The 133,064-nt window shown below is 48.2% G+C and overlaps 1 protein-coding gene across 1 annotated transcript; it reads right to left on the minus strand.

Moving 5' to 3' along the window:
- Positions 1 to 56,746: 56,746 nt before the first annotated feature.
- Positions 56,747 to 120,781, minus strand: NSG2 (neuronal vesicle trafficking associated 2). The gene is made up of 5 exons (XM_014832955.3): positions 120,577 to 120,781; positions 119,527 to 119,677; positions 103,512 to 103,595; positions 60,288 to 60,398; positions 56,747 to 58,542 (listed from the first exon to the last, which is right to left on the minus strand). Exons 2-5 carry the CDS (start codon positions 119,653 to 119,655, stop codon positions 58,351 to 58,353), a joined length of 516 nt encoding a protein of 171 aa, XP_014688441.1. The 5' UTR covers positions 119,656 to 119,677; positions 120,577 to 120,781; the 3' UTR covers positions 56,747 to 58,350.
- Between the last annotated feature and the right edge of the window lie 12,283 nt (positions 120,782 to 133,064).

The raw sequence follows: 133,064 nt of genomic DNA on the forward strand, positions 1-133,064 counted from the left end.
AAGCATACAATGAAATTAAACACCTGTTTCTTCTGAAATAAAGTCATAATAGTCGATGTTTAATGAATACCAGACATCCTGATGAAATACGAAGCATTCCCTCAGACTCTAACAGGGTGAGGATGCTCTCTGTATCTCTCTGCTATACAGCATTATACTCAAAGTCCCTGCCAATGCAATAAGGCAAGAAAAAATGAATTAAAGGAATAAAATTTCAAACAAAGAAAATTGTCATTATTTGTGGGCAATATTATCATCTCTCTAAAGCCACTTCTACCTCTTGGGCTGGGGCAAGTCCAAGAGCTGTCCCCTTTTACTTGGCCCTCACTCAAACAACCACTGGTTCCTCAGACTGCCTTTGCTCCCGGACTCCATCCTTCCGAGATTCCTCAGCTTTATTTCCCCACTCCCACGGTGGTCTTAGCTCATCCAGCCCAACAGCGGAATTCTGACCCTCTCATCTGAAGTGTGCAGAAAGTGGACTGTCCTGGCCGTCAGGAGTCTGGGTTCTCCGAGTAACCCAGAAGAAAGTGAATGCCAAGGCCATTGAGCCGCGTGCTCTGTTCCCCCAAGGAGAAGCAAGAAGCCACATGGCAGCTCAGAGCAACCCTCTTTTGGCATAGCTCCTTGACCTGTTATGTCGTAATTATTTTCATACATCAAACTGCCTATTTCCCACTAGAATGAGGAAGAGCAGGGACTTGATTTTGTCACTTTTTACCCCCAGCACCTAGAAGTGTACCTGGCCCTCAGTAGGCGCTCAGGAAACAGGTCGTCACTGGCTGAGCTCAAGAAGGCATGTGGCCTGCCCTTAGAGCCACCCAGCCTGGTCGATCTCATAGTGTCCTGGAGATGCGGACACGGAGCAAATGGAAAAGGAGCAGCTCCCTCTGCCCCACCCAGTCCCGAGCAGCCGTGCCCCCAGAGGCCTGGACCCTTCCTGTGAAGATCCCATGTGGACGCGCCCTTCTGATTTCTGACCTCCTCGGGTCAGGCGTGGGCAGCCCTTCTCCGTCCTGGTGGACACGTCTCATATCTTCTCCCCAGAAGTTTCCAACAGTTCTTGAACCACCATCTTGTGGGCCTCGGGCCGTTTTCCTCCTCTGAGCCTTTGTTTCCGTTTCCTGAATAATGTAATCCCGAAATCCCCATGTCAGGACAGGTCAGGACTCTGCAGCCGGCACCGGTCTCGGCTTCTGGGACAGCAGTCACGGAATTTGCATTTTTCCGCGAGCTTCATCTCATAAATTCCCCCTGCATGCCCCGACTGGGGATTCATCAGACTAAAGATTTTCTATACCTCCTTTCCAAACTCAAGGAGAATTTCTAATTTTCTGCCGAGCCCCTGGTGCTCAGCGAGTTTCTTTCCCAGGGTTTTGCTTCACCAAAAATATAGATTTCTTGAGGAAAAAAGCCACAATTGATCCAGCCTTCCCGAAGGCCTTAATGAGAAGAGCTTCTGCCAGCCTGAGCCACTTTGTTCGCGTCCCAGCAGGAATTTAGGAGGACTTTGTCACACGGCCACACACAGCCCCTCCAGTGGGACACGAACAGGCAGCTCATTACCAGCTCGCTTTGCACTCAGGCCAGAGCTCTGGGCAGGGCGGCCCGCAGCTGGAAAGCGGACAGGGGTGCAGGGAGAGGAGGAGCAGCCCCTTTGCGGCCTGTGAGACCGTGAGGAGCAGAGCTAACTTCCCTGGGCCTCGATCTGCTCACCTCTGAAACAGCCATCATCACGCTCCTCTCCTGCGGTCCCAGGACTGGTGTCTGGGACAAGGATCAAAGGCGCCCAGCACAGACCAGGTACCCCGCAACTGCTCCCTTTCCCTCTGAATTATAGAATCCTGCAACAAATCCCTCTGCTAAGCAAACAAGCCTCGAACATGGGTTTTTTAAATAATCCTGGGAAAGTAGCAATCCAAAAGCTTGTTTTGAGCACAGACTTGGTGCTGAGCACTGGGCCGAAGCAGCTTGAGAGATAATGAAGAAGCCTAAGCAATGTCTGCCGCCCGGGTAGAGTTTCTCATTTGCTCCAGGACTTAAAAGGGAATATTTGCCAGTGATGGATGCCCAGTCGAGGCAGCTTCTGCTCCAATGCCCAGGGGACAGCTGTGCCATGTGGACCATTACTTGGCATCACAGAGCCCGCTTCTGCATCTGTAGACTTGGCTTTTTAACATCCACCTTGGGGGGGGGGGGATTGTTATGTGGATTTTAAAAAAGCAGAAGTAAAATGATGTAGGTAAAACATTTAATATTGTGCCAGGCGTGTCACTGACACACAGCAAATGCTTTGTGAATTTTATGACCAACCAGTTGGAATAATTAAGTCTGATGCAGCCAATAGGCAGTGGAGACACCCTAGATGGAAGCGAATGGAAAACACTGAGGAACCACAGCTGCTGGCCCTTGGGTCTTGATTCATGGCGACTTCGTTGCCCTCTACTCCTTCCCAGCCAGGAGGCAGGGTGCACCGGGGAGCAGAAGGACGTGTGCTGGCAGCCTGACATGTTTGGGTCCCAAATCCAGTGTCACAAATCACTGCTGTGGGTCCTCAACTGGGTGGTTACCCTGCTAGATCTCTCTACCTCTCCGTGTCTATAGGATGGCAATAATGACCGTCTCCACCTCACAGGGACGTGTGGCGATGAAATGGTGTAGGGTGCGCAGGACTGGACCGTGGGGAGGGTCAGTAGATATGAGCTAGTGTCAAGAGAGGCCTCAGTCCTGTCCCTCTTTAGGGATGGGGTTTTCTGGGTCACTGATGAGGAGCAGGGAAGAGAGTTGGGAGGGGAAGCAAGAGAGATGGAGGACCCTCGAACATGCAGCATGAAGGGGTCCAAGAAGGAGGTCAACACTGCGCCAGGAAGAGCGAGAACAAAAATGAAGTGAGCCCCGGAAACCCCTGTCCCAGGCAAGCAGGACAGTTGGTCACCCTGAAGACATGACTGAAGCAGCACAGGGAGAAGCTGCGCCCAGCCAAGAGGACAGTGCAGGAGAAATAAGGGAGCATCCCCGGGGTCCTGGCAAGGGGACCTAAGCCCCAAGGAGAGCATTTCGCAGACCCTGAGCCATTGTTCAGAGTGGGAGCTCAATATAAGGCATTGGTTGTAAGGACATCTTGTCAACCACCTCGCTCGCCCTACGGATCCCCCAGCACCCTTCCTGCTGGCTGAGTTGAATCGACGTTATTTCCCCAATCAGTCAGTCCACTGCCACAGGACTGTAACCAAGAGAGGAGATGCTGGAAGAGCCATAAGCCCAACTAGTGAGAGCCCGAGAAAAAATAGAGACACTCAGAAGAAGGCGAGACCTCAAGACTGGAGGACAGAACAGGGAAACAGAGGCGTGGGCCCCTGGGCAGGGAGGCACCGACCGCTGCAGTCCTCAGAGGGGTTTGCAATAACTTGCATGTTTAACTTTGCAGTTTAAAGAACGCGACTGTAATATCATAAACTGTGACAAGCCGTGATAACCGTGATAAAAGCTAACATTTCTGAGCATTTACAGTGCCTGTGTGCCAGGCACCGAGGGGTTTTATCTTTTTAACCTCGCAGCAATTCTGTTACACAGCATAATTTCTATGCCCATTGTATAGACCAGGAAGCGGAGCCTTCCAGAGCTCAACTTACTTGCCTGGAGCATCTGGAGTAACAGAAGAGCCCACGGGCTGATTGCCTGAGTCCCAGGTTCCGCTCTTTATGCCCGAGAACTGCTGGTAGGGGAGGAACATGCTCCCACATGAGATCTTCCACAACCCAAAGAAGGAGGGGCCGTGCCTGCCAGGGAGGCAACACCAAGCCCACAGCCTGGGGACCGCGAGGCGCCTGTGATCCAACGCTCATCTTAAGCACCAGCTGGATGCAGCGAAATGCCATCTAAAATGAAGCCTTGCCTAAGCCTTTTTGTCTTTCAGTTATAGAGTCATTAAAAGTCAAAAGCCATCTAGAAGCAAAGTCATTGGCCCTGCGCTCCACATACTCCAGCCCCCGAAGGCATGTTTTCACGGTCCAAATTTTCCCCGGTTCAGTTAAAATAGTCGTTTCTGACAATTGGTAAAGAACTCTCCCTCAGCCTAAGAAACCTATTTTTTTTCTTTCTACCTCCACGAAAACAGGGTGTGTAATTATAAGAACCTAATTATCAGCTCTTGCAAAAGAATCGGGCTGCTTGGGCTGTGTTCGTGGTATTGGACTAACAGCACTGAAAACTCCGCTTGCACGATATTATAATTACCATAATCAATCATGCTCCCCTCAAGGCTCCTTTTTTCTGAAAGGAAAACAAAGCAAAGCCTTTCTCAACAACAAGTAAGTAGCAGAATAAGAGGCCGTTAGCTTAGTGGGCTGAGCCACCCACATGAGCATTCTAGTCTCAGTCCTGCCCTGCCCAGCTGTGCGACCTTGGGCAAGTCACCTAACATCTCAGAGTCTCAGCTTCCTCATCTATAGAATGGGGATGAAATCGTTTCCCTCATCCCATCGTGTGAGATTAGCAAAATAATGCATGTGAAAGCAAATTCATTGTTAGTGCCGTGGAGATGATTCCAGCTCCCAGCCACCCTGTGTGCAGCAGAGCGGAGCCCTGCCCGGTCTTTTTGTGCCATCCTCTCACCTTCCAGTGCTGTATCAGACAATGCTCCACTGCTATTCATAGTTTTCATGGTCCTTCTTCCTAGCCTGTCTTAGTCTGGAAGCTCTGCTGAAACCTGTCCAGTGTGGGTAACGCTGCTGGTATTTGAAATACTGGTAGCATAGCTTTCAAAATCATAGCAACACGCAACTGCCACGGTATGACAACCAACAGATGGGTGGTATGGTTCCCTGACCCGGAAACGAAGCTGGGCCGTGGGGGTGAGAGTACCAAACCTTAACCACTAGACCACCAGGGCTGGCCTGAGTCCGCAAGTGTCTGGCACAAAATAACCACTCACGAATGGTAGCGTGATTTCTGTGTATGATCCTGTTGAATTGAGACGGTGGATTGTGCACGCCCAGAGTAGGTCCTCAGCTCCTCTCCAAATGTTCTTGCTCATTGTCCAGATAAGAAGCTCTCCACTTAGGCCTGAGGAAGTCGCTCCCCCTCCCCCTTCTTCCCTGGGAGAAGCCCAGATTGTAGAGCTCAAAGAGACGTGAAAAGACCACCAGCTTAGCTTCCCAGGCCTTGCTTTCCCATCCGTAAAATTGGCTGGTCATCTCTACCTCACTGGTTTGTTGTAAACATTGATTAAAGTATATGAAATGTCCTGCTCAGCGCCCAGCACAGAGCTGCTGCTCCATAGATGACTTTTCTTCCTTTTGGTACCCACTAAGCCATCTTTTTCTCTCTACGCTCCCAAGAGGCAAACAGGGCAAGAGTCCTTGTTCCTGCTGGAGCAGAGAGGTAAACTCAAAGAGAGCGCTCAGCTGGGTAAAGCTGGGATGTAATTCATTTATTCAACAAAAATCCACTGAGTGCTTCCCACGAGCCAGGCTGTGGGCTGGGCTACTGCACCAGTCCAGGCTTGATTTAATGAGGAGCTGACCAAGGGCAGTGCGGCAGAGAAGGGTAAGGGGGCAGCTTCTGTGTCTCCTCTGTCTGCGCCTGCTCCTCTCTCTTCCTCGCTGACTCTTCCTCTCATTCTCTTCTCTCCAGGGCTTTACCACCCACACAGCCAACCACATTCTGATGAAGCTAATAATCAGGATGTCAGCTTAAATACCAGTTAGCTCAAGGGAGAGAAACTACTTGCCAGAAAAAATAAAACTAGCAAGAGGAAAATTCCAGTTGAGCTAACCCACGACCACAGCCCATGGTGCCCAGTCTGTAGGACATGGTTATAATGAACCCATTTATTCACTCATTCATTCATTCTCTCAAAACAAGTATTCATGAGCATCTATTAGGTTTTAGCCATTGTTTTAGGCCAGAGGTTAGCAAATGTTTTCTGTAAATGGCAATATAGTGAATATTTAAGGCTGGTGGACCATATGGTTTCTGTCACAACTACTCAACACTGCCATTGTAGCATAGACAATACACAAACAAATAGGGGTGGCTGTGTTCCAGTAAAACTCTATTTACAGAACCAGGAGGCAGAATGGAGTTGGCCCACTCTGCTCTGGGCACTGGGACGCAGAGAAGACCCAGGCGCCCCCCCTTGGAGGTCAGAGTCTGGACGTGAAGCTAGACCGTGATGGTGCACTGTGATAAGACACAGGATAGCGGGTGCAATCATAATGATAATTAGTAGTTAATTATATACTGTACCTATAATACTATATGCCCAAAACTTTACCTAAGTTATTTTATTTATTTTTCCAACAACTCTGTCAAGGAGGTGTTATTTATTGTCATTTACAGAAATGAGGCTCAGATGGGCGAAATGAGCAGCTAGACCGCATGGCGATGATGGTGGAGCTAGGATCTGAACACAGCTCTGTCTGACTCTGAAGCGCACAGTCCTGGGGCTGCCTGTCTGGGGACGCGCAAAGGAGGGACGCATCTGCCTGGCTTGGGTGACCCACAGGAGGAAGCTTGACCGGACAGGTGAGTCTTCAGCTGCCCCTCAAGGACTCCTTAGACCTCCCCAGGCAAGAGGGTGGAAGCACCTTTGGTGAGGCAGGGAGATCAGGCAGGGCGGATGGTGACCCACTGAGGAGCACAGCGGGCACACCAGGGAGGGGCGCCCTCCCTCCTGCCATGGAGACGACACCTCCTCCCACTGGACAAAGGGAGCGTGGGTACCGGGAACTCCCACTGGACCGAGGGCACCCCAGGGCGGGAGCTGGGTTTTGTCTACTCTGCCTCCCCGGGCCTGGCGGAGGTCCTGGAGAGCCTCGGAGCTGTCGGCTAGTCACCTCCCCAAAGGGCACACAGCGTGTGGAACTAGATCAGGGAGGACTCCCTCCAGTTCTCCACCGCCCTGCCCCTCCCGTGCTCCTCAGAGCTCAGCAGCCATACACTCACCTCACTGCCATGATCCTCAAGCTTCCAGGACTTTCCAGCTCATGCTCAACCCCAGCTCCCACCTGGCCCTTTGGTCCCTGAAGGCCCCAGGACAGGGAGCCTCAACAAACCAGCCAACTGACCCTGCACAGCTCCCGGGGACATCAGCACCCCTATGAGCTGCCCCGTCTCAGCGGATGAGCAGGCGCCCTCTGCTCATCCAGCCCCAGAGCCGGCCCTGGGTAGTGTTGCATCAGCCCAGTGTCGGCACGTGCTTCTCAGCCCCTGTCTGGCTCTGCCACCCGCTCCTACTCTGGGACCCACCCTCCCGCCTGCCCTGGCCTCCAAAACAGAGCCCCGGTCAGCACCTGACATATTATATTTTATTTGTTTGTCATGTGTCTCTCTCCACAGGGATGCCAGCTCCATGCAGGCAGGGGCTTTGTTCCAGTCACTTCTCGTCCTTTGAACAGCGCCAGGCACGTGGGGGGTATTCAAAAATATTTGTTGAGTGAAGGCAGGGAGGAGTGACGTGTGACAGGCATTGCATCACACCGCAGCGCACTCACTGTGTAACGACGGTGGGAGAGGCGGCTGGGTCCCCAGCCATCTGGCTCGGAGGACTTGGAGGACAACGGCGTTTAACCTCTCGCTGGAGGGAAGGGAAGCTGTTCCCAGCTGCTCTCAGACCCTCAGCTCCTGGGGACGGTCACTGGACCGGTCAGAGCAGGCCCTGGCAGGCAGTGGAACACCAGCACCGCCCCGGCCGAGGCGGTCCCCATAAAGGGCTCGCACTGCTTGTGCCACCCAGTAAGTGCACAGTCAACGGCACCTGTTATGTGACAGTGCCTGACACACATAGTTGCTCAAAAGTAGGAGCTGTTTTTATTTTCACTATTTCGTTTCTGGAGCTCCCTCTGTTCTACGTAACAACAGAACTCGTAACCTCACACCTTGTGAGGTAGGTGTCACTCTTCTCATTTTAAAGAAGAGAAAACTAAGAATGAGAGCAATGGAGACTCTTGTTAATATCTCCATTCATTCATTCATTCAACGAATTTTTTTATGCTTCTTTTGGTGAGGAAGATTGGCCCTGTGCTAACATCTGTTGCCAATCTTCCTCTTTTTTTGTTTTTCTCCCCAGTACATAGTTGTATATTCTAGTTGTAAGTCTTTCTAGTTCTTCTCTGTGGGATGCTGCCTCAGCATGGCTTGATAAGTGGTATGTAGGTCCGCACCCAGGATCTGAACCAGTAAACCCTGAGCCGCCAAAGTGGAGCATGGAACTTAACCACTACACCACTGGGCCAGCCCCTCAACAAATACCTGCCATGTACCAGGCACTGTTCAAAGCACCAGGGATATAGCAGCAAGAAAAACAGAGTCCCCGCGCTTGTGGAGCTGGCGTTCTTTTTGGGAAAGACACACAATAGAAAAATGAAAACACAGGGGCCAGCCCTCTCTTACCACTGGACACTGGACAGAAGGAAATGAGCGAGTGAGACACCTGGTGCAGGCGGTGAAAACAGCATGTGCTAAGATCCTGAGGTAGAAATGTCCTTGGGTGTTTGAACTGCCAGGAAGGGTGAGAGACGAGTCTGACCTTCCACAGCCTGGGGCTTTCCCACTAAGCCGTGCTGGTGCCTCCACCCTGCAGACCCAGGTGTCCAAGGACACAGAGGCTCAGATGGCACAGCCAGGCACGGCAGGTGGCCCCAGCATCCTCACACCTATCCCTCCACTGCCCATAGGGTAAGCTGCACTGAGAGGGGAGCAGCCTCCGTGGCAGCCCAGGTCAGAGGAGAAGCAGTGTGTGCCCGCCCTCAGGAGTGGAGGCTCCATTCTGCAGTCACTGAGGGAGGGCAGGAGGAGCAGGGCTCCTAACCCACACAGGGGTCCGCAGCCTCAGCACCAACTGCCACAGGAAGAGGTCAAAGAGGGAAAGGCACTTTCTTTAAAACACACACACACACACACACACACATACACAGAGGAACATGCATTTCCTAGTAAATCCTAAGTGGTAAAAGCACAGTCAGCCAACGTTCCCGGAAACAAAACATCACATCCGTCTTTTGTGATCCATTCTGATTTCACTCTTCCCCATTTCTACAGGCAGGAGCGTGTAGAGCAGAAACAATCATCTACATTTACTTATTCCTCTATTTTTTAAAAATGAGAAGAAACAGTAATTTTTTTGCCCATTAGTAATATAATTTTCAAAAATTATGTTAACTAAGATCAGCAATGCCTGAGTCAGGTGAAATTATTTTTGTGTTTCTGCTTTGCACGCTGCAATGGCACATTTGTGAGCGTCCGAGGAATGAGATGCAGCAGAAGGAGTTGCAGCCCGCAGCACTGACTACTGTGCAGATTGCTTTGCTGAAGCACGTGTCCGTCAGGGGGTGAGGAGATGTGGGAGGAGGGGTCCATAGAGGGACACATTTTAAATCATTGACATTGCACTTGCTGCCAATCTGTTTCCGGATAAATTCATGTATGTGTCGTAGAAATCTGCACGGACTTGTAAGAGCCAGGAAACGATATACTTCTTTTGACAGGATCTGGATGCCAGAAATAAGTTTCCGGACCTCGTCTCAAGCAATGGACCCAAAATGTGTCATTCCCCTTCAGGGCTGCTAGCTGACGGACTGCACGCAAGAGAATGTGTGTGGCAGGATTGGGTCTATATTCAGAAAGAAGAATTTAAAATACTCATTATCTGAATTCTTCTCTCTAGGGGAAAAAGCAGGCTGTAGGGCTGCCAAAAACTGTAGCCGTATCTGTCTGCGAGCCTTTTCTCTGGGGTACTCATTCCGAGGCCAGCTGCCACCGGGAGACCCGAGCTTCTCACAGCTCTTCCTACCCCCATTCCTTTGTCCCTGTTCATCCTTTTGCCTTGGATGCCCTTTCCCACTATTTCTTCACAAAGAACTTTTCCTTTTCCTTTAAAATCCAGCTCAGAATTCTGTTTAGAATTGTTAGGAAAAAAATGATAGTGGTGCTCAATGAGGTAAAAGATGTTGAAAGAAGTTCATCTCTTAGAAGGAATATGAGGCCAGAAAGAATATGGCGCCAGTTTAGAAGGCGGCGCGTGAACTCCTCCCAGACCTCAGTCCTCCCAGAAATGACAGCCATACCCTGTGGACAGAATACAAAAGCAACTGCACTGAAGACTCTGGAGGGTGAGGAAAAGCAGGTAAATACGGAGGGGAGTGAAATGCAGAAGGGACCAGCTCAAGGTGAGTGCTCCATTTCTGCAGCCTTGTGGGAAGGTGGGCTGTGGTCTTGGAGTGGCGTGAGGGAACTGAAGCTCTGACGGAAAGCCCACCATCTTTATGCACTGAAGAAGAGGGCACAGCCTGGGAACCACAGCCGCCAGAAAGGGAGGGGGATGCCAGGAAAGGAGAGGGCTAGAGAAGGGGAGCCCAGGTTCTGTGCGTTGACTTTGCCCAGGTGCCTGTCCAGCCCTGTGCGCCGTGCCTGCGTGGGGAAGACTTGAAGCAGCCCAAATAAGGGTGAAATACGGACCTCAGAGTTGAGCTCACCACACCACTCACCCCAGCAAGTCAGAGACAACAGTTTGATGTAACTATTTGACGGCTAAAATAAAAATACCAATGTTCTTGGGAGGGATATAACAGAAACCAAGGGCTTTCCACAACATAGTAATCAAAATGTTCAGGATAGAATTCAAAATTACTCAACATGTGAAAAACCATGAAAATTGCAAAGGAAAATAAAATCAACTGTGGTAAACCACAAGATGACTCTGATGTTAGAATAATCACAAAAAAATTATAATTGCATTCAATAAGGAAAGAGAAAATATGCTAATGAATAAAAAGATAAGAAATATCAGCAGAGAAATAGAACATGTGTGTGTGTACCAAATGGAAAATCCAGACCTGAAAAATACAATATCTGAAATTTAAAATGCACTAGATGGATAATGTTGGACTTCCAGCTTTAGCTGAGGATATAGAAAGCTGAGAGGAACATTGCTTCTACCTTTACAGAAACAATAACAAAATGCCAGGCAATCTGAAAAATTCAAAACATTTCCTGAAATCATCAGATATAGACGGTGTGCATGTTGTATTAAAATTGTTGGAAACTTAAGACAATATCTTGAAGGAAGCCAGAGGGGGATGTGGAAGATAACCTGCATACAAAAGAACAAAGATAAGAAACATATGCGAATATGACTAGAAACTATGCGGTCCTGAAGAGGATGGAGTGACATCTTTAGAGTGAGGAAGGAAAAATGCTGCTAACACAGGATTTTATACCCAGCCAAGATATCTTTCAAAAACGAAAGAGAGGGGCCAGCCCTGTGGCTGAGTGGTTGCGTTTGCATGCTCCGCTTCAGCAGCCCAGGGTTTCGCCAGTTCAGATCCTGGGTGTGGACCTAGCACCACTCATCAGGCCACGCTGAGGCGGCCTCCCACATAGCACAACTAGAAGGACCCACGACTAGAACATACAGCTATGTACTTGGGGGCTTTGGGGAGAAGGAGCGAAAAAAGAAAGAGAAATGAAGAATTTCTCAGGCAAACAAAAACAGAATTCAATGGCAGCAGACCTGCACTATAAGAAACGTTAAAAGGAGTTCATCGGGGCCCAACCTGTGGCTGAGTGGTTAAGTTTGCACGCTCCACTTCAGTGGCCCAGGGTTCACCGGTTCAGATCCTGGGTGTGGACCTGCACACTGCTCATCAAGCCATGCTGTGGTGGCGTCCCACATAGAAGAACTAGAAGGACTTACGACCTGGATATACAACAGTGTAATGGGGCTTTGGGAGGGGAAAAAAAAGGAGGATTGGCAACAGATGTTAGCTCGGGGCCAATATTTCTCACCACAAAAAAAGACCTTAAAAAAAAGAAGTTCATCAAACAGAAATAATATGATGCCAGAAAGAATCTTGGAGCTACGCCAAAAAGTAAAAAAGCACTGAAAGTAGAAAAAAAGGAAGTTAAATATAGACATCATTTTTTCTTGTGTTTAACTGCACCAAATGATAACTGACTATTTAGATCAATAAGAGTAGCAATGTGTTGTGTGTTTATAGCATATATAAAAGTAAAATGCATGATAACAGAGCACAAAAGATAAGCAAGAACTGGCAGTATACTATTGTTAGGTCCTTACGCTACAAGCAATACAACATTGAGCTTGGAAGATAGATACTTCTGCTCTTTGAAAGACGCTGTTAAAAGAATGAAAAGGCAAGCCACAGACTGAGAGGAAATATTTGCAAACCATATATCTGATAAAGGACTTGTATCCAGAATCTGTAAAGAGCCCTCAGCCCTCTAAGAGCTCCTCAGGCTGCGTGAATTCTCCCTCCTTTGGACTCCATTGACATAGTCCGTGTGGGGGCACCTTTCACAGCGCTGGCTGTGCTCTTCTAAAGTCCTCTCTCTCTTCCCAAGCTTGTCCTGACTTCTTCTTCTCCAACACCCAGCATGGAGCCTGGAATTCGTTCTTTCAACAAATATGTAATGTGCACCTATTATGGGCGAGGCAGTGGCTGTGCCTTCATGAAGATTACAGGACAGCTGGAGAAAAAGATAATAATCTAACATAAGTAAACATAGCCTCTCTGACCTCAGTTTTCTCATCTGCAAAATGGAAGCAGTGAGAACCATTGGCTTCTATGAGGAATATAACAACCTCAATATTATGTGAGGTTATACAATTCTATGATATGGAGTAGAACAGTGCCTGACATATATAGAGCACAAAGTAAGTGTTGGATATTCTTTTTATTATTAAATATGAAATTTAACTTAATGGGTAGAAAGGAAATGAACCTGGCTCAATGATAGAAATACTGAGAAAGAACCTACTTTAGAAAGGGAAATCAGGGGTGGTCTTTCTGAGAGGTGACGTTTCAGCTGGAACCTGAAATGGGAGAAGGCACTAGCTGGGCGAAGTGTGTTCCTGGCGGTCGGAACAGCCTACGTGAAGTCCTCGAGACGGGAACCATCAGGGAAACTGTAAGGAAGCCGGGTGGCGTTACTTCCGGCGGGGAAGCGGAGAGCAGAGGAGACGAGCCAGAGGCAGGAGCCCTTCACCAGAGCCTCAGAGGCACTGGCCTGGTCTTCATAAATGTCGGATGAGGGAGGAGTTGACAGATGGATGGATGGACGGACGGATGGATGATGCGTGGACAGGCAGAGAGACCTGAACGGAGGGTCACTCAGCTCAGAAGGCACACGGATCTGGGTGTGAACCCTCTTTGCCTCCTAGCAGCTGTTCAAACTTAGGTAAATACCCTCCCTCACCCCAGCCCCTGCCTCTATGTCTCTAAAAATAGCGCTAATAATAGTGGACACTCCATAGGATTATTGAGAGAATCAAGTAAGGTCATGCACAGAGGCTGCCATTTAGTAAATAAATACTCTCACGCTCCTCCTCCACACTGTATATGTGTGTGTGTGCGCGTGTCTGTGTCACCTGCCCCCAACACCGCCCTCCTCCAGCCCCCACGTAACCACCATGGTCGGGAGCTGCGCCTCAGCGTGGGAGACCAGAAGCGTGGCTTGGGGAGGGCTGGAGCAGACGAGGCTCAGAGTCCGTCAGACTCACCAGGGTTGGACGCAGAAACCAGAAGTCGTGTTCTGTCATTTCCAGAGACAGAGGCCCAGGGTCACTTGTGAGGACATTCTTGGAGGTCATCGGAAGCCGACTTAAGGCAGAGCAGAGCCAGAGAACAGATGCGTCTCAGCAGCAGAGCACGGAGAGCGGGCGGACGAGGAGGACCGTGGACGGCGTGGCAGTCTCCTTGCGGCGGGAAGCACGGACACAGATTCTCATTTTATCCTCACTGCAACACTAGGAGGAGAGCGCTGTCTTTATCAACATCCCCACCTCACAGATGGGGCGCTCCCTCCAGGGGGTCTCTGTGGGTCAGGGCTGTGCTGGGATCGCGTTGACGCCCTCGGCGTTGGTGATAGACAGAGTCCCCGAATGTGAGCAGACTCATCTGTTTTTTTCCAGGGGGACAAACGTGTTTGATCATTTTCTGAGTGTGCCTTGTTTTGGGAATGGCGAGAAGCACCAGGGTGATTAATTCGCCCAAGGTGCCCGCCTGCCCAAGGTCGGTGATGGAGGGCATTCAAACCCCAGCTGTCGGGCTCCCAAGCCCAGCCTCCACAGCAGCTAAGCACAGCTGTGCACACAGCCCGGCACTCCGTCTGCACCCCACCCTCCTGGCTTCCGGCAGGATGCAGTCAGCCGTGACCCTCCCCAACCCTCCCACAGACCAAGCTGGAGCAGACGTGATTCCATCCACCGTACAGACGAGGAAATTGGAGCGCCCGTTGTCCCTTCCTCCTGCTTGTAGAATCTGGTCCAGGCAGTGCCTTCTCTGCCTACCCAGGGGAGGGGCAGGGCAGGGGCAGGGATCGATGGCGCTCGGTTCCAGAACTTCCTGGGGCCCTGGGTCAGCAGTTCTCTTGTAGGCCTGGTTACCACCTCCTTCCCCAACCTTCCAGGCTCAGCTTAAATGTCACCCCTTTTGTCCCACCCAGAAAGAGCTAGTGAGTCTCTCCTCCTCGTGCCTACAGCTCCCTTGTGACAGCTCCTCCTGGAATTACAGCTGGCTATGTGCCAGCAGCGTCACACACTGGAGAGAACTTTGGAGGGAAAGCCCTGTGGGATGGAGGGCCATGCCCAGGGCTGGGATTTATCGGGAGACAGAATGAACAGCACGTGGAGACGAAGCGGATGTGGGGCGTATGCTGGGGAAGGACACATGACCATTCCCAGCTCTCTGGTGCAAGCAGAGGTGGAAGATGGTGCCATTTGCTGAGGCGGGATGGACCAAGGCCACTGGGACATCCACGGAGGGGACAGTTAGAAGTCCCATGAAAGCAGGAGACCCAGCACTGATGCCAACCATCTCACATCACAGAAACCTTGAGAACAGTTGAACCCTTGGGAGGCAGAGTCCCCTAACGCCCCCTTCCCCCCAAGTCCCAGCTGTTACATTTCTAGGATCCATATTTAGATGATGGAAGCACCTAGAGAGAAAAGGAAGCAGGGCTCATGAGAGCTCTCCGCAGGGCTCAGACTGCCGGGAAATCACCATCCCCTTGATCCAGCTGATATCTAACAACATCTCGACCGGGGTGGGGGGGGGGTGGAGGGCAGAGGAGGGGCGGGGGAGGGGAGGTGAATGTTAAAAGTCCCCAGGGCCGGGGCCAAGCAAAGGGCCAGCCTCGGGATCAGCAGCTCTGGGTCCGGGTCCCAGCGCCACCTCCAGTGACAGCCATGAGCCTGAAGTGAACTTGTCCAGGCGCCTTCTCTGGAGTGCCACCGGCTTGCCTGGACACTCCTTCTTCTTGTCTCAAGGCCATTTTCTGCACCCCTTGTCCCACTCTCAGCAGAGCCAGACATTTCCCTCCGCTCCTCAGCATCCTCTTCATGCCTCAACTACAGGAGCTGCGGCGTGTCATTGTCGTCACTCCCAGTTGGTGCCACGGAGTAGAAACAACCAGGAAATCAGACGGTTTGGGTCCCCATTCCAACCCCCTGCTTCTTCTCACTGTGTGTGACCTTGGAGAAGTCGCTTTTCCTCTTTGGATCTCTGTCCCCAACTGCTGTGAGGTTTCATACACGAGAAGAAAAATAGATGTAAACTGTTTGTCATCATGAAAGGCACATGCAACTGCATGAAGAAGACCAGGCCCTGGCCCGCAGAAGATGACGAGGCCCAGGAGGATGGGGACCCGCTGACTTGTGTGTCCCCAAGAACCTGGACCTTGCCACAAGCTTGAAGTGTGTTTGTGTCCTGGGTCCCCCTTATCAAGCAAGTGACCTTAAGGCGGATCGCTTTACTTCTCTGAGACTTAGATTCCTAATCTGTAAAACAGTGGCTTTTGTTAGAAGAAATACGGATCGTGAATGTAAGCTGTTTGGCAGTGTCTGGCACTTATTGTTATAAAAGGCTCCAATTGTTGAGCTAAGTCCCTTAAACTGTAGGGTCTGTGAGATCAGGGACTGTTGCTACCTTGTACACCACTGTATCCCCAGGGCTGCCACAGACAGTTACACAAGTTGTGCACTGCACTATTCCAGAGCATTCTTCATGTAGACTTTGATGTGAATCGTGTCTCCTGGAATTGCACAGTGCAGCAGCCCTGCCAGCACAGCACCTGATACTGTTCCAGGTGCTGAAACAGGACCCATTCCTGCTCTCATAGAACTTATACCATAGTAAGGAAGGAGAATAATAAACAAGACAATAGATTAAATAAATTACCAATAAATAAAATGAGACGATGAGACACAGAGTAACCAGGCGAAGGAAGGCCTCATGGTGACAGCGACAGGAGCTGAGGCATGAATGTCAGCTGTGCAAAGATGGGGTGGGGTCTTACAGGAAGAAGACACAGCAAAGGTCCTGGGGCTGTCATGAGTCTGGGAAGAGGTGGCCGGAGGGCCGGCTACTGTGGGCACACAGCCCAGGGAAGGACACATGCCCTCTCAGTGCTCGGGAAGCCGGGCAAGTTTTGCATCAGGGGCTGGACACGACCTAATCTGTGCTCTATGAAGGGGACCAGTCAGGAGGCTGACGTCATCATCCCGGCTGGAGATAAGGGCCACTGGGACCAGGGAGCAGGTACCGGAATCGGAGAGAAATGAATCCCCGTGTTCCGGATATCAGAGGGAGAAGCAGCAGTAGATGCGTGAACTGGATGTGGAAGCGAAGAGTGGAGACTGGCTCTCGTCTTTGGGCTTCAGTCCCACTTGGCTGGACGGGGAGCTACTGTTGGAGACGGGAAGAGTGGGGGAGAGTTTGCAATGCCTATTAGGCATCCAAGTGGAGATGCCTAGTGCTCAACTGGTACTCGATAAACTTGCTGGATGGATGAATGAATGAATGAATGAATGAGGCTCCAGCTCCTCTATAATGTGGGGATAATAATTTACCCCCTTGTGAAAATTAAATGAGCTCGTGGAGGTCAGGGACGGGGCAAGCTGCCTCTGATGCTGCCCTGAAGAGGAACAAATGGTCCCTGTGGTCTGACCCCGAGCTGCCCGCCCACCCTCCCATCTGCCCCTCCATCCTGCACATGTCACTCTGGCCATCCCAAAGCTCCCTCATGCCTCCCCCAGGCTGCAGGCACCTGCTGCCCCACTTTCCGAGAAGAGCTGCTGCAGCCAGGCATGGCTGTGCCCCTTCTAAGCCGGGAGGCCTGCCTGGCTCCTGGGGACACGGTCCAGATGGCTGGGCCGCTGAGGGCGGAGAGGCCAAGGCAGTGCACCAGGTCTGCGGACTCGTCACTGAGCGGACCCTGCTGAGCGCTGTGGAGGGGAGGAGGGTGCTCCTGGTGTCCTGGGGAGGGACCACCCAGTGCGGCTCTCTCCCTGTGCTTTCCCTGTAACTCCCCTACCCCGCTATTCTCTGCTCCTCCACTCCCAGCCTCAACTTGGCCTTTTCATTCTCTGACAGGTGTTGTCTCCGAACTGAAGGTGTCTGCAAACACTGTGGATCCGTGAAAATGTCAGGGCTCTTATTTCTGCACTGTTTCATTTTAAATGCTCTTCAGAGAGACCAGGAACTTCACAGCAGAGCTGTGGGACCAGATAGATAGACTTGGGCTTGGATCCTGGCACTTTTAATTACACGCTGTGCTGCCTTGGGCAAGTCGCTTCCTGTCTCTGAGCCTCAGGTTCCTCACCTGCAAAATAGGCTACAGTGAGGTGTGAGTGCTTCCCCGGGGATGCGCACTAGACCCAGCACAATGTCTGGCCAGAGCAGAGGCAGATTAAACATTCATGCTCTGCTTTATCCCAAATGAATGTTAAGACCAAACACCCCGGGATGCTTGCTTCGCGGGTTCAGACATCCACTTTTCAGACGCTCATCCCTTCAGAACGTATTTCTTGGTCTGCGTAGGTGTTGGAGTAGATGAAGGGCGAGTGACATGTGGACTCTCAGTGCCTGGTTAGAGGAGAGTCACTTAAATGGGCAGAAAGGGGTGTGCAGGGCCACCTGGGAGCAAGCAGACTCCACACTCAGCCTCGGGGAAGGCTGCTGGGGAGGCATCTGAGCTGAAACCTGCGGGCGGTGGGTGAGGATCTCCCCAGGTCAAGGTGGGGAAGTCACCTGCTCTGAGGCCTTGGAGAGCATGAAGCTTAGAGAAAAGGAAGCAGACACAGAAAGGAGGGAGGAGGAAGCATGAATGGGGAGGGAAGTGATGCCACGGAGGGCTCGCAGTGTCAGGCTGCACACAGCACGAGCATTTAGTATAAGGGGCGCCCCAAGGCCCTGGGCAGGGTGGGCGGGCTGTAGCAGCAGCACAGATCTGACTTCCAGTTGCTTTGCAGAGAATGAATTGCAGTGGACAGCGGATGAAGCAGGGAGTGCTGAAACCAGGTGAGGAATCAACGCCGAATTCCTCTTCCTCTCATGATTCCTAGGCTCAGACGAACCCAGGCTTACATCTCAGTTCCTCCACCGACTCTGAAGGTGGGCTTGGATGAGCCACTTTCCCTCTCTAAGTCCTGGGTTTCTCATCTGTCAGATGGGAGTAGTTAGAACACGCATCTTGGGGCTGTTATAAAAAATGAAGTGAGTTAATGCATGGACGGAGGCTGGCACAGAACAAGCCCTCAGTAGATGGAAGCTGTGCCCATCGCTGCCCTAACTTACCCTCGGACCTGCAGGTGAACTCCTCTCCGTTTTGACAGCCAGTTTCAAGTCAACCACTGTCAGCAGCTCTGGGGTGAGGGGTGAGGGGCACAGAGGCCTCAGAGGATTTGTGCTGTAGCTCGGTTGCCTAGCAACAGCATCAGCATCTGCATCATTGCAGAGCCGGGCTGCATCAGGCACCAGTCAAAACAAAGGCAGCAGCAATGACTCACAGCCAGTCCTGGGAACTGGTGGGAACTGGTGGGAACTGGTGGGAACAGGGCCTTGTTCTGGACAGACATCCGGTGCACCCAGAATCTAGCTCTTGGGAGGGCCCCGTCCCCCAATTCTAGCTGCCTCTTTCTCCCCAGGGGGGTGCACATCCCTCACAATTCCCTGGGCCTTCTGGTGCAAGGAGGGGACTTTGAGTTCATTGTGTGCCAGCGTATGCCAGAGCACTCTGCATACATCACGTGCATAGTCTTCAGAACGATGTCTGTCCCCAGTTTACAGTTGAGGACACTGAGGCCCAAAGAAGGTTAACATTCAAAGCTCAAGTCTATCTCTCCTCCAAGACCAGGCTCTTCACTGCGCCATCAGGTACCTCCCAGAGCCTGCTCCCCAGCCCTCACCTCTCTGTGGAGCTCCAGTCACAAATAGCCAAGCACTCCAGGGCCACCCAGGGATGAGCCACCAGCATCTCACGCAGGCTGATCAAAACTGGGCTCCTTGTCCTCTCTCATCCAGCTCCCTCTTCTCCTAGGTCCTCTTCTCAGCAATGCCACCAATACCCACCAGACGGCCATGGCATCGTGGGCTCCTCCCATCCTCCTCGACCTCAAGACCAAACGGTCACCAAATCCCAGCAGCTGACCCCTTCCCACTCCTCTCCTCACGGGCCACCATCCAGCCCAGGCCGGCCGTGGTCTCCTGGATGGTGTGTGCTCGCCCCTAGACAGCCTTGGCCCCCCACCCCATTCTCCACCCTGCAGCACCTTCCAAAGGAGAAACTGGACCTCGGCTCACCTTAAACTCCTTGCTTCAACCCCTTGTGGCTTCACTCATTACAATTTGAAGCCCAAACGCCTTACCAGGGCCTGCAAGGGCCTGTACAATCTACACCCCAAGCCTACTGCCCACTGTGCGCACACACCTGGGCACATGCACACACAAACACTCACAGACAGGGAAACACACAGACGTGTACAGACACACATGTACACAGACACGGACACACACACACACAGGCGTACACAACAGCCACACACAGAAATTCAGACACACACACAAACACGCACACACACAAACACATATACATATGTACACACATAGACAGGCACACAGACACATACACAGATACACATATGCACACACACACAGACACACACACAGACACACACAGACATACTCACATACACACGCACACCCGACACTGGATGACCGAGCTGTCCCCTGTTCCCTGATAGCAGCTGAGACAGCACAGCTGGGAACCTCAGCGATTCTGGCCTGTCAGCTTTCCCATCAAAACACATCCTAAATTCCAGATCAGGGCAGCTCACCCGTGATTCCAGACCCTCCAGCCATGCTCAGATCAGTCAGTGCCTACTTACACCTGTGATACCAACCAAGAGGGTCACCTTAATCCTGAGGGGTGGAGTGTCACACTAATGTAATGTAATGTAACAGTGTCCCACTAATCCTGAAAAGGAAGAAGGACCCCAGGCCTGTGGGCCGTGATGGCTGAGGTAGGAATCCCAGTGAAGCGACTGACTGGTCCTGTGCCCCTGGCGATTTAAAGTGTGGTGGTAGGTTCTCTGATGCACCCTCCCAAAGTTGAAATTTAATGCCCTGCCTCTCGAGCGCGGGCTGGACTTACTGATTCCCTTCGAAGAAGTAGAAAGAAGGGGAAGTGATGGAGCATAACTTCTGAGACTAGGTCATAACAGGGGCTCCAGCTTCATCCTTGCTCTCTGCCTTGGGCCCCTCTCTCTGGAGACAGCTGCCACGTCGTGAGGACGCTCAAGTGTCCTAAGGAGAGGTCCCATGATGAGGCACTGAAGCCTCCTGCCTGCAGACATAGGAGTGACCCTCCTGGAAGTGGTCCCTCTGCTCCATCCAGCCTTCGGATGCCTGCAGCACCTGCCAGCACCTTGACGACAGCCTCATGAGAGACCCCGACCCAGAACCACCCAGCTAATCCACTCAGGGATGCCTGACCCACAGAAACTGTGAGATGCTAAATGCCTGTGTTTGAAGCTGGGAAGTGGTGGGGTGATTTGTTACACAGCAATAGGTGACTAATACAGCATCCCAGAGCAAGTTGCTTAACCTCATTGTGCCTCCACTTCCCCATCTGTGCAAGGGGGTTAAGGAGAATCTGTCTACAGTGTGGTTGGAAAGATAAAAGAGTTAGTGATTAGGAAGCACTTGACACGGTGCCTGGCACATATTACACGTTCAATAAATATCAGTGATTATTATTATTTCTTACCATTATTTATTATAAAGCATTTTTTTTCTTTTCCAAAGACTCCAAGACAGACCAAAATCAAGGACTGGCCCCACCCCCATCAGGCGTCCCCAGCTCGTGCCATGTGCCTCAGGGAGCCGCGACCCTATGCCTGCGGAAAGTTGGTGCCCTTACACTGCCGAGAAAGAATTTCAGCCTAACGAGTCCCTGCCTCTTCCCACGAGGGAGCCTTTCCCTGAGGACAACAACCCCACGGTCGTAGGGAACTGTCACGTCCCAGGCCCGGACTCTGCCGGGCGCGGACGCACGTGAATCCTCACGTGCAGGAGCGCGCGTCCGTGGACAGGTGAGGAGGTGAGCTCAGCGGGCAGAGCGCGGTGGCGGGTGCCCCGTGAGCCGGCGGCGAGCCAGGACCCTGTCTGTCTGGCGGGCAGAGTAAGAGCCGGGGCGTGACGGGGTGACCTGCACCATTACATTGTTGTTCTCCGGGAAAGTCTCACTCACAGGAAAAGGCTGGGGACCGTCAGGCTGATGTCCTTCCTCGACAGCAACGCTGCCGAGAGCAGCTTGGCGAGCAGAGCCCTCGCTCTTCCAGCCTCCGGCGCTTCCAGCAGGCGAGCGCTGGCTGCGCCAGGGGCTGCAGGCCTGCCGCACGGTCAGAGGCGCTCCTTTCCGGAAAGGCTGTGCCTGTGGAACGCTCCCCCCGCTGCGCTTCAGGGGGCTCTCCGAGGCCAGGGGCCCTGTTCTGCTTCAGGGTGCAGGCGCATGCGGGGAGCTGACCGCCTGCCCAACCCCACAGCATCTGCTGCCCGCGTCCCTGGGAAGGTCCCCACATCCGAGCGAGGCCCGAGGCCCTGAGTGAGTGAAATGCCTTCCAGCCATCTCTGGGTGATGCCAGGGCCCCTCCCTGAGAGGACACAAAGGCCATGGTGCAGGACAGCAGAGAAGGGCCTGGATCGGTGGCTCTGGACTTGCAAGTTAGAGCACTGCCACATGCCCCTCCTAGAATACGTCTGCTGGGCCAATTCCTGCTTCCCAACCCCCAACTCACCCTTCCCGAAGACACCCCAGGAGTGGCTGTCTGTGGCTGGGAACCAGACAGTGACCTCGCACGTGGTGGTCCAGACCCGTCTCCTCAAACCCTTCATCCTGGGTCTCATCGGGGCAGGGATGAGAGGATGGGCATGGCTGAGGCTGGCACCGTGTGAGGCACAGCCAACTTTAAAGCTCAAAGGCTTAGAGTTCACCTGCCAGAAAGTGGCCTGGCTTTCACAGACTTCCTTCAGAACCCAGCAGGAAGGCTCAAGCAGCCAGGACTGGAGCACAGCAGGGGGCAGCCTGGCTTTCCGGTTGATCTCTGGAGGCTAGGAAACAGAGGGCCTGTGTGCACCTGGCAGTGTGTTGTCTGCAGTCTCACGATGAGAAAGCCACACCCTGAGACAGGGCAGGGAGGCCTTGCCGCCCACCTCTCACCTCGTCCTCTTCTCTGTCTCCTTGCCGAGGGGGTGCTCAGCCTCTCCTTGCACACCTCTACTGATGGAGAGCTCACCACTTCCCAAGACAGCCCTTTGTGGAAGCCAGACTTTGGAATTAGAGCCCTGGACTGGACACGTGGATCAGCGTAGGACCCTGGAGAAGCCACTTCGCTCCTGTGAGTCCCTGTTTCCCTTCCATAAGAGGGGCTCATGATCTCACAGCTCTGCAGGGAGATGAACATGCGACATTGGCTATGGCAATGGAAATGGCAAGCCGCACACGCATGGTGGGGGTTATTCTTGTCATAATTGCCATTATTATGAGGATGTCACACAGCACTAATTGTTCCAGAGCTTTCTCTGATATTGAACCCACATTCGCTCTCCTCCAGCTCCTACGCATAGGTCTTCCCACACTCAGGTTAATCGTGGTGGTTGTGGTGAGAAAGAGAGCACTTGTCAGCTGTATTAAGGCTCAAATCCAATCTGAGAACTGGCATCTGGAAAAATACAGAGCAAGGGGGCGCTCACTGAGAACCCAGGGACTCTCAGGAATGAACTGGCCACAAGTCGCAGACAACGTGCATCAAAGAGAGATGTGCTCCCATCGTCCCTCCCCCTCCTTTCTGTCAACAAGCATTCTAGTGCCTTCCATGGAGGATACAGAGAGGCCGTCCCGATCTCCCGACACATACCCAATGCACCCGCCCCTCTGCTCTGTTCCTGCTCATGTTTCCCCCTATGGTGCCTGTCACTGTCAGATGTTTCTCATTTCTCTCCTTGTTTATTCGCTGTCCTCTTCTGCAGGACATGTGCACTCTTCAGGCAGGGGCCCTGTCTGTCTTGTTCTGCACCTGGTTCCCAGTGCCAGCCCGGGGCCTGGGATACGAGATACTGAATAAACGTCTGTTGAATGGGTTTCTAAATAAATGGCGAACAAAGAACTTCCGTCTGGCGGGGAACAGCAGACACGTATACGGATGGTGTCAGTTCAGTGCGGTCAGTGCCATGACAACAGGCGAACAAGGACTTGAAGGGGTAACACAAGAAGAGGCAGAAACTCTGCCTCAGCCCTGTCCAGGAAGGCTCCCCTCGAGAAAGACCTGAGTTGGGCTTTGAGGGACGAGCAGGAGTTAGGCAGGTGGATGAGGAGGCTGTGTGTGCAAAGAGCCAGGGCGTCCAGCACTGGGATGCATTTGCAGTAGGACGTGTTTGTTGCGGCTGCAGCCTGGGCTTCTCAGGGTTCTACTGAGGGAGGTGAGGCTGGAGGGCTGATCCTCAAATGCGAGGTCAGGATGCACGCTTCATCGTAAGAGCAGCCGGGAGCTCTGAGAGCCTGGCGGAGTCAGATTTGCAGTTGGGAAGATCCCTTTGTGCAGTGGGGAGGAAAGAGGGGCGAGATGGACGGCAGCGAGACCAGGAGTAGGCAGGGCCAGGAGGGGGTGGGGCCCCTGAACCGGGCAGGGAGCTAAGGGGGCAGGAATGAGAACTTCCAGAGCCAAGGCGAGAAAAAGGAAATTAGGAACAGAGAAGACCTGAGAGATTTTGACATGAAATCTAACCACTTTAGACATTAGCACCAGTCTAAATGCCCAAGGTAAAAAGGGAGGGGATGGACAAGCACGTGGTGACATTTACCACGTGCCCGATGATTCACACCCACTCCTTCACTCGGTCCATGAGATGGGCATTATTACCTCCACAGATGAAGAAACTGAGGTTCAGAGAGGTTGAAAAATCTGCCCGAGTTTTCACCAGGGCCAGGAATCAAATCCAGCTCCTTCTGGCACTAAAACCCATGTTCCTTACCTTGTACTACCTACCTTCCGGAAGACTTGGGGACAGGTGTATATTGGGAGGAGAGAAAGGGAAGACAGTAAGAAGGGACAAACCCACGCTGCCTGCCATGGTCTGAATATGTCCCCCAAATTCATATGCTGGAATCTCAACCCCTAAAGATGATGAGGGATTGGTGCCTTATAAAAGAGGCTCAGAGAGCTCCCTGTCCCCTTCCACCATGTGAGGACACAGGGAGCAAGTGCTGGCGATGCACCAGGGAGAGGACATTCGCCAAAAGCCCTTGGTCTTGGACTTCCAGACTCCAAAACTGTGAGCAATAAATGTCTGTTGTTTCTAAGCCCCTCGGTCTGTGGTATTTTGTCATAGCAGCCCGGAAGTGACCAAGACATTTCACTTGGAGCTCCCCTTCGTGAGGTTCTCTCCTTCTCATCGCCAAAACCATTCTTGTCTAAATGTCAATAATAAAGAGAACAAGTCATCCTTTTTCTTCTATGCCAATTATCTTAGCATCAAAGATTTCTTAACCTTCTTCCTCATTCCTGGATCCAGGCACTGTTTTCCTTTCTATGCAGATGAAGTGAGGCTGTGGAGACCTCAGCCCTGACCTACTTTGCTGCCCCTTTTCTGGCACCAATTATTGGAAAGGCCTTTGGCTTTGCAGTGAGACTTTCAGAGCAGACAGTCCAAGCTCTCAAGGGGGAGGAGAAGCCCAGTCACTGAGCTCCCAGGAGAGAGCCATCGCTCTCGGTGCCGTCTGTGCAAGACCGTCGAACCGTAACGTGTAATCATCTTCACGTTACAGATGAGAAACTGAGAGTCAGAGGTGGGCTTTTTCACACGGCGTCACACCAGTAAGTGAAGATCTGGCAGATCAGACCCATGGGGTGGGTCCACACCACCGTGGTGGAGCCCCTGGCCGTTTCTCCATCACTGGGCACGGCATGGGTGCTCAACAAATGTTCGCACAATGCACGCGTCAGTCAATAGATAAGCGTGATGTTGTCCACTGTGACATCAGCTTCTACGCCTGCAGTTCCTTTCCCAAGGATGGTGCTTGCTACCTGACGTCTGCTCCACACGGGTTTGTTGAGAAGACTGACAACGTGTGTCCTCATTGGCACAGTGACAGAACAGTCTCCTGCTCGTATCCCAACAATGTACCCAGAAAGCTTAGCCATCCACGCCCAGCAGACCACAGCTGACAGAAAGCCGACGCCGTGCAGGTGGCCTCACATAGGGCCATGCGGAGGAGACAGGCTGGCACTCGCTCTCCTCCTGGGTGCACGAGGAGAGTATTTGCACCCAGACAGGGCCATGTGCCTGGAAGAGGGAACGACAAGGACAAAGATCTGGGGCCAGAAACTAGCAGGGTGAGGGTTTGAGGAACAATCAGAAGGCAAGTGTGGCTGGAGTCCACCACGTGGAAATGGTCATTTCCACCTGACCAGGCTTCTGTGAGGGTCTTCGAAGTCAGATATGGGAAAGACTTCAGGCAGCAGCTTCTCTCGGTGCCATTCTTGGACCCAACACGGAGAGATGGAGAGATGGACTTGCTGGAAGGATGGGCAGGAACTCGAGCTCAACGGGAAGTTGAAGACGACCGGACTGAAGTAGACTGTCAAGGAGTGTGCCCCTGGGAGACTTTCAGCTGAAGTGACAGCAAATCCCACCAACTGTGGCTCCTGCCATAAGGACATCCATTCCTCTCTCATTAGAAGAAGTCAGGAGGTGACTTACCCAGGGTTAATGTATCAGCTCACAATGTTAACCGGCTAGATCAATAGAAATCCCTTTGATTTTCTGGTCCTGCTCCTCATGGTTGCAAGATGACTGCCATAGCACCAGGCATCACAGCCTCACTTGATCACATTAAAAGAAGGTAGATAGTAGTGGTGGCATGGGGCAAAGCGTTTATCCTCACATGCCTCCTTACTCTAGAAAATGTATTTTCCAAAACCTCCCCAGGAGATTAGACAGATCTGGTCACTGGTCAGACACAAGGAAGGGACTAATCTAAACTGCTGTGTTCACCATGCCCATGAGGCTCAGTCTTTAAAGTACTATTGGTTGATTCAAGAGAAGCAAACAAACACATGGAACCCATCAATCAGCTATCAGGAACAACAACTCGCCTTTGAACAGCACCTTATAATGATAATTATAACATTCAGAAAATGACTTCATGTATCTTGGCTCACTATACCTCACAGCTAGCTTTCAAGGAGAAACTATTATCCCCATTTTACAGATGAGGCTACTGAAGCTCAGAGAGAGGGAGAGACGAGCACGTGGCAGAGCTTCAGCAGTCTGACTCAGATATCCCCACTGTGTCTACTCTGCCTCCATCCGCCCTCTGCCTGGCTGACTAAGGGACTGTCCGGCTCGTGCTTCTCAGAAGGCTCCTTCTGGATGGAGGGGCAGTGGAGGGCATCCCCTACTATGTGCAGAGAGCAGATACACAGCGGCAGGATGACGTGTCTAAACAGTCATTTGCGGGTTAGTTCACATTCTAGATTCTACCAACCTTCCCCTGCACCCTGGAGCCCCCACATTACCTCCAGGGGAATTTGGATTGTCAGAATGGGGAGACCAAGAGAAAGACACAGCTGGTGGCACTTCACTGACCCCCAGGTAGGCTCCAGAGAATCAAAAGGGGAGGCCCTGCCTGCAGGGAGCTTGCTGCAGAGTCTGTGGACCTAGATTTGGAAAAGAGAAGACGAGGGTGGGGGCGGGGGGGTGGGCAGTTAAGCCTCTCCTGCCCGTGCCCGCGCCCCAGGCACGGAGGCAGGAAGCCAGGGTGTGGAGGAGAAGGTGGAAGGTGACCTAAAAGCCTTACAAAGGGGAGAAGATACCAGGTGCTAAGGTGAAGCGACACCCCATTGAGAAGCACAGACAGGCATTAGAAAAACGGGAACACATCCACCTTTCTAAAGCAAGGGGCCCCCACAGACAGCGACCCCACCCCACCTGCGGGTGGTCCAGCAGAGATGAGGAGGAGCTGAGACTCGCTGGGCAGCAACCCAGCTTCCCCAGGGGACACCTCCTTTCAATAGCCAAGGTCCTGTGGAAGCTTTCCGCCTCCCACCAAGTTCCCAGACTAAAAGGTAGGGCCCGTGACACCCACAGGGGATGCTGTGGTACTGGAGGGAAGGCCCCAGCATCCACGACTTGGGTGGGACAGGCCAGGACTGAAATGCCCCTCACCCCTGCTGACATACGCAGTCTCTTTTAATCCTAACAACAGATCCAGGAAAACATATCCTGGCATTTCACCGTGTTACAGAGACGGGAAACGGGACTCATTGAAGTTCCATGTCAACCACCAAAAGAAGGAGGAGGCAGGACTGGAACCCAGGGCTGTGGTTTCTTTGTCTCCCCCCAAAAAGACTGTTTGAAATCACAACATGTGTTCTTCATATCACCCATTTAGTTATTCACTGTTATTTTCATCAATTATATATCATTACCACTGTAGTTTTTTCATTTTATAGAGTATCGTTCTTTCTTCAGGAATTGGAATACACCAAAAAGCAAAGATACGGAGAAGCAACCAGCCACCACGCCCTAGAGCTCACAGTCCTCAAGCACTGCAGGAGGACCCTGAGGCCGGGCCATGGCTGCCTCCCTGCACAGCTGCCTCATCTCTTGTTTCTGGCCTTTGCAGTATCCTCCCCAGGGAACAGCATTAACTATCCACTTTCTTCCAGAACAGAAGGACCCAGCAGCCTCGTGGCAGACATTCAGTGTGTCTGGTCTGAGGACCACATGGACGAGCACAGTCACATTAGAAGGTCTGCTCAGGTCCCAAGCAAAGGCCTCCACTGGCTTTTAGGATGGGATGATCCTTGGCGTTATAACTGATGCCCCCTCCCCCTGCATTGTCAGGTTACTTTCTCCGCTCCTCGTCCTCCCCTCCCCTTCCCCCAGGCCCCATCCTGCTGGCTGCCTCAGAGCTCAATGTGGGGCCTAAAGCAGAGGAAAGGAGGTTCCTCCTAGCTTTTGGCTTCCAACTTTCAGAACCTAAACCCTCAGGGCAGGAAGCCTCCTCACAGTGCAGAAGGAACATGTAGGAGAACACATGAGGCGGTGGGAAGAGGTCTCCCCTTCCACAAAGCGTGCCACCCCTCAGATCAGAACCAATGTCTCCACACTGGGGATGTCTCTCCACCAGAGGGAGGGTCTTAGAGGTCAACCAGATACTCTGGCTGGGTCCTAAAGACAGAGCCCTGATCTCTGTCCAGGCTGAGCCCAGGAAGGGGGCAAAAGCCCCAAGAGGTTTCCAGATCCCAGAGCAGAGAGGACCTGCCCCTCACTTCCTACAGGGAGCGCAAGGGAGGTGGGAGAAACTACAGGCAGTGATGCGTGGTGCATCCTGGGAACAAGGCAGTGAACAGCCTCACACAGATGTGCTGGTGACCAAGGGCTGCAGGAGCAACGAGATGGCTTCCAAGCACCCAGAGAGCTAGAGACTCAGCCAGGGGCCCAGCAGTCAGCACACTGAGAGAAAGCAGCCATAATTCCTTCTCTCTCTTTCCATTACCCCACCTGTGTCTCTGTCTCTGTCTCCCTCCCTCCCAATCTCTCTCTCTCTGCACCCGTTCACACACACACTGGTACTGAACCTGATTCATTTTTGGCTGTTGCCAAGAAAACCAAACACCGAGACCAGAGCTTGCAGCAGAGAGAGCACTTAATCACAAGGCAGCCCAGTGAGGAAACAAGAGAACGCGTCTCAAATCCGTTTCACTGGAAATGGGGACTCAGGGATATTTATGGAGTAGGGGAGAAGGTAGTCTGAAATGTGGAGAGAGGTGATTGGAGGTGAGGAGCGGTGAGGTAATTGATGATCTGCACAAGTGTAGTCAGACTCCAGGCCTCTTCACAGGACTCATGTTCACAAAATGGCAGAGCAGGATCTGAGGGTAGCTCCTTGAAGTTAATAGGTCACTTATGGGGCATCTGTGCAGGCCCAGTTTATGGGTTGGTGGTCTCAATCAGCCTGAACTGAACAAGAGGGTCCCAATTCCTGAAAAACAGTTCAAACACTCATTACCGTAGTGACCCAGGCTCCAGGGAGATGTTATCTACAGGAAACTGGTGGGAGTCAGAGAGCATATTGCCTAAGCAGCACAGTTAACAATGGGTGGGTGGACAATTAAAAGCTATAATCAGCAATTGTTAAAAAAAAAAAAAAAAGGAATGAAAGGAAAAATAACTTTAGTTACTAGCTACCTAATCATCAATGGCTAACTGCTTACTGGTTTCAACCCCGCCCCCTATTTTTTGGTCATTCCTCATTCTTGAGGCATTTGGAGTGACAACCAATCTAGCTACTTCCTGATGACTTGGGGTGTAGATCTGAATTAGAGGAAGGGAACTGTTTAGCAGTCATTTGGAAATATTCTCTCTTCCATCTTCAGGCTGACATTTTGCATTATTAGAATTTTTATACCTTGTTCAACAGTTTTGGAATAACATCTAAAGACATATTTTATAATCAAGTATCTGACCAGAAAGATAAGAAGTATAGACAATCTAAATTTTAATAGTCCCTGAAAAACGACCTAATCCCTTGAGGAATCCAAGAAAACAGTTCTGAAAACCAGCTTGGACCTTGTACCTCTGGGGATACCTGCTGATAAGGGGCATAGGTTGTTCCATCTCACTGAACCTGCCTCTTAGTGAGATGGTGACACAGGTGGGCCTATATTGTGTAAGCAAGTAACCAGGCATTTAATAAAAAGCATTTCTGTAGAAACAACAAAAAAACAAGGTTAATGGAACAAATTATAAACCAGTTTCTGAGCCCAGAGAGCAGCCAGTCAAGAAGATTTCTAGATGTCAGAGTCAAAGCACCTTTTGCCGTTTGAAATGTCTCTGATGGTGTTGTCAGGTGTTCAGGTATCTTTCTGAGTGGTTTACACAGCAACAGGCATAAATCTCTCTTATGTCTATACCAAGGTGTCCAGCCTCAGTTTGCAGGGCTTCAGGGGTAAAAAAGGGTAGTTTCCGTTCTCAGTGATTCCAAATGGCAATGATTGAAAACATTGGTTTGGAGATTTGTAGCCAGATATTTCAGGAGACTGTGAGAATTCAGGATCTGGTCCAGTTTCCAGATAGAAAAGAAAATCCTCAAAGATAATTAATAGAACTAGAGTCTAATATCGATGAATGTGTACCATAGTTTCTATTGAAACAATTTTTCTTTCTAAAATCACCCTCATTTTTACCAAAGTTAGCCAATTAAGACTCATTGGTTTGCAAAGTAAGTCTAGTTTCAATAAATTTGGCCCAATTATTTACACAAGTACAGCAAGAATAGGAATTGATTATATATAGGCTCTTTCTAATCTGCTTTGCTGGAACTTTTTATAAGGAATCTCAGATTGCTCTTTAAAGGCCTCTTGAGGCCAGGAAAGCCAAGCCAAGGACCTGTCATCAGACTCTCCCTGTGATATCTGTAGATCTAAGTGAATTCCTCTCTTCTCTTGAGGTTCCCCAAAATATCCTGAGGTTCTTTGCACCTGCCAGGAGTGACCTTCTTTACTAACCTGGTAAGGTTTCTTGGGAACCCTGTAAGCAAGGTACCAAGCCAATATTTCCAAGTGGTTTATTCTATAAAGTCCAATGTCTACCTCTTAGAGCTCAGTCATATCTGAGTCTATGCATGTTTCTCTCAGATACAACATTCTAGTCAAAGCCTTGGTAATATAAACGTTTCCAATTGTGTCCCACTATAAGGAGATCAGATTCTTATTGAACTTTTACAAATAATTATATTGCCACGAAAATAAGAATATTTACTCACCAAGAGTTTCCAAATTCTGGAGGGGTCAGGTAGAAAGAAAAAGATAAGTGTTTTGGTTCTGCTTACAAAGGTATAATTTATCAAATTGCTTTAAGTCATAGTTAGCTTAAGAGAAAAAGGTTTCCTCAAAATCTGGACAAAACAAAATATCAAAAAAATCAGCAATATATCAAATGAAAAGTCATAAAAATTATAATCATCCTCATCAGTTCCTTAGTTCTGTATAATTGATTATTGATCTTAATCTTCTGTTAGCAGTTTCATGAAGTCATGAGTTTCAAGGTTGGAGTTGTGTAGTTTCTTACCCAACTCAGTCTTATTGTTTGAAAGTTTATCAGAAACCTAAACAAGTGTCAGACTTCTTCCCATGATTCTCTCTGAAGGTGAAACATATTTACAAAAACATCAGAGTAAAACAACTGTCTGGAAATAACAAAACACTCAAAAATGGCAATTGACAAAGACACTTGGCCATTTCTGTGACATACAACACTTTGAGATAATGACTAGAATTATGGCTGACAACCAGGACAGATCAGAATTTTTGGAATGTAATATAATTTTTTAAAAACACTTATATTAATAACATTTACCCACACAATGTAACCTAGGAAAATTGATCATCATTTATTTGATCATGCTTCCCATGTAATTTAACATATCAAATAAGTCTAATTAGTTTAATATCTTCCTCTTTATAGAAAGGGAAAACAATTCTTTGAGAAGTCCCAGGGCTGATTGGAAATTCCCAAAATTTATTTATTTAAGTCAAAAAAAGACTAATTTTGGGAGAAGCTCATCAAAAAGTTTTGAAACGCTTTGTCAAATAGGAAACAACGCTTAGTTATCCATTCAATCAAAGTGACAACAGAAACAGTCAAAAAAAAAAACCTTTATAGAGAGACCTCAGTCTTTTTGAATATAGGAAATTATTTTTTTAAAGCATAGATTTTCTGTCTTTTTGGTAGACTTAAAAATAAAAGCATTTTATAACCACTTTATCAAGAGCAAACCAAAAGTTCAAGAAAATTATCTTTTTAAAGAGAGAAAGCCAAATTCTAATTTTGCACCAGCTTACTTTTGATATTTAAATTTATTTACGTAATTAAATTCATTTCAATCTTAGCCAACTCGACCATACACAACTCAGGCTTCCTCCTCCACGAACCTTCTAGAACTCTCTTTTTACATTCAGAATTTGTCCTATGCCTTCATTCTTCCCTCCTAGCACTTTAGGACAAATTTATCTTTCTTAACAAAACAAACAAACTTCCATTCTTTATATTTTCTTTGCTGAAAAATACAGCTTATTTTCCTTGAATACAAATATATTTTCCTTATTAATTTTCAGTCGTTTTAATCACATATGTTAATTAGAATTCTTAACCCTTACAGACCTTTATTTTTAGTGAAAACCAAGAAGTAAGCAATTATGAACTATGTTTTACATTAGCATTCTGTGGTTTGGCAAATCTTATAAACACTTTTCATAATTTCTAGAAACATGCTACTTCATAGTACAATTTTAATAAAATACAAGACGTGTTTACTAATAGACCCAAACATCTTTTAGTTTCTCTGTAATAAGAAGCCAATAGTAGAAAAACTCAGACATATTTAGTGATAATGTTTTAGGATTTTATTTTATTTGAAAGTGACCCAGATATTCAATGAATTTTTTATCATTTAACTTCACCTAGCAAAACTTCAAAGTTTCAAGTTACCAGAGGGATTTTGGAAGTTGTCTTAAATATACAAGCCGTAACACATAATTATTGTTAAAAAGTTCACCCCACACTTTTATCTTTTTCATAACTATTTAGTTTACTTGTTCCCAATAATTGTTGAGATTGCCTACAAAACTTCATAAGACATTAGGCAAAATTATCCATCACTTTAAGTTATTATTTTCGCTAACCAATTTTGTAACAGCGATAACATCAGTTTATTTGACCAATAAATGCGGAGTAAAGGTTGCATCATATTCAATGCTGATAACTCTGAGGACATGTCCATTTTAATCAAACCAACAATCCTAAATCAGCTTTCAGTTACCAAAGATTAATTTGTGCCATGTTAACTTGAAAGACATTTGGGTTAGCTAAATTTAGAAATAATTTATGTAAGCACCTACTTTAAGCCAATTAAACAGAGCTCTTAATTTTTGCCATAGCATCCAGAGGTAGAAAAATATCTCACATTTATAACATACATATATAGACACACAAATAAGAGACAGATGCAACAAAGATTTCATAGCCTCTGTTTTAAAATTTTTCCTTAGGTTTTGGGGCAAGGGTGCTTTCATAACAGTATGCATCCCCAAAGCTTCTTTTCCTGTGTTTCTTTCTTTCTTTCAGTCTTAGGAACCTGGGGTGGTCTAGATAACAGCTCCTGAGAGAGGTCACACGTTTTTGAGATAAACAGGGGAGGTTAGTTACTTATCAAAGGACTGACTCACCCATCCAGTTACATTATCCTTAATTTGCTTCTTTCCCTCTGGGTACACAGTTTTATACTAATTTAGGGAAGAAAACCAAAAAGTAATTCCTACCAGGTTTTAAATATCAGCTTCTGATTTGGCCAAATTTCTGACCATAAGTGACTAAATCCTTTCAGAAATCTTGTCAAGTTTCAGCTGGGACAAACAGTAACTATACCAGGCTGTACTGAATAGCAGTTTCCCAGAAATCTCTTGAGTCTCGTCAACTCTGGGAGGGGCTCATTTTGGGCCCTCCCTCAAAGGTAAATTATGGAATGTCTGTAAATCCATGACCTAATCGCCTTTCCCTTTGGGTACCTTTTATAACTTAATTTTCTGTTAGCTTTGTACAACAAAACTTTCAATATGGTCATTTTAGAATTCAACTCTTTACTATTAAGGGCACTTTTAAATGATCTTACCTGATTGGAACATTCCTTCTAATGGCCCAAGTGATTCCCCTAAAGCCAACAGCAGTTTGGCAGGACCCCTAACCACGTAAGGAAGTGCACCCCACATTCCTGCCTGACCACCTCTGACCACAAAATGAGGTGCAACCACGTTTTTGTCCAACAGTATTTTGGGACCTCCAACCTGAGGATTATCAAGCCAAACCCTCAGGACATCAAACGAGCTTGGTAAGATTCTACAGTTCTTTGTAAACATTTACAGCTTCTGGCAACTATAGATGCCCAGAAGGTGGCAAGCTCGACTCTTTAACGATTTCTCTATTACCTGGCTCTTAAAAAGAATCCCTAAATGGCCCCTGTAATTTCAAATTATCCTGGGCTGTCTCGCCAGCTGTTCACAGTCATCCCCATTTTAGGGGCTTTTCCCAAGGTGGCCACAACAAACAAGGTCATTGCTAAAGAGAATTTTTTACTGTTTCTGAGAAACTCAGTCCCCAAAACAGCCAATTCAGTTCAGACAAACATTAACACACAATACAGTTCTACATGTAACACAGCTCAGAATACCAGCTGGTTGGCCACGAGTAGCTCAGAACCAGTGCCAGGAGCTACCTGGAACCAGATTGCCAGGGGCAACTCGGAATCAATGCCAGGACTTGCCCCGATCCAGAAGCAACTTCATGAGTGGACCTTTGTTCCTGCTCCTCATTACCTTGGGTGGTTCAGGCCCAGGGTTTGGGTCTCAGCCATGAGGATCCCCCAGAGTACAAGCCAAACCTCTATTTCCGGGAAATCAAACCTGAGAGACGAGGTAAGGGACAGTCAATTTCCTAAAGTTACTCACCCAGAGCCCAGAGAAGTCTTGATCCAGAAGCTGTTTCTTCCCCCCAAAGGAAAAAAAAAAATGCCTTGGGGCCTGGAGCAGTGCAGCAGGGATCGGGAACCCAATCAGTTGAGCCCTTAGACAAAAATTGTCTAGGCAGCCACTTAGGGCCCATGAGAGGACCCCACACCCTGCCAGCGGTTCCAGGGCCTCAGGGGGGTGGTCACAGGACCTTGCCCCTTCATAGTCACCAATTATTACTGTGCAAAATTGGGGTTCTCTTGCCCTATGCACATAAATAAAAAACCAATTAATTATAGCATCAGCTTCTGGGGGAGAAATCAGCTTTAGTCCACGAGACAAATCTGAAGCACACACCCCCTCTCTCCCTGCAGATCAATCTCATAGATTAAATCCAGAGTCTTGATGGATGTTATCAAAGACTAGAGAGGCCAGCCCCTTTACCTCCGTATGGTCCTCTAGACCTTAGGAATCACCCTAGGAAAAGAGGGGGCTATTTGATTGTGTCCACCACCCTAGAATGGAGGCTGAAAACAGAATTAGTACAGAATTAACGTAACTGATATAAAGTGAAGTTATGTTTCTTGCACTAAGTCTGTGGCCTGGGATTCACAGTGGGCACACTTTCCTGGAAGCAGAAACCCCCAGGCAGCTGCTGGCAACCCATCGACAGCCTCAATGGCTTTGCTGTCGGGCCTGATCACCTGTTTCCTTCATTTCTGGGCATTCTTAAACAGCACTCAACCCTCCGCGTGTCACACCTGGGCTGTGGGCACTAGGTCACCCTCAAGAATAATGATGAACACTTACTGAGCATTTACAGTTGCAGAAACTGAGCTAAGGTTTTCATATGGATGGTCTCCCTTAATCTTCCCAACGACCCCGTAGGTTTGTCAGGCTTGCATGTTACAGATTACCTAGAAGCACTCCAAGTTCCATGGGGACAAAGGCATGAATCAATAGTTACCATATGGCGCGAACTCGAACAGGGGGATGCGCAATGCTGCGGGAACACAGATGGAAGCTGAGTAATTCTCTTTACGGCAGGGTCAGTGACTTCTACCTTCTGCAGCTACCAGAACCATCCAGCCTCTTCCTTTCAAGGGCTCCCAAACCTGTTGTTCCCTCTCTCTGAGACACCCTGCCCTTGGCTCTTCACATGGCTGGCTCCTCCACCTTCAGCTCCAGTCACCCTCAACACGCCCCCAAAAGTAGGGTCCCCTCTTCCGCTAGAATGCAAGCTCCCTGAGGACAGGAATCCTGTCTTTCTTGTTCATCACTGTATCTGCCAAAACCGGACAAGTGTTGACACAGGAGAGGTGCCCAATAAATATTTATTGACCAAATGCCTGGATGAGCATGTGAGTGAATTAGCTAATTAAAATTACAAGAGGTTCAGTAGGCTGAGACGGGGGAGGGAGGAATAGAGAGACTTCATGGGCACCCCTGGAGGGGTTTGCCAGAATCTGTGGCAGAGAGAGCCACAGAGATCCATCAGAGATGTCCTCTGCCTGACTCTGTTCATAGTCGGTGTCTCATAGCCCTTCTCCCCCAAGCCACCCCATAGCAGAGTTCGTGGAACACTAGATTCTCCTTGATGTTTGATGAATGAGTGAATGACTGTGAATCAGCCAAGCTGAGCAACTGTGTAGCGAACAGGGTGGTTCTGCCTCTCCCCAGCATCCCTCCTCAGTGAGTCACGGGTCAGTTCACTGTTTTTCTCAGTCGCCTATTCATTGGCAGTTTTAACGTCAGGCCAACCTGGATTGGAACCCCAGCCCCACCACCCTGGACAAGCTTCTAAGCCCCCTGAGCCGCAGTCTCTGCACCTGCAAATGGAGGGAACAGTGCCTGCCGATGGCTGTGAGGATGGGAAGAGATGAAGTCTGTAAAGCCGCCTGCACAATGGCTGATAGATGATAAGGGCTCAATAAATAATGGATCCACGAATGAGTGGATCAATGGATGAATGAATGACAACACGTATTTTTGGTGAGACTTTCGGATTTGGTAAATTTGAGACAGCTGGATGCCAAAGTGGCTGCAAATCCTCCTCTCCAAGCCTCCTGAGCAGTGGTGCTCATTTAAAGGCACGGATGTGAGCTGTGCTGGAACCTCACCCTCGCACCCACCCTCCCGACAGAACCACAGCAGTGGTTTCGATGCTGGTGTGATGATCTCCAGCGTCCTGTCCTGGCCTGTGCTCACCTCCAAGCTTGAAGAGCCAACGCTACCAGCAGCTGCCCTGGCCCCCGGCGAGGGGCTGGGGCTGGAGGCAGCCCCAGAGAGCTTGTTGGACCTTTGCAGATGTCGCTCAGCAGCTGAGAGCGTGGGCTCTGGAACCCAACGGTCTGGGTTCAGAAGTTAACTCTTCTTGTTATTAATTGAATGAACTTAGTTAAGTCACACGACCTCTCTGTACCTTGGCTTCTGAATCTGTAAACAGAATGATAACAGCACCTGCCCATGGCTGTAGGGGTAATTAGCGAATTCCCACGTGGAAAGCATGAGAACAATGCCTGGCACGCTGTGGATTCCCAAGAGATGTTGGTTGGAGTGAAAATAACTGGAGTCCGGCATTATGTAACTAGCTCTGACTCGGTGCCCGCTCTGTTCTGGCTTCTGGTCACGGAGGGTACAGAGATAAACACAGTGAGGTCCCAGCCCCCACGTTGCTCCCCGCCTAGTGAGGCAGGCAGCTGTGCAAACCGTGGCCCAGTGACATTGGTGCCATGATGGAAGAGTAATCACCAGGCTGTGGCCCCACCTCAGGGGCACCCAAGCCAGCCTGGGCAGCCAGAGAGTCCTTGCTCAAGGGGGCAATGAACTTCAAGTGGCAATGGACACTGAGCCAGGAAGAGAGGAGGGAAAAAGCATTCTAGGCAAAAGACCACGTGAGCCATGGCACAGAGCCAGCGAGCTGGGCACGGCCAGGGCACGGGAGGATGAGAAACACACGGACCAGGAGGGAAACGATGATTGTTAGAAATATGCAGAGCACACCCTGCATGCAGAACCCGGGCCTGGCACTGAGGACAGGGAAAGCAGATGGAAGCAGCTCTCAAGGGCATACATTCTAGCAAGAGGGCTGGAAGCCCAGATAGGCGGGAACACAGTAGTAATAATAATGCGGTGTGGCGGGTGCAATGACCGAGGTAAGCCCAGGGCTGTAGGGAGCCCTGGATAAGCACATGAGAAGAGGGTTGAAAGAACCTCAGAGGACACATGACTGCAACAACTGTCCCTCTTTCCTTCCACCAAGAGGTACGATGGCATGGGGGTTGAAGAGGCCAGCTCTCAGTTCCAATCTCCACTCTGCTGTTTAGTGCTGTGTGACCTTAACCAAGTCTCTTAACCTCTCTGTTTCCTCATTGGATTGCTATGTGGATTAAACAGGTTAATGTATTTAAAGCACCATAAAACCATGCCTAGCGCACAAGCAAATGCTCCATGCGTCAGATATGACAGATTCATTCATTCAGTATACATATTGAGTGTATTAAGCTCTACTGGGTGCCAGACTTTGCTCTAATCACTGGAGACGTCATAGCAGCTCAGACAGACAATCTCCCTGCCTTCACACAGCTTCCCAGGATGTGGGACTGCAGTGTTAAAGCTGGGCCGGTCCTGGGCCAACAGAGGCAGTCGGCCCCCCACCTCTCAGCTGTGTAGCCCCAGGAAATGATTCTCCCTTTCTGAGCCTATGAGCTAAGTCCCCACTCCTGGCGAGGGGCTCCTGAGTCACACATCCTTACCACCTGTCTCCCCTCACTAGGATATCAGCTGCCTGACCTTCCCTTCCCTGTCCTGCTACGCTACAGATCTGTGACGAGGGTCCCGGGAGAGCATGAGAGGGGAGCCTGTCGTAAGGGATCGCTCTGGATCCCTTACGACCTCTGGGGGTCGATTCTGGAACACGGTTTTAAAGCATAGAGGGTTGGGGTGGAGCAGAGAGGATTGGGGTCAAGAAGGGGAAAAGCTCAGAAACCCCATTGTTAAACAGGCATTTCCTATAAACGAGGCAACGTGAGGGCCACACGGCGGGAGGGGACTGCCCACGGCCCCCAGGGAGTTCGGGCAGAACTGGAACCCAGGCCCCTCAGCAGCGAGTTCAGGCCTCGCTCTGCCTCTCACGTCATTTCTTCTCTTCCATCCCCAACGTCTAACAAGACCTTGCGGCGGCCAGTGCATCACCGGGAGTTTCCTTGAAAATGCTCAAGTCCCTGTCCCCCAGCTCTCAGTCCTTGAACTTGCCAACTGTCATGTGAAGTGTGAGTTTGGGAAAGGAGTTTTTGGCCACTGTCCTGAGTATTTATTTCCTCCGGTAAACTCTGGCATTGTATTACAAAAGCTCTAAAATATTGATATTCCTCATGACTCGGAGTCAAGAGGGAATAAAATACTTTGTACAAATCCCAGTTTATGACTCAGAGATTTAGTAAACGAACTCTGGCATTTCTTCTCAACCTTCAGAGGAAAACCTCTTCCTCGGTCTGGGCCTGCCCGGCTCCTAACCTTCCCCGGGGGATAGGTATTATGGGCTTTCCTCTTGAGTCCAGAAACTCGCTTGACGAAGTCACCTCACCATCTTCTCAAGGCTAGTGGAGGCCGGCAGCGTGTGTGGTACCCGGCAGGCGATCTCCACGGATGTGGGCCCAAAGGTGTAGCCGCGATAAAACAGCCATGTGCTTCATCCTGGACCCCCCATCACGTGTTGACGGCCAAGGGGAATTCATTATGCTCACTCCAGACCTGGTTCTTCTTCTGGGTTCCTTGTCCTAACAATGCCCGCATAGTCCACTTAGGTGTCCAGGAACAAGAAACTGTCCCAGACCCCTCCCCCTCCCTCACGGCTCGCAGTCGATCTGTCACGCGCCCGGCGTTTCTGTCTCCTCCCATAAATCTCTTAAGTCAGTTGATGCTGCTCCAGCTGCGCTACTTACTCAGTTCCACTCTTCTCTTCTTTCATCTGGACTTTTACGATGGTGGCCCGATGGGGTCCTCTGCCTCAGCCCTCTCCCATGCACCACCTGATCGATACACCACAGGGCCTAATGCTCAGACATCCTTCTCATTGTCGGCTTTTCTCTTTACATTTCTCACTTTCCTCCCTGACTCTTTATTAGCATTACTCTTCTTGGCACCCAACCTAATGTGTCTCAGATATGGGCTGAAATATGCATTGATTCTTGTCAGCTAAGCGATGTTGCTTTGTGGGGAACGGGTTTTAATTTAAATAAATGGTGGGCCGGCTCTGTGGCAGAGTGGTTAAGTTCGCATGCTCCGCTGCGGCGGCCCAGGGTTCGGATCCTGGGCGCGGACATGGCGCCGCTCGTCAGGCCACGTTGGGGCGGTGTCCCACGTCCCAAAACTAGAAGGACCTGCAACTAAGATATACAACTGTGTACAGGGGGGCGGTTGGGAGATAAAGCAGGAAAAAAAGAAAAAGATTGGCAACAGCTGTTAGCCCAGGTACCAATCTTAAAAAGAAAAAAAAAATTAAATAAATGGTATCCTTCTACTAACTTCATTTGGTTTCCCCTGTCCTCGGTTTTGTTGCATGGAGATCTGTCCACACATATGTGTATATACCTGGCGTGTGGTTTCTGGCCCCCGCACAGTATTCCACACTGTGCATCCACCACATCCTCCTGTTCTTGCCCCTGGTGATGGCACCCACGTTGCCTCCCATCCCCGCCTCCCCTTCCACACAGATCCGGGCACCCACTGCCCCATTGCACATTCCTTTGCAGGCCTTGGAAAGAAAGCGTCTGAGCTGTAGACCCAGGGATGTGCTAACTGGGACACATGGCACACGCATCCTGAGCTGTGCTAAGTGCTGCAGATCATTTCCAGAGAGACACTGCCAAGTTCTGTTCCTGCTTCCGAGCAGGAGAGTTCTGCTCTCCCCACCTCCCATCAGCACTTGGAGTTATTCACTTACTAATGTCTAGCACTAGCATGCACCAGTTGCTTCTCCAGCGCTGTCTTGCTTCCGTTTCCCGCCTTCCTGGGAAGTGAGAGCTCTTCCTCAGACGTTGCTCAGCCACTTGGGCTTCCCCTTCTGTGAAAGAATTGTTCATTTTCTTTGCTCAGTGTCCTGAGTTTTGTCTCTTCTTTTTTAATTGATTTGTAGGGGTTCTTTACATATCACAGGTACCACTTAATTTGTTGATATGATATACCACAAAAATCTTTACTCAGCCCAACTTGTCTGTTAACATTTCTGGTAGAATTCTTCATTGAGAGAGAATCCTCCGTTTTGGTGTCAAATTCATCTCTTTTTGCTCTAAGACACATCAGGACCCCTTTTCCTCCCCCAACTTGCTCCTGGTCCCAGCCACGTGACTACAGCTGAGACAGCCATGTGCCTCCAGTGTCATCTTGCCTTTACGGACATGAGTGGTTGGTGCCCACACAGACAGCTGACCCCACTGGGCCAGTGATCCCCTTCCTAAGGAAGGTGAAATTGGGACCAAGAACAAATGAACCAGTCTCTCCCCTAGGGGCTGTGACATTTGGGAGCTGTTGGTGACAGTTTTCTACGGTGATAAAGCCGGCCTGCAGGGAGACCACAAAATGTGATAGGTATGTGTGGAGAGAAGCAGAGATAGGACAGGATTGGAGGGCTTTGTGACCTCCCGCCCTGTTCTCCGGTTCCTGAGGCCCAGCCCCTCAGCACAGCCCAGCGACTTCCTCACTCGCATTTCCCATTACCTCACAAAAGGCAGACTGTGGGCGATCAGACACTGCCTCACCTCAGCCGTATCCTTGTGCCACGTCTACTACCATTTGTCTAATGTTTTTCTGTCAATTGACCGGATATTTTTGTTGAAAACTTTTTATTTAAAGAGGAAACTTCGTATCAAGACTATAAACAGAAAAGCAGCACAGTTTGCTATACCCAGAGATAATGATGGAAATAACTATAACTAAAACAATGCAAATGCTAGCTAGGTACCATCACGTGCTGAAGGCAGAGACCTGTAGAAACGTATTAAGACAGAGTAGACCTAAATTGAGACTTTCTCCTTAATGTAATCAGGATTTATAGAGATTTAGGAAAAGAGTAACCTTTTCTTGGTGTGATTCAATGTTATTTAATGTCTCTTTTCCAGTCTGCTAAAATAGCACCTCCCTGACTCAGTGGAACCTTTAAAAGCTGATGTTCTGGTCAGTCTCTTCTCCCTTGCCCTCCCCACCCCGACAGGCTTTTTATTTTCCCTCTCCTTAATCTAAGTCTAATAAGAGTTTTCTGATCACTGCAACCAAAAACATCATGACAAAATGAGGTATCTGCCGTAAAGGGGACCAGTAGTTCTAACGTATCATTAAGAACCAGGCTTATGGGAAAACGGCACACGTCACTTTGTGCTACACTCTGTCCTCCAGAACTCACTCATATGAACCCCTCCTAGCGGCAAAGGAGTCTGGGAAATGTAGTTCAAAGCTCACCAGGGGCATCCTTGTGACAACTCTGCACCACGGAAGAGACGCATGGATCTTCTGTGGAGAGTGTCTGCCGCACACTGTCACCAGCAGCTAGCACAGGACTGGGCATGTTATAGAAGCTCAGCTGAGGGATATAAGGAAGGAAGAAAAAGGGGACAGAGGAAGAGGATGTGGCCTATTCTTTCCTTTAGGCAGGAAAAAATTCCATTCATCCTTAAGTCTCTCACTATTTTAAATGAGCTTGACTACACTTTCCACAGATACGTTGATAGCCTAACTCAGTGAAAGCTTTATGGTTTATTAAGCAGTTTTATTTTCACTTCCAGAATCCTTCTGGAGTTACATTGTATATAGATTAATTCCTGAAAGGTCACCTGGAGAACACATTTCTATAAATTAAATCTTGTCTTCCCCTGGCCTCCATTAGGCTATGGGAGTCAAGTGGCTCTGGGAACAGATTTCTAAGCCATATCATATTTAGGAATTCAGCTAAACATATAACATCACAAATTTAAGTGTGTGTGTAAGATGGTTCTCATACAAGCCACAGAATCAGTTGCCCCAGGACTAAGAATCACATGGCTGTGGGATATTTCCTAAGGCTGCTGGAAGAAAGTGCCACACACTGGCTGGCTCCAACAATGGAAATGTATTATCTCATAGTTCTGGAGACCAGAAGTCTACTATCAAGATGTCGGTGGGGTCCGTTCCGTCTGCTGGTCCTGAGGGAGAACCTATCCCAGGCCTCTCTCCTGGCTTCTGGTGGTTTGCTGGGACTCTGGCATTCCTTGGCTTGTAGATGCATCAACCTTACCTCTTCCCCCACGTTCACATGGTGTTCTCCCTGTGTGCATGTCTGTCTCTGTCCAAATGTCCCCTTTTTATCAGGACACCAGTCATATTGGGTTGGGGCCCACCCTAAGGACCTCAATTTAACTTGACCATTTGTAAAGACCCTATTTCCAAATAAGGGCACATTCTGAGGTTCTAGGGGTGAGGGACTTGGACACATGAATTTGTGGTGGACAGAATTCAACCCATGGCAGTCAATGTCTCCAAATCAAAATGTACAGAGGAGAAACAGCAGGGATCGTGGAAGGGAACAAAACGCACTCAACAAACTCAACCAGCCTCTGGGAAGCCCTCGCGTGCTGTGGCTAGAGAACAGGGAACACTTTTTGATTTAAAATAGCTACAGACCCCCAAAGGAGCGGGCTGTGAGTCTGGTGAGACGACTGGAATGTGGGTGCTAGAGGCGCACTGCCTGGGCTCTGATCGGGCTGACACCCGACCAACTCTATGAGTTTGTGCTTGAACCTCTGTCTTCTCATCTGTGACCCAGGGTGATGCTCACCTCCTAAGACCTTTATGACAACTCAGTGAGCAAAATGCCTGGTGAGTAGCTCAGAGCAGGCAGCGCACTAAGCCCAGGTATTGAGAGGAGTTGACGACAAGCCCACCTTGGAAGAGTCGGGCAGTGAACAGCCGGGCGCCCACCACTTATATGTAATTAGCACTTTGCTGCATTTCCTCTCGCATATCTCTCCATCTCTCCATCCCTTCTATCCATCCATTACTCCATCTTGTTTTTGATGCATTTCAGAGTAAGATGCAAACATCAGTATCCTTCCTCCTGAACATTTCAGCATGCACCTCATTAACCAGTGTTCAATGCTTGTTTATATTCTTTTTTTGATTTTGAGATAAAATGTAGTCCAGTGAAATGCACAAATCTTAAAAGTACCTGTTGATGGGTTTTGACAAATGACACCCTTGTGAAACGTAAGCAACTCTCAAGACGTGGAATATTCCCATCAGCCCAGGACCCTCCCTCGTGCCCCTTCCCAGCCAGTCTCCACACCCACCCGCCCTCAGAGGCAGCCGTTGACCTGATTTCTGTCATCAGAGACTAGATTTGAGTGTTACAAAACTTTATATAAATGGACTCAGACAGCGTGTACTCTTTGAGGCATCTTCTTTCACTCGGCGCAATGTTTTTGAGATTCATGAATGCTATTGCACCTATCAGTGGTTCGTTCCCTTTGTCTCTGACTAGTATCCTGTAATATGGATATTTCACAGTTCATTTAGCCATTCTCCTACCAATGGGCACCTGGGCTGTTTCCAGCATTTTAGCTCTCATGGAAAATGCTGCTGGGGATAGTCTTACACGTCTTTGTGCGGACATGTGCTTTCATATTTCTTGGGAGTGCAATTGCTGGCCGTAAAGTAGGGTTATGTTTAGTTTTATAAGAAACTTCCAGAAGACTTTGCAGAGTAGCTAGATCATTCTACGCTCCCACCAGCAATCTCCTAAGATTGTGAAAAAGGAAGATGACTCTGGTGGCCTCTGAGGAAGAAGAGCCCAGACCAGGCAGGTGACTGGCTGGGGGGCCTTTGCAACATTCCAGAGCAGAGACAGGAGCTGGACAAACACCTCCCAAGTCAGGAAGACCCGTCTCATCTTGTAAAGAGGTTTATAACGCAGCTTGACTTTGACCCCTGTGTGTGCTCCCAATAGTCCCAAACTACGACCAGGACCCCAGAGGGGGCGTAGAGAGAGAAGGCTCAATTCTTAATTTAGACAGTCATTTCTTGGGACTTGTAAACGTGGAATCTTTTAACATTCATGCCAGGGTAGTCTTTTAATAACTCTAAAAAGGTTTGACCTAATTCATCCGGGAGGGGAGCAGCCTGGGCAGAGACACCTGGTGCTGCTCCTCCACCCGTCTCGGCCCTGAAGCTGTTGCCGTGAGCAAGTCCCTGGCTTCGGGCCCCCTTATCAGGCCCCCCGCAGCGGGATTTTGAGTGCTGTGCAGAGAACTAAGCCTGGAGTTGGGGTCTCCAGCCCTCCCGATGAGTCTGTGAACCTCTTAGCAAATTTTAATCATACCCTTTTTCTTGTTATACTATCGGGGACTCTCAAACCAGGGAGCAGAGCCCTGAGGGGACGTGCGGGCTTGGGTGTGTTTTAGGGACGCTGTTTCCAGACCTTCAGCATCCAGAGGGCCTTGCTTCTCAGCTGGGCCCCTGGTAACCTGCAGGGTCTGTCTGTTCTACTTTCCCACCCGCTCTGTCGCCGTCACCCCTCTTGCACTGAGCAAAAGAAAGACCCGCTCGCCTCCAGCCCCATCATTACTCTAGTGCTTTGCCACAGGGAGCAAAGATCTCTTGGCCCAAATAGAGGGAAAGACTGGAGAAGAGACAGCTCTGGAGAGAGTCTCTCAGCAAAGCAGAGACCTTCAGGAGCTCAGGGCAGACTGCCCGCAGCACTCCCTCTGACTCTACTCAGCCATCTACCTGTCGCTTCCTATATGTCTACCTGTCTATCTACCTATCTGTCTATCTATCTGTCTATCTACCTATCTGTCAATCTATCTATCATCGATCCATATCTATCTATCTATCCATCTATCTATCTATCCGTCTATCTACCTGTCTATCTGTCTATCTACCTATCTATCCATCCATCCATCTATCTATCCTTCTGTCTGTCTGTCTAACTCAGAATTCAGAAGTGCGATAGTCGCTTCAAGGTCAAGTTTATTTGCACTAAGTAATGAAGTCAGATGTTTTCTGACAGTTTGACTTGCCTGAGGGTTTAGATAAATGGCCTTGCCGTTTAGACATTTTTCAAAATTGAAAGAGTTGAATGTGCAATTTCAAGGTTTCAAAGAAAATATGTTTAAAGCAAACAGTTATACAATAAACAGTAAGCTATATCTTTTACAACCATTTAAACTTATAATTTAAAAGAATTTACATTACCAACCTAAAAATGTACAAGGGAAAACAAAGCTTTTAAAATTATTATTGTTTTCGGGGGACTTTGAGGAAAAGTTTTGAAGACCCCTGCCTTAGGCTATCACCCCTCACCCAGACTTGGCGTCTCAAGGCGTTTCTTCCAAATAAACACAGCGCTCTTCTCAGGGGGAAGTCTGGCAAATTGGCTTCTCCTTAATGCATTGCATTAGGAAATAATAACCAGGCTGCCCCTCTGCCTTTGGGAAAGGAGGTTCACTTGCAAAGGCTTCGATCAGGCATAATAAAGCTGTCTGATGGGCCAGACGAAAGGCAGACAGACGTATCAGAGAGGAACAGAATCACAAGGTGCGTGTTTGTGCCGTCCATATTTTCCAGGCCTCGGTGGAAAGAGGTTTCCTGTCCAGAGCTGCAGGCAGGTGCTGAGGCTGGAGCCCAAGCCAAAAGCACTGCTCCAGGCTTTTCCACGATGCTGAGTCCAAACCGCCTCAGCCGTCTTCACTCAGGGCAGCGCTCCCTCCAGTGAGGAGTCGTCCACACCGGCAGCCATGCCCGGACTCGCTTAGGAAGAGCAGAACGGCAGAGAGAAGGGGCTGGCTGCCCGGCTGGCTGAACCTAGCCCACCCAGGTTTCACCTACGCTGCTGAGCAAAGGGTTGAAGAACAGCTAATTAAAAGCACCACTTCTCACGCTGGAGAAAATACAGTAATGACTTTAAAGATTTTCCTCTGTGTTCTTTCCAAACGCAATTAGACGCCAACTACCTTTGCCGATTTCGAGCCTGAATTGCTGAGCTGTTTTATCTAACTCCTGATTACAAAGGCGTCTAGGGCTAACAGCAAATACCCCAGGGAGAGAGTTTGTTTTCCAGCTCATCTCGTCCAAATGAAGTGTCTCTCTTCATTCTGTTCTCTGGGCCAGCTCGTGGTTGGGCTGCTGTGGGTGTGACTGTTGGCATGATGACGGTTGTTTGTTTTCTCTGTCACCACACTGTGAAACCTCTGGCACCAGAGGCACACTGCCTCCCTGCAGCCCCCTCCAGGCTGTGTAACCCTATGTCCTGTCTCCTAGGGGTCAGCCTGGGAGCTCTGTGAGGGTGAGACCCGGTCTTCCCGTCTAAGTCCCCAGCAGCTGATCCAGACAGCGTGCGCCCTGCCTCAATGCTGTGAGACATTTCAAAGAACGAAAGAGCATCACTTTGGAGCTGCATGTGTTTGGCATCTATCACGATCACCCTGAAGGTGGGGTCTGCATTTGAGTCTTGCTGGCTCCCCAGTCCCTAGCAGAAACCCAGCATGTGGAGGTGGTCAGCAAACACCAAATCGGATAGATTCACTCAGGTTTGTATTCATTCGTTACAACGACTACACAATGAATAGCTGTAGCATGCAGCTCGGAGAAAGAACACAGCCTTTGGGGTCCATACTGCTTTGCTAGGGCTGGGGCAACAAGCACAACAGTTCTGGAGGCTGGAAGTCTGGGATCAAGGTGTTGGCGAGGCTGTTTCCTCCGGGGCTGTGAGGGAACGTCTGCTCTGGGCCTCTCCCTTAGCTCCTGCTGCCTCGCCGCAGTCTTGGGCGTGCCTTGGTTTGTAGATGCGTCGCTCCAATCCTCCACCTTCACAAAGCGGTTCGCCCTGGGTCTAAATTTCCCCTTTTTAAAAATTTCCCCTTTTTAAAAGAAGGACACCAGTCACACTGGACTAGGGCCCACTCAGTGACCTCATTTGAACTTGATTACCTCCGTAAAGACCCTGTTTCCTAATAAGGTCACATTTTGAGGTCCTGGGGGTTAGGACTTCAGCATATTTTTTTTCGGGGGACACATTTCAATACACAACAGACTCTAGCAGGCCTGGCTTAGGTCGTGACTCCATGAGTTTCCAGCAGTGTGACCACATACTCTCAAGCCCTTCGGAGGAGGTGCGGACCACTTGGTGTTTTTCTGCAATTTAATGCAAAGGCATAGTCTTCCCGTACTTCCACAGTACATGGAGTGCCCCACACGTTTGAATACTTTCTCAAATGACCTTCCAGCAGCCATCAATTCACAGATGAGGAAAGTGAGGCTCCGAGAGGTGATGCGACCTGCCTGAGGTCCCAGAGACAGAGCAGCAGAGCTGGGGTTCAGACCCAGGTCAACACACTCCTAGCCCAGGACTCTCTGATGCCATGGATTTGCTGACAGCTCCTTCATTTTCTCTTTCAAGAGCTCATTGGTGTGAATCGTGTTGTTTTTTCTTATTTAATTAGTTGGACAATTTGATAGAAGGCACTAAATTACCAACATAGAGAGGCAAGTGAATGCTGTTCGTCCTGCGGGAGATGGGGCGGGGCCTCCAGCCTCCAGCACCGCATGGCAGAGGGCGGCAAGGCAGATGGAGGGTGGCAAGGTGGGCACAAAGGGACTCCCTACAGGGATGCAGAGGCCCACGCACAGGCGCTAGAGCAGCAGGGTGGGTTCAACCCCCAGCACCTGACCTCTCTGAGCCTCTGTTTCTTTATCCATAAAATGAAACAATAATAATAACACCTACTACATAGTCTACTGAGTGATCAAGCAGTTATAAAATAAGTAATACAGTAGAGGGATGGATAAGATGCTGTGGAGGCCCAGAGGAGGGGCTAACTCAGTCAGAGAAAGTCTGGATCAAAGTCTGAAGCAGAGAGAGCGTATGAACAATGGAGAGATGAACGTGGGGAGAAGAGCCCAAGGACACGAACCTCACTCCATGAGTTCAGGTGGGCAAGACCTCCTTTTCCCCCAACTCAATTTGGTTTCTATTTCAAGCCCCTGTTCTGCTAGGCCAGCAGGAGACGTAGCCTCAGTCCTTCAAGGAATTTGGCTCTCGAATCTTGGGCGTCTCTTAGAGACCAAGTGTGCCCGTCTCCATGCCCCCTTCGCTCTGTGTCTGAGCTGCACACGGACCCCTACAGTGTTCTGGGAGGCCGTCCATCCTCCTGGACATGTGATAGCCTTTCCTCTCTGGGGCCTCAGTGTCCCTGTGGGCGTCACCTGGTGAGCACTATGCAGGGTCCCCGTCCCCTCGGAAAGCCCCAAGCTTTCTGCTCTATCCCCTGCTCCCTTCAGCCCAGGGGGTCCTTTCTGGAATGAGGCAGATCTTCCTCCACGTTTCTTCAAGATACTTCCTGCTACCCAGGAATTGCCTCCCCTCTGTGGAGCAGATTTTGGAAACAAAAGCAAGAGGGTCGGGAAAGCGTTCCCTACTTTCTTCCGCGTGGTATCCTTTTCCCACACAATCAGCTCAGGGACATTACCTGTTTCCATCTGGTGTGGTGAGGAGGGAAGAGGGAGTGAAAAAACAGAAGCTTAATCTCCAAAATATATAGCAGCTCAAAGGGCATTGGAGGCTGTGGGTGCTGGGAGGGGCCAGCTTGATGGGGCTGAGTGTGGGTGGGAGGGGAGGATGGCCCATGGGGGACACGAGGGCGTAGGAGAAGCCAGGGCTCAGAATGCAGTGGGCTTTCGATGCCAGGTAAGGAGAGCCGATTTACTCCTGAGGGCCGGGAGGAGCCACCAAGAGGCTAGAGGCAGGGGAGTGACAGGGTCGGTTTAAGCCAATGAGAAGGATGTGTGGGACGGGACCCTGAAGGAGGGAGACTGAGGGGGCTGCCTGGGGGAGGAGTGAGGAGGACCAGAACTCGGGTTCTGGCAGAGGAAGGGGCAGGTTCAAGCCACAGTGTGAAAGTGGAATGGTCAGGGCTCAGCGGCCAACAAGCTGTTGGCTGATATAAAGGGAGGTTTCCACTCTGAAAGGCTGAGTAGTTGGTGACGTCATCACCCGATTTAAGGGACGTGGGAAGTAAAGCCTATTTGGGGAAATATGATGAAGGTCTGAGGACACATACTGACTTTGAGGTGCCTGCAAGGACATTCAATTAGAGATGCTGAGCAGGAAGAGATGGACACGGGTGTGACTCTCAGGAGAAATATCTGGACTGGAGACAGATATTTAGGAGTTATTGATATAGAGGCATTTTTTTTCACCGTCCATCCAGGAGTTCACAGACAAGTAATCTGATGACACAAACAGATTGTGATAACTTTGTGACACAGAGATACACAGGATTTGGGGGGACTACAGTGGAGGATCTTACCCAGTTTGGGGAGGTCCAGGGAAGACTTCACAGAGAAAGTGACACCCGAACTGAGTCCTAAAGCATGAACTAGAATGTGCTTGATGGATGAGATTGCTTGGGGGCTGAGGAACTTTCTGGCGAGAGCTCATCTGAGGGAGCGGGTGTCATGAGCCTACACTGTGGTGAGGCCTAGCTGTTGTCGCAGCCAAGCCTAAACAAGTCATGGAGTCCAGCTGGAAAGTGGATTTCATTTGTGTATTGGTGAGGGTAATTCTTTCTGCTGTAACAAATAAAATCCAAAATTTCATTAATAACACTATAAAAATTGTTTTTCAGTCATGTAATGGCCCAATGGTGTCAAGTGGCCCTCCGGCACATGGAGATTCAGGGGCCCAGGCTCCTTCCATGTCATGGCTCCATCATCCGCTCAGGCCTGAGAATCCTCAGCTTCCAGACACTGCAGAGCAGGGAGGAGTGCGAAGGAAGAGAGCCGAGAAGCCCCACCATCTGCTTAAAAGTGCCAGCCTAGAAGTGACACACATCACTTCCACTCACATTTGAATGGTATATAATCAAGCTTGGAAACAAGAAAGGCTGGGAAAGATGATCCTTCACCAGTCAAGTCCCCCCTGGTGACAACTCCGTGCTCTGGAAAGAGGTAGTGGAACTTTCTAGAGAACCAGCAATCTCCGTCACCATTGGCATCAAATTGAGTAGCAGAGGGAGCATGGAGAACTGGTGTGGGGAAAGATTATCCGGCTGCAGCAGGGCTCCGTGAGAAAGAGCGATGTGACTAATTCGCAGTCTGCCATGAGTCCAGATGCGAGCAGTTAGGGTGACCATTTACTTACAACCCAAGCAGGACAGCTGTCACTCACATTTGGCTTTCAGGACAGCCCCCATGGCTTCATGTAGGGGTCCCGTGTAGAGCCCAGAGGAGGTAGGGGTGCTGTGGATATAACAGAATGAAAGCGTTGTTTGGGGTAAAATTCTGTAGGATAGGCACTAGCCGTCCTGCAGTGGGCTCCTGATAATAGAGTGAAATTCAAAGGGAGGAGCACGTCTTCTCCCCTTACTCCACTGAGCATGAGGAAACTGGACACTACCCGCACTGTAGGGCGTCCGTGGCACTGCCCGTCAGTCTGAGCACGTCGGGGGCATCCACGGAGCTCAGCCAGGCAGCAGAGCCCAGCAGCTCCACACCTGTTCTCGAGCACAGGTGAGACTCCACCTGGGCCGGGGAAGGGGCTGGAATCCTCCGTGAGCAAATGGGGGCAGATGTCTATGACATTTAGGTATGAGCGTTAATAAGATCCCATCATTGCTCTCAGTGGGGAGGACCTGGGAAACTCAACTTAAATATAACCCAATACAATGACCCCTCCAAAATTGTCAGCCTTCAGAAAACAAGTGGTTCCCTCTCTGAGTCTTGATGGTTACACACAAAGGCGAATGATATACACCAACACACAAAGTTAATGACTCAAAAACTGTTCTTAGAGATGTCAGAAATTCTAAACGTCAAAAACATGCCTTATCTGAAACAACTTTGCAGGTATACTAGAGATGAATGGATAAGTAAATCTATGGTAGATAATAGTCGGATTTTCCACAGTCAGAGACAGAAGTTACAAGGAAGCAGAGGGAATGTTAGAACAAATCCTTCAGTTTTGCACTGGAGACAGGTAGGAAAATAAAGTCACATGGGTTCAATTTGATAGATGGACAGATGATAGGTAGGTAGATGATGGATAGACAGATAAAGAGAGAGAGAGAGATGTGTGTGTGTGCGGGCTTGGACGCCCCCATAATTCCCTAACTCCGCCTACTGAGAGGCCCTGGAAGCAGTGATTCCCGCGGAGCAATGACCACACCTAACAGCCACATCTTAGTTCTAAATACCACTCCTCAATCAAAGGAACAGGGGGGCCGGCTCCGTGGCCGAGTGGTTGAGTTCGTGTGCTCCGTTGCGCGGCCCAGGGTTCGGATCCTGGGTGCTGGCATGGCACTGCTCGTCAGGCTACGTTGAGGCGGCATCCCACATCCCACAACTAGAAGGACCTGCAACTAAGATATACAACTGTGTACGGGGTGGTTTGGGGAGATAAAGCAGAAAAAAAAAAGGAACAAGGGCTCCTGGGAGGCATGGTTGATTCCAAGACTAGGAAAGGGAAAATACAAGATGAGCCTGGAGCATCTTGTGGTGCCGGAAAATAAGAATGCGCCAAGAAAAAGTGTCAAAAGAACACAGGAGCTGACCTGAAAGTATTCCCAATGACATAAGCTGAAATGATTTGAGCAACAAAATAAATAAAGATAATATTTGATTAAAACCCAAAGAATAAATAAATATCCATGCATCCATATTAATATAAACAGATGATTGAATAAGTAAATAAATGGGGAGAAGGGACAACTCTTCCTTGCAGAATTCCAATTACTAAACCTAGAAGAAATGAGGGAAATAGAAATTACTATAAGAACACTACAGTAGTGGTCGCTGTGGGCAAGACACCCTGATGAATGCTAAAATTAGTGTGTGGAAGTTTAAGGGGATACAGGTTATCTCTACATCATCAAAGCACCTTCTCCCCAGTTTGTTACTAATTACAAAGGGAAAAATAGCAACATTGAGGTTGACATCACCAGGAATAAGACGGCTCAAACTCCCGCACCCCTGCCGCGATGCTCTGAGCCTCTGGGTTCTTCCCCACAGGCCATCTCCTCACCGTAACTGTGGGCGGCCACCAGACAACCCAGACTGAGCGGAATCCTCAAAACACCTGAGCAGCACCCTTCAAAAGTGTCAAGGTCGTGAGAGACAAGGTAAGACTGAGGAACTGTCACAGATTGAAGAAGACTAAGGACACAGCTAAATGCAATGCAGGATCCTGGAACAGATCTTGGAGCAGAAAATGGATTTTAGTGGAAAACTGTGAGATCTGAATCAAGTCCGCAGTTTGGTTTTTTTTTTTTTTTTTGATGCAGGTAAAAAGTTTGGTTAAAATTGTTTCAGGAAACATGACAGAGACCTCAAAGCAATACTTTAAATTAATGTTATCGTTAAAAATGATATATTTGCATAACTAAATGTGACATTTGGAAACTGTGAGTAGAGATGAGGAAAATGGGACGCCCATGATGGGGGAGTAAGGCAGGCCTGGAAGGAAGGAGACCGTGTCCCAGAGCTTCCTAAAGCGGGGGAGGTAATGGATTTCTGTGTTGGGGGCACTTCACAGCCACTGCTGTATTTTAAGCCACAAGAACCCTATGAGGGGAGGGGTTATTTATAAATAATTCCAATTTACAGATGAGGAAACTGAGGCTGAATGAGAGACTTATTCAAGATACAGTAGCTACAATTTGTTGAGTGGCTTTTGCAGGTAATTCTTTAAAGATTATTCCACTGAATTCTTGCAAAACCACATAGGTACGATTACTATCCCTATTTTAAAGATGGGGAAGCTGAAGCTTAGAGAGAAGGGAGTTGCCCAAGGCCGCAGATGCAGGAGGAGGAGCAGAGCCTGGAGACGAGCTCCTCCCAAGAGTGCTCCCCTCCCTCTGCACGTGCCCGACCCACACCAGGCCCTGACCCAGCACAGCGCTCACCAGGGACCTGGAATTGGAGCACAGATTACATCAAGTCAGCCTCTGGACGCCATTCCCCTGGAAGAAGACAGAGAGGCAGAGACAGAGAAAGACAAGGACAGATGGAAAAAGAGACAGAGAGAGTAGAGAGAAAGGCAAAGAGGGTCTGGAGAGAGGGGAGGCCATCTTTGAGGGCAACTTTGAGTAATGAACTCTGGGTCTGGAATCTCAGAAACAGATGATTTCTGACAAAAGGGCAGAATCAAATACACCCCTCCACCCCATACACCCCCTCGCACCCCCACTCCTACCACCCCACATTCCCCCCCCCACCAGACTGAGTCTGATCTTTGGGGACCACCATTGATGTTGCCAGGGAAACCAGACCTTTTCCCTCAACTGTTCAGAAGCGCTGTTGTTTTTTTTAAGAGGTGGTGTTCTGTGTTTCTTGGAAACATTACCGGTGGATTTCTCTCTTCTTCTTTCACACGACTCTCCAATCGGGTTAGTGCACATTATAGGCGAGGGGGGGCAGGGTTATTGATCGACAGCATTTCCGACAGGTGATCTTTCAATTTTCCAGGAAAACATACTTCTCCCTAAACATCTTCTAACCTGATTAACAGCTGGGATTGCCCCGGGCGCCACCACCGCCTTCCCCAAGGCCCGGCTATTGTCTGTTCTTTGTCTTCTTCCCCCTCGCTCTCATGAGCCCCAGGGGAGCGGTGGCAGCTTCCTGTGCCTAGCCAGTCTTTGCATCAGCACTGCCACAGGGGAACCATCCCAGGAGCATTGCGAGGGGCAGCCCTGGGCTTCTTTATGTTGCTCTTCCCAGTACTGGGGATGGAGTGGGTCTGTGGGGTCTTCTCTCCACCCTCCTGAATTCTTCCCTTCAAAATGCAACCCAGTCTTCAAGGCCCAGTTCCAAGACCAGTTCCTCCAAGGACTGCTGGCAGCCCCCGCTCTGCCACACTGCCCTCCTCGGAACTCTGCCCACGCCCTCCCCTGCACAGCTTCAGTCCAGGCTCGTCTCCCTGTCAACTGTGAGCCTCTCAGGAGACAGCTTCCCAGGGTTGGTGGGGAGATTAAAAAGTGGGCAAAAGCCACAAAGAGAGCTTGTTCTCCGAACCAGGGTGCTGTTTCCATCATGGCTCCGTGTCTCCCCCGACCCTCTGTCTGCCAGCAGCGCTCTGCTCTGCGAAACCCCATCCTCCAAAAACCAGAGGAGCTTTCCCCGGCCAAACCCCCTTTGGTTAAACTCTTCTAGAACTAATCTTCCTCTCCTTGGGCATTCATGGGGGGAGTTCAGCATCCTCCCATTTTGGGATGAGAAAATTCTGACTCCACCAGGAATAGCACATGGCCCCAGGGTTGCTGCTGAAAGCAGAAATGTCTGTCATCCTTTTCCATCCCTTCTAGCCTCCCTTCTTTCCAGTCACACACCCATAGCCTGTTCATTCCAGAGCAAAGATAGCTTTGGTTTATTTTTTGAGGCAATGGAGTGGCAAATCCATTTATGACAGAATGTTTGAACATGTGTTCATTAAGTCGTTAGCTGATTTTGTGTAATTGAAAAACATCGTGGGTGTTTGTGCGTTGGCCATATGGATCCGCCTGCCTCCGCGAGCGGGAAGCCAGCCCAGAGCCCGCCCTGTCCTTCCCGGCACTGTTCCCGACAGAGAGGCTGGACTCCAGGGCTTTACGGCACAGGCCAACCTGTCTGAAGCCCGTGCGCAGCCCTGTGCCACCCAGAGGGCAGGCGCACTGCTCTCTTCCCCTCCTTCCCGCCAGCGTGCACATCAGGGCCCAGCTCCTTGTGCAGTCAGCAGCTTAGAGCCTCCAGCCCTAGCTCTGCCCAAAGTCAGTCCTGGACTCTGCCTCCAAGGGCCCGCCATCTCAGTGAGAGAAGAGTTGTGAACGCAGACTATGAACTGGAAGCAAACTGCAGCCACGAGCGGCACTGCCCAATGGCACCGTGGCTAAGATGCTGGTACCAAAACGTGTGGGCTGGAATCACAGCCGGGCTGCTTCCTAACCGCATGACCTTTTGCAAGCTGCTGTGAGGCTCAGTGCCTTCATCTCAAAATGGGGGCCATGATGAAGACAAGGATGTTGATGATGGGGGTGCCCCCTCCCGGAATTGGCAAGAGGGTTGTATGAAGTAAGACACGCAAATCCCTCAGGACACGGCCCATAGCAGAGGCGTTTAAGTGTTTGCTATCCTTGACGTGAGCCGTTGACACTGAGTTCTGGCTGAGAATAGCTCAGCTTGCTTTTGTGATACCTTGACTCAACTTTCTGAGGAGTGAACTACGAGCTTGACAGCGTTGCTCAGGATCTTACAGGAGCAGTCGAGGGGGCCAAGGAGTCACACACACCCGGGGTCAGATTCCAGCTCATCCCTGAAGGCCTAGGGCATCTCTTCATCCTCAGAGCCTCAGTCTCTCCATCTGTCAAATGGGGATCAATAACTCACATCTGCTAAGGTTATAATAAGCCTTAAATGAGCTAATTATGAAGAGGGCCCCATCATCGCTCATCATCTTCCTCCTCAAGCTGTTGGCTACTGGCCGATTGTCTTCTGTCAAAGGCACCAGCAGACTTCTTTGGCCAATGTCTGTTTCCACATCCCCCTCCACCTCCAGACTTCGGGGCAGTGAATGCGGGTCCTTCACCACAGAATGCCCCGCACCCAGCACAGCCTGGCCCTCAGGAGGTGCTCAGCAGATGCTCTCAGGGTGAAGGACGTTGGGCTGCACAACCAGAAGCCCACATCTCTTGGTCCTGGCTTCTGACCTCAGCTTCATTTCAGGCCCCGCGGCCTGAGGATGGCAGGCCCCCCACAGTCCAATTCTGGCTCCAGCCTAACAGGACACTTGCCTCCAGAGCCCACCCTGTCCTTGGGACCCCTGCCCCCAGCATTTTCCTGGCCGGGCTCACTGAGCAGAAAGTAAAGAAAGTTGCAAAGGAAAATCAAGGGTCTCAGACACATCTATCTTTATTTGTTTCCTGTCAGAAAAGTTCAAGAATTACACCAAAAAATACTTCAGCCTCTGCTACCTACTGACAAAAATACACCACAAAATTATAAAGCGCTCAGCGGTTTTGCTGGGGACAATTTGTTATTCCGCTTCAGATGACGAATGAATTTACAGGTGACTCGAGGTGATGGGGGTGGGGGGTCGGATGAGAGCATTTGGCAGGATAGTTCGAGCTATGCTAGTCAGCCACCCAGCTGCTGCGTATGAAGGTTTTGGCAACATAGCAAGCCACCAGAAAATGCCCGGTACATGGCCTGTCAGAGCCTCACTGGGAAACAGGATCACATCTCAAATAACCAAGTCTCCTGTCAGTTCTGGCCCCATTGGGCCTGGAGCCAACACCGCACAGAGTGGGCCTCCCCGAAACATTCGCAGGAGAGCCGCGTGGGAGCGCCCGATGTGGCTCCAGGACAGTGGGAGGCCTGCCAACCCTCGATGCTACCTCCTGGTCAGGAGCTTCTAGAAGCAGCTTGGGGAGCTTGGACGAATGTCCCCTGTCAACACAACAGAATGGGCAAAAACGGTCACGTTTTCCAGCTTCCTTTAGAATGATCTGGCATTGCTGCAGCCCCAGTCTTAAAATCTGCCTGGCTGTCACCTGAGCTTCCTGTTAGGACCCTTATTTTCTTCCTATTGTCATCAGCACTCTGGGAAACAACAAACAAAAATTTGAAAAGTTGGGTGCCTGTGCTCATAGTGTGGCCAGATGTCACACGCCCGTCCTGGCCTTGCCTCTTCCTGCAGCCTCTCCTGCCCTCTCTGCTTGCCCCCTGCCTTCTCCTCAACGTGGGCATCGCCCAGGTGTGGCCCTAGAAACACAGGAAAAACGCAGAGGCTGCCGGCTGCTCAGTCCGCTCACACCCGCCCTCCCCGGCCGCGGGGCTGGGCCCGGGCTCTAGCTGGCGTGCCCGCACACACGGGTTTGTGCTAACCTTGCGAAATACACCCGTGGTGGCTGCCTTCCACTTCGGGTTGTGTGCGTCCCAGGCTTACTAATGCAGAAACCAGTCCTTCTCTGCCCCTCAGCAGGTCCCAACTCCTGTGTTCCTCTCCTGCAGACGGAGGCCAACCAAGAGCCGGCGCCCGGGTCACCGCGTGTTCGCTACCTTCCTTGAGAAGCCCGCGCTGAAGCTACGATTTCTCCCCTCAGAAGCCCAGGGTGCGCTCTGCCTTTCACCATCTTCCAGATGCAGCCAGTTTAAACCCTTTTTCGTTCATTTTCTTTGTTCCTTTCTTTTTCTGTTTTTAAATTTTCCTAACAAATAATAAGCAGTGGCTTTGAAAATATCTTACATGGGAACAATCAACACGAAACATGCCTTTGTACATGAGCCTGACTGGGGACGGATCAACAATACCAAAGGACAGAAAGAAATATCAATTCAGACAACTCCAGTGCACGATATTTTCGGTGAGTTCCCCCCACCCACCCCCGGCCCCGCCCCCGCCCCCGCATCCCAGGAGTACAGTGTTGTCTTGTAACTGGAGTTGGCTTAGCCAACGGGGTCCCCCTCTCCCCCTCCACTCTGGCTGGGGTGGGCCTCTAATGGCCCTGGGTCTTGGGCGGCTTGGGCTCATGGATGACGGCGGCCGCCGACAGCCACGGCCCGATGGCCCGAGCAGTGCTCTGCTTGGCCACACTGTAATGGCTGATGACCGTGTAGAAGCGGCTTCTGGAGTTGGGATCCTGGGATGAGTAGTAAGCATCCAGGGAGGCCGGGATACAGCGCTTGTGCTGGGGAAGAGAGAGAGAGAGTCAGGGACAGCTCAGCAGACTGCTTCCAACCCACCCTGCAACACGGCCGCCCCACCTGAGGGCCACAGCCACACCAGGCTCTCAGCCAGACAGCAGGTGACAGCACCTGGCTTGGGCCTGGCACACAGCAGGCACTCCCCAACATCATCCCCATCATCAAAGCCGCCACCCACTTGAAGCCAGAAGAAACGAACCTGACACTGATACGACTTCAAGGCCAACCTCCTCCGCTTGCTGCCTGGGTGGCTGTAGTGGACACAGTTGGCAGCCCCCAGATCCTCTTTATCTGGCTGATTCACCCATCGCCCAACTGCTTCTCTGGGCCACTGCCCACAGCCAACGGCTGCATCTATTTTATTTCCTTGATTTTATACTTGTAACTCTTTTCTCTTTTCTGTTCCATCAAAAGTCTTGTTTCCTAACAACATTGATATAATTGTATATTTGCCTTATCCTATATTTGCATATCAAAACGTCACAAAATAACACCAATATTATGACTAACAGACTACTAAATGAACCTCAAGATTTCTCTGCAGCTCTATGTGTCTTTAGAATATCTTCCAAAAAAAGAATTAAATAGGTAAAGGATAGACAAAGAAACCAAACATTTATTAATTTATTCAGCACCTCTGATGTGCCAGGCACTATTCTAGGTACTAGGAATACAGCAACTCTGTAACCAACGCTGGCCATACTTTTATGACCCTTCAAACAAAATCGTGTCTTGTTTTCAGCTTTCCACACCACCTACAGTCAATAATGTAAGGCCACCTGACGAAGGGCCTAGAGTCGTGGTATTCGATGGACCTCTTCTGTCCGTCCCATCTATAGCCCATCATCTAGCAGGCCCTTTTTTTTTTTTTTTGAGGAAGATTAGCCCTGAGCTAACTACTGCCAGTCCTCCTCTTTTTGCTGAGGAAGACTGGCCCTGAGCTAACATCCGTGCCCATCTTCCTCTACTTTATATGTGGGATGCCTACCACAGCATGGCATGCCAAATGGTGCCATGTCCACACCCGGGATCCAAACCCACGAACCCTGGGCCACTGAGAAGTGGAGCGTGTGAACTTAACCGCTGCACCACCAGGCCGGCCCCTAGCAGGCCCTTTGCCAACTGATTTTACTGAAATTCTCTCCTTAAGGCCTCACCAAAACCCTGCGGGCAGGCATTATTAATGCCCACTTTGCAGGCAAGAAACCTGAGGCTCAGAGGGGCAAGGAGACACCCTGAAGTCACGCAAATGGTTCAGTTCTTCAAGGGAAGGAGCACAATGAGAGCCAGCCAGGGTCAGGGGCAAGGGCCCAGCTGCAGGACTGCAGAAGACCACCTCAGAAGCCCCGGTCCCCATCTTCACATCTCTGCGGGCCGACGCAGGGGTAGGGAACCAGTCAGGAAACCAGGAAGACTCGCGCCAGGGCCGAGATTTCCGGAGATGGAACAGTGTCTCTCAAGCAGGAGGGTGCGCTCCCTGACCCCGAAGCCGGACCACCTCCTGACTCCTGCCTGCAGAGCCCAACCTGGAAGAGAAGCTCCACCGCCTAAGGGGGACCAAGTCCTTCCTGAAAGCTTGGAAGCTCCCTGCTAGACACACACTGAATTTTAAACAGTCGGCAGAGGTTGCCATACCTAGAATTTGGATGCCAATGCAAAGAAGATGTCGATAAACCCTCTAATTGAAGTTGACAGTGACTCCGGCCACTCACCTGTTGGAACCCCTTACCTTATAGACAAATCCCTCTGGGCAGCTGTGGTCATAGGTGAAGGCTTTATAAACCACCAGGAACACGATGCAGGCGAGGAAAGCGAGGGCCAGGCTGACGAGGATGGTGACCTGGAGGAGAACAAAACGGAGCGTCATCCAGCCTCTGCCTGCCTGCCTTCAGTCCACATGCGCAGCCTTCGGATCCCAGCGCCGGCCGGCAGCCTGGCATGGCAGAAAGAGTAGGAGGTGCCCGGACCCCAGAGAATTGGCTCTGTCACTAACTTGCAGTTTGACCCTGAGCAAAGCACCTGCACTCTTTGGGCCTCGGTTTCCCCCCTCTGCCGGACACTCTCTGAAGCTCCTTCTTGGCTCGGTGTATGATTTCCCCCCCCCACTTACTTTTTCGGTTAACGATGGGGGCATGGAGGGTGACCATTAAACCGTCGCTTCTGGTGCTCCCGTCTCCCCCCACACCAGCCCTGCTGCCCCTTCTGAATTCCAATCTCAGGTAGCGACTCCTTATTTCACCTCCACTTGGATGTCCAGCAGGCACCGTAGACACGTTCCCAGCCCAAACCCCTGCTCTCGTCCCACCCCAAACCTGCTCCACCTGCATTTTTCCCCAGGTCAGGAAATGTCAGCTCCACCTGCAGCCACTCAGGCCAAAAGCCTTGATATCGTCTTTGATGTTCCCTTTTCCTCACATCCTACGTCCAATCCACCAGCAGAACCTATCATTTCTGCCTTCAGATGCCTCCTTGATCTGACTGCTTCTTTCACTAGATCATCTGCACCCTGGCCCAAGCCATCGTCATCTCTCACCCGCGGTGTGGAGATGGCCTTCTAACCAGGGGCCTCCTCAACCCCTATGGTGTATGCATGCAGCAACCAGAGGTCCTTTCAAAAGGTAAGTCAAGGCACATCCCTTGTCTTCTCAAAAGCACCTAATGTTCTCCAAATCATTCATAGGAAAAGTCCAGCTCCTAACCATTATCTACAAGTAAGCTTTAAAAAATAGTGCAACACCAAACAGACTGGGGACACCATCAGGATTTACCAGAGAGGAGTCAATGGGTCATTTCTGGCACCTCCAGGCCTGCACTGGCCCCACCCCACCGCCTGTGGACAAAGGGGTAGGGTAACTCCCATGACACTGGGCACCTTGTGTTTTAAGCAGAATTTTTTTCCTATTATTTTTAAAAGCTGGTGGCCTTTTGAGTCAGTTTGCCTAGAAATATGGCGGAATCCCTCTCATGGAGAGAAAGTCTGTTTTGATTCAGAAGAAAAATAAAGTCAACCTTGGGGGTGCTCAGCCCACCTCCTTCCCACCCCAGGACGTGGTTTATGAGAACAGGAGGAGACAGAAGTCTACATTGCTCCAAACAAATGGAGGTGCTTGTTGGCAGCTTTAAATACTGGATGGGAGGAACTTGAAAAGGAAAAGAGGAAGATGGATATGGCAGGCGTCTGTCTGAATCCCGTGGGCAGACGCTAAACATGAGAAACACCCTGTGCGGGTGTGTATATGAAGTTACAGGACAGTGTGCTATTGTGAAATAATAAGAAACATATATATTTGGTCTTGTTCCTGTTTCCTGGCACAGAGCTTCTAAAACCCTTGCAATTTCCTCAGGATAGAAACATCTTTTGTTATTCTATCTGGTTTTATTCCCGGTTCCTGAAATAGCTCACATCTACCCAGGTGAAAGGAGACTCTTTTACTATTCATAGCAAGCTCCTTCCAACCACTCATGGGTTTATGTTAATGAGGTACTTTTGGAAAGCCCCTAAGGATGAGGGTTGGTTGCCAGGGGAACCACGCATGTGATTAGAAGGATGGAACTTTGAGCCCCACCCTGCTAACCCGGGGAAGCCAGCGGGACTAGAGATTGAGTTCAGGCACCAGGGCCAATGACTTAAGCAGCCATACCTATGTAATGAGGCCTCCACGCAAACCCTAACTGAAGGGGTTCAGAGAGCTTCCCGGTTGGTGAACAAGAACACATCCAGGAGCATGGTGCACCCCAGACTCCATGGGGACGGAAGCTCCTGGGCTCAGGACCCTTCCAGACCTCGCCCTATGTATCTCCTCATCTAGCTGTTCATCTGTATCCTTTAACTTCCTTTCTAATAAGTAAAGCACTTTCCTGAGTTCTGTGAACCATTCTAGCAAATTATTGAACCTGAGAAGGAGGTTGTAGGAACCCTCAATTAATAGTCTGTCGGTCAGAAGTACAGATGACAACCTGGGCCTTGCGACTCGAATCTAAAGCATCGGTAGTCCTGTGGGACCGAGCCCTTAACCTGTGCGTCTGTGCTAAATCCGGGCAGTTAGGGTCGGAGTTGAGTTAAATTGTAGGACATCCAGGCAGCGTCCACTCAGAATTGGAGAATTGCTTGTGGAAAAGCCCCCACACATTTGGTGTCATAAGTGTTAATGAGAGTACAGAGAAAAAGTGTTTCTGCCTTTTGGATGGTGACATGTAAAATTCAGTTCTGAACTATTGTCAACGCAGTGCGCTCTCCACCCCTCCATCTGCACCCTGAACCCTCAGCTTCAGCCTGCTGCACGCTCATCGGCCTCCTGCCCAGGATTGGGGTGCTGATGGTGCGGGGTGAGATGGTGCAAAGATGAGACTGGAATCACCTGGCAAGATGTGGAGACAGAGGTGTCAGAAGAGGTCGGAACCTGGAGCAAGAGCCACCTCAAAGACACCTACACTCCCTTAGAGCCCCCAAAGATAGGATTTGATTAGTACAAGGAAGGGGACCACCCAAGACCACTACCCAATGCTGAAGACCTGGGCACACCCAGTCAGCACATGTCTGGAGTACAGACGTAAAGAATTTTCAATGTCCAGATTTCCCAGTAGCTAAAGGTGAAAACAGCCCAAACGTCCATCAACTAGTGAATGGATAAACAAACTGTGGTCTCTGCACAGAATAGAATATTATTCAGCCATAAAAAGGAATGAAGTACTGGTAGATGCTACAAATGCGGATGGACCTCGAAAATATGCCACATGAAAGAAGCCAGACGCAGCAGGCCGCATGCTGTCGGATTCTGTTTATCTGGAATATCCACAGAGACAGAAGGCAGAGTGCTGGTCGCCAGGGGCTGGGCAATGGGAGTGGCTGCCTTCAGGAACAGAGCTTCCTTTCGGGGTGAGGAAAACATTTTGGACCTCGATAGAGGTGGCAGTCTCACAACACTGTGAACGTACTAAATGCCACTGAATTTTTCCCTTGAAAGTAGTTAATTTCATGTTATATGAATTTTACCTCAATTTTTTAAAAAATGCCCAGAGTCCAGGCTGGTTATTTCTCTCAAGGGGACCTTAAACTCCTGCTAACACCCCCTCACCAGAGCTGCCCACGAGACTGGCACGCAGACCCACTCAGAGGTGCGTCCACGGACAAAGGTGTTGCTGCAGCCTCCCGTGTGCAAAGCAGAGTAGAGAGCTGCAGCCACGCAGCCGCCACATCAGCCAGATGCCCCCAACCTAACGGCCACGTGCAGTCCCAGCCCTGACTGAGCAGAGACCCAGGCCTCCTGGCGACTCAGGAGCAGGGCAAGACATCCCAGCACAGGCGTCCCCGGACACGGCTGGCTGCTTCCCCAGGTCAGGCGCAGGCTGGTGGAGAGGCAGAGGCTCTGGGAGGTGCAGCAGGGCCCAGCAGGACCATCCGTGGGACGGCTTCCCCTTGCAGGGGGCTCTTCCCATTTCCACCAGCCCTGAGTTAACATCCCCGCCTAGGAGAGGCAGGGTCTCATTCACCACAGTGCTCCCAGAACTCGACAAGCTGACCATAGCAAAGGTTCCTGGGGAAAGGGGAGGGAGGGAGGGGAGGAGGGAGGCCCTTAAATGATTCAGTGCTGGTGCCTGGATTGCCACCACCCACGTGGATTCTGATTCACTGGGTCAGGGAGGGTGGGTCCAGGACACGTGTGTTTTTATAAACTCTCCAGGTGATTATAATGTGCTCCCAGGAGGGAGAAATGCTACTGCGGTTTGACTGGCCTGCGTGGTTCTTGGGCTGGCTGCACCTTCTCAGGATCACGCCAGCAGCACTGTAAACACTCCTGAAGCTCTGGCCCCGCCCCCGACCACTTCCATCTGAATCACAGGGGTGGAGCCCGAGCCCCCAGGTGGTTGCCAGATGAAGACACTGGGCGGGGTGCCCCGGTGACTGTCAGAGTCCAGGGTCTGATGCGGACCCGGACACCAGGGCTGCAGCCCACCCTGAGGGATTCTGCTAAGCAAGGCTAACTTGGATCGGGCGGTGCCACAGGGTACCTAACCCAGGAACTAGGGTGAGTAGAGGCCATTTTAGGCATTTAACCTTTCTTGGTTTGCCTCCTTGTCCTGAATCTTGGTAACTTCAGCAACTGGAGGCTGGTCACTCTTTAAGAGCCTGTGGAAGTCAGAGAGTACAGGGCTGTGAATCAGGCACAGGCCCTCCCTTGGGAACCTCACAGCCTACAGGGCAACGGAGAGGTGGACAGATGGACGCCGGCACTTGCAACAGCAAGGGGTGACACCATAAGTGAGGGCATCAGCACTGGGGGCTGCTGGACCTAACCAGCCTCAGGGTTGCGGGGGGAGGGATCAGGGAAGGCCTCCTGGGGGAGGTGACACAGGAAAGGGCTTCAGGGAAGAGTGCTAGGATAGGAGAAGGAGGTTCTGAGCAGAGGAAGTCGCATCTGCCACAGAGCAGAAGCCGGGCCTTCTGGAAACGTGCTATGGTTTGGAAAGGCTGGCCCAGAGGATGCAAGTGAGGGAGAGAGGCCTGGGGCCATGCGTAGGTGGGAGGAAAACCGATAAGGAAGGCCCAGACTAAAACTTGCCCTGTCCAGGGTAACAGGGAGCCCTGACAGTTTTAAGCAGGAAAGTGACAGAATCAGAATTATGTTTGGGAAAGACGTCTCTGGGGGCCACATGGAGGCAGGGGCCAGTGGGGAGGCTGATGCACTAGGGATGCCCCAAATGCTTGCTAACCTGGCACTGGGGGTGGAAGGGGTTGCCCGCCTAAGGAGGTGAGCAGAGTGAGGTGAAAGGGCAGGAGGAAGGGGCTGACCGGGGAGGAGGGACATTTGGGCTGAGTCCGTATCCTTGGTGACTGAGCCAGCATTGGTTGTCAGGATCAGGTGGGGAGATCGAGGGTTCTGATTCGGTTTAGGGTGAGATTTTTCCTGCAGGCGGATCCTCACGAGGCATCCTGCAGCTGGCCCCTCCCTCTCCAGGGACTCGTGGATTCAGAGGCCCTGGCGCTCAGGCCCTGCAGCCAAGCACCCGACGCAGAAGGTGAGCCTCAGAGGACCCGGGGGAGGAACTCCCCTCCCCACAGGGCACCTCTGGACAGCAAAGCCTGGCTGCACCTCAGGATGCATTGACTCGGTTTCTGGAAGCCAGTGCTCAGAGACGCTCTAAAGCCCTTGGTTTCCCCTCTTGAATGTAACAGCCTGAGACCAGAAACAAACTACTTGTTAGCTCTGGGGCCAGAGTGGAGGGTTCCTTTAGAGACGGATGCTCACCACAGGAAGCAGCCTCCCAGCTTCCGGCTCCAGTTCACCTACCCGTTCACCAGCACAAATCTGTCACAGGGCCCGCTGCGAGCCAGACACCACCACACAGTCATGGCCTCTGGAGCCCAGGGCAGGGAAAGGGTCGGACACTGAACAATCAAATCCTCAAATAAATACGTGTAAAACAAGCCCTGGGGTCTGGCCCCATGGCCCAGTGGTTAAGTTCGCGCGCTCCACTTTGGCAGCCCAGGGTGTCGCTGGTTCAGATCCTGGATGTGGACGTGGCACCATTCATCAGGCCAGGCTGACGCGGTGTCCCACATGCCACAACTAGAAGGACCCACAACTAAAATATATACAACTATGTACCGGGGGGCTTTGGGAAGAAAGAGAAGAAGAAGAAGAATAAAAAAAGATTGGCAACAGATGTTAGTTCAGATGCCAATCTTAAAAAAAAAACAAGCCCTGGACAGGATCTGGGCCAGCACATCCGAGGGCAGCATGCAGACAGGGTGGCAGGGCTGGGCCAGGAGCCCGCGCGAGCAGACCCTGGGCCGGAGCATTCCAGGCTGAGGCAGCCCAGAGACCCTAAAGGAGAGGAGCTCAGGGTCCCAGGGGGCCTGGAAGGAGAGTCTGCCTGGGACAGAGGGGTCCGGGGGCAAGGGCGCTGCCGTGAGGCCCGAGGGGACTTTGGAGACCAAGGTCCATCGCCCTCGTCCTGCCCATGAGCTGCGCTTCCTACAGCGTCGTCCCACTGCTTTCAGGGAAACATCCCGCTCGTCCTGGCCTCCCTCTGCCACCCTCCAGCCTCTCAGGCCACCGCAGCCTGGCTTGCCGAGAGCTCCCGCTGTCCTGCTTCTCCAAGCCTTGACCCGGGCCTGGAACTCCAGTGTGTCCTTCCTTTTCAGGGAGACGTCTCCGCCCTGTCCAGCCCGGAGGCCCTGCCCCTGCTCTGTCCCTGCGCCCGCCTGGGCTGCCCTGACTGAGGCGGTGTCGTCCTCACCTCTTCAGCCCCTGAGCCCTCCACAGCTGGGCTGCCGAGGGCAGCAAGCTCGCCTCATCCTTTGCTCTGTGCCGGCACCGAGACTCCTACTGAGTGGGGACCAGTAAGCATTTCCTGAACGGAAACGTTGAATTGAATTAAGGTCCCGACGCACACACAGCCACCCTCCCCCAGACATACAGAAGCAGACACACAGACGACCTGGTCCAAACCCCACTGCGTTCACGGGGGAGGGCGCACTGAAACACCTGCTCTTGGCCTCTGTTCTCTTCCTTCCCCATTCGCAACCCCATCCACTGTCCACCGCCAACCCATGCACAGGTTCAGACAAAAGCACCTTAACCTTGAAATGAATCAGGGTTTGGGATAGCATCAGCTGAGACCTGCCCAAGATTTCTCCTCCTGCTTTCGAGCACAGATCAGAGAGAGAACAGAGGAAGAATTTAGAGTATGCAGCTAGCAGCTCTGACAAAGATGCGCTGAGCCTGGAGTCCATGACCCGTACCTCCATATGGTAGGAATAGTAGTAGAAATAGGAATAATAATAATCGAGGCTAAGAGTTCTTGGGAACTTGCTGTGTACTAACATTATCACAATCACATGAAGCAAGTTGAATTTTTATTCCCGTTTTACTGATGGAGAAACTGAAGCTCTGAGAGGTTAAGTGACTTGCCCAGCTAGTAAAACATAGGGCGAGACAATGCACAGAGGCACCTCAGGGCGCCTGGAACTCATCCTGCAAAACCAGCCTCGGCGTCTTGCATCAGTCGTGTGGGAGGCAGCTCTGCCCGCCGCCCCGGGAGCTGGCACTCCTGCAGTCATCCTGCCTCCACGTCTCTCCTGGAGCCCTTGCTCCAGTCAGCCGCCAGCTCCGGTGGCTTCTGCCTCTGGCATAGCTTACTCAACTCTCCACCATCACTTGCTGGGGTAGGACCACCATCGCCTCACCCCTGGACGCAGGGGCCTCCTCCCTGCTCCCCGGGCCTTCAGCCTCTCAGCTTCCAGGCCAGCCTAGACTTTCTAACAAGCCAACCGGTCACGCTGCTTCCCTGACGAATGAGCCGTCACATCTACAGGATCAAGTCTGAACTCCCCAGCAAAGCAGACACGGCCCTCCGCAACTTCACCTCCATTTCCCCTTCTGCCTCAACCACTTCCACCCACTGCCTGAACGCACCCTCTTCCCCCACCTCCATGCTCCTGCCCCTGCTGGTCCCTCTGGCCAGAAGGCCAGCTTCCACTTCCCAGTCCATCGTGTCCCTACTCATCCTGGACCCAGGTCAAGCATCTCCTCTTCCCTGAAGGCTTCCCGAGACATCTTCAGGCAATGCTTAGCCCTCCTCTGTCTGCCCGCAGCTCCCTAAGGCACTTGTCCCAGTGCACCCTAATTAACCACCACTTGTCTGCTTTTCCTCCCAGAGGCAGTGTGGAATATACTTTACTCTTCCCTTTATTAAGCACCGATTATGTGTCAGGCTCTGTTCTCGGCACCATACTCAGATTTATTCTTGTAAACCTCACAGCAGCCCTACAAGGCAGGTACATCTTCATTTTTTAGATGAGGAGACAAGGCACAGAGAGGTTACCTAGTTTTCTCAGGGTCACACAGCTAATTAATACACTCAGGAGTCTAACTCTATGAAGTACAGCCTGGGCTCTTAGCCCATGGTATCCTCCTTGTAAAGCATTTATTCACTGAATATTAACTGAGCACCTATAATACGCCAGAGAGCATTCTACACCTTGGGCATACAGCGCCGAGGAGGACAGGGCAGTCCCTGCTCTCATGAAGCTTACCTTTAACCCCTTTCAGTGAGTTTCCTCTTCTGTAAAAGGGAAATAATAATAGTATCTGCCTCTCAGAGTTCTGAGGATTAAATCAGATCACGCATGTGAAGCCCTGGCGTGAGCTGAATGGTAGTCCCCAAGAGATATGTCCATGTCCTGATCCCTGGAACCTGTAAGTATGACCTTATTTGGAAAAAGGGTCTTTGTAGACGTAATTAAGTTAAGGATCTTGAGACGAGACCATCCTGGATTGTGGAGGTGGGCACTAAGCCCAAGGACAAGTGCCCCTGTAGGAGACGTACACAGGGAGATGAGAGGAGGCCATCTGAATAGGAGGCAGGCTTGGCGTGATGCAGCTACGAGCCAAGGGACACCCGGAGCCACAGAAGCTGGAAGAGGAAAGGAAAGATCCCTTCCTGGAGCCTTCAGAGGGAAGGTAGCCCTGCCAACACCTTGATTTTGGACTTCTGGTCTCCAGAACTGTGAACTATAAGCTCCTGTTGCATTAAACCACATGATTTGTGGTAATTTGTTATGGCAGCCCCAGGAAATTACTACAGTGCCCTCCCACAGTGCCTGGCATATGTGCTACAAATGCGAGCTCCTCCATTCCTCCAAAGCATCTGCCGTGCTCCTCAGCACGGACTTCAATAGCTCCAGCCACTCAGGGAGACTGCCATTTTCGCAACATGTATTGCTCTTGTGTACCTTTTCAGCCCTACCTCCCTTGGTGAACTCCTAGCCATGCTTCAAAACCCAACTCAAGACATGCTGCCTCCTCTGGGAAGCCTTCCTTTGCCTTTTACTCTTTTTAACTTTTTTACTTTCCTTTTACTTTTACTCTTACCATGCTTTTTTCCCTCCTCCGCTTAACACCCAGCCCCCGAATCATGATTGTCTCTTCTGTTGTTGTGTCATAAGGGCAGGGACCTGACCTTGTTTGTCTCTGTGGTCCCAGCAGCCAGTTGCTGACCTGGCACAGAGTAGGAGAGATGCTAATGCATATGCCACATCCCCTTCTCCGTGCCCTTTCTCTCATTTTTGGCACAAAGAGCTACCCATAGTGAATCTTCAGGGCCCACAGCCTGACGAGGTGGCTGGATAAAACCACTGCCTTGGGTCACCTGAAGTCATTTGTCTGATGCTGGAGGAATTATTAGTTGCCCTCACAGCAATCTCTGTCTGCCTGCTGTGCCCCCAAAAGATGGGAAGCTTCTCTCTGATGGCTGGGAGAAGTGGATGTTCCATTCTAGGCAATGTCCATGCAGTTTTCTGCAGTAGTTGTGGCCCGGTCCCAACAGAATTCCCGTCCTGCTTCTGCCTTTGATGAACTATGTGACCTTGGGCAAGATGCTTCACCTCTCTGAGCCCCTGTTTCCTGACCTGGGAAAAAAGGAGAAAGATTCCACCCCACAAGATCAGTGTGAAGATTAAATGAGACAATGCCTGTCAATTGCCCAGTGTTTTCCCCGCCCAGGAGCTTAACAAGTAATGGCGATCGCTCATGGACTGTTCAAGAATGTGCTGGGTACCGTGTCAGGTGCTTTTTAAGTATTATCTCCTTTGACCTCATGCTAGCTCTGTAAGCTCGGTTATTACCCCCATTTTACAGCTGTGCAAATGGAGGCACAGAGGCGCAGAGTAACTTGTCTGAGGCCACATGGTTATGAAAGCAGTCGAGCCTGACAGGAGCCTGGACTGTCTGATGCCGCAGCCCTTGGTCCTAACCCCTACCTCGGCCAGCCTTTGGCTAACTATTTCTCGGTCCTGCAGCTGCGTTTGCTTGCAATGGTGCAATGAAACATTGCGACGCGGACTGTAAACTTGTTCCCGGAGGACACATCACTGCAAATGTGGAAATCCCACGAGTTAGGAAGAGAGAGGAGAAAAACAAAAGCCCTCCCGCTGTCTGCCGGGCCAGGACCCTGACCCGGGACCCTCATGGTGCCAGGAAGCATGAATTTCATTCATATTCACGCCCTGCAGCATCTCGGCCCCACAACACCCAATAAACCACCCTCCTCATGAAGGATGCAAACCCTGGAAGCCTTAAAGCAATAGAACCACTCACACCAGGGAAATTAAGCTTTGTGGGCAGATAGAAACAGAGCTGCCCGACACACATCCATCTTTCATACTTGACAGCTGGAAACTCCAGAGACAGAATTAGGCCGCCCGGCGCCACGCTCCTGGCCAGCCCCAAGGCTCCTGACAGTAGGGCTCGAGTGGAGAGACCGAGGGGCTCGCCACAGCCACAGATCTGCCCCGATGACGCCCTCACTCCCCCAGCCCTGTCCCAGCACCAGCAGTGAACGGAGCTTTTGGAACCAGACTGTCTAGACCGAAGCCCAGCTCTGCCCCTCACTTGCTCTGTGACCCAAGGCAAGTGACTGGCCCGTGGGAATCCTTGGCTTACTGCTCTCTAAAATGAGGACGATGCTGATGGCTACCTCGCACCGGCTATTGTAAGGCAGAATGCGGTAGCGCGTGAAGCCCTCAACGTAGGCCGGGCCCTTAGCAGTGACCTTAGTCAGCATCCATGAGTGCACACGTGCGTAGCATCATTCATGCTCTTGCAACTCTGTGGGGTGCTTACTCTCAGTGTGCCCATCTTACAGGTGGTCTATCAGAGGCAGACGAAATGACTGCACATATGAGTGCAGAGTGAGGATTTGAACTCAGGTCTATCTAAGAAGCCAGGTGCCTAGCCCCATGTGATACTGCCAGTAAATCTACAACTACACTAGAGTTTATTTTTTTTTATTTTTTTTTATTAATGTTATGATAGATTACAACCTTGTGAGATTTCAGTTGTACATTATTGTTTGTCATGTTGTGGGTACACCACTTCCCCCTCTGTGCCCTCCCCCCACCCCCCCTTTTCCCTGGTAACCACCGATCAGATCTCCTTATCAATATACTAACTTCCACCTATGAGTGGAGTCATATAGAGTTCGTCTTTCTCTGACTGGCTTATTTCGCTTAACATAATACCCTCGAGGTCCATCCACGTTGCTGTGAATGGGCCAATTTTGTCTTTTTTTATGGCTGAGTAGTATTCCATTGTGTATATATACCACATCTTCTTTATCCAATCATCAGTTTCTGGGCACGTAGGCTGGTTCCACGTCTTGGCTATTGTAAATAATGCTGCGATGAACATAGGGGTGCAAGGGACTCTTGGGATTTCTGATTTCAGGTTCTTAGGATAGATACCCAGTAATGGGATGGCTGGGTCATAGGGTATTTCTATTCTTAACTTTTTGAGGAATCTCCATACTGTTTTCCATAGTGGCTGTACCAGTTTGCATTCCCACCAACAGTGTATGAGGGTTCCTTTTTCTCCACAACCTCTCCAACATTTGTCACTCTTGGTTTTGGATGTTTTTGCCAATCTAACGGGTGTAAGGTGATATCTTAGTGTAGTTTTGATTTGCATTTCCCTGATGATTAGCGATGATGAGCATCTTTTCATGTGTCTATTGGCCATATTCATATCTTCTTTTGAGAAATGTCTGTTCATGTCCTCTGCCCATTTTTTGATCGGGTTGTTTGTTTTTTTGTTGTTAAGCCGTGTGAGTTCTTTGTATATTATGGAGATTAACCCTTTGTCGGATAAGTGGCTTGTGAATATTTTTTCCCAATTAGTGAGCTGTTTTTTTGTTTCAATCCTGTTTTCCCTTGCCTTGAAGAAGCTCTTTAGTCTGATGAAGTCCCATTTGTTTATTCTTTCTATTGTTTCCCTCAACTGAGGAGTTACAGTGTCCGAAAAGATTCTTTTGAAACTGATGTCAAAGAGTGTACTGCCTATATTCTCTTCCAAAAGACTTATTGTCTCAGGCCTAATCTTTAGGTCTTTGATCCATTTTGAGTTTATTTTGGTGTGTGGTGAAAAAGACTGGTCAATTTTCAATCTTTTGCATGTGGCTGTCCAGTTTTCCCAGCACCATTTGTTGAAGAGACTTTCTTTTCTCCATTGTAGGCCCTCTGCTCCTTTGTCGAAGATTAGCTGTCCAAAGATGTGTGGTTTTATCTCTGGACTTTCAATTCTGTTCCATTGATCTGTGGACCTGTTTTTGTACCAGTACCATGCTGTTTTGATCACTGTAGCTTTGTAGTATGTTTTGAAATCGGGGATTGTGATTCCGCCGGCTTTGTTTTTCTTGCTCAGGATTGCTTTAGCAATTCGCGGTCTTTTGTTGCCCCATATGAATTTTAGGATTGTTTGTTCAATATCTGTGAAGAATGTTCTTGGGATTCTGATTGGGATAGCATTGAATCTGTATATTGCTTTAGGTAGTATGGACATTTTAACTATGTTTATTCTTCCAATCCATGTGCAAGGAATGTCTTTCCATCTCTTTATGTCATCGTCAATTTCTTTCAAGAAAGTCTTGTAGTTTTCATTGTATAGATCCTTCACTTCCTTGGTTAAGTTTATCCCAAGGTATTTTATTCTTTTCGTTGTGATTGTGAATGGGATTGAGTTCTTGAGTTCTTTTTCTGTTAGTTCATCGTTAGTGTATAGAAATGCTACTGATTTATGCACGTTAATTTTATACCCTGCTACTTTGCTGTAGTTGTTGATTATTTCTAATAGTTTTCTGTGGATTCTTTGGGGTTTTCTATATATAAGATCATGTCGTCTGCAAACAACGAGAGTTTTACTTCTTCATTACCTATTTGGATTCCTTTTATTTCTTTTTCCTGCTGAATTGCTCTGGCCAGCACCTCCAGTACTATGTTGAATAGGAGTGGTGAAAGTGGGCACCCTTGTCTTGTTCCTGTCCTCAGAGGGATGGCTTTCAGTTTTTGTCCATTGAGTATGATGTTGGCTGTGGGTCTGTCATATATGGCCTTTATTATGTTGAGGTACTTTCCTTCTATACCCATTTTACTGAGGGTTTTTATCATAAATGGGTGTTGGATCTTGTCGAATGCTTTCTCTGCATCTATTGAGATGATCATGTGGTTTTTGTTTTTCATTTTGTTGATGTAGTGTATCACGTTGATTGACTTGCGGATGTTGAACCATCCCTGTGTCCCTGGTATAAATCCCACTTGATCATGGTGTATAATCTTTTTGATGTATTGCTGTAATCGGTTTGCCAAAATTTTGTTGAGTATTTTTGCATCTATGTTCATCAGTGATATCGGCCTGTAGTTCTCCTTCTTTGTGTTGTCCTTGTCAGGTTTGGGGATCAGAGTGATGTTGGCTTCATAGAATGTGTTAGGGAGTTCTCCATCTTTCTCAATTTTCTGGAACAGTTTGAGGAGAATAGGTATTAAGTCTTCTTTGAATGTTTGGTAGAATTCTCCAGAGAAGCCGCCTGGTCCTGGACTCTTATTTTTGGGGAGGTTTTTGATTACTGTTTCTATTTCTTTGCTTGTGATTGGCCTATTCAGATTCTCCATTTCTTCCTGATTCAGTTTGGGGAGATTGTAGGAGTCTAGGAATTTGTCCATTTCTTCCAGGTTGTTCAATTTGTTGGCATATAGTTTTTCATAGTATTCTCTTATGATCTCTTGTATTTCATTGGTATCTGTTGTGATTTCTCCTCTGTCATTCCTAATTTTATTAATTTGCGATTTCTCTCTTCTTTTCTTGGTGAGTCTGGCTAGGGGTTTGTCAATTTTGTTAATTCTTTCGAAGAACCAACTCTTTGTTTCATTGATCCTTTCTATTGTCTTTTTTGTTTCAATATCGTTTATTTCTGCTCTTATTTTTATTATTTCCTTCCTTCTACTGACTCTGGGCTTTGTTTGTTCTTCTTTTTCTAGTTCTGTTAGGTGTCGTTTGAGGTTGCTTATGTGAGCTTTTTCTTGTTTAGTGAGGTGGGCCTGTATTGCGATGAATTTCCCTCTTAGGACTGCTTTTGCTGCATCCCAAATGTTTTGGTATGTCGTGTTCTCATTTTCATTAGTCTCCAGATAAAATTTGATTTCTTCTTTAATTTCTTCAATGATCCATTGTTTGTTGAGAAGCGTGTTGTTTAGTCTCCACATTTTTGCACCTTTCTCTGCTTTTTTCTTGTAGTTGATTTCTAGTTTAATAGCATTATGATCAGAAAAGATGCTTGATATTATTTCAACTCTCTTGTATTTATTGATGTTTGCTTTGGTTCCCAAAATATGGTCAATCCTTGAGAATGTTCCATGTGCACTTGAGAAGAATGTGTAACCTGTTGTTTTTGGATGAAGTGTTCTATATATATCTATTAAGTCCATCTGGTCTAATTTTTCATTTAATTCTATTATTTCCTTGTTGATTTTCTGTCTGGATGTTCTGTCCATTGGTGTTAATGGTGTGTTGAGGTCCCCTACTATTATTGTATTGTTGTTGATGTCTTCTTTTAGTTCTATTAAGAGTTGCTTTACAAATTTTGGTGCTCCTGTGTTGGGTGCGTATATATTTATAAGTGTTATGTCTTCTTGGTGGAGAGTCCCTTTTATCATTATATACTGTCCCTCTTTATCTTTCTTTATCTGTTTTGCTTTGAAATCTACCTTGTCTGATATTAGTATAGAGACACCTGCTTTCTTTTGTTCATTATTAGCTTGGAGTATTGTTCTCCATCCCTTCACTCTGAGTCTGTGTTTGTCTTTGGGGCTGAGGTGTGTTTCCTGGAGGCAGCATATTGTTGGATCTTGTTCTTTGATCCATCCTGCCACTCTGTGTCTTTTGATTGGGGAGTTCAATCCATTTACATTTAGAGTGATTATTGAGATATGGGGGCCTACCACTACCATTTTGTGTCTTGTTTTCCGCTTTTCTTCAGTTTCCTTTGTTTCTCGTCCCATGGTTTAATCTGTTCTGATGTAGAGCTGCTACTCTCTGTTGTTGTCCTTCTACTTATCTCCTCTGCTCTTGGTTTTGTAGCCCCTTTCCTTTTTTGGTTTTTTCAGGAATGAGGGTTTTCCTGAGGATTTCCTGAAGAGGAGGTTTTGTGGCAATGAACTCTCTTAATTTTTGTCTATCTGCGAAAGTTTTTATTTCTCCATCGTATTTGAAGGATATTTTCGCTGGGTAGAGAATTCTCGGCTGTAGATTTTTGTCCCTCAGATTATTGAATATATCATTCCACTCTCTTCTAGCCTGTAAAGTTTCTGCTGAGAAATCTGCTGATAGCCTGATGGGGGTTCCTTTGTAGGTTAGTTTCTTTTGCCTGGCTGTCCTTAGTATTTTCTCCTTGTCGTTGACTTTTGCTAGCTTCACTACTATATGGCGTGGAGTTGGTCTTCTTGCATTGATAAAGTTTGGAGATCTATTGGCTTCTGTCACCTGAAGATCCATCTCCCTCACCAGATTTTGGAAGTTCTCAGCCATTATTTCTTTGAATAGGCTTTCTGCCCCTTTCTCCTTCTCTTCTCCCTCTGGTATACCTATAATCCTTACATTGCATCTCCTAATTGTGTCTGATAATTCTCGGAGAGTTTCTTCATTTCTTTTTAGTCTTGCTTCTCTCTCCTCCTCTGCCTGCAGCAATTCTATATTGCCATCTTCCAAATTGCTAATTCTTTCCTCCATATTATCGGCCCTACTGTTCAGAGCATCTAGATTTTTCTTAATCTCCTCTATTGTGTTCTTCATTTCCAATATTTCTGTTTGGTTCTTCTTTATCGTATCAAACTCTTTTGTGACATAGCTCCTGAACTCGTTGAGTTGACGGTCAGAACTCTCTCTTAACTCATTGAGAATTTTAATGATGGCTGTTTTGAAGTCATCATCATTTAGGTTATATATCTCATTTTCTTTGGGATTGTTTTCTGTGTATTTGTTACTTTCTTTCTGTTCTGGAGATTTAATGTATTTTTTCATATTGCTTGATGTTGTTGATTTGTGCCTCCGCATGGAGATAGAGTTTAGTTGCTCCTTTCACTTGTTTCAGCTGCTGCGGTGGGGGAGCAGCTCTTTATACTGCACCAACCAGGAACCCTGTCCGCAGTTGCTAACTGGGCCTGGGCCCCTCCTCGTAGCCACAGTGGCCCTTTGGATTCCCTCCTCTGCTGTGGGGGCCGTCACAGGGGGGCTTCAGGCTGCTGGTGCCTACTGTTGCAGCCCACCTAGATGTGCTCTCTCCTTGGGGTCTGCAACGGTGTTATGGGCTTTTCCAGCGGCCAGGGGTGGGATCACTTATATTTGTCGCTCCGTTGCTGTCGGCACCCACAAAATCTCACTTGTCCTCTATGAGTCATAGGAGAGCTATTGGCATCTTCTACAGTCTGTGGTTAGTTCACCTAGCTATGCTGCTTTTGCCCTGGGGTCTTCCAGCCTTGTGGCTGGTGGCTGGGTGCCTTCTACTGGTGCTGTGCAGAGGCTTTCCCTAAGGCTGCTGTGAGCCTGTAGGGTTTCCCCCTAGGCTACGAAGCTGGGTCTCTGGAACTCCCCCCAGCCCCAGTCCTCTCCGAGATCTCCGGCTATCCCTAGACCCACGGGGCGGGCAACGGCAGCTGGGGGTCGCCCCGCCCTCTGGGATTCTCTCCGGGCCTCTCCCGGAGCCGTGAATGCTTGGCGTGGCCCCTCTGCTAATGGCAGACAGAGAGTTTTGTCTGCTGCCCGGGCGGAACTCTGGCGCTTCCCGTCCAGGTCGCAGAGCCGGCCTTTGAAACTTCCCCCAGCCCCGGTCCTCTTGGAGATCTCCGGCAATCCCTAGTCCCACGGGGTGGGCAACGGCAGCTGGGAGACCTCCGTACCCTCAGCGACTCTCTCTGGGACCCTCCGGGCGCCGCGAACACCCGGCGGGGACTCCCCGCCAATGGCGGGGAGAGACTCTCCCCGAGGGCTCAGGTGTGCAACTCCAAAGTTTCCCTCTGCGTTTAGGAGTAATTGCGGGGGGTTTAGGTCGGGTTCTGGTCACCTGTTTCCACCGTCACTCCTCTGTTGTGTGCTCGCTCCTGCCCTAGATGTGTGTAGATCCTCTGGGGGCATCCGTTGGAAGAAAACCCCTTGCGGGTACTAGGCTGCTCGTCGGGGTCGGAGAGTTTTCACCTATTTCCACATCCTCCCGGAGGAAAGTCCATCCGCCTTCCGATGTATAGTCGTGTGGGTCTCTTGGACGTCCTGAGATGCTGTCTGGATATCCTTTGTCAAGCGATAAGTGTCCAAATAATTGTAGACTCGAAGGGGGAGAGACAAAGAGGACTACTCACGGCGCCATCTTCTGGCATCACTAGAGTTTATTTTTATTAAAAATGTATTGCCCCAGGGCCGGCCTGGTGGCGCAGTGGTTAACTTCACACATTCTGCTTTGGTGGCCCTGGGTTCGCCGGTTCAGATCCCAGGTGCAGACATGGCACCACTTGGCAAGCCATGCTGTGGTAGGCGTCCCACATATAAAGTAGAGGAAGATGGGCACGGATGTGAGCTCAGGGCCAGGCTTCCTCAGCAAAAAGAGGAGGATTGGCAGCAGTTAGCTCAGGGCTAGACTTCCCCCACCCCAAAAAAAATTGCCCCATTATTATAAGAACAATATCGGCAATCCAAGAGCAAACACACCCACTACAATCCTGCCGCCATTTCAAGTCTGTTTTACACGCTTGTCATTTGTTCCTCTCCACGTGCATCTGTGCATAGATCTTGATTCCTTCTGTTCCTCCTCATTTTACCCATTTGTGACCCATCCAGTTTCCTATGAGCACATAGAACATCCTCACATACCAAGTCTGGACCACCCAGAACCAAGACAGGCCTCACCTTCACCATCTGCAAAATGGCTCTCAATCACTACACTCACCTCTACAAAACTGTCATGAGGTACAACCAAGATGAATAATGAAAAGACAAATTGCCACGTAAATGCGGGAGTGATAAACGAATGCTTCTGGTTGCCATCGCCGTTCTCGCTCTAACTGTGCATCATTAAAGCTGCATTTGGTTCAGGTATCTCCTCAGCATGAGGACCACTGGGCGTTCCACCATGCTGCCATTACCCGTGACTGTCCTCCCCAACCCGCTGACAGCCCCTCCAGGGCAGGGCTGTGCCCTCTGTCTTTGGGCTTCCGAGGGCCTGTGGTCCTACTATTTAAAGGGTTTGCTGTTGATTCCTGTTGATGGGGCAGAAAGCCCCTCTGACGTGGGCCGTCTCTCCTCTGGTCTCCTGCCTCCTGCTGCCAGTCCATCGTCCCAGCTGGCCACCAAAGGGATCTTCCTAAATTACCCTCTGAACATTTGTGGTGGGGCTAAAAATCCCATTCTGGCCCAGGGTGGTCCTGACACCGTGGGTCTCCCACTTTATGGAGCGTCAGTGCCAGCGAAGGAGATTGATCTGATGCAGAGTCGTGGCTCCTACACCTGGAGATGCTGACTCCCTTGGTCCTCCATAACACCCAGAAATCAGCATTTTCCACAAAAGTCCAGGAGATTTGGATGCAAGTGACCCGGAGCCTGTAGTTAGATCAAGACGAAGGCCAGAATCCTTTGTCTGCCTTCTGAAGAGAGAGGGCAAGGAGCTCACATCCTTGATTGTCAACTATACTGCATCTACATGCATGCTCTCCCTCAGTCCCACCCAGCATCCCAGAACGTGGGTACTGTGGACAGCCCTGCTTTTCAGATGATGAAGCTGAGGACTGCAGAGGTTGGGTTGGTTGTCAGGATTTTCCAGGCCATCAGTAGTAGAGCAAGACCTAGAAGCCAGGTCTGTCTGGATCCAAACACACTTTTTCCCTCGGCACTGCACTGTCTTCATTATCTGGCCCCTGCTTATCTGTCCCACATCACCAATTGCTACTGCCCTAGGAACCCTCACACACACATACACACAGGCTCACACACACACACAGACACACGGACACACACAGACATAGACACACACATACACATATACACACTACAGTCCCAGTTCCTGAAAGTTCTGGGCTCTGCTGCTGGCATGCCTTTCTACTGCCACCCCCTGGGGGGTGGGGCTGTCTCACACAGACCAGGAAGCCTTCCCAGGTCTTTTTCCTCATGAGGGAGACATCTCCGGGGCTTGCCCACACTCTGGCCTGGCCACAGTCTCACATAGCTCTGGGTTATCATGACTTCTTTTTTTTTTTAAAGATTTTATTTTTGTTTTCCTTTTTCTCCCCAAAGCTCCCCAGTACATAGTTGTATATTCTTCGTTGTGGGTCCTTCTGGTTGTGGCATGTGGGATGCTGCCTCAGCGTGGTTTGATGAGCAGTGCCGTGTCCGTGGCCAGGATTTGAACCAACAAAACACTGGGCCGCCTGCAGCGGAGCGCACGAACTTAACCACTCGGCCACGGGCCAGCCCCTATCATGACTTCTTGACCACCGCACCAGATCGTGAGCTCCTCAGGGCAGCAACTGGGCCTTGGTGACCTCCTGCCCAGCTCTTGGCCTGGGCCCGGTGCAAAGAGCACGTGAGTGAGCTTTGAAGGTCTCACTTCCATATTCCTTTGCTTCTGTCAAGCCCAGAGCCAGACCCCAGAGCAGGGCCCATCATCTCCTCCACCCAGAGGGCCGTCCGTCCACAGCCCAGCTGCTGTCGGAGGCGCACAGCTGTCTCACTGCCTCTCAGCCAACCAGCGTCTAGACGCAGCCTGCATCTGCATCTCCATAGAGATGCCAGCCCTGCAGCCCAGACAGCCTGTTCCATTAAGCTACTTTCATTCCTCAATCCCCTTTCTTGGCAGAAGAGTTGATAAAAAAAACAAAAAGAATTAGGTCAGCAAAATTGGTTTGGAAAATTAGAAACCATCTTCTCCAAGTTCCAACGTGTGGCACTGCTGGGCACGCCCGCGGGGAGTGTGAGCCAGAGAAGCTCCTCCACGGCTCCCCATGATTCCTGCAAGGGCGAGAAAGGCCGCCTGCCACTGCCAGCGCCACAGGCACATGCGGCGGGAGCCCCTGCGCACCGAGGGCCGCCGTGTCCGGGAGGCAGCATTTCTGCCCCACTTCTCAACTCGCTGCCTGGTCCACAAGGAGGAAGGAGCCCCTGCCTGGACTTCCACCTCCTCACCCTCCTGCCTGACACACAGACACACAGACAAATAGACAGAAACACGCTCCCTCCCTGGGAGGAGACTCGCAGGAGTTTTCACAGAAAAGAGTTACTGTAGCGGGCCTGAGGCCGCTGCCTGGGGAAGGTCTGTGTGCAGAATGGCCCGTGGCCGGCGTCCGGGAATCCGGATCAGGAGGGTACTCATCGTTCCCAGAACAAGCAAGAGGGCTCGCTGGGCAGAAACTGCACCAAAACACGGTTCCTGCTGAGCCGCTGCCTGCCTCCTAGGAGTCTGGAACGGGGTACATCCAGGCAGGTGGCCTACATGACCAGCCCCCAGGACAAACCCTGGTTCCCAGGCCTCTAGTGAGTTCCCTGGTGGACAACATTTCACACATCTTGTCACTGCTCATTGCAGGGGAATGAAGCATGTCCCGTGGGACTCCGATGGCCCCTGCCGGGTGTCCTCTGGCCCTTGCCCCCTGCGCCCTTCTCCGTTCTGACTGTGTGCTGTATCCTTGCACTGCAGTAAACAGCCGCAAGCACACTGTACACCGAGTCCTGTGAGTCCTTTCAGTGATTCAGCGAGCTGCGTGGTCGTGGGGACCTCCGACACAGATCTCCTCACTATCCCCCTAAGGGAGAGGCATTGTGGATCTTATCTTCCAGAGCTCGGCATGCAATGGCCATGTTTTACGAGAGACCCTGTGCCTTAAAGGCAGGCCCCAGGTTCCAGCCCTTAACCCTCCGTTCCTGCCGCTCAGAGCCCAGGCCCCATGAAGATCTCTTCTTTTACATCTTGCCTCATGGGTCAGCACGAGGGCAAGGCACTCATTCTTCCTGCGTGGGAGGAGACTGGGCCATCTCTTGTCCGGTCCATCCTTCCCCTCCCCTGTGGCATCTTGACCTGGGTTATCCCTGGGTGAGCCTGGCATTGGGAATTGGGAACAAACACTCTCTCTCCTACCTTCAGCCTCACATTTTTTCCCTCCGCTGATGGTGAGTATGCTTGGAACCATCCTTTTCTCAAATTGCTGTATGAGATCCCGTCCTGGGGTGGGGGTGGGCAAACCGGGAGGAGGAGCTAGAGACATACTTAGGTCTCCCATCCTAAGCCTCCTGCCCCAGCTTCGCTCATGGGAGAAGCTGCCTCTCGTGTATCAGGTGCTTGTCAGGTGAATAGGGTAGCTCTTTGTCTGCCATTTGGGGTCTACCCTTATGCACAGACATCCTTGGCAGGGAGCCTCAGGAAGAAAGAGTGAAGGAGTCTAACACCAAAACCCCTTCCTAACTCTTGTCAATTGACAGACGTGGGTGAGTGGGCTGACTCCACAGCCACTTGGCTTGGTCGAGGTGTTCACCATTTTCACCTTTAAGTAACACCCGGAAGCTGAGTCTGCCCTCAAAGCCCAAAGGTTCTCAGATCAGCCACGTATGTTTCAGTGTGGCCTCAGGTGGAACGCTTTTCCATCAGTCTGTTCTGTCTCAATAAAAAGAGAAAAACAGGGTGATAGCCTGAGCCTCGGCTTCAAGCCAGAAATAGCCGTGTTTGGCTTTCAACCCCACCACCTCCTGGTTCTCTTATTACATTTCCTGGGCCTTAGCTTTCTCATCTGGAAATTGGGATCATAGTAACTACCTGGAAGCCCCAATGTAGGGATGGAACGGGATGACCGTGTGAAAATCCTGAGCACAATGCCCCGCACAGAGCATTCATCCCATTCTTCATTCTCACCCAGGATCTGGGAGGAAGGAACATGACCCAGGATCTAGAATCGTATGTCCTCTGTCTGTTCCACGGTTCCATGTTTTGAATGATTTTTTTTCATGCCCAGCAGACCATTCATTGAATACTAACAGATTCATTCTCCCATTTTGGATTCATCAGACTCATGTACACACCTGCGAATGAGAGATAACCGGGGCGACCAAAACAAAGATCCATGATGTTTTCGTTGGTCTGTTTGGCCTGATCAGAAGAAAAAATAGTTTCCTTTGGGTTTTATGAAATACTGGGACGAGGCTGAAGATGGCCATCACTGTTGGCCAGAGCTGGTCTGGAGCCAGCAGTCCCTGAGAGCAGACACGCTTCCACTTTCAGTTCCTCCTCCTACTTTCTGGGTGACTTTGGACAAGTTCTGTGACATCTCTAAGCCTTGGTTTCTTCATCTATAGAGTGGGAGCTCCAGTGATCCCCGGCTCCCAGAGCGATGAAAGACAGCGTGATTATAGAGATGTCTGGCTCCGGTCTGAAGAGCACACATCCAGTAAATGGCTTCTAAGCGAACATACCAGAATGCTTCCTGTCGTGATGTTATCTCGGGTAGAATGCTGGCCCTACAATGGCAAGACAGGTGTGAGAGCGAGCACCTGTGTTGTGTACTGTCGGTGCTCTGCTGAACCCCTCAGCTGGGTGAGTTCCTGGAGGGGGAGCTGACTTCATTTACAGGCCAAGCTCCCACATCCAAGATGATTTTATTGCAAAGGCTTAAGATGGACATTAAGAATTATTAAACATGGTGTCATTGTTTTCACTTTATTTTTTTTAATAATTTGTAAAACTAACCCTAAAGTAGGTCTTATCATTTTCCCCATTTTATAAATGAAGAACACAAAGACCCAAAGAAATTAAGTCACCTGCCGAAGGAAGCTCAAACAATGAGCGGAGAAGCAGAATTTGAACTCAGGTCCCAGAGGCTGGGGGTACTTTCCTCCCGCTCCACATCCTCTGCAACGGCCGCTACTAGAGTGGCTGTTTGAAATACAAAGGTTCTCTCCATCCCCAAACCAAAAGACTGCATTTTCACGCTGTTTGGTCAGTTCCCCAAGGACGTCCCCAAAAACCCATTAAACCAGCCCATTCTCTAAGGCTCCAATGAATCCCGCTAGGTAAATTGCCTTTTGAAAGGAAAAGGAAAATGAAACATCTGTGGCCTCAAGCTTAACACGAGCAATAATTCAAGGGGCTCTTTCAGACCCCAGAGAAGGGAGCTCCCCTTGGGAGGAAGATGGGGCAGACGTGTGGTCCCAGCTAGAGCCAGGACTTCAGTAATATCTGTGGAACCCATGAAAGAGAAAAAGCACATTTTAAACTGGAATATTCCAAAGCAATAACTCATTTTCCAGTTTAATTTGTTATTGGCATAATCATTAGAAAGAAGAAATGAGGGTCTGGGGGCCTGGCTTATGTAGGACATAAATCTCTGGCCTCCTGAAGTATTTTTCATTTTGGAAATTCAAACCATCCTTCAACTTGGACCAGAGGATATTAAGACCTTTGACAGAGAACATCTTACACGAGCGAGAAGCTGAGGTCTTACTTCACAAGGTGGTGTCTTTATAAGCCAATAAACCAAAGGCAAATGCAGATAGAGATCTCAGCAAGCGCACCCAGATCTAACGACCTGTCAGGAGGGAAGGACCCAGCCTTCCCTGGTCAGCGCAGAGCCCACAGCAACACAAGGGAAGAGGGACAGTGAGACACTAGGGCATGTTGGGGCCTGGGGGAGCGGGAGGGAGCAGGCCCCCTCTGCAGGGGCTAGCAGCCGCTCAGCCTCAGACAGTTGCTGAGTTGTTGTCAAGGACGGGAATCAGGCCAAATGTCGTTGATCTGCTTTTTCAAGAAAAGACAGACATGCTGAACTTTAAGTAAAATTTCCCAATTTTTAAATTGGGGGCAGCAGATAGAAAACTATGCTTTCTTTCATTATTCATTTTAAACCTTTCAACAACCCTATAAAGTTGGCCTTTTTAACCCTGTTTTATAGGAAATAAGGTCCCAAAAAGTGGTTGGTCCAGGGTGAGATGGCCAGCAAAGGCTGAAACCAAGACTTGCCCCGAATCTGTTCTAGGAGGGAGGTGACGAGGTCAAAGGTGGGGCGGGGAGTGTGCCTGATCTGGGCCTGAGAGGAGGGCCAGCTCCCAGGTGGCACCATGAGCACCCGTGACCAATTACCGTGCAGGGCAGGGTGGGGGATTAAGGGGGTCCGGAGCATATGTCCACAAAACATCTCCAAAGAGGCCCGGGACCTTCGACCACAGAGGAGGGACTTGGGGGTGTGAGAAGAAGGACCCAACATCTATTGAGCATCTACTGCAAACCGGGTCCCAGGGTTACCTGCACTGCTTTATCGAGCCCACACACAATCGTTTGGGGAAGATGCTATTACCCCCGTGTTACTGAGGCAAGGCGAGGGAACTGCCCAGGGTCACACAGCCAGGCCAGGTCAAGCCTGTTCTCTCTAACATTTGCTCCACACGCCTGGGCCTTCCTCCTGCCTCAGCTTCTGGGCAAGGTGATCCCTGGAGATTCCACCGAAATCTTGTCAACCACCAACATTTTGTAAAATGGTCCAGATGAGAAGGTCCTCACAAATCTTGCCAGGGCTATTTTGCTCAGAGTGAAACTCAGTAAATTAAGATGTCACACAAGCCTTTCTGCTTCCACAGGGAGTGACTGTAGCTGGAACAAATCTGTCCCAACACGCAGGCAAATGGGCTTTGAGCAGACAGGTCATAAAGTTTATTTACTGCTGCTGTGATTATGGTTTTAATTTATTGTTAAGAAAACAAAAGGCTTCCAAGGGCTCAGGGTGCAGGCTCTGTAGTTCACTTGTGCCTATTCAGAGACTGGGATGCAGGCGGGAGAGGCAGCCAGGCTCTCGCATCAGACTGGCCTGGGATCCAGTCTCCACTCCACCATTTGCTGGCTGTGTGACCTTAAGCAAGTGGCACCACCTCTCTGAGCCTCAGTCTCCTTATCTGCAAAAAACGGGATTAAGCATAACACCCACCTACCAGGCACATTGGGACACCTCCCAAAGACACTGGATGTAAATCTCCCACTGATGATGGATATCATTACAGTCGTTATTATTGAAATACATCCCTTAAGCAGTTGCCTCTAGAGCCAACTTCTTGACTTCCTGTCACTAAAATAGCAGGATGCCTGGCTGGACCTCTTAATTTCATCAAAATGGTCTGATGAGTCACAGCCTTAATTAACTTTCCGTGGTTTCACTGGGGCAGGAATCAGGCCCTTGCGTTTCACCCGCTCTTTCTGGCTCCAATAATGGAAGTGCATGTCTCTTATAAACCGTTCCTATTCTACAAAGACGAGCAAACGGCCCAGCAGACACACAAGGTTGCACCCAGAGCCAGCCTGTGAGGCTGCGGAAAGTCCTCTCCACAGAGCGTTACAGCAAGGGCTTGAAACTAATGGAATGACTTTCCTTCTACCTGGTTCCTACAGTGGCTGCAATCTGGGTCCCCAGTTCGTGTGCTTATTCAACCGTGACCTCCAGCCGTGTCTTCCAGGCAGCCCTGGCAGGATGCACTGGGCATCGTGACCCAGAGTGAAGCGTCAGTATCCATTCCTGTTTGCAAAGCTGCTCTTTGCAGAGATGCAGAGTTGCGGAAAACCGCCGGGTGGGGGTGAAGCTCAGGTCAGGGCTGCTGCCTGGACGTGGGAAAGGAGGCAGGGCGGAAGATGCGGAGAGCACAGAATGTTCCTAGCTGCAGGCTCGGTGGAGGGAAACCACCACAAGCTGCTAAGGAAGCTGTTTGAGATTTGCCTGTGTGAGACCTTAGTTTGGACTGAGCTCTTTGCTCCTTGGGGGGCCCCAGCCTTGAGGGTTCGTCTTGGTAGCCCCTGCATCTGGCCAGGGCTCGGCTACAAAGGGTAGGTGCTCCATAAATCTGTGCGAAGTAAATAAATGCTGCTTAACTAGTTTCCTTCATCTTATTTTTGTTACACCCCTATCTTTTTCCAGAAATAATTTAAGGCAAATTGCAGGCTCCGTGATTCAGCAATCACCCACATTCATTGGGTGCTCACAAGGTGCCAAGTTCTGCTTCGAGTACATCACAGTTTCTCCATTGTGGCTTCGCAGCCATCCTCTGTGAGCAGTATCATTATTATTACCCCCATTTTACAGATGAGGAAAATAGCAACGAAGCAAATGGAAGGGACAAGGATGGGCATGGATTAGAGGCAGGTGTTATAATAGTGCCTGTACTTGCAGCAAATGGGCAATAAATTGGCTCAAGGTTTTCTAGAAGCCTGGCCAAAGACAGAAACTGGTACTGTTATAACATTCACAGAGTCCAGAAGATAAAAACAAACTGATGGCTCCGAAGATGTGTAAGTGGCTCCTATCTAAACTGTGTGGCCTTGGGCAAGTCACTTCTCTCTCATCCTCTGTTTTTTCCTCTGTACAAAAGGAGCGATTACAATACTGTCCCATCACAGGGCAGTTACGAAGGTCAAAAGAGATGAGAAATGCAGCAAGTCCAGTGCCCGGAACCCAGGAGATGCTCCATCAACATTCATCCTCCTGTCTTACTTCTGGCCTTTTTTCTCCCTCCTCTTATTGAAGGAGGCATTTGGGAGCGTGGGTGTTTAACTGTAAAATCATTGGCGAGGCCGCCCAGTCAGTTCCTTATTACATAAAAGGAAGAAAGGAGCTGCGCAAGGCAGCTCGGGGCTTTTCAAGCACGCTTGCTCCTGAATTTCATGAGTAGTGAGCAGCTGAATGGTTTGGTGAGTTCCCACCTGGGCTCGGCTTGAAATCCACGCTAAAATGAAAGGTGCCCCCCGACTCCCCATGTGAGTGCCATGCCTTGGGAGACTTGGGAAAGTCACACTTTTCTGTCATCTCCTGCAGCTGAGAAATGAAATTGATTTTCTTGGCCTCATTTTCATGTTTTAAAGAACTACTTCCCCGGGGATCCCCTGAGAACTGAAATGGAGGAAATCTCATTCATATTTTGCCTTGTAACCCAGAGACTAATCATGCACCTGACAACAGATTCTGATGGAAACCTAGTCCACAGGAGGCCCAGGGCCAGGCACGTGGGAGGCAGGGATGACATGTACGTGGGCTCTGCTCTCAGGAGGGACTTTTGAAGGGGAGGTGAGGATCACTGTGATGAAGACAGCCCTGCGAAAGGGGTCCTCCACCAGCCTGGGACGAGAGGGGGAAACAGCGATCCAGGCCGAGAGAAGAGCCTATGCAAAGGAATAAAGCCGTGGGTGGTACATGATGGTGAAAGAGGAGGCTTGAAAGGTAAACAGAGGCAAGCTCAAAGAGGAGCATGGGTGTCAGACTACAGAGTTTACTGGATGTACTAGAGAGCTAACTGGTGTTCACTGATGCGGTTCCATTGAGTGTTAAAAATTACTTTGGCGGTTTGGATGAAAACTGAATTGGAGGGGGTAAAATTGGGAGGTAGGAAGACCAGTCAAAGGCTCCAAAATTAATCCAGACTGGAACAAGTATTCCATGAGTGTCTTCTTCACAGCCCAGTACTGAGCTAGGTATTTTGAGAGATATCAAAACAAGGAGACAATCTTAGGTTTACTGGCTGACAACTGTGTTTTGGTGCTTTGCATATGTTATCTCACGTAAGCATCACAAAACAGGATCAGCACCTCCATTTTATACATTAAAACCCTAAAGCTCAGGGAGGTAAATCGAAGTGAGTCACAAGGGGAGCTGGTGAGTAAGGCAGGTGTGCTGGGCTCTACCCCTCAAAGACCACTGTGGCCCTACTCTGCAGGGCAGCGTCAGGAACAAATGGGAGCAGGCCCCAACACAACGAGGAAAGATGACTTGTTGCATCAGTGCGTGCAGCCTGGAGTGAGATGCTGTACTCTAGATCCAAGATGACTAATACATGCCTACAGGGTAATCTGTAAGTACAGAGCCTTGAGCTTTGTTAATATTCAATGATAAACGATGTTGCTTTAAAATCAAATTCACATAAATGGAGGTTTCAGCTATACAGCCAGCATCTCACGAACAGCAGCTTGTGGGCCACGTCTGGTACTTCCATGAGTCACCCACACCACCTACCCCAAGGCCTGGGACACAGTGGCTACTCTGTAAATACTTATTGACTGAATGGGGCCACTGAGAGAAAAATCACTAAAGGGAGATGCAATTAAGAAAATGACAATGGGTGCATTTCAAAGTACAATCTTTCAAATCTTTAGAGAGGTAGCTGGGTACAAATGGAACTTATTTGTTTATTAATTCTTCACATATTTACCGAACACTACTCACACCCTCCCAATAACACTAAGCCAGATGATTTTATGGGTTAATTCTGTTTTTTAAAAAAACTCAAAGAAACAGATTATTTCTCCACTCATTCAAATTTTTTAGAACATGGAAAAAGAAAAAGGTATGTACATTCTCTTTACAAAGGCAGCATAACAATAATACTATACCTGATAAAGACAGCACACACAAAAACACCCAATACCTCACAACATTATTAGTGCAAAATTTCTAAATAATATATTAGCAAATAGAATTCAGCAGTAACCCATGATCAAATGAGGACATGTAAGAACAGCTTAATAGTTAAAAATATGTTAATATAATTTGCCATAACATTAGGTCCAAAAAAGACAAACCATATGATCATCTCCATAAATGCAGAAACAACATTAGGGAGAAAAAAAAAAATCCATCAATATGTAAATGGTGAAATACTAGAAATAGCAGATCTGAAAGTACTGACCAATGCAATTAGACAAGAAAATGACATTAGGAGTCTAAAAATTGCAAAGAGGAAATAACATAAGAAAACTAAATATCAGAAAACAGAAGCAATATCAGCATTATAGGCAGATGATACAATTATATATGTAGAAAGTCCAAGGAGTTCAATTTTTAAGCAAACTATTCGAAACAATAAGAGAAGTTGGTAACTGTCTGGTGGCAAATAAATGTACAAAAATCAAAATATTTTTATTAAGTATAAACGAAAACCAGTTAGAAAAGATAATGGAAGAAAAGGTCCCTTTTACAACATCAACAGAAAATAGGTAAAATACTTTGGAATAAATTTAATAAGAACTGTAAAGATGATTTTAAAGCTCAGCTGAGAACCTTGAAAGAAGACGTGAACAGATGCAAAGTTAAATCTTGTTTCTACATTGACTCAATAATTTAAAGATGTAGCTTCTCCTCAGATTAATCTATAAATTCATATAACCCAAATTAAAAGTAGCAGGAATTTTTGGAACCTAAAAAATCTATCAACGTTTATCTGGAAAAGCAAATGTCCAAGAACGGGTGAGGAGTTTCTGAAAAGAAAAAGGACTAAGACAAAGACAGTTTATGCAGATTTTAAGATTTTATTATAAAACTATGTAATTGAGTCAACTTAGTATTGTGTCAACTTTCAATATCAAATAATTGTCAGATCAGTGAAAGAAAAGAGAGCATAGAAGTAAACCCAAGTAGATATGGGAACGCAGCATCTAAAAAGGCGGCATGTCAAGTCAGAGAGAGGAAGGATTGGCTAACGATAGGAAAACAACTGGCAGCTGGCCACTCACAAACAAATGAAGTGGGATTCCCACCTTCCTCCTTACAAATTCCAGATGGATCAAAATTTTAACATAAAAAATAAAATCACAGAAGTACCAGAAGAAAACATGAGCTTACGGTGGGAGAAGGGCTTGATTTTTATAGAGTCAAATGTACCAATATTTTCCTTTATGCCTTCTGGAGTTTGTGATTAATTTGAGTTAAAGCAAAAGTAAGAAATCCTGCAGGCTTAAAAAAGAAGTTGCACCATAAACAAAACCAAAAGAGAAAGGACAACTGAGAAAGTACCAACCAAGTGAGAATGACTAAGTTCCTAGCTTTGGGAAGAGGCCATGCAAATCAGTAGGAAGGAATGACTAGTGGTCCAACCAAACAGGACACTTTGCAGGAAGGAAGCAAAGGTCAAACGGTCAGTAACTACAGGAGTCCCCTCTTAGCCACGGGGTCCCTTTCCATGGTTTCAGTTGCCCACGGTCTGAAAACGTTAAATGGAAAGTTCCAGAAATAAACAATTTGTGAATTTTCAATTACCCACCATTCTGAGTAGCATGATGAAATCTTACACCATCTCCCTCCATCCCGCCCAGGATGTGGATCATCCCTTTGAACTGCGTATCCTCTCTGTACATGCTACCCACGCATTAGTCACTTAGTAGCCATCTCAGTTATCAGATCAACCGTTGCAGTATCACAGTGCTTGTGTTGAATTAACCTTATTTTACTTAATAACGGCCCCAAAGGGCAAGAGTAGTGATGCTGCCAATCTATTACAGTAAATTGTTATAATTATTCTATTGTATTATTAGTTGTTGATCTCTTACTGTGCCTGATCTATAGATTAAACTTTACCATAGGTATTTATGTATACAAAAAGTATAGTGCATGTAGGGTTGGGTACTATCCACGGTTTCAGGCATCCACTGGGGGTCCTGGAACGTGTCCCCCGTGGATAAGGGGGGACCACTGTACACGGAAAGGGGCTTGGTCTCACCAACAGTGAGTGACATACAAACTTAAACAAAGCGAGCTGCCATTTTCTATCTATCTGATTGGCAAAACCTTTAAAGTTTGTTCAAGTGGTTCCGGCAACGTGGAGAAGAACACATTCGTAGGCATGGTGGAGGAAATAGAGACTGGTGGGAAAATTTTGGAAGAGAATTTGGCAAAATCAAAATTGGATTTACATACCCTCTGCCAATGCTTTTAAAATGAAGATTTCCCATACATTACAAATATACTTACAAAATATGTGAAGGACGCATGTGGTGTGTGTGTGTGTGTGTGTGGAGACATACACACTAGGACATTCACTGCAGCAGGGTTTTTAGTAGCAAAAGACTGAAGGTTCGAGCCACAATACAGGACTGATTGAGAAAGATTATGAAAATCCTCAGTCTACAGCCATTACACGAACAAAAAAGAATCTCAGTGTGCTGACGTGGGAAGATCTCTGGGATACCTTATTAACAGAAAGAAAGCAAAGTACAGAAGAATGTGATAAAACGGTCCCAGTTGAGAAAACAAAAAAGGACACTAAATGTACATCCGCATATATGTATATGTATACCTATATGCTGACATGTAGAAAAAGTGTCCAGGAATGTACGAAACTCCTCCTGGGCTATCCAGTAGAGCTTTGCGCAATGACAGAAATATCCTATAAATCTGAGCTGCCCAGTATGGCAGCCACTAGGCTCGTGTGGCTACCGAGCACTTGAAATGTGGCTTGTGTGACTAAGGAATTAAATTTTGAATTTTATTTCCTCTTGATTAATTTAAATGTATATAGCCAGCTGTGGCTAGGGGCTTCCAATTTGAACAGCACAGATATAGACAATAGACATTTCGGGTGAGAAGGATGGTGAAGGGAGAGAAAGGGAGACTTATTTTCTGGTTTATGTGTTTCCATACCGCTGGAAGTTTGCACATGTATACTCTTATTTAAAAAGAAAAGTTACTGACCTCCTGTTATTTCAAAGTCCCAGAGTCGATAGTCACAGGGGATGCAGAACTGAATCGGGTGGAGCCTGTCCTCAGGGGCCCCGCTTTCACAGGGCCGTGGGAAAACACGTGTAGGGAAACAACCGCATGAAGGAGGGCCAGTGGAGGAACTCTCCCCAGCGAATAGGGTCCCAGGGGAGGAAGTGGTCAGCTCCACGTCTGACCGTGGGGAAGAGAGGAGCGGCGACTCGGACAGGCTGCACCCAGGAGGCGAAGTTTGAGCTAGGCCTATGAGATGAAAAGGTGACTACTAGACCTCAGGGGAGAGAAAGGCCATCACGGTGGAGGGAACAGACAAGCAGAAGGAGTGGAGGCGAGACAGGGCAGTGCCCAGGTTTCCATGCGTAACTGAGGTTGGTGGGAGGGCTGCGAAGGCAAAAGGAGAGGAAGAGATGAGCAAGAGACAGGTTCTGAGGAACAGGTGCAATAGACTAAGGGCCTCAGAGTTCACCCTGAAGGCCAGGGGAAGCCCCAGAATGGTTTGAAGCAGGAAAAGGAAGTGATCACACGTGACTTTGAGAAGAGACACTCTGGCTATGACTTGGAATGTGAAAATCAAAGACAGAGCTGGAAATGAGGGGTGCAGTTTAAATATATACAAGACTTATTTTCATCCTATATAGAAAAAAAGAATAAAGCTATTTGTGCATCTAAAATTGCATTTTATACATTTTACTTTGCCAGTGAAACAATCACTTTTGGTCCTTTAAGAGCTACGCAGTACCAAGGGAAAAGAAAACTCGAAGGAATGTATTTTTCCCACCTCCCACAGCCATCTCATTTTCTGTTAAGCCCTGTAGGAACTTGAGAGATCTTTCGTCTTTACCTTTACTAATTTCTCTAGGGCTTCAAATCTCCAGGAGATGGCTAGGCTAAGAAACTGACTACTCCACAAGTCTGACACGTCCTGGCAGGGCAGCAGTGACGTGACTCCTGTTTTTAGACCAACAAACCTGGTGGCAAATTCTAGACCACTGATTCTCAACCCTGGCACTATTGCCATTTTGGACAGGATACTGCTTTGTTGTGGAGACTGTCCTGTGCATCACAGGATGTTTGACAATATCCTTGGCTTCTACCCAGCAGCACAAACACACGTGCACACACACACACATACACAGAGCGACCGCACAGAGTGACCATCCTGAATATCTCCAGACGTTGCTAAATGTCGCCTGGGCAGCAAAATCACTCCTGGTTGGGAACCACTGTCTTAGGACATCACAGACAGAAGAGCCCCTGGGGACCGCCCTCCAGCCCCCTCATTTTACAGATGAGGAAACTGAGGCCCAGACACAGAGACCACAAACCAGGTTTCCTTACTCAGTTTAGGGATTTTCTTAGAGATTAGAGATGTTTTTCTTAGCCTCAAAGATATGCAATTAAAAAAAGAAGTTGAAGTTTTAATTCAAGTCAACTTCATCTAGAGGAATATTCACTTAGTTTCTCTCTCTCTTTCTCTCTCTCTCTCTTTCTCTCCCTGATATACATGATTCAGCCTAGAATTTCTATTTACTAACTTGGTTTTCTAGCCACGAGTGCTACCAAAATTAATAATAATAATAAAATAAGAGATTATGGAAGCATCCGCCCTTCTCTAATTCAGCATTTTCCTTTGTTCACAGGGAAGAGGTTCACGGGGAGACGTCTAACGCATACCAGGGGCTGCTGTGTGCCAGGCGCTCTGCTAGGCACGTCACCAACGTAATCGTCTCAACAGCTGTCCGAGGCGGGTGCTGGTATACCCACTTTACAAAAGAGGCTCATGGAGGTGAGGTGACTTGCCTGTGGTCACACAGCCAGCGGTATCTAGAGCTGGCATTCGCACCCTGCCTGGCGGGTTGCACAGTAAACCTGGCTTCAGGTGGTGGAGCAGTGGGAGGGGTACGTAATGATCACCTGGGTGAGCACTGGGTCCCGCAGAGAGCCACACTCCCCCGCATTGCTCCCACCGCAGAGCCGGGGAGCTTGGCAGCATCTCCAGGAGGAAGCTGGGCTCTATGGCAGTTGCTATGACAACTAGTTTGCTTATAATTATAGAACGTGGTGGTGACGCGACGAGCTGCACATTCAACATTCAGGCACTTTGTTGGGACCTGTCTTCTCTGATAGTTACAGGAGCTTAAACATCATAAATTTAAAAAAAAAAACAAACAACCACATTTAATATAACCACTCGCTGCGGCAGTGGAGGCCCTGAGAGCGAGGAAGTCAGGAGATTAACCCTCCCACCGTGGGATGCGACTGAGAGGCAAGCCACACGACAAGGCGTGAGGAAAATGGCATGGATCCCTTGGGAAATTTTTGCTTTTCTTTCTTTTGGATCAGAGCATTTCAGGACTTGGCCAAACAGTGTATTCCAAAAGAAGAAAGAAGAAAAGAGAGCCAAAGAAAATTAGCCCAATGCTTAGCAAATCACAGAGATCAGCAGCAAAATTTTAGTATTCTAGCAACCACTTTGCAGTTCAGTTTAATTTAGTCAACTCCCCAAATGTGCAGGGTTTCCTGATTTGGAAGATGGTATAGACAAAAGAGTACATACACACACACACTCATAAACACATAGACACACAAGGTTTTCTGGGTCAGAAAACCTTGACTTTGCCCCTTATTGGCTGTGTGATGTTGAGTAGCTTAACTAACCTCTCTGATCCTCAGTTTTCTCATCTGTACATCAAAAATAATGCCCATTTCATGAGTTATAATAAACATAAAATGGGAAATGACTAGCAAACTACCTAGTACATAATAGGATCTCAATAAAATGGAAGTTATTGTTATTAAATAATTATAAATAAAAACTTTTAAAGTGACCATCTTCCGACACTGGATTTGAGGAACCTTTATGAAGCCCTGTGTGCAGCACTCCGGTCTGCCATCAGCCAGGTGCAGAGAACTCTAGTGGAGCCAGCGTGCCGTCTTGGAGCCATGACAGGTGCAGGACCAGAGGCAAACGCTGGGACCGTGGGCCGCCCAGGTGAGAAATGGACAGGAGACCGAGGACAGGTTTCTGGAGGAGGTGAGATCTGAGCTGGGTCACAAGGCAGGAAACGTGGGGTGGCAGCAGAGGCAGAGGGAACCGCATGAGTGAAGCCCTGGAGGGGTGCAAAGGTGTACAGGCTTGCAGAGCTGAGAGGCCCAGAGCATGGGGGGTGCAGGAAGCCAGCGGCAGGGGGACTGGAGCTGGCGGCAGGGCCACCTTTGGAAGAGCCTGCTAAGGGCCTCCCACGTTGCCTGTAGGAGGTAGGCGGCCATCAGAGACTTCTCAAGCAACATCTGATGATCCGGTCTGGTTTTGCGCACAGTGGGTGGGATGGAGATGGCGGGTGGAGAGCTGGCACAGTGGAAAGGGCGAGTGAGGAGGCACGGAGCCAGGGCAGTGCCAGCCGAGATGGAGGGCCTCCTGAGGCGGAGCCGGGCTTGGGGCCCCCCAGAGACCCAGCCGACGGGGAAGCATCCATCCAGACAGATGAGCAACTCCCCAGAAACGAAACTATTGCGTAATGACGGGAGGAAGTCCCGTTTATCAACCTCTGTGGGACAGCACTGACTTCCACTGTCTCCCTTAGCCCTCACACCAGGCCTCTGACGTAGACATGGTTAACCCATTTCACAGAGCAGGAAGCACAGGTCCAGAAGGTGAAGTGACTTGCTTTAGTTCCCACAAACCCACAGTGTCAAGCCCCCAACCCGCGTACCTCCCCTCTCCCACCTTGCCTTTCCCACAGTCTCGCGCTGGTGAACGGGCTCCCGGGGCGGGAGGGCAGGATTTGCAGGGTTTGCCCGTTTCCGAGGTGTGAGCGCTCCCGCCGTGGTCGGTTACGAGCTTCCGGTGGTTGAACAACTACGGTGCCAACTTTTAATCAGTCAGCCCCTGCAGGCGTCCCACGGGAAACAAGAAGACCCACTCACTCTAGAAGTCATCTACGCTAAATTGATCGGCAAGTGACTTGCTTTATGGCAGCCTTTATTTACCAATGCTTGAATCAATGAGAATGAGAAGCCAGGACGAAAGCAGCCAGTCACCCGGCGACCTGTGGAGTGTCACTGAATCGCCCAGTCCTTTACCCAAACCCCGAGCGCCTTCCTCCTGAGACAGCACCAAGGATGTTTTCTCTCCCAGGGAAATGTTTTGTTAAAAAAAAGAAATTCAGCCACATTTGCTTTTCAATTCTCAATAACAAGATATATTTCTGAAGGTCACTCTAATAGTACACTTCCATTGGGCCAGGAGAGGGCCCCCAGCCAAAAGCACAGGCTGGCATCTCTATTGCGATCTCCAATAAAGTGGAAGTGGAATGGTAAAGCTTCAGCACTCTTGCAGCCTTTCTCACACGCAAATTCTGCGCCCCGCCCGCCCCCCCCACCACCCCGCCCCCGTGCTGGATGCAGATGGTGACTCTGCTCCTAACTCAGCAGGCAGTGTTTTTAACAACTTACCTAAAATGTTCCTCAAAATAAAAAACAAAAAAATAGGAGGGCAACAGAAACCAAGACGACAGATAATAAAGTAAAATCTCTTGTCTCTATTTGCTGCCATCAGCAAATATTAGAATCCCACCAACGGGCGGAGGCCCCTGGGATTTTGATGAAAAATGGGTAGAAGCAAATGGCAAAGCTATCAGTGGAGTCCCACCGCTGGGGAACGTGGCATCAGAGGAAGAGATTTACGAGAATGTGTCATGAGCGAGAAGCTTAGAAGCAAGGATAGGCCCCGATTTCAAATAAAGATATTGAAAATGAGGCAGGCGGAGCTCCCGCGTTCACCAATGTGGAGCTGTTCGGTCAGCCACGGGGATTTTTTGTTTGCTCATTCACCTGTTTATTCAGGTATTCAGGACATCTTTTGGAGCCCAGGGTGCCCAGCCACTGGCTAGGATCTTGGAGTGCAAAGATGAGGAAGACATCATCCGGGCCTCAAGTCAGCGAGAGACCCAGCAGGTAACGCCACGATGCCAGCCCTGTGTAACTGGCGCTAGAAAGGAGGGTCGTAGAGCAGATGTGGGCATCCCAAGGAGGAAGGACAGACTTCACACGGGCGGGCAGGGAAGACCGCACAGGCCAGGAACCGTTTGAGCTGGGCGCTGAGTGATGAATAGGGAGTTTGCCCAGTGGTGGAGGCGGGAAGAGCCTTCCAGTGTGAAGGGACAGCAGGAGCAAAGACAGGAAGGCATAGAGTGCCTGGCACGATGGGGAAGGGCCAGTGCCCTGGGCAGCTCAGGCCACCTGTGGGAGGAGGCAGGCAAGCAGTGGAAGCCAGAGAAGGGTTTGAAGGATGGCAATGCCGTTGTAGGGCACGGGCTTTGGGAAGATTCGTCCTCCAGGGCAGTGAGCAGAGTGGACGGGAGCGGGCTGCGGATGTGGGCAGAGGGCCCGCCAGGAGGCTGGGCCGGCAGATGATGAGTGAGAACAGAGAAGAAAGCACAGTTACCGGACACTTTCAGGAGGGAGAGGGGCCTGGACTCCGCTGGCTGGTAGATGTGACAGCTGACCCCCGGGAGGCTGGTTCTGGGATTTCGCCATGTCCCTTCCCACGTTGGTGTTAGAGGGGACGTGAGTGGAGTTGAGGCCTGAGACAAAAGCCAATGCGCCCATGTCTTTGCTGGACAGAGAGAAAGAGAAGCAGGAAAGGAGCAAGTGGCAGGTGCATCGGCTCGGCCGCCTGCCCTGGAGAGCTATTCTCTCGTGGCCAGACTCCCCTTCCACTCGTGGCAGCTTCCTGCCAGCAGCCTTCTCTACCGCCTCCCCCCTGGTCTTGGCCTCCTGCTCTCGGCCTGGGAGCACACCCCATCCACAGCCTCCTGGCCTCTCTGAGCCTGATCTCCTTACCTGCAAGCGGAGTGATAACCCGCCAGCCCGGTTTGCTGGGATCCTTCAGTGGGACGACACACACTAAAGTGCCAATCACTGTCGGGGGCAGGGCAGAAGCCCAGGAGTTGAGTGGATCAGCGAATGGATGAGACAGTGAGAAAATCGATGCCGTGTAATGTTAGGCCTGACATTTCTACTGGAGTTTTGTTTATTTTTGCTTTATTGGTTTGTTGTTGTCGTTTGTTTTTAATAAGAGCCCACAGACATCAGTTCTTTAAAACTGGTGAGTTCTGGGACCAGCCCGGTGACATAGCGGTTAAGTTCGTGTGCTCTGCTTCGGCGGCCCAGGGTTCACGGGTTCGGATCCCAGGCACAGACTTATGCACCCCTCATCAAGCCATGCTGTGGCAGGTGTCCCACATATAAAATAGAGGAAGATGGGCATGGATGTTAGCTCAGGGCCAGTCTTCCTCAGCAAAAAGAGGAGGATTGGTGGTGGACGTTAGCTCAGGATTAATCTTCCTCAAAAAAAAAAATAACAACAAGAAAAAAAATGGCGAGTCCTGGTCCCTTTGCACTAATGCGTCCCTCCCATGCTGGCTTCTCCCGCTGGTTGTGCGCTGGATCTGGTCTGCAGGCCGCCCCAGGAGCCTTCCTCATGTGCCTGGACACCCTCCAATCTGAGCTTGCCCAGGCTATGGCCACCAGAGTCAGGTTTGCTCACTCCTGAATCAGGATGTGAGGTCAGGGATGAATACTGAGGAAGTCACAAAAGACTCGTGCTAGCGTCGTAACACGCCCAACACCCACTGCATCCCAGGCCCTGTGCTGGTAACTAGGAACACGTGGGTGGGTGGGATGTGACCCTGCCCTCAGGGATCAGAGGCTGGGGTGGCGGCTGCAGATGCAGGCACAGCCGGTTACAGCACAGCAGTGTTCAAGGCCCCCATACGACCTGCAGAGCCCAGAGGAGGCACCAAACCCAGCTGAGAGAATCGGGGGAGGCATCCCAGAGGAGGTGACCCTACACAGACAGTACAGCCAAGAAGTTGGCCAGAATATTCTTGTCTAATCCACACATTTGTGAGCCACTCGAAAGCAAGGATTTTGTGTTCTGCATCTTTGAGTCTCCAACAGGCATTCAGCCCAACCCAGAGCAAACATTAATAAAGCCAAGAAAGAAACGGGAGGAAGAGCAGGAGGAGGGAAAGAGGGCAGGCAGGCCCCAGCTTGGCAAGGACAATGGCAGGTGGCACTGATGTGTGGCTGGGAGAGTGGGACATGGAGCCTCAGGGCTGGGTTCTTTTTGGCTCTGATTCATCCTGGATGAGTGGCCTTGGGATTCACTTCACTCCTCTGAGCATCAGTTTTCTCATCTGCAAAATGGGGATAATATTAAGAGTCCCTGGCTCACAGGTTGTTGTTAGACTGAAAAGTGGATGTAAGAGCATTCTTAACAGATACTAGGATTATTCAAGTTATAACGGATATGTTAAGAAATAGCCCATAAAAAAAATTGCCTACACTCCCCAGTAGGCAGAGATGGCTCCAGAGGTCGCTGTTGAGAGCCAAAGGCCACCCGTGAAGGCTGGCATTGCACTGGCTACCGTTTGAACCGTTCCTCCAGGGTTTCCCAGCCACATTCTAGCGGAAGAGCCAGGAAATGGAGGTCCAGGTCTGTCTCAACCAACAGGAAAAAAGTGGCTAAGTAGGCAGGAAGCTCAGAGCCCAGGAGGGAGAAAAGGGATCTGAACCGGAAGGCAATGATGGGCTCGCTCAGTAAGACCTCGAGAGTGCCGAGGACTTCCACTATGCATTAGCCACATGGTGTCCCGGCTCACTGATGAGAGGAGCTCAGAGAGGGGAGGGGACCTCCCCAGATCGCAAAGCTGAGAGGTGATGGGAACAGGGTCTCAGCTGCCCAGGTGAGTCTAGCCCCACCACCTGTGAGTTCCCCAGGACACCTCTCATCAGCTTGACAAAAACGGCTCCAAATGCAACACCCAGTTACTTCTCACAGACCAGCCAAGGGGTAGCCAGGTATGAGAGCATGACCAGGTGCACCAGCAACTTCCATAGCACCATACCCTCCGGGCACCAGCACCTTCCATCCCACCTATACCCTCCTTATCACCAACACCCTCCACAGTACCTATGCCCTCCATAGGACCAGCACCCTCCATAGCACCTGTACCCTCCATACCACCAGCACCCTCCACAGCAACTATGCCCTCCATAGCAACAGCACCCTCCATACCATCAGCACCCTCCATAACCCCGGCACCCTGCCTAGCACCAGCACCTTCCATAGCACCAGCACCCTCCATGGCACCCGTATTCTCCATAGCACCCGTATTTCCATAGCAAAATCAGCTTCAGAAGAACTCTCGCTCCCAGGACTAAGAAAGAGGAGAGGCTTCTCTCTGTGCGCTCCCATCTTCTCAAATACGCCTGATGACAGATCTTACGAGTCTAGGCCCTCACAATGACTTCAAGAGCCTCTTGGTTTTAGAAATGACAAAAATCTCAGGCGATTCTTTCACCCTTTCTCAATTCATCCTCCCCACCCTGCCCTCCCCATCTTTCTCTCTCGCAGTTTAATTGCTATGAGCTGCCTTCTCCAGGTCAGTTTTGAGATGTGAAGTCACAAGCTGTTCCAGCAACGTGAAGGCATTGGAATGAGGGAGGGATGGCCTTTGGTGTCCCCATGGTTACCTCTGCCATGGGCAGCACCCTGGAGGGGCGGGCAGCCATGTTTACCAGCACCACGCTCTCAAAAACTAACTGGGAATTCTCTGACTTCCGGCCCTGGTTCTCCAGCCTAAATCTCCATCCTGCACTCCAGACCAGTTACGTCCAAAGGCGGCCAGACCACCTCCTCCTCCCGCATGGCCCCCAGGCACCTCACACTCAGTGCATCTCCCCAAGCCGGGTCCCTCAGCCTGTCACCTCAGCGGAAGGCATCCTGCTGGCCCAGCCAGCCAAGCCAAACCCTGAGGAGCACCCGACTCCCCTTTGTCCAACCAGAAACAAGTCCTCCATAAATTCCATCTCCATAACGGAACCGCGAGCCCCACCGCAGCTGACAGCTCAGACCCTCAGACTCTTCTTAATCACCACCCCAGCCTCCTCCCCAGTGCCCTGAATCCACCCTCACTCCAGCAGATGCATTGTCCACGGCCCAGAAGTGAAAAAGAGCCTAGTGAATGCTCACAGCTTTACATAAGCGAAGGAATTTACTCCATTCCTCCCATCCTGGTCTAAGTGGCAGGGGACAGTCAGACCTGACCGAGGGCTGGCCCTGAACCTCAACGCCCTTCCTCCCTCAGCCCAAGGACTAGTTGAGTCAAGCTGTGGGGGCCTCCGCAGGCCCCAGATCACTCCTGTTCTCTTGGCTGGCTCCCTCCGTCCTAACCGGCAGGTATCTACTGCAGCAGCGCAGCCGAACAGAAGGGCGGCGGGCTCTGAGCACTGGCTCTGCGACTCACCAGCTGGGTGAGCAGCTCGCTGCTCCGAGCCACAGCTCCCCTTGAGAAATGAGGGCTATGTTAGCCTCTCAGGGGCTCGTGGGCAGCACACGTGATAAGAGAGCCGCTCACCAGAAGTTGCCAAAGAGAACACAATGAATAAATAAGCCAGGGCCCAACACCACCACTGACGACATAGCCACAGACGGCATTTGACATGTTTCTTTCCATGTCCTTTTTCCTCTCTATGCTTGTGGTTATTTCCTAGTTCCAAACCTAGAAAACATATAATTTCCATCTCTGCTTTTTTCACTCAACCTTCTCTGTGAAGTATTTGCCCAATTTATTGCAGGTCTTCATAACCATCATTTTAAATGACTGCTAAATAAGGCATAATTCCATCAAAAACTTGTAACACTCTGTTTGGTAAAAAGAGCGCATTTTTAAAATAGTTTCAATTTTTTCTGATTATTGAAACAATTATGCTTGTATAAAATTTGGAAAGCACAGGAAGGTAAAAAGAGGATGAAAATATCTCATAAGCCTGTAATTTAGAGTAAACTAAATACTCTGGAAAAAAATGATTCTTATCAAACCATTAAAATAGTCTACCCTATGGCTGTGGTCTTATTCACAGAAATCATGAGAAAGTAGTTGAAAATCTAGCATTGTTTCCAACACTTTGATTTTATAAATCACATGGCAATAACTATTCTCGTATGCGCATCTGGGCACATCGCTAATGATCTCTGCTGCCACTGGCCTGGTGCATGCACCTGATGCACTGAGACCCCACCCTCCCCTCCCAGCCGCCTGCTGGCTCTCGCAGGTGTTACACGCAGTTCAGGTCCACGGGCACTGGGCCACGCTGTGTGCCGGACACTGAAGCTACAGCCAATAATAAAAGCAATCTCTGCCCTCAAAAGCAGTCAGCATGCAGAGAAGCCCCACGTTCCGGGGGGTGCACACAGAGCTGCCACATTCCCTCCCTGGGTCCCACGCCCAGCTGCTGGAACACAGACTTAGCAGGGAGAAAGACAGCGACAGACACAGACCACCGCGTTTATCCACGTACCCACTCCACTTCCCACATAACCAATCAAGGGCTGTTTTCACTTCCAAAGCCCGCGGCCACAGTTGACACAAAATAGTTACTATTGGTTGTGTGCTTATCATGCACAGATCCAAATGCTTTGCATGTATTCTGCATTCCATCCTCACAGCAACCTACTATTATCCACTGACTTGCTTGCGGCCACGTGGCTAGTATAAAGCAGAAACAGGGCTCAAACCCAGCCAGACTGCTCCAATATCCATCCACAGAACCACTTGTTCTACCGCCTGCATGGCCGATTTTGCCTCCTAAATACCTTTTAGATCTGCCCACGTCTCTCTGCTCACCATCCTTGTCTGAGCCACTGTTGGTTTTTCACTTGGACGATTGCAGTAGCCTAAGAGTCTCCCCAGACTCTCTCTTGGCCACTACACTCCATTAACCATGTAAAAGCCAATGTGCTTTTTTCAAAAATGGAATTTCATCTGTCCTTTCTCTTCCCCAAATCCTTCAGAAGTTTCCTTTATGCTTCTAGCATAAAACCTAAATCCTTGCATACAGCCCACAAGGCCTGGAATTGTCTACCCTCTGCCCACTTCTCCTGCCTCATCTCTGCCTGCTCCCCACACTCCTTCTAGGGCTCAGCTTCACTGCCCCTATTCTTACTCCGTGTTGGGGCGAGCCTCCCTCTAGCCTCAGGGCTTTTGCACAAGCTGTGCTCTCCTCAACCACCTAAGGTCCTAAGCGACTTCCGCAGGGTACCTACCCGAGGTTCCACCGTGCAGCCTCACAGAGCATGCTTCACGGCTATTGCACGCAGCTCATCCATGATACGTATTTATCACTTCTAGTGACCCCTCCGCCAAGACAAAGTTAACCATTTGATTTTTACCACTAAGAAGTCAGCTTTTCTTTCCCTTCGTCTTCTTTTTGTATTGCAACCATCCGTTAACTAAAATTTGAGTTTCTTTACCTATTTCCATTACATTTCCTGGAGGTTGTGATGGAAAGGCACGGAGGTGGGGAAAGGAAGAAAAAGAAGAAATGGGACACAATTATCGATTATCAAAATATCCGAACACTCCGGGCAGAAGAGAGCTAAGCGGTCCTCCGGAGGCGGAGCTTGTGTCGTTTGATTAGACTCAGTGACCCGGATGGAGTGCACCCGCCCTCGAGAAACCCTGCAGAGGTAGCGTCGTCCTCTCCCCGCCCAGGAGCGCCTGCTCCCCCAGCGCGAGGTGTCCGAGCTGGCCGAAGCCAGCCTTACCTTTACTCTTTCTGTTAGACCATCAAGAAACTGACCGTAAATTCGGCGATTTTCGGCACCCGGAACTTCCCTTTGTTCTTCTGCTCGGGCTGGTATTCCGTTCGCGTCTTCACGATAACCTGAAACGTTCAACAGGCGTTAGCACACCTGGAGGCTTGGGACATTTTTCTTTTTCTTTTCTTTTCTTTAGTAACTAGAATTGATTATACAATGCATAAAGATCAGAAAATAAAGAACCTCTCAAACACACACAAGAAAATAGAAAATTCAAATTACCCGTAATATTTCCCCATTCCAACAGAGACGACCACAGGTGACAATTTCAGTCACAGCTTTCCAGATGTTTTTACATGCATAAATATGCATGTATTATATATTTGCTATTTATGCAAATGTATGATTTCTTTTTATGAGATAGACTCATACTTCACAAATTATAACCCGCTTTTATCCCCCAACACTATACTAACATTTTTTTCCATGGGGACAAATGTGCGATTTCATTTTGAGGTAGCATAATACTTCACTGGATATGTATACCAGAATTAATCTAATTAGCCTCTCGTTGTTGAACATTTAGGTTGTTTCTACAGTCGGGTTACATAAACAAGTTATGAGGAATATCCTGCAGCTAAACCTTTGCACGTATACTTAATTCCAATTTGATTTTGGGACCTCCACAAAAAGAAACATGAAGGCCCATTGAATCTATTGTAGCATCTTATTTTTCCAAAGACTGAATGTCTTGCAGGGGCGGTTAATATCCGATCAAGATGTGCTGTCAACCTGCCAAGACACTGATGCCACTCCATCCCACTGTGCAAGCGAAGTGGAAGGAAAAAGACAGCTGACAGGTAATCAGTAACTATTCCCGAGTGCCATCGTGTCCCGGGGACACGGATGCTGTCTGAGCCTCAGGGCCTCATCTACACACTGTGGACAATAACCATAACCCCTATTTAACAAGGTTGTTTTGAGGGTTAAATGCGATGATGATAGTAATATTTTTGGACCCACTTATTATGTGCCAGAACTAGATTAAGCACTTCATACACTTTATCCACATGCCACTACTATTTCCATTCTCTTGACAAGGAAACTAAAGCTCAGAGATGCCAAGATGCTTGTCCAAGGTCACACAGCTGAAAGGAAGCAATCTTCTGACCATGATCACTCTGACTTCTCATTAGAGCTTAAAGTAACCAAATTTTCACTGAAAACTCCCACCAAGTCTTCCTGGAGACAAACAGGCCAGTGTATGGATTCAGACCAGAATTCTTCTGTGAAGAATGTTCTTTAAAATCTGAGAGGCATGCTATGGACTAAATGTAGCTCAAAAGGGAAAGGATGGGGACAGAACTACTATGATCGAACATCTCCTGTTTGGTGATTGAATATATTGGTTAAAGAGGCTGTGGGGCCCAGCCCATTGGAACATGTCTCCCTCCCTGACATCTGGAACCCACCTGCAGACACAAATTCTGCTGTCGTGTCCCACCCCACCCCAAGACAAAAAGACAGCCTGGCATCTTTCCCCAGGGGGTGCTGCAGCCGCACAAGGAGGGAGGGGCTTTGGGAGTGGGGTGGAGGAATGTTCTGTTATTTTTCTTTTCTTCCTAGTACGTACCTCAAAGAACAGGAAAGCAGAAGCCTCTGCACCACGGGTAAGAAAAACAATCCTCAAGCTTTGTGAATTTACGATCCAGCGAGCATTGGCCACGTGACACGGGTCACATCACTTAATTCTGTGCTGTGAGGCAGATACCAGTATTGTCAATACTGTGGGGAGGCGTAAGAGTGTGGGCGGATGCGAATCCTGGCTCTACCACAAAGCCTTCTGGGTCTTGATTTTCTCATCTATAAGATGGGAAGGTAACCACAACTACCTCAGTGGGTTGTTGTGAGGCTTAAATGACTTAACACAAGTTCAGCCCTCAGACCATTCATTCAATAACAAAACTTTATTTGAACACTGCCCCTGAGAACTGCCGCATGTTCATCTGTGGATGTCTGCAGCAGATGTGGAATTGGGCCTGGCTTGCGCCTGTCAGCCTGCAGGTCCTCTGTACCCAGCCTATCAGGGGTGATACAAGGACTTCTTAAGAACAATCCTGCTCAAGCAAGGTCCTGAACTCCCTGTCTGAGAAAAAAAGGGTTTTGAAGGATGAATAGAAGTTTCCCAAGTGAGCAAGCCAAGGAAAGACGTCTTCTGCAAAGAGAAACACATGGCTGAAGAAACAAAAGTGTGAAATAGCGTGTGGTCTACACGTTTTGCTGTTTTGCTGGCATGTGAACTGGCTAGGCAGGCGAGAGTGGGGAACTAAGGTAAATAAGAGAGCAAGCACTAAAGCACAGCCATAGGCTGGGTGCTTCTGTCAGTACCTAACTCACAACGTCTGGAAAGGGCCAAACGTCATGGTATATCTGCAGGTGCTTGTGAACATAAAGGATATTCTACAAATTTTAATTATTAGACATATTTTGGATATCATTAGATCAACTGTCAGGTTATGAAGTGGTATAGAAAATTTAGATGTCTGATCACTTCTCTGAATCCACATTCTTAGAAATATTCACTCACTTGGAATTATAATGGCAACTCCCTACCCTTCGTGTTGTGTGTGTGTGTGTGTGTGTGTTATAATACATCTCAGTATCTATTGCCAAGCACTGTGAATTCCCTGGTCAGTGTGCCATGTGAGCCATCAGCCTCGGGGCCACAATCGCCTTCTGCGGTAGGCAGCATTCTAAGATGCGCCCCAAGATTCCCGCTTCCCGCCATCCCCACACATGCACTCATAATCTCCTCCCTCAAGAGAGTGGGCAGGACCTGTGAATATGATGTCAGAGTCTCTCCCATGATTACATTATGAAATGTAAAACTCCATCATAGCGGGTTAGGTTGACCGCTACCAGGGGGAAAGGCAGGAGGGGGGAGGGTGGAAGGAGTAAAAGGGCACGTGTGTACGGTGGCAGATGGTAATTAGTCTTGGGTGGTGAATACAATGTAGTTTACACAGAAATCGAAATAAAATGATGTACACCTAAAATTTATATAATGTTATAAACCAGTGTTACCTCAATAAAAAAAAAAAAAAAACACCTCCATCACAGCAGACTGGAGAGAACTCCTGCTGCCGGCCATGAAGAAGTCCGTGGACGTGTTGTGAGAGGACCATGCAGCTACACCTGAGGGCAGCCTCTAGGAGCTGAAAGTGACCCCAGTTGACAGCCAGGTCGCTCACGAAAATGAGGACATCAGTCCTACAATCTCAAGTAACTGAAATCTGCCGACAACCTGAAGGAGCATAGAAGAGGACCCTGGGTGCCAGACGAGAAGGGAGCCCAGCCTACACCTTGATTCCAGACCCATGAGACCCCGAGCAGAGAACCCAGCTCACCTGTACTAGACTTCTGACCTATAAAACTGTGAGATGATAAATTTGTGCCACTAGATTTTTGGTAATTTATGACACAGCAATAGAAAACCAATATGCTTTCCCACGGTGCTGAGCCCACCTCAGCCGCCTCTTGGCCTGAGCCCTTCCCTGCCGGGTCCTGAGCCGTCAGAGTGCTCTCCATTGTCTGCACAGCACACATCAAATGTGAAGAAGCACGTGCTTCTTAGTCCTTCCTTCTGCCCCTCTATCTTTAAAAACATCCTTCCCAAAGCTCAAAATGCTCAAAACCATTTTCATCATTCCCTGTAAATTTAAAAGACTCCTTGCCACAGCCGCCATGTTGAGACAGGAGACAGAACGAAAATAATATTACTGTCAGAAGGAGACAATGAATAATCATTGCAGGCAATATCATTCTAATTGTCATAATAAATATTTCGTGGTTGCTTCTCTAGCATTCATTTCCTTCTTCCATCAAAAGCCCCGTGATATTCCTTCGGGGAACTCACCTCTGTCCCATGTGGCAGTCGTGTAGTCTGGTGGGGTCCATCCCCCCCTTGATGACAGGATGGTTTCTGATTGGATTAAGCCAATCAGGGCATACTATCCTATTGGTCACAAAATTTGATTGGCTCAGAGATGGGCACATCACCCAATTTGCACCAATGAGATATAAGGCCATACTGGCAAGGACTTGGGGAAAGAAGCCTCATTGCCCTTTAGGAGTGTCCCCAAAGAGTGCGCTCGTCCTCTGGGTGGGGTGAGGACTGGAGCTCAGGAACTGCTGAAGCGATTGTTCCACTGCGAGGAGGAGCAAGAGTGAGGTCGAAGGCAGCACATCAGGGAGGAGAGAGCCGAGGGGAAACCGAGGTGGAGGTGGGCCCTGATGACACTCTGCCCTCTAGATCCTTGCCTGAAGCCAGACCCATGCTGGACTCTGCACTTATGGGGGAAAATACATACTCTTTGGACCTTAATCCAATTTTGGTTGGGTTTTCCATTGCTTGAGGTGAAAAGCTTTCTATCTGATACAAATGTGTTCCAAGAAAAACAAACTGGAAAACTATTAGAACTTAGTAAGATGTCCAAATACTAAATAAGCATAACAAAATCAATAAATTTTCTTGGCTTCCACAGAGAATAACCTCAAAATATAATGGGTCCACCAAAAGGGATCTAGAAAAATGTTCACAGCCACTTTTCTCATAACAGCTAAAACTGAGAACAATCCAAATGTCCATTAACAGGAGAATGGATAAATTGTTGTTTATTCATAAAATGAGGTGCTACACAGCAATATTACACACACGGGTCAATCTTGCAGACATTACATTGAGCAAAAGAAATCTGACACAAAGAGGTTTTATACACTGTGTGATTCATTTATATCAAGTTCAAAACATATATAAAAATTTCCATGTTGTTTATTTATATAATATATATATATTTAAATATCCCATTTACAGTTTGCAGTAATGGGGGTGCTGAGTCCAGGCAGAGTTGGGGTCCAAGCCCTCCTTCGAATCCATATCCTGCTGCCCTGAACCCCCATGAGGTGTTACTTATGCCCTGTGTCACTCTCTAATGAAGACACTTCTCTTGGTTTCAGAGCCTCAGTCCTCAGAGCACCAAGTTCAAACACAGGCCAAGGGACAGGAGGGTACTTGACCCCATGTCAGTCCTCAGGCAGCTGTTCCTCTCTGCGGCTAAGCCACATTTTCTCCAAAAGCAGCCCAGGTTGCTACATAATATTTATCTTTGCCCCTGAGTTAAGCGTGAGCTCTCGAGAACCCCACCTGCACGTCAGAAGCAGGTCCTTGCCAATTTGCCAGGAGCAAATGGACAGTCCTCTGGCCTCACCCTCTTGGCCTCTCAGTAGTGTTTGACAGGCTTGTTCACTGGCTCCTCCTTGAAATGTCCTCCTCCCTTGGGTCCATGGCCGTCTCTCTCTCGGCGCTCTCCCTGCTCGTTTGGCCGGCCCTCCTCAGTCTGCTCCTTTTCCACACGGCCTCTCAATATTAGAATCCCTCCCGGCTAGGTCATGGGCACTCCTGCCTCTTTCTACAAGTCCCCCTGAGTGTTCTCACTCCCCTGGTTTCCAAGCCCATCTTTATTCTCATGAAGCTCAAATTTACGTCTCCAGCTCAGACTTCACCCAGCTCTCAGACAGCCCTGCTGGACATGTGCCTTTGGGCCAACACCCCCAAATTTACCACGTCCACAGCAAGGCTCTTGGATTCCCCGACCCACCTGCCCCTCGACATCTTCTTCCCTACGGAATCCCCAGCTCAGAAAACAGCAGCATTATCTACGCCATAGTTTCTGTCAAATCACAGGAATCTCCCATGATCTCTCCCTTCCCTTCACTCCCCAAATCCATTCCATCACCGGCTCCCGTTTCCTCAAAAACTTCTCTCAAACGGACCCATTTGTCCAATTACAGTGCTGCCACCCTGGTGCAGAGCATCCTCATCTCTCCGTGAGTTTTCGCTCTGGCCAGCCTCCTTGTTGCCATTCTTGCCTCCCCAAACACAGGGAAAGGAGCTTTCTAGATCGAGGGAAGAGCACACACCAGCAAACAATCAGAAGACTCTCAGGAGGCTGTCACCTGGGGGAACCACAAAGACGTGGCCAGGGAACAGGGCAGGTGAAGGCAGGGGGAAACGGGCTCTGAATGCCACCCTAAGCATCTTGAAGATTAACTGGAGGGCAGTGAGGAGCTGAGGAAGGGTTATAAACCAGAGAATGGTTTTGGAGATGTGCACTCCGGGCAGAGGAGCAGCCTCTGGCACAGTGAGGATACACTGGAGAGATGGAGAGAGCAGGGAGGACCCAGCTCACAAAGTTACTGGAATCAAGCAGCTACCATGCCACGAAGCGTGGTGCTCTGTTCCTATGGAGTGGAGCCAGAAACATTTCCCTTCTATAAAAGGAGATATAGTAACACGCATGGTTTTTTTTTAGGACCTCTGAAGGGGAAAGCATAAGAAATGTTAGCCAATCATTATTAATTGTACCTTGGAGGAACCAGCTTGCATAAGCAAAGAAAGAGAAGAAGAGGAAATAAATTTGCAAAGAAAGGCTCTATTCTCTGCAGTTGGAAAAAAATGGAGCGAAATGGAGCTCTGAGCTCCTTGATTAATAACAGAAATGGGAGGGAAAAAGTGGAGAGGAGAGGAAAAATTTTTTCTACTCTTTATTATTCAGGGCGGGGCTTTACAAATATTCGGAAAAATGAACCTCCAGATTTTCAAATATCATTGTGGATTTGGGTAAAGAAACAAATTTGGTTTTTTTGTATTTATCAGTCCCCATTGTCCTGTCGGAGGCTGATATGAAGGACGTAATTTAACATAATTGGCATTGTGAAAATGGGATAAATTATTCATCCTGAAAGGACCCCTCGCCTGGATATATTTCCCCTTCGCAGGCAAGGCCAGATAATACATGGTGGTTCAGACGGCACAAAGTACAGAGCATAAAAATTTAAAATACTACTTGCCGGGATTATCAATAATGAAGAGGTTCCCACATGGAGAGGCCCCGGGATTGGCAGGAACAATGAATAAACGTGCAGAAGTGCTGACAAGGAGCAAGACTGTATTTTTATGAGCTGGACTTGCAGGGGACAAAAATAGCTCTCAGCTGCACCCTTCAGCTCCTCCCTGCAGCAAAGAGAAGTTCAGAGCAGGACCACGGACAGCTAGCCGTTCAGCACCTACTGTGTGCCAGGCACTGTGCTAGGGGCCCTACTGACGTATTCAGTTAGTGCTCAGCACTCTGCTTACAACATGCTCTCCAGTCCTTACATCTCTCCTCTAAGGTCGTCATTACTCCTATTTCTCAGACGAGGACTTTTCACCTCAGAGACTTCAGTCACTTGCCTATGATCAAATGACTGGTAAGTCGTCAAGCTGGAATTCAAACTCAAGACGATCCTGCTCTTTCCTATCTGTCATGTTTAAAAATAAATGGTACAGGGGCCAGCCCCATGGCATAGCAGCAAAGTTCAGCGTGCTCTGCTTTGGCAGCCCCGGTTCACGGGTTCGGATCCCAGGCGCAGACCTACACCAATTGTCAGCCATGTTGTGCCAGTGACCCACATATAAAGTGGAGGAAGATTACTACAGAAGTTAACTCAGGGCTAATCCTCCTCAAGCGAAAAAAGAGGAAGATTGGCAACAGATGTTAGCTCAGGGCAAATCTTCCTCAGCAAAAAAATAAATAAAAGGTACCTACTATGTGCCTGGCACTGTGCCAAAAGCTTTGCATCCTATATCTCAGCAAATCCTCTCCATCACTGAGGTAGGAATGACTGTCCCCCATTTACAGATGAGGAACCTGAGTCTTGAGAGCAGAAATGACTTCCCAGCCTAATAGCCACTGAGAGGCAGCGTCAAGGCTTGAACCTGAGCTTCTGGCTCAGACCCAAGTGCCACCCACCAGTAGGGTTGTAACCCTCCACCTCCGATCTTTGGGACCTGGGACAATAGGCACTCCATAACACTGTTGAATGAATGAGCAAACCAATGAGTCCTCTCTCTAAAGAGACCAGGTGAAGTTGCCCACATGGGGCCTGAGGACTTAGGAAGGGGACCCTTCTCCCATTTGCCCCATCACACTTCACCCCACACTTCATTTCTTTGGGTTTGAATCCCTTTCCCTGGGACTTTGAAGCTGGGTATTGGGCCCAGAAAACAGGGTAAAATGTCAGTGCTCATAGGATGTTAATGGCAGTGTAGTCCAATCCCATCAATTCATAGATGGGGAGATGGGAGCCCAGAGAGGGAAAGGGATTTGCTACAGGTCACACAGCAAGACTGGGTCAGAACCAGGCCTCTGGTATGCACCTGCTGACTGAGTCCTAGTGCAGGGCTCTTTCTGTGGGATCAAGTCTCTTTTCCTTGCTGAGCCTTTGCTGCCTCAGAGCAGAATGGAAGGTCGGCTAGCACGGCCTCAAATGTACCAGTGAGTCTATGGCTTAAGTCTCTGCCTCTCCATCTCTGTGGCAATGCATAGTGTGGGCAAGATGGAGGACTCCGCATAGGACCCTCCACAGAGGCTTCCAGTTCCTTCTGCTCTGAGCAGAGGCCAGCAGCCTGGGCTGGAGTCATCGCAGTGAAGGAACACAGCTCCGCCACCAGGCTTGTCCTCTCCAGTCCAGGGGCCTAGCGCACTTCACTGCTCAACTTTCCTTGCAGCCTCGGGCCAGGCCCTGTGCTCTCCAGGAACAGTGGTCCTGATTCTGGGACTGAATTGATGATAACAACAACAACAATAAAAATTAAAACTTTTCATTAAGCATTTACTAAGCACCGGGCACTGTGATAAACATTCCACACGTATTTTCTCATTTCATCCTTAAAATAATTCTTAGAAGAAGATATTATTGTCTTCATTTTAACAATTGGAGAGGTCAGAGTGGTTAATAAAATTGCTCAAGGTCACACAGCAAATAGGTGGAGTTCAAACTGCACTGCTATAATGTCTCCCTCCAAGTACAGGAACAGGGCTTGCTCTAGTGTCTCTGTGTGTGTGTATGTGGGCAAGCCACTTCAGCTCTCTGAGACTGTTTCACCGTCTGTGAAATGGGGGTGATTTTTAAAAAATAGAAAATTTGATACATGCTCCTGGTAAAAAACCATGAAAATTACAGAATAAAAGTCTTCCATCAGCCCCACTCGCCCCATCCCCACTCCTTAAACATTTCGTGGTTTCTTGCGTGTCTTCCCAAAACTGTCTTATAAATTATAAGAATAAGACATACACACATGTTTCCACAGATGAGATCACTGCAAACCATGCTCTTTAAAATTGTTTTAACCAAGCGCTGCATCTGTCGCTTCTTCCACATTAGCACAAGCAAGCCTGCCTTGTTCTCGTAACAATCACTTAGTATTCCACATCCGTGCCCCGGAGTTTATTTAGCCAGTCCCTTCTCATGGAACATTCCAGGGTTTTTAATATATAGGCTTTTGCATACTTGCAAAAATATACCCATAGGATAACTTCCTGCCAGTAGGAAGCATACCAACCAAACAGTAGCCAGAGTTTAAATTGTATAAACAGTGTCAAAATACCCCTGATATTGCACCAGATTACATAACCAACGGGAGCATGTTGAGATCTGCTTTCCTCCAGTGTTGTCAGCTCTGGGCATTGTCATTTTTTTTCCCAACCTAATAGGGGAAAAGTTACATTTTCTTTAAATTAAGCTTTTAAATTATGAAAAACTTCTAATATGCTTCGTGATCATTTTATGTCTATGTTGGAATCATCTAGGCAGAGATTTTGCCCCAAGTCGGGGTGACATAAGCCATCTCCTGCGAGACCCTGAAGAGCAGACCACGGGGCTCTGCATGCCTGCAGAGATGGCGTTTTGGCCGCTCTCCGGGGAAAGGCTGCCGGCTACATGATGCTCTGGCTCAGGGAGAGAGAGAAACCCTCTGGTGAAACCAGAGAGAGGCCAAGAAGGCATACAAGACCAGGGACCAGAGTGGTGTCTCCTTTGCCCAGCATGCTTCCAGGTCCACCCGTCGGGCCCCTGCACCCCTACCCATGAAACCCCATCCTTCTCAGCACGTTTTGCTTTTACAGTCATCTTCCAAAAATGTCAACTTCAGACATGTTCCAGATGTGCAGTGAAAGAAAGGAAACTATATCAGTGTGCTCCTTCTGTCTGCCGTTTAGACAATTTTCATGTGTTTGCCTCACAGTAACCCTATTACGTAGATCTTATGCTCATTTTACAGTTGGAAAAAACCAAAGGCCTGAGGTGCTAAGCAACTTGCCACACAGTAAGTAAACAGCGTCGCTGAGATTTGAACCCAGGTCTCCAGGACTAGAGTGCGCGTGGTCTACCACGCAAAATTTGAAGTGTGCCAAACATCCATAATTGACCTCTAAATGTCTGCACTTCTCTCCTTGATGAGCAGGTGACCAACCTCCTCCAGACAGAGGTGGAAGTTCGCCCAGAGCCCAGCACCAGGCAGCTGGCTGCCGAGTGCACGGTTCACCTGTGGCTTTGCCACGGTAGGTTTGTGCCTGTCCGTGGCTTGCTTTCTGTGGACCTGCCTCCATTAGCTGGCATCTCCCAGCACATCCCAGTGCAGATCTTGGCTGCACAGTTTCCTCCGGGTGTTTCCTGGGACTGCGTTTCACCTCCCTGAGCCTATTTCTGCATCTGTAAAGTGGGGTCATGGAAGCAACCTTATACAGGGGTTGTGGGGACATCTGGGTTATTGTGGTCATTTAGATAAACCAAAGGCAGGAAGGCTGCAAAGACACATCCTAGAATTTGGGATCTGCAGGTGGTGTTCCAGCTTCTCAAGCCCTTGCTCCCATGGCCTTGGGAAAGCCACCCAACTGCTTAGATGCTAGACTATTCTGCCACCTGGCAAGTGGAGAAATTAAGCCCAGCTTTAAGCTAGGCAAGGGACAGGGGGCGTCATTCAGCTGGCATTTCCCACTGCGCACTGCACGCCAGGACCAAGGCTACAGAGACGAGGCAGAGCCGAGGCCCTCAGGCCTGGGGGCAAACCTTCTCAGTGCTCACCTGGCACCACGCCTACATAATCCAGCCCACTCCCTCCGCCACTCCCCTAGCGCCCACCACCGTCGCCCTCACCAACGCGGCAGTGGCTTTCTACCTGATCCCCTGCCTTCCACTCTTGTCTCTTCTGCCACCACTCCTGGTGGGCGTGCTGCAGGACACCCAGTCACTTCTGTTTGGGGGAAACTACTCTGGTGCTGTGAGGGGGACAGATTGAAAAGAAAGAGGAAGAAGAGACCAGGAGACCCAGCATGAGTCCCTTGTCGCTAGAGTGGCCCACAGCAGCGAGAGGAATCTTCCTAAAACAGAAATCGGATCCTCTTACTCTCCTCTTTTAAATTCCTCTGCAAAAATACACCAGGCCTCACATGAACCCGTACCGCCCTCGCCTCACTCCCCGAGTCTGTCCCCCTCACTCCGCACGCCCAGCAGCTGGCTTCATGACTGTTCCTCCATCTGCCTAAGTGCCTGTCCGCACGCTGCTGCCTCTGCCCCTGCTCCCTGACCACCAGCCTCTAGGGCTCAGCCAGGGCTCCTTCCTCAGAAGGACGTCCCCTGACCACATGCCCATCACTGTTAGGTCCCCCTAAGTCTTGTTCTCTCTTGTGTTACAGCACCTCATTCTTTCCTTAACAGCCCGTCTTGCAACTTGCATCCATGTGCTTTTGTTTGTGTGATGGCTTGTCTGAAGTCCCAGTGGACTGGAAGCTCCATGGAGGCAGTGGCCATGCCTATCTTTTCACGGCTGTTTAGGCACAGCCGCGCACAGTGCCTGGCACACAGAGGCACTCAAAGCAGATGTGCTGGATGAATGAATGAATACCTTCCAGTGCGATAAGTACAACCACAGCTCTAGTTATGGACAGTCGGGAAAGGTGTTCAGAAGAGGGGTATTGGCTATTCAGACAGCAACGGGGTGGGAAGGGCATTCTGGGCGGGAGGGATGCATGTGCAAGGAGGAAGAAGCATGAAACATCCTAGAGGACCCGGAAAACTCTACGGCAGGGTTTCTCAACCTCGGCACTGTTGATATTTGGGGTGGGATAGTTCTTTTTTAGGGGACTGCCTTGGGCATTGTAGGATATTTAGCAGCATTCCTGGCGTCTACCCAGTAGATGCCAGTAGCGTCCCCCTTCCAGTTGTCACAACCAAAACAGTCTCCAGACATTGCCAAATGTCCCCCTGGAAGGAAAAATCACCCCTGGTTGCCAACCACTGCTCTCGGGAGGCCTGACATGCTGGTGTTCAAGGTACAGTGTGGGGAGTGGTAGGAATGGAAGCCAGGGGGCAGATAATGAAGGACCCCAAATGCCAAGGTGAGGATCTGAGGACTGTGCCCTGCGAGGATGACTGAAAAGGGTTTGCGCAGGAGAAGGACGTGGTCACACCTCAGGGCTGGTAGCCTGGGTGCAGTGTGGAGCGCTGGTTAGAGTGAGGGAGCAGGTGGGAGGCCAACTGCCAGGCCAGCTGGGCCCTTCTCCCGAGGCCGGCGCTGCGCAAGCAGGGAGCGCTGGAGGCTGGGATGCTCTCTCTAGAGGATGGCCCCGGCCCCACCTGCAAGTCCAGGAGAGCTCAAGGAGGAGCCGTGGCCGTGGCTGGGGGAGTGTGGACTTTGAGGACGTGCTCTCCAGGTGTGGGGGCTCCTTGTTATTGAAGGCAGAATGGTGCAGAGGGAAAAGTTGGGGTGGCAGGTGCTACGAGGTTCCAAGCCCAGCTCTTCCACTCTCTGCCTGTGAACCTTGGGCCAGTCACTCCATTGATCTGAGCCTCAGTTTCCCCATCAGTGAAATGGGTGCTCTAATACCCACCTCACACAGCTGTTGGGAAGATTAACTGAAACAACAGATGTAATGCTGGGCATGGCCCCATTCCTAGCCCCAAGCAAGGACTTCCAACCTGCTGGTCCTCTCCACTTAGCCTCCAAAATATTTCGCCCTGAGGCTCAGCTTTCATGCTAAAGAGTATCTGGTGAGCAAATCTAAAGATGATTGTCAGTATTACATACCAAGAACACTCTGTGTTCTACTTTTTCAAAAAGAAAAACTATCCTTTAACATTGGGGTCAAATATCCTTCTTTCTGATAACCATTTTAGCTTCAAACACTCACCATCTGACTGGAACCTAATCAGAGAGCCGACAGCTGTGCCAGGACTTGCTCTGGTTCCCTGTAGCCCTGTGAGGGTGAGTCCCAGTGTTGTCACACCGCTTTACACACGAGCAGGCTGAGGTAGTTTAAGAAACTCGCTTCAGGCCACTAGCCAAAGTAGGCAGGTGGAGCAGGGGTGTGAACCCACCTGGGGAGGGGGCTTCAGAGTCTGCTGGTGACTAAGCTTTTGGAGGACCCCTTTGGCTCCTTGAGTGGAATTCACTTTTAACACATCTGTTCAAACATCAGGGGGAAAAAGTTGTTTAGTCTTATAAATATTATAAAATCTAAGTACTAGCACGGAAAACTGCTAATATAATTTCCCACACAGAGAAGAGAACACAAAGGCCTCCGGAGGAGAAAAAATGCACACGAGTCACCCTGTAGGGTGGCAACCGAGCTCGAGCTCAAGCCCAAGTTGTGGACTCCCAGGCCAGCTGGTTCCCTGTTTCTGTTGAGGTGGAAGGTTCTGGAACAACACTGCCTGGGTTCTGGGTTCTCCAGACATTTCCAGATGCCCACCCACTATGTGCTTTGGGACGTTATTTGACCACTCCATGCCTCAGTTTCATCATCTTGAAAAACTGGATTAAAGTAGCAACTCCTTTATTGGATCCTATTAACTATTGAAAGGATGAAAGAAAATCATGTGTGTGCGCACATGCATATGGCTCAGAACAGCACCTAACATGTAGGAAGCCCTTGGACATGATCATTAGAATTCTCCTCTGGTTGGTTTTGTGCCAGGCACCTTACATGTGAGGCCACACCTAAGTTTGTTCTGACAATTGCAAGGTAGGTGTGCTCCCCCGGCCCGCCCCCCCCGCACAGAGGAGGAAGCTGAGACCTGCCTGGTGGAGAAACTTTGCCATCAATGTTAGAGGAGTCTTTGGTGTGGCCCTTGGGCCTGTGTTCCTGTGGGATTTGCATCTTTCAGGAGGCATCGGTTTCCCCCTCCGTGCATGCAGGTCCACAGTGTATTTATCCTTCAGCCTTTGGGACAGCTTTTTGGTACATTTTAACAGAATGCTCAGTGATTATCAGGCCTACCTCCTCTCTCAGGGAAATAAGGAAGCCCTTGGAGGCAGGGGGACAGGGTGGGGGGAGTGGGAAAGACAGAAGCCACGGTTTCTCTGGTGACTGGCAGGTGTGTAGGGTTAGTGGGAGAGGCAACCTCACCACAATCCCTTTTCCTTGCACACCTCTCAGGCACATGCAGATCTTCAAGGCTGCAGCTGTTGGCTGGAGGGTAAAGATTCTTCTTAAAGCCTCACGAAACCTCAAGAGAATATCCCCCTTACTCTTCCCCAATTTCCATTATATTCGGGTTCACATTCCAGCATTGCCACTTACTCCTTCTGTGAGCCTGGATTACTAACCAAATTTCTCTGATTCGTCACCTTTTGCCTATAAATGTGAGCACATCATCCCTGACTCCCAGGGGAAGCGTGCATGTAGCACGGTGGTTCTCCACTTTGGCTGGACACAGGACTCATCTGGGGAGATTTAATTAATACTGGCGCCTGGGTATCACCCCTAGAGATTCTGATACAGTTGTTCTGGGGTGTAACCTAGATGTCAGGATTTTAAAAGCTCCCCAGGTGATTCTAACACATGGTTAAACACCAAGAACCCCTGATATAAATATAGCAGACACCCAATGAATACTGCCCCTTCACATCTCTTTAGTGTTAACTGCCTGCTCAAATTTTATTTTTCAAGGCTTTATTGGTTTCTCAGGATGGCTCAAGTATTCTTTATTTCTGCCACCCCCGGGCACTTTCTCATATTGACAACCTCTGCACTTTCAAAACAGATGATTCAACCCCCAGCCAATCAGGCAGGCCCTTTATCTAGCTTTGGCTCGTTTTCTGTTCATTGGATAGAGCCAATTGGTTAAGACACACAATGCCCTCTTGGAGATGCCAATGAGAACAAGAAACAGATGGAATGATCCATTGTTTGCTCCTCAGTCAGGGAACTCCATCATTTGCCTCCAAATCTCTCTCTTACAGCGAGCAAAAGCTCACATTATAAAACCAAGTCCTCTCAGCTGCATCTTAAACAATAACGTTTCTCCCACCCATATCCACGGGATGACCCCCCCACCTTTGTGTATGTAAATGCCCACCTCCATTTTTCATGGACTACTCCCATGTCAGGAGATGTGCCATCAGCCAGTCACTCATTTCCAGCCACGCCTCCCCCAAAGACACTCTACTCCAGTCATGCTATTTCCCCAAAGCTCTCCATGCTTTGCACATGCGTGCCCTTTGCCTTAAATGCCTTTCTCTCCCGTGCTCCACCTGAAAGGTTTTACTCACCTTCAAAAGCCAGATTCAAATGTTCCCCTCTGCAGCTTACCTAACCTGCCCTCCCAGCTGCCTCCCCACCGCAACAGAATTTGGTTGTTTCCGTCTCTGTGCTCCCACAGTCTTGGTAATGCTCAGCATTTAACATGACGCATATACTAATGTAAGTATTATACTAGATAGGGATTTTTTCATTTGTCTTTTTATAACCAACCTCTAGCAGAGGGCCAGGGCCTTCATAGGTGCAAACTAAATGCTTGTTGGACTGTGTCCAATCCTCTCTGCTCAGATCTATACCAGTCAGTTTTTGAAACACCTCCCCAAAATAATCAAATCAGATTTCCTCTGTCACCATCTAGAAGCTTATTATCCTTCATCTGTTACAATAAAACTCTAAAAAGATTAATTTTCTGGCCCATGTATGTACATGTGAATAAAAAAAATGAATAAACACTTACCATAAATCTGAAATAACACAAGAGACGTCATGTCTCTCAAAGGAATAACTACATTTTACAAGAAAGGGAACATATTTGGCTGAGGAAGCAATGAGAGGGTTTTGGGGGGGATTTTTTGCTGCTTTATTTCCTACGATGGGGGAGCAGGGGGGCTGCTGAGGAGAAGAGCACCTGCTTTACCTTTTCCGGAGCAGGCAGCTGTAAGTGGTTAACCTCCAAGGGGGTGATGAGAGGGACGGTCTGGAAGCCATCCTCAACCGAAGGCGGCTTGGTTCCCTTCTCGCTGGGGTTACTGTTCAGCTTCACCATCCTTATGCCTTTCTTCCCAGACCTAAGGCAAGCAGTGGGATTCTAGTTACAGTAGGAGGTGAGGCAGGGAAAGAGAGGGCTGACGATGGAGAAAATAGCGCTGTCCTCAACAGCTCCACTCAGGCAGCTTTCAATGTAGAGATCAGTCATCGATCTTCTGCCAGATTTCCTGACATGATTCCCATTATCCAGTAAAACTTCTTTAATCATCAAAATATGCCACCTGCCCATGGGGTTCAACAGATCTCAAATTTGGGAAACTCAAGGCAAATCCAAGACTTACTCAAAAAATATACAAGCTTAAAAAAATAATCTAAGACAGTAGAACTAATGTAGTCATATAATCTCAGTGAAAATCTTATTCTTAGTGCCGAACTAAATGCTCTTATTCTGGGTCACCCTGCGGTGTGATAAATTGCACCTTACCACCCTGGTTGCTATTTTACCATATTGGCTTTTCTTCAGCAATCTCTCTAAAATACAATAAATACATTCAGTGTTTCTATGTGTAGTGTACCCTTTGACATGATATGTAGGTTGTACAGGAGATACAGTTTCCTAAAACAAAAAAGGACTGGCTCAAACCCAATCCTGTTATTCAGCCATGGAATGCCTCCATTTCCTCAATAGCGAAGGGCTATTTTTTTTTTTCTTTGCTTCCATGGAAAGTTAGCAACCTCTGTACTGCAAGATTGCCAGCTAAATACACAAATCACATTTATTCTTCTCCAGCTCCCTTGGAAGTCAAACGGTGCTCCCACCCCACCCCACCCCCAGAAGCCCAGCACAACTGAATTTCTCTTGTCAATCCTGCTGATGGAACATTATGAGACAAGATAGGTTTGTTCTGGGGGTAAAAGGGATGGTAAAGGGTTGAAGGATATTGGGGAGTGGTTATAGCAAAAACAAATGTCTACTTACTGTGCTGCACTCTTGGGGGTCAGAGCAGAGCCAAGCCAATTTGAAGAGGACAGCCAGGAGTCCTCCCTCCGCAGCCCGAGCTTGTGGTGCTGAAAGGACAGCGCCTTGTGTGCGTCTGGATTGGGAGCTTCTGAGAGCGAGGCGCGAGCGAGCAAGCGGGGAAGGGCTCCTGGCAGCTGCCTGCCTGCTCTCTCGCTCGCGCCCCCTCCCACCGGGGAATGGGTTCCCACACCATCTGTCATCTGGCACCACCTGCTGTTTCGCATGCATGGCCACAACCACAACATGGGACAAAATTGTTTCAAGAAAGTAGGAGGGATCCTAGCCACACACACACAAAATTAATGTGCACCATATAACAAGCAATTCTTGAACCTTTTTAAAAAACTGGAGACCGAGATACGTTTATTAGGAGAAGGGAAGACCTCCTAAGATCTTCTGGAACAACTTTATGGAACACGGAATTGTTCAGAAGCTGCACTGTGCTCTGACCTGTGGTAAGGAGAGAAGAACTAATATTTATTGACTGTCTCCCATGCAGTGGGCACTTTTCCAGGCTCTTTCATTCTATTTCCCTCATTTGCAAAATGTGATTTCTAATAGTACCTACATGATGGGGTTAGTGCAAGGTGTGAATGTGATAACATGGGGAAAGCATTTGGCTCAGAGCAGGACACATGGCAAGCACTACATAAACATAAGCCACTATTCTCAGAACACCACTGTGATCATACAGATCAGCTAAGGTCACAGAGCTGGCATAGCACCAGGAACTGAGATTTAGACTCTCATCCATCGCCACTAAAGTTTGCATCCAGCATGGACGCATCATTACGTCCATGACTTCCAGGTTGGTGTCTGGAATCAGAGAGGGCAAAGTCTTTGTGTCGGCTCTCTCACTTCTGGCTGTGGGGATCTTGGATGTTTTGCATTCGCTCTCCAAGCCTCCATTTATGTATCTGTGATGTGCGAATAATAACACTTCCCTTGCAGAGTAGTCATGAATATGAGAAGAGACTGTGTTCAAGGAAACCCCTTTCAGCCTGGGGACAAGGTTCTGAATTACTGAATTACTTCATCCCAGGGGATTGTTCTCATATACTCTTCAAATCTTCTGAGATCAAGATCATCTCCACTGGTCCCCCAGCTGTAGTTTAAATCACTGTTGGTAATTCACCCCAGCTGCAGTGCTGTTCAGGATGCACTTCGTGAGGTTCAGTTGTCTTGACATTAGTAACAGCATACCCTTCACATTCAAAGTATCCTAGTTTGCATGATAAATAGTTTGGTCACCTTAGTTAGTGCTCACATGCTGCAAATCCACTCTATTAGCTAAAAAGCCAGGAGAAAACATATTATCTATATTGTTCAGTAACAAAACGGATGTGTGTGTGCGCCTGGGCACCTCTGTGTGTGTGTGTGTGTGGAGAGAGAGAGATGTTTCTGTGATAAAGACTATAACATATCAGAGCGGCACAGGGCACTATTAATAGAAGCATGCGTGTCTATGAGACAGAGGTATTCCAATAAGTCTTAGTTCCCCGTTCTCTGCTTCCCAAAGGCCTGGATAATTTTCGGTGCTGGAATTAGCTAAGGACAACACAATGTAGACAGCTACATGGAGGCCAATTGCAAACACTTGTGTTTGACCCTATTATTGCTGCCTACAAAGGAAAAAGATAGTTCCTTCCACACAGTTTGTGGTTTATTCACAAGCAGAAATAACTCCAAGCCAGAGGCTCTGAGAGTTTAATAAGGTCCAGGAGAAGGGCCTGTCTCATAGGAATGGGAAATCCAGTCTTCCTGATATGTGAGGCCAGAGAGAGGTTGCAGAAAGAAACAGGGCCTGAGAGTGATGTGGAGAAGCCCCTTGTTTGAAAATGGTAGTGAGAGGTGCTTAATACAATAGACTATTATTCTCCTGTTGAGTTCTCGAAAATACATTTGACAGCTGAAAACAAAAATTATGACATTTTATGGTGACGTTTTCCATGTATGTTAACTTAATATTCAAGACAATTGCAACATAAAGAATGAAGGATAAAGGGATTAATATGGTGGTCATGTTTCTATATTCCACTTGAAATTGTAAAGTACTGATTCCAATTAAACTGTGAAAAGTCAGTTATATCTATTGTAATCCCTACGGCAACCAAAAATATACAGAGATGAAGCCCAAAATACAAAAGATAAATTTAAATGGAATACTAAAAATGTTCAAATAACCCACAAGAAGGCAGGAAAAGAAAAACAAAGGAACAACAACAAAAACATGGAATAAACAGAAAACAAATAATGAAATATTAGGCTTAAATCCAAACATATTGATAATTACATTAAATATAAATGGTCTAACAAAATACATAAAGAATACAGTCTGTCAAAATGGAGAAAAAACATGAACCAAATATATGATGTCAACAAGAAACTCACTTCAAATAAAGTGATATAGGTAGGTTAAAAGTAAAGGGTCATGCTTTTAGCTTTTGGCTCCGAGGAGGCCAACAGACAGTTTTCTCCTCTCCTGCCACATTTGAGTTCATCTAACACCAGCTGTCACCACCATGCTGCCAAAGCTCGACTCCAATAAGATCAAAGCCACATACTTGAAGGATACCAGTAGGGAAATCCGTGCCTCACCTGCACAAGCCCCCAAGATCAGCCCTCTGGGTCTATCTCTGAAAAAAGTTGGTGACGACATCGCCAATTCAGCTGGTGACTGGAAAGGTCTAAGGATTACAGAGAAACTGACTGTTCAGAACAGACAGGCCCGGAGTGAGGTGCTACATTCTACCTCTGCCCCGATCATCAAATTCCTCAAGGGATCACCTAGAGGCAGAAAGAAGCAAACAGGAAGCACAGTGGAAATTATAAACCAAACAAGTCCTAACTAATACAAAAATGGAATTTTTACTTTAAAATCTTCCAAAAAAAGAAATCTCCAAGCCCAGACATATTCATGGGTGAATTCAACCAAATATTTTTAAAAGAAATAACACCAATTCTACACAATCTCTTCCAGAAAATAGAAGAGGAGGGAAGCTATTCCCAACTCATTCTATGAAGCCATCATCACCCTGATACACAACAAGATAAAGACAGTACAAGACAAGAAAACCACAGGCCAATATACCTCATGAACATAGGTGCAAAAACCTCCAACAAAATATTAGACAATCAAATCCATTAGTAGACAAGAATAACGATACACCACAAACAAGTGGGCTTTACCCTGGGAGGGGAACTGAAGGAGAAAAAGCATTTGATAAAATTTAACATCCATTTATAATAGAAACTCTCAGAAAGTGGGGAATAGAATGAAATTTCCTCAACCTCGTAAAGGGCATCTTTAAAAAAAAAAGAAAGAAAACTATAGCTAATGTTATACTTAATGTTGAAAAACTGAATTCCTTCATTTCAAGATCTAAAATAGGCAAGAATGTCCACTCTCATCACTTCTATTCAACGTCATACCTGGAAGTACTACCCAATGCAATAAGGTGAGAAAGATATATAAGAGGCAAACAGACTGGAAAGGAAGAAATAAAATTATCCTTATTTGCAGACAACATGATTGCTTACATAGAAAATCAAAAAAAAATTTCTTAAATTCCTAGGACTAATGGGCATGTTTAGCAAAGTCATGGATATATGGATGTGCAAAAATTAATCATATTTCTATATTTTAGCAATGAACAATTAGAAACCAAAATGTTTTTAAAATGTCATTTACAATAGCTCCCTAAAATGAAATATCTTGGTATGAATCTAGCAAAATATGTAAAGAATCTTTATAGTGAAAACTACAAAATGCTTATGAAAGACCTAAATAATTGAAGATGCACCAGGTTCATAGATTGGAACACTCAACGTAGTAAAGACGTCAACTCTAAAAATTGATTTGTGGATCAACTTTCAATTCCAATCTCCTGCAGGAGTTTTTGTAGATGAATCTAGATCATTCTAAAATGTATACGAAAGAAGGAACTAGAATAGCCAAAACCATTTTTTAAAAAGAAGAATAAAATTGGAGGAATCCCACTATCCAATTTTAAGACTTACTATACAGCTACAACTATACTGTGCTTAACTACACAGCTCACTATACAGCAGTGCGGGCTGCATTGTGCTGGCAATGGGGTAGACATGTAGATTAATGACAGAGAGTAGAGAGAACAGAAATAGACCCATACAAATATGGTCAATTGATTTTTGATAAAAGTGCAAATGCAATTCAATGGATAAAGATAATATTTTCAAAACATGGTTTGGAACAATGAACCAGGACTTAAACTACATGTCTTATACAAATATAGATCTAAGTGCAAAATATGAAACTATAAAATGTTTAAAAGAAAATACAGGAGAAAATCTTTGTGTCCTAGGTTTAGGCAAAGAGTTCATACACTCGACACCAAAATCGCAATCTCTAAAAGATTGATAAATTGGAGTTCATTGCATTTTAAAACTTTTGCTTTGCCAAAGACACACTGAAGCTACAGACTGAAGAAAATAATTGAAAATCGTATATCTGACAAAGGACTTGTATCCAGAACATATAAAAAAAACTCACAAAACTCAACAGTAAGAAAACAAACAATCCAATTGTAAAATAAGCAAAAGACTTAACCAGACGCTTCATCCGAGATTGTGAATAGACGGCAAATAAACAAAGTAAAGGATGCTCCAGACCCTCAGCCATCGGGGTCCTAGAAGAGGGCAGAACTAAGTTAATCAGGCTTTGTGTGAATGAATCTATCAGATCCCTTCCAAGAGTTTATCTTTGTAGAGAAAGAAGTGGAGCGTGACCCAATGGAAGAAAAGGCTCAAAGGAGAGAACAAGATGCTTTACAGATAAACTTCACCTACTTCCCAACTTTGTCCAAAGAGGCAAAAATGTAAAGTGGGAAAAGTAAGGATGAGGGAGTCAGATACGGGACTTGGAATCCACCTCCTAGATGGTTGCAGGCCTTGAAGAACTACAGTCTACTAAAAGAGAGAGACTCACCAACAGACCATTAGACAGCCCTTCCTGTGTGCCAGGCACCACGATAAAGACTGTGTATGCATTGTCTCTTAATCTGCACAACAAACTTCTGAAGTAATGATGATAATACTTAACGTTTATTGATTATTTACTGTGTGTCAAGCACCAGTTTAAGCAATTATCATGTAAAATACCATTTACTTCTCACAGGTACCTTGCGAGGTAGTTACTGCTATTATCCTCATTTTACACATCATAAATTCAAAGCTCAGAGCAGTGATTTCACAATGTCAAACAGCTAGTAAGTCACTAAATTGGAAATCTCTCTCAATCTAGACACTAACAAGATCACTATAACAAAGGGTAGTAGGAGTAAAAAGAGTCCATTACTCACTCCTACCCTAGGAACAGAAAAGATTTCCTAGAGGAAGTCTTAGCTAAGAGCAGAGGATAAAGAAGAGTCAGGAAGGTAAAGAGGGAAAGGCATGTGCAAAGGCCTGGACAATTCCCAGGAATGCTGGGTAGAGTTCAAAGTTCAATATATCATAGATTGTCATATAGATTCCTCCAGTTCCTAGGGCTGCAGTTGGCAAACAAAGCCCAAAGGCAGTAGAAGGAAGGAAATAATAAAAATCAGAGCAGAAATAAATGAAATAGAAACTAAAAAAAGCAGTAGATAATACTTCTACCCTAATCCTGGCAACCACTGATCCTTTTTCTGTCTCCATAGTTTTGTCTTTTCCAGAATGTCATATAGCTGGAATCCTACAGTATGTAGCCTTTTCAGATTGGCTTCTTTCACATAGTAATACGCATTTAAGTTTCCTCCATGTCTTTTCATGGCTTGAGAGCTCATCTCATTTTAGCGCTGACTAATATTCCATTGTCTGGATGCACCACAGTTTATTTATTCATTCACCTGCTGAAGAACAACTTGGTTTCTTCTAAGTTTTGGCAATTACCAGCTTTCAGCTCCTTTGCATAAATACCAAGAAATTCAGTCGCTGGATCCTATGATATTGGTCTGTTTAGTTTTGTAAGAAATTGCCAAATTGTCTTCCAAAGTGGCTGTACCATTTTGCATTCCCAGGGGCATTTTGCATTCCCAGGGGCAGTTGCAAGTGGTGACCAGGAGTTCCTGTTGGTCCACTTTCTCACCAGCATTTGCTGTTATCATTCCAGATTTTGGTCATTCTAATAGACATGTAGTGGTATTTCATGGCTGTTTTAATTTGCATTTGCCTGACGACATGATATGCAGCGTCTTTTCATATGCTTATTTGCCATCTATGTATCTTCTTTGCTTAAGGTCTTCGATCTATTTTTTAATTGGATTGTTTGTTTTCTTATTATTGAGTTTCGAGCGTTCTTTGTATATTTTCAATAACAGTCCTTTATCAGATATGTCTTTTGCAAATATTTTCTCCCAGTCTGTCGCTTATCTTTTCATTCTCTCAACAGTGTCTTTTACAGAGCAGAAATCTTTTATTTCGATAAAGTCCAGCTTAGCAACTCTTTCTTCTGTGAATCATGCCTATAGTTTTGTATCTAAAATGTCACTACCAACCCCAAGGTCATCTAGATTTTCTTCTATGCTTTCTCTAGGAGTTTTATAGTTTTGAATTTTACATTTATGTCTGTGATCCATTTTGAGTTAATCTTTGCAAAGGGTGTAAGGTCTGTGTCTAGATTTGTTTTTTTGCATGTGGATGTCCAACTGTTCCAGCACTATTTGTTGAAAAGACAATCTTTTGTCTATTGTATTGCCTTTGCTACTTTATCAAAGATCAGTTGATTATATTTAAGTGGACCTGTTTCTGGGCTTTTTCATTCTATTCCACTGATCTGTTTGTCTGTTCTTTCCCCGATCCCGCACTGTCTTGATTATTGCAGCTTTACTGAGTCTTGAAGTCAGGGAGTGTCCGTCCTCTGACTTTATTCTTCTCTTTCAATGTTGTGCTGGCTATTGTGTGTATTTTGCCTCTCCATATAAACTTTAGAATCAGTTTGTTGATATCCATAAAATAACTTACTAGGATTTTCATTGGGATTGCGTTGAACTTATAGGTCAATAGAAGAGCTGATATCTTGGGAAAAACTGACATTTTTACAATAGTTAGTCTTCTTATCCATGAACATAGAATACTCTCCACTTATTTATCCTTTGATTTCTTTCATTATATTTTATAGTTTTCCTTATATAAATCTTGTACATATTTTGTTAGTTTATATCCAAGCATTTCATTTTTTTGGTGATACTATAAATGGTATTGTGTTTTTAATTTCAAATTCTACTAGCTCATCGCTGGTGTATAGAAAATCAATTGTATATTAACCTTGCGTCCTGCAACCTTGTTATAATTGCTTATTAGTTCCAGGAGATTTTTGTTGGTTGCTCTGGATTTTCTGTGTACTTTTAGGTCGTTTATGAACAAAATCAGTTTTATTTCTTCCTTCCCAATCTGTATACCTTTTATTTCCTTTCACGTCTTACTGTATTACCTAGGACTTCCAGTACAATGGTGAAAAGCAGGAGTGTGAGGAGACATCCCTTGCCTTGTTCCTGATCTTGGTGGGCAAGCTTCCACTTTCTCACTATTAAGCGTGATGTTAGCTGTAGGTTTTTTGTAGATGTTCTTAATCAAGTTGAGGAAGTTCCCCCTAGTTTACTGAGAGTTTTATCATGAAAGGATGTGGGATCTTGTCAAATGCTTTTTCTGTACCTATTGAAACGAACATGTGTTTTTTCTTCTTTAGCCTGTTGATGTGATAGATTATAGTAAGTGATTTCCAAATGCTGAACCAGCCTTGCATACCTGGCATAAATCCTGCTTGGTTGTGGCATATAATTCTTTTTATACATTGTTGGATTAAATTTGTTAATATTTTGTTGAGGATTTTTACATCCTGTTTATGAGAGATATTAGTCTGTGGTTTTCTCTTTTTTTGTAATGTTTTTGATTTTGGTATTAGGGTAGTGCTGGACACACAGAATGAGTTAGGACATAGTCCCTCTGCTTCTACCTTCTGAAAGAGACTGTAGAGAATTGGTATGATTTCTTCTTTTAATGTTTGGCAGAATTCACCAATGAACCCATTTGAGCCTGGTTCTTTCTGTTTTAGAGGGTTATTAATTATTGATTCAATTTTTTCAATAGATTACAGGCCTATTCAGATTACCTGTTTCTTCTTGTGTTAGCTTCCACAGGTTGTGTCTTTCAAGGCATTGGTCCGTTTCCCCTATGTTGTCAAATTAGTGAGCATAGAATTTTTTTTATTAGCCTTTTAATGTCTGTGGGACCTGTAGTAATGTCCTATCTTTCATTTCTGATATTAATAATTTGTGTTCTCCCTCTTTTCTTCTTGGTTAGTTTGGTCAGAGGGTATCAATTTTATTGATCTTTTCCTATTATTTTACTTCTCAGATATTTATTGGCCTTGTTTCCTCTCTCTTCTTTTTCAGGGATGCTAATTACATGTATGTCAGACCTTGTCCCAGCTTCTCTTATGGTCTTTTCTATATTGTCTGTTTTTTATTTTTCCTCTCCATGCGTTAATCTAGATATTTTATTTTCTTTCCTTTTTTTAAAGATTGGCACCTGAGCTAATATCTGTTGCCAATCTTCTTTTTTTTCTCTCTTTCTCTCTTCTTTTTCACCCAAAGGCCCCCCCTCCCCACTCCAGTACATGGTTGTATATTCTAGTCTTAGGTCCTTCTGGTTGTGTTATGTGGGATGCTGCTTCAGCATGGCTTGATGAGTGGTGCGAGGTCCACACCCAGTATCCAAACCAGTGAAACCCTATGCCACTGAAGGGAAGCATGCAAACTTAACCACTTGGCCATGGGGCCGGGCCCTAGATGTCTTCTATTTGATCTGTCTTCCATTTCACTAATCTCCTCATCTGTCCAATCTTTATGCTTTTTGGTTAATTTGTCCAAGCTACTGGTAAATTACATATTGAGTTGTTTATTAGAGTTATTTTTAAAATTTTTCAGATAATCCTTATGTTCTTTTTATAGATTTCAGGTCTTTGGAGACATTTTACATTTTGCCATCTATCTTCTTAATGATTTCTTTACAGATATTTCAAAGTCCATGTTTGATCATTCTAATATCTGGATCACATGTGAATCTGGGTCTGTTATCTTTTCTTTTCTCCCTTGGTTTTTAGTAATTTGATTCTGGAAAGCCTGTTATCTTTTTATGAATATTTTACATGGTGTATGAAAAAAATTAGAGAGGCTCTAGATACTGTTTCCGTCCTACAAAGATAATTTATTTTTATTTTGACAGGCAGTTAAAAGGGGGCACATTCACTTTGATCCAGCTAGGGATTGAGATAATGAGAGGCCGAGTTTCAGTACTTGTAAGGTCTGGTCTATTTTTGGTTTAAGCAGTCCCTCATGGGTCTCAAATGAAAGCCTAGGATGTTTAGCAGGACCCCTCCCTGACGGCACCCTGAACTCCAATTGTTGTCTCTCTCTGATACCGTGAGACTTCAAAGGGTCTGTTTAAGTTTCTTAGCCTCTTCTTATCCACATTCTATTTGGGTCATTATCAATCTTCTGCGTATGTTCTGCTTTGGGGAATATATTAAATTTTCTTTGTGGCCTAACATATGAACTATTTCTGTTAAAGTTCTCTGAACATAAGGAAAGAAGTCATATTCTACATAAATATAGGTTTTTATATATAACTATTAAGTCTGTTACTTAAATTATTTAAATCTAATCTTCTATACCCTCATTGATGTTTCACTTGCTTGATTTGTCAAGAAATGAGAGAGGGGTGTTGCTATTTTCCATTATTTTTGTGATATTTCTCCTTGCAATTAAGCTATTTTATTTGGCACATTGTTTCATGATGTCAATTGTCTTGTGAATTTTGCTTTAATGGATACAAAATGATATATTAGTCCTAGTTAGTGTTTCATGATTTGAATTCCTATCTGTCTAAAATACAAATGCAAACTCTTCTCTCTATGGTTTGTATTTGCTCTACTCAGCCTTTTATAATTGACTTTATTTCTTAACTAGTTTATTATAAATAACCTTTTTAATATGGAAATTTAACCCCTTAAAATTAAGTCTTACAATAACGTGTATTGTCTTCTACTTGTTATAATTTTTATGGTTCCTATTTCCTTAATTTTCTTCATTGTTTTCCACAGAACTTTTTTCTCCAATAATTTGGAAGGCACACATAATGTTTTAAAATGATGTCTTCAGTTGTTTTTTAGTATGTCAAAAACATATTTGAATAGACATTCAGCTCCCAGCCTAAAGAACAGAACAAATTCTTTTGATCTCCTCCCAAGTAAAATGAGATAATTGGTATGCATTTATTTCTCTTCCTTTTCCTGCCTCTCATTTCTCCCATATTTGTCAGACGTTAAGCCCAAGCCTTCATTTTCACTGACGTGCATTTTCCCATTTTATTTCTATTTCCTGAGACACTCTTGTCAGATTGGAAGTGGGAGAAGAGTGAATACAATGTAAGTCTTATTCCAAAGGGTTCAAACAATGCTTTATCTGAAAATAATTATTTTACATACGTAAGTTTCGGAGGATCTGTGATGCTTCTGTGACTGGTTTTCGTTGCATCTTAGAATTTAGTGTTTTGTTTTGCTTCCGTGTATAGATATACCTCCAACGAAAGAGGTGATAAAAGTACTTTAACTGTCTCATTATAAATCTTGTTAAGTTGTCGGCTTAAGAATATTGTTCAAAATTTAATGGTGTGATAGAATATAAGCTTTTAGAAATCTGTTCTAAGACTCTCCCAGAGGCAAGCATAAAAGGACGCTCTGCTCTTATTATTGCTAGGAGCTCTATATTTAAATTTCAAATAACAGCAGTCAGTAGGCTATGAAAAGCATGAGATTCTCTTTCTTCTTACAAAAGGAAGGAGCCATTGCCTACTTTTGATTTAAAGAAAAAAAGGACAATAGAAAGGCAGAGAAGCAAATGGCAGAAAGTCTTGTCCAAACTTCTCCACTGATTGGCTAGAAATTGATGAAGAAGGAAACTCTAAAATAAAAGAGGCAGCCCTGGGAGCAGAAATTGAAATCGGGTTAATATAAGCAGGATGACTTGTAAAGAACCCTTCCAATTAAGGTCTGGGGGTTCACTTGGAAAGAAATAAGGTGATAAGAATAAAGGCTTTTTGAGAAAGTTTTTCAAATTTTGCCTAGAAATTTATTTCTTTAAAAGGCATTCCAAGGGACTGTTTTCCTGTTAAATGAGCCATTCATCTGTCTCTTCCAACAAAAGCCTTCCCAGTCTATATTGTAAAATAAGTCAGAATTGAGTCAAAAGTTTCAGTTGCAGGACAAGTCCCCCCAAAAGCCAATTCTGGGAGCTTTGAATGCAGGGGCTTATTAAGGAATGTTCTCAGGATAGAGAAGTGAAGGGAAGGAAGCAAAACTGGTTGGAGGGAGAACTTGAATTGTGATACAGTCTCAGCAAAGCCCTCAGCCAATCTCACAAGGACCTTTGAAGCCAGGATGGCCCTTCTTACTTGTCCTGAGTTGAGATGCAGGTGGGCACCCTACTCTAAGAAGGCAAGACCTTGGGCAAGGTGGTCCTCTTCAGCCAAGGGCAATTCTCAGAGAGGGCTAATAGCTCAGGCTGTCAGCCAACAGCTGAAGGACAAAGGCTTTCAGTCCTGAAGCGGGATCTATTTGGGTAGCACAGCATCCACCACAGGCTCTGTCCTAGGCTGTCCTCATACCAGAGTCCCTCACTTGACCATCACACCCCCTGACTTCAAATACCATTCGTATGCCAATAACTCCTAAATTTACATCTCCATCAGAGAGATTTCTTCTGGACTCCAGATCCATATACACAACTGCTTCCTTGGCGTCTTCATTTGGATGGTCCACAGGCACCTGAGTCTCAGCATGTCCAACCCTAACCCCTGGTCTCTCCTCTCGAAACTGCTCCTCCTCTTGCATTACCCCAGGGAATTGCCCATTACCCATCCGCTGTTCTAGTCAGAAAACTGAGGGGAATTTCTAACTTCTTCTACACTCCTACATCCAATCACCTAGTCCCGGAATTCTCCTTCCCAAATCTGTCTCATAGCGGTCCCTCTCTCTCTGTCTTCTTGACTCCTCCTTAGTCCACTCTCTCTCCCTATATAACAAGTCTGTTGACAGCATGGTTTCCTCCCCACTGATCTACTCTTTATCCTACAGCCCAAGCAATCTCTGTACAAGGAAATTCTGATGATGTTATTTCCTTGCTGAGAACTCTTCAGAGGCTTTTCTTTTCTTTTTTTTTTTTTTAAGATAAAGACCAAAATCTCAAACTTAGCCTGTAAGGCTCTTTATGATTTGCTCCCTGCCTACTCCACAAGCTTCATCTCCTGCCACTCCTCCCCGTGCAGCTACACTCCAGCTTGTCTGACCTCCCCACCCAGAGACTTTCCACATGATGTTTCCACGGTGGCTCCTTCTTCAGAGTGCTCTTCTCCACTCCTTTAATTACATTCTT

Source organism: Equus asinus, chromosome 9, assembly GCF_041296235.1.
Source record: "Equus asinus isolate D_3611 breed Donkey chromosome 9, EquAss-T2T_v2, whole genome shotgun sequence".
Taxonomy (NCBI): Eukaryota; Metazoa; Chordata; class Mammalia; order Perissodactyla; family Equidae; genus Equus; species Equus asinus.

Coding starts and splice junctions, on each gene's coding strand:
- NSG2 (XM_014832955.3), bottom strand. CDS start 119,655: ATGGTGAAGCTGAACAGTAACCCCAGCGAGAAGGGAACCAAGCCGCCT. Junction 60,399..103,511: donor CGAAAATCGCCGAATTTACG/GTCAGTTTCTTG, acceptor GTTCTCCTCCAG/GTCACCATCCTCGTCAGCCT. Junction 58,543..60,287: donor CAGAGGGATTTGTCTATAAG/GTAAGGGGTTCC, acceptor TCTCTTCCCCAG/CACAAGCGCTGTATCCCGGC.